Source organism: Ursus americanus, chromosome 3 (genome assembly GCF_024610735.1).
Source record: "Ursus americanus isolate L20-20 chromosome 3, mUrsAme1.1.p, whole genome shotgun sequence".
In the NCBI taxonomy this organism is placed as follows: Eukaryota; Metazoa; Chordata; class Mammalia; order Carnivora; family Ursidae; genus Ursus; species Ursus americanus.
Window position 1 is genome coordinate 50,414,832 of NC_142129.1, and position 144,179 is coordinate 50,559,010.

Here is a 144,179-nt window from a genome sequence, read left to right on the forward strand (position 1 = left end):
TTTCTTCCAGGTTGTTTAATTTATTAGCATAAAGCTGTTGATAAAAGTTTCTAATGATCCTTCCTATTTCATTGGTGTTGGTTGTGATCTCTCCCCTTTCATTCATAATTTGATTAATTTGGGTCCTTTCTCTATTCTTTTGAATAAGTCTGGCCAGTGGCTTATCAATCTTATTTATTCTTTCAAAGAACCAGCTTCTAGTTCTGTTGATCTGCTCTACTGTGCTCCTGGTTTCTAATTCATTGATCTCTGCTCTAATCTTGATCAACTGCTTTCTCGTGCGTGGGTTAGGCCTGTTCTTCTGTTCCAGCTCCAGCTTCTTGAGGTGAGAATATAAAAACTGCATTTTAGATTTTTCTATTCTTTTGAGTGAGGCTTGGATGGCTATGTATTTTCCCCTTAGGACTGCCTTTGCAGTGTCCATAGGTTTTGGACATGCACCCCTATGTTTACTGCAGCATTATTTACAACAGCCAAATTATGGAAGCAGCCCAAGTGTTCACTGATACATGAACGGATAAAAAGGTGGTGTGTGTATACCTACACACACAATGGAATATTACTCAGCCATAAAAAATGAAACCTTGCCATTTGCAACAACATGGTTGGATCTAGAGAGTATAAGGCTAAGCAAAATTAGTCAGAGAAAGACAAATATCATATGATTTCACTCATATGTGGAATTTAGCAAAACACCCGAGCAAAGGGGAAAAAAAGAGAAACCAAGAAACAGACTCTTAACAATAAAGAACTGATTGTTACCAGAGGGGCAGGGATGGGGCTTAAAGAGTACATTTATCACAATGAGCACTGAATAATGTATAAAATGGTCGAATCGCTGTATTTATTCACCTGAAACTGATATAACACAATGTTAGCTATGCTGGAATTAAAAACTTAATAAAAAATAAAATATAAAAAAAAAGAATTCATTATACTTGATAGTCTTTAAATTATTTGAATACTTTCTAAATTAATTATAACAGTAAATATAATCATACTACAGAAAATTTAGAAACTTAAGAAAAAGAAAAAATTACTATTACTATTATTCTAACATATAACCTTATTATTTTCCCTTTAACATGGCACCATAATGCAGAGACTTCTTGAATATACTTAGAGAAAACACATTTAGCAAATAAGTACAAGACCATCAGTAGGAAAATTACCTTTACCCCCCAGTTCAAATTCCTATGTTCTGATTATTGGTGCTACCCTGTCTCTTTCTGCTCCTGTTTCCTGGATCTTTGTATTTTCTCTTTGACAAATTAGACCTGGTTGTTACAGTCTCTAATTTCAGATCCTTGGCTTTCACCTAGAAACTGAATATCTTAAATCTCTAGTCTGTGATGGCAAAAGTACCTGAGTTCATGGAAAGAATGCCAGGATCTACTAAAGGATCAACCATGGAGCCAGAGGGTAGCATTATAGTTTTTGTTGATCTTGTCCTGGACCTTGATCTTTAAGTTGCTTCTAATTTAGGTAATTTTAATCATTAACTTAATAGTTCAGAATCCAGACTTCTGTTCCACCTTCTAAGTCCAATTCAACTAACTAACTTAACCCTATCTCGTCCTACCAGAATGAACTGAAAAAAAAAAAAACATTAAATTAAGTGACCTATGATATATTTACCTAAAAGAATACTTTCTAAAGCCATTTTAAAAGGTTTATGCAAACTTCATAATAATATGAAAAAGTTATGATTTTTATCTGAACAAACTATTATATATCCAACATTAAAATAACAGATCTTTTTTAACCTCTGCAGAACAAATGAAATGGAAAACACTAATTTTAAAAAATTATTTTTTTAGGCTGTTGAAATGTGGTATTTTATTTCCACTTATTTTTATTTTTGAGGGAGAGCACACACTCGTGCTCAAGGGGGGGGGGGGAGGGGCAGAGAGAGAATCTCAAGCAGGCTCCATGCCCAGCCCAGAGCCTAATGCAGAGCTTGAACCCAAGGCCCTGAGATTATGACCCAAGCAGAAATCAAAAGTCAGACACTTAACTGACTGAGCCACCCAGGTGTCCCTTTTACTACCTCTTATTTCTATTCTACATTTAGTAATAAAAAATAAACATTACAAAAAATACAACTTTAAGAAGCAACAAAAAAGTCTAAGGTATAGTTTAATACCTCTCATTTCTTAATTTTCAAAAAGCAATACATAAATAATCAAATTTTCCTTTGTCAATTCAACCAGAATCCTAAAATTGTCAAAAGTTCTCTACCTAGGAATTGATTCTCAACTTCTAGACTGCCATAGTCTTCAAAGTTTCCAATTTCTTTATTCCCAGATTTGGTAGAACATTAAGAATTGAACGATGCCTCTGAGTATGCAGGAGAGCATACCTAGAAGAGTCAACAGTCTTAAACAGTAACAGTGAAGAATACAATAACTGTGAATGAATTTTCTATTTCCCAAAACTTTTTTAAGGAAAAAAAAAAGATATCCATCTTTTAAATCCCTCAAATGGCCTGCTGTAATTTCTACTCTTCAAAAGTGTATAATGAACACAAAAAGTTTGGGAACACTGAGGTATGTAACACTTTTCTATTCTCTCTACAGGTAATGCCTCTGTTCCCTTTCTCTCAAACACTGATAATAAAGAATGAAAGCAAAAACTATTTAGCCTGTGTCTGATTTCCCTAAAATTGAGAGGCATTTCCCTCAAACTGGTGTGAGAGTTAATACACTCACCTTAATCTCTTACTCACACCAAAACTGACAGTTTTGATTCCATATTACATTATTTATTTGTTCTACATAGATGGTCCCTGGCACTGGCTTTGGCCTGAAAAATAAGCTTCAATTACAAACTGTTTCTATTAAAGGGAGCATATCTCCTACAATAGAGTATTTTGATTAAAAAATTAAACTTCCACAGATATTAAAATTTATTTCTTTACACATATAGTGAATCTTTCTGCCAGCCATTCAAGAAAATTATCTCTACACTTGAAACTAACAAGCTTCTAATTTACCAAAGTAGTGAAATAACATATGGCTCGTGACCTAAGAACATTTTATTTCCTATACAGAAGTTATCCTTCCATTTCATTTCAAGAGAATAAGGGGAAATAGATTTTAACTCTCAAGAAGGTAAGGGGAGCAAAAATAGTGGAGATGTACTTCATTTTGTTCTCTAGAATGGAGTCTCAGGTAGGTGTGCTGACCCCAAGATTGACTCACCTCTCCTAGGAGATACTCCTGTAGGATTAATGGCACTTACAAAGAAATTCTTATTTCTTTTTTTTTTTTTTCCACAGATATGCCTTGTCTCAAAAACCATACTGAAGATTTTCTAGAATAAAGACTCATACCTCCTGGTGTCTTCAGCGTCTATCCTGGTGTCCCACACGTAATTTCAACGATGATAAATGTGATCCTTGTCAAGAACCTAGCCCTTCATGCCTCACTTTCCTTCCTCCTCTGTAAAAGAATACTACTACTTGTACTTTATAGGGCTATTGTGAAGATTAAATGAGAGAATGTAGACATGATGCCTAGCACACACTCCACCTTGTGCACTACAGTAATTGTGCGTAGGCTTTCATTATGAAACAAAATAACATTTCCACACGTCATGAATTTTTAACACAAAAGGTGAAAATTGAAAGCAGTAGATCAAACTAACAACCAAAGTATATTTTAAAATCAACTGTTATATCAGGGTCTGAAGGTTTACTTAATTATACTGATGGTGTTCGGGCAGGCCACCCCATAATGTGCCACTTTGGCATATGGATTATTTGAGCGGAAGGCAAATCAAGGCCTACCAGACTCAAAGAGCTTTTTACCTCCCCCTTAACTACAAAAAAAAAAAAAAAAAAAAAAAAAAATTTAGATATGGGGCCTATACCAGGAAGAGAGCTATTACGAGAGATAATCTTTTCATCAGAAAGACTTATCCACATGACATGGCAAACATTTGTTTACCAAAAATTTGCTCTTCCCATCTTCCTGTGAATTGTCTTCCTTCCCTTTGGAGCCCCAGATACCTACCCTTTTCTCTTTAGCCCAAGATGGCATATAAGCCTCAATTGCCTGTCTTTGACCCTCTCATGCCTCTGTCAAGCTCCCATACATACAAAATTAAATTTTCTTTTTAATTAATCTGTCTTATTTTGATGTAATTATTAGACCAGCCAAAGAACCTAGAAGAAAAGAAGGGGAAGGTTTTCTTCCCCTACAACATTAAAGCTATCTAGGGCTACTCTGGCTCAGATTTTTACTATGAATGTGCTACAGTCATGTTAGAAAAAACCACATATCTTTCCAACTTGGCAAAAATAAAATGAAATAATTTTGTCAAGCTCATTAATTTGTAAAAAATCAAATTTAAAATAACCTGTAAGCACTACAAAACAGAAAAATATATGTCATTTAGCTGCAAAAAGTTTATTGTTTAAAGAAAAAGCTGAAAATTCTTATAAAAGCCCAAAAGAAATTATCCAGGTTTTCCTACTATAGCAAATTGTAATCACATATTTATCTGCTATGACCGATGCTTATGTGGGGACTGAAAAGATATAGTGGAAATAAAATTTACTGTATCATAAATCAGACTGAGGAAGATGATACAACCCATGAGTCAGGCAAGTACAATAGTGATGATCAAAATTATGCTGGCATTTTTCATATACATTTTGTCATAACAGTTGTAATTTGTAGTTATCAGCTGATTATCATAAGTGGAGCTGATGCTAGGAAAAAATGAATCATGAGTTTCAAGTAAAAGCAAATAAATGTTAAAACATTAATCTGTATAATATTTTTGGACAGTTATAAAAACATGATGATAATGATCTAAGTCTGTACCTTATTTTATATTGCCCAAATATCTGTTGTAAAATTCCCTCAGCAGTAACTAATCTTTCTCTAAACAAACTAGTAATGGTAAAAAAAAAAAAAAAAAAAAAAGTATGGGGTGGAGATTCAGTGAGGAGAAAAGAGGGGAAAGAGGAGAGAGAAGACAAAGGAAGGGAGAGAAGGTTTGCAAGACAGTTACGCAATATAGACATTACTTACCTTTCAAGGAAATGAAGAACAGTAAAGATCGTCAAAGTTCCAGCACTTCAGACTATATCTATGACTCTTCCTTGTCAAGTACAATTGAAAGAATACATGTAAAAGCAGAATACAGTGATAAAACAGAAAGTTTGCCAATAATTTAATTCTTTTTGTGGTCCTATTTTTCTGGAATATCCCTTTTTTCTGTAAAACAAAAATCCTTCTGAAAACAACTACAATGCTTATTCTCCATGAATCTTTCCACCTTATATCAAAAATTCCAAAACGTGACATTAAATTCTTTGAGAAAGACATCTCTACTTACACTAAAATTCTCCCAACACCTTTTATTCCGAATAGCTTCATTCTATGAAAAAAAAAAACAAACCCAAAACTATTATGTTTCGTAGACAGCTTATCCAATATCCTCTCCTTAAAAGAAAAAGACTTTAAATTGAAAAATCCTTCCTCTGGTTATTCCAGTAGACATCTTAATTTATTTGACTATACTATTACATTCTTGCCTCAATGATTTTATTCTCTAGTATGCAGAAACAAATTGATAGTTGATGACGTCTAACACAGAGAGAAATTGAGGATTCCTTTAAGGGGAAGAAAAAGAAGAGAGAGTGTTTTTGGTTAAAATGGATTTCAACATAGTTAGGCTCTATTGTCCTTTAAAAATGACAACATTCTTTTTTGCCATTAGAAACAGAAAAATATTTTTATCTAGGAGCCATTTTAAACTATGAAGGATATTTAAAGTTAATCTTTTTATCCTTTATTAAAAGAAAATAAAAATGAAACAATCACTTCTTAAAGAATAGATTTATCAATTCCTACAAAACAGCCTTCAGAAAAATGATTCAAATTATTCTTTATGTGTATTTATTTAATAAATATTCACTGAATGCCTGTCACTGTGCTAGGTATAGTCCCAAACCTTATGGAGTTTATATTTAAAGAGATAATCACACTAAGGAAAAATTATAATTGTGATGATTTTTCATTGTACAAAAATATATGAACATTTCCATTTCCATAAGTAATTTTAACCTTCTTACAATAATCATTTCAAATAAGTGATAATATAAACATACTTGCAGCATGACCCAAAACTTCTGACCTGGACACTATGGAGTTAGAAAGTCAAGTTCCAGGCAAAAGAAATTGTGGCAAAGACTTCTGAACAATAAAATAAATATATAACCTAAATTACGTTAGATCTTAATGAAAACGAGATTTACTGTACCCTTACCGAATAAACAAGTCTGATTGCATTTGGAAGTTACCTTCAACTAAAACCCTTCCTTGCAGATGCTTACCCCAGGATGCTGTGGGTCCAGAGCTACCCCTGGTGGCCATACACAAACTTACAGGAAACTGTTCTAAACCGTTTAATGGAAATCTATTAGAAGTTACGCCTCTGTTGGATGTACTGTATGGTGACTAGCATAATAAAAAAACATTAATTAAAAAAAAGAAGTTACGCCTCTGTTGATCAAAAGTAAGTATCTCTCAAGAAATTATTATTTGATAACTGGGGGAAGTTTTAAATTTTTCATGAAAAATAAATTTAAAAATATTACGGCAAAGTATAACAACATGTTAGTGGCAAAATTTAAATGATAATATATGGATATTCACTGGAAAACTCTTTTTTTAATGATTTTTTATTATATTATGTTAGTCACCATACAGTACTTCCCCGGTTTCCGATGTAAGGCTCGATGATTCATTAGTTGTGTATAACACCCAGTGCACCATGCAATACGTGCCCTCCTTACTACCCATCACCAGCCTATCCCATTCCCCCACCCCCCTCCCCTCTGAGGCCCTCACTGGAAAACTCTTTTATCTTTGCTGTATGTTGGGAAATTTTCATAATAAAATGTTTAAAAAATTAAGAATTTTAAAAAAGTGTTCCATCACTGTTATTCATAGCACAAACACATTTTTAGGTAGTGTTTCCTACCTACATAATGTATGTCTTCACAATTCATCCTTTTGTAACAGTCTATGATATTGACATACAATGAATTATTAAAGGATTCACTTGTTGGGACGCCTGGGTGGCTCAGTTGGTTAAGAGTCCGCCTTTGGCTCAGGTCATGATCTCGGAGTCCTGGGATTGAGTCCCACATTGGGCTCCCTGCTCAGTGGGGAGCCTGCTTCTCCTTCTGACCATCCCCCTCTCTCTCATGCTTTCTTCTTCTCTCTCTCTCTCAAATAAATAAAAACTTTGGGGCAAAACAAGGGTTTATTTGTTCCACATTTATTCAATTTCCAATTTAACATCTAAAAATGCCTATTTTTGTTTCTGTTAAAACATGTTTCAAAGACAAGTTTTTTAAGACTGATATCACTGGGATCAAAGAAGATAATCATTTTTATGGCTCATGACACATTATCAAACTACTTTATACCAACTTCACACTGCTTTCATAAATGAAAACTGACACCAATTTAACCACAACCATGGAACCTGGCCATTTTAATATTTTGCTGCTTTACTAAGCATAAAAATATAATTCAGAGGTTAATTTGCACTTCTTTTATTTTTGAAAATTTTTAACATATTTATTTCTGTATTCATCTACTGGAATCTTAATAATTTTCTTATAAATTTGAATTATCGCTTTATGTGTTGTAACTAGTAACCCACTATCTCCTAAACTCAGGCAAGTTTTTCTCATCAGCTACCATCCTTTACCATTTCATTATGTTTATTTTTATATTTTCTAATCTGTCAGTCTCATCTTTTGTGATTTCTTCAATCCACTCAGAACTAAGAAATAGACTATTTCTTCATAAATATAATAAATATTTTAAAACATTTTTGTTTTCTTTTTTCCCCAAAGGAGCCACAGGACTGAAAGGAGCATGGTCCTCTCATGCCTGGGTCCCCACCCCCCACCCCCCACCCACCCCCTGCCCAGGGCATATGCTCGTCCATTGATGTCAGTGTACTCCAAAAAGGGGGAGCCATCTGGCAAAAATACTACTTTTCCTGCTGGGTTCAAGGCTCCCATTTGACCTGATACTGTGAACTTTGTTCACCAACTTGTGCAAAAAAAAACACACAGCCCTATGCTGTCAGTGAATAAGCCAGTCATCAAACCAGTACTGAGTCTTGGGGTACTGGCAGATCCATGGCTTGAAGTCCCAGAGTTCGAGGTGGTAGGACTCACTGTTCTGGCCAGGGTGCTTTTGGAAATATGTGTCGTGGGGGGCTGCACATTTGCACCAACCAAAACCTGGAGCCATTAGCACTGCAGAATGAACACAACTCAAGCTATATATCATCTGCTCTGCCCTGGCTGCCTCAGCCTTACCAACACAGGTCATGTCTAAAAGTCATCATACTGAGGGCAGTTAGGATGGCAGAGGAGTAGGGGTCCCCTTTTTCAACTGGTCCCCTGAGTCGAGCTGGATAGGTACCAGACCATCCTGAACATCCACGGAATCAGCCTGAGACACAGGAAGATACATCTGGATCTCTACAAATGAACATCTCCAGAGATGAGTATTGAGGTACAAAGCGGGGAGCTGTGAAACCACACACAGATATCGGAAGATAAACAGAAGAGGGAGTGAGCCGCCACGTTCGGGCACTGGGAAGCTGTAGCCACCTGCACTGGGGAGCGGGCAGACTCGTGGACCAGCACCCGCAAGAGAGCAGACTGAGACCGTGAGCCCGGGAACGCGCGTGACCAGTCTGAAAACCAGAGCTCCAGAGTGCACAAACAACACTGAAACGGAGCTCCAGAGCATGCAGGGGCAGCTGCCGGTGTTAGAAACACAGAGGACAGAGACGGCCGGCCCTGGAAGTGAGGGCTGGGATGCCAGGTGTGGGGCGCACATCCCGGGATGCAGCAGCGTTGAGCAGCACCAACAGAAACAGAGTTAAAGTGGCCAGAGGCGCCCAGTGGAGAACTGTCTGCGATCCCTCTGTTCTGAGACAGAGGCTGAGATTCGGCCACTGCTGCTCTGACTCTCAGAAGAGGCACAGCAAACCGCCAGGGAAAGCTGCCAGAAAACAAAAGCCTGGAAATACTGGCGCACAGTGTGCCCATACCCATCCCCCCTCGCAGGGGACATGGAGACTCTACCCAAACATGGTTGCCTGAGTATGGACGCGGCAGGCCCCTCCCCCAGAAGGCAGGCTGAAAAATCAAGAAGCCCACATCCCTAAGGTCGCTATAAAACAAGTGCACACTGCCTGGGTCCTGGTCAATAATTTGGGCTCTGGACAACCCCGCAACCTCTGCTCATCAGAATGACAAGAAAGAGAAATCCCCCCCAGCAAAGAAAAGACAATGAGTCTGTGGCCTCTGCCACAGAACTGATGGATATGGATATAACCAAATTATCAGAAATGGAATTCAGAGTAACAATGGTCAAGATGATGTGTAGAATTGAAAAAAATATTAATGAAAATATTAACGAGAATATGGAATCTCTAAGGGCGGAGATGAGAGCGAATCTGGCAGAAATTAAAAATTCTATGAATCAAATGCAGTCAAAACTAGATGCTCTGACGGCCAGGGTGTATGAGGCAGAAGAATGAATCGGCGAATTGGAGGATGGGTTAGTAGAAGAGAAAGCTAAAATAGAAACTTGGCTCAAAAAATCCAATCTCAAGAATGTAGGTTACGGGAGATTACTGACTCAATGAAACGATCCAATGTCAGAATCATCAGCATCCCCGAGGGTGTGGAGAAAAACAGAGGTCTAGAAGAGATATTTGAACACATTGTAGCTGAAAACTTCCCTAATCTAGCGAGGGAAACAAACATTCATGTCCAAGAGGCAGAGAGGACCCCTCCCAAGCTCAACCACGACAAACCTACGCCACGTCACGTCATAGTGCAATTCGCAAATATTAGATCCAAGGATACAGTATTGAAAGCGGCCAGGGCAAAGAAATCTCTCACGTACCAAGGCAAAGGTATCAGAATTACGTCAGACCTGTCTACACAGACCTGGAATGAGAGAAAGGGTTGGGGCATTTTTAAAGCTCTTTCAGAGAAAAACATGCAGCCAAGGATCCTTTATCCAGCAAGGCTGTCATTCAGAATTGATGGAGAGATAAAGACCTTCCAGAATCGCCAATCATTGACCAATTCGTAACCACGAAACCAGCCCTACAGGAGATATTAACGGGGGTTCCATAAAAGTAAAAAGGCCACAAGAGTGATACAGAACAGAAAGTCACAATCTATAGAAACAAAAGACTTCACAGGCAACATGGCATCATTAAAATCCTATCTCTCAATAATCAGTCTCAATGTAAATGGCCTAAATGCTCCCATAATGACACAGGGTTGCAGATTGGATAAAAAGACATGACCCATCCATTTGCTGTCTACAAGAGACTCATTTTGAACCTAAAGATACACCCAGACTGAAAGTAAAGGGATGGAATACCATATTTCACACCAATGGACCTCAAAAGAAAGCTGGGGTAGCAATTCTCATATCAGACAGAATGCATTTTAAACTAAAGACTATAGTTAGAGATACAGAAGGGCACTATATTTATCTTAAAGGATGTATCCAACAAGTGGATATGACAATTATAAATATATATGCCCCCAACAGGGGAGCAGCAAGATACACAAGCCAACTCTTAACCAGAATAAAGAGACATATAGATAAAAATACGTTAATAGTAGGGGACCTCAATACTCCACTATCAGCAATAGATAGATCACCTAAGCAGGAAATCAACAAAGAATCAAAGGCTTTGAATGCCATACTCGACGAGTTGGACCTCATAGATATATATAGAACACTACACCCTAGAACAAAAGAATACTCATTCTATTCTAATGCCCATGCAACATTCTCAAGAATAGAACATGTTCTGGGTCACAAAACAGGTCTCAACCGATACCAAAAGACTGAAATTATTCCCTGCATATTCTCAGACCACAAAGCTTTGAAATTGGAACTCAACCACAAGGAAAAATTTGGAAGAAACTCAATCACTTGGAGACGAAGAGCCATCCTGCTCAAAAATGATTCGATAAACCAGGAAATCAAAAATCAATTTAAACAATTTATGGAGACCAACGAGAATGAAAACACAATGGTCCAAAACCTATGGGACACTGCAAAGGCAGTCCTAAGGGGAAAATACATAGCCATCCAAGCCTCACTCAAAAGAAGAGAAAAATCTAAAATGCAGTTTTTATATTCTCACCTCAAGAAGCTGGAACAGCAATAGAGGAACAGGCCTAATCCACACACGAGAAAGCAGCTGATCAAGATTAGAGCAGAGATCAAAGAATTAGAAACCAGGAGCACAGCAGAGCAGATCAACATAACTAGAAGCTGGTTCTTTGAAAGAATTAATAAAATTGACAAACCACTGTCAAGACTTATCCAAAAGAATAGAGAAAGGACCCAAATTAATAAAATTATGAATGAAAAGGGAGAGGTCACAACCAACAACAATGAAATTGGAAGGATTATTAGAAACTTTTATCAACAGCTTTATGCCAATAAATTAAGCAATCTGGAAGAATGGAGGCCTTCCTGGAAACCTATAAACTACCAAGACTGAAACAGGAAGAAATTTATTTTTTAAACAGACCAATTAATTATGAAGAGATTGAAACAGTGATTAAAAACCTTCCAAAAAACAAAACGCCAGGGCCTGATGGATTTCCCGGGGAATTCTATCAAACATTCAAAGAAGAAATAATACCTATTCTCCTAAAGCTATTTCAAAAAATAGAAACAGAAGGAAAGCTACCAAACTCATTCTATGAGGCCAATATTACCTTGATCCCCAACCAGGCAAAGACCCCATCAAAAAGGAGAATTACAGACTGATATCCCTGATGAATATGGATGCCAAAACTCTCAACAAGATCCTAGCTAATAGGATCCACAGTATATTAAAAGGATTATCCATCACAACCAAGTGGGATTCATCCCCGGGATGCAAGGGTGGTTCAACGTTCACAAATCGATCAGTGTGATAGATCATATCAACAAGAAAAGAGTCAAGAACCATATGATCCTCTCAACTCATGCGGAAAAAGCATTTGACAAAATACAGCATCCTTTCCTGTTTAAAACCCTTCAGAGTGTAGGGATAGAGGGTACATTCTTCAATCTCATAAAAACCATCTATGAAAAGCCGACAGCAAATATCGTTCTCAATGGGGAAAAGCTGGAAGCCTTTCCCGTAAGATCGGGAGCATGACAAGGATGCCCACTCTCGCCATTATTATTCAACATAGTACTAGAAGTCCTTGCAACAGCAATCAGACAACAAAAAGGGATAAAATGTATCCAAATCGGCAAAGAAGAAGTCAAACCATCTCTCTTCGCAGATGACATGATACTCTATATGGGAAACCCAAAAGAATCCACTCCCAAACTATTAGAAGTTATAGAGCATGAATTCAGTAATGTGGCGGGATACAAAATCAATGCTCAGAAATCAGTTGCATTTCTATACATGAACAATGAGACTGAAGAAAGAGAAATTAGGGAATCCATCCCATTTACAATAGCACCAAAAATCATACATTATCTTGGAATTAACTTAACCAGAGACGTAAAGGATCTATATTCTAGAAACTACAAATCACTCTTGAAAGACATTGAAGAAGATACAAAACGATGGAAAAATATTCCATGCTCATGGATCGGAAGAATTAACATAGTTAAAATGTCCATGCTACCCAGAGCAATCTACACTTTCAATGCTATCCCGATCAAAATACCGATGACATTTTTCAAAGAACTGGAACAAACAGCCCTTAAATTTGTGTGCAACCAGAAAAGGCCCCGAATCGCCAAGGAATTGTCGAAAGGAAAAACAAAGCTGGGGGCATCACGTTGCCAGATTTTAAGCTGTGCTACAAAGCTGTGATCACAAAGACAGCATGGTACTGGCACAAAAACAGACACATAGACCAATGGAACAGAATAGAGAACCCAGAAATGGACCTTCGGCTCTTTGGGCAATTAATCTTTGACAAAGCAGGAAAAAACATCCAGTGGAAAAAAGACAGTCTCTTCAATAAACGGTGCTGGGAAAATTGGACAGCTACATGCAAAAGAATGAAACTTGACCACTCTCTCACACCATACACAAAGATAAACTCCAAATGGATGAAAGACCTCGATGTGAGACAGGAATCCATCAAAATCCTAGAGGAGAGCATAGGTAGCAACCTCTTTGATACTGGCCACAGCAACCTTTTTCATGACACATCTCCAAAGGCAAGAGAAACAAAAGATAAAATGAACTTGTGGGACTTCATCAAGATAAAAAGCTTCTGCACAGCCAAGGAAACAGTCAAAAAAACTAAGAGGCAGCCCACGGAATGAGAGAATATATTTGCAAATGATACTACAGATAAAAGACTGGTATCCAAGATCTACAAAGAACTTCTCAAACTCAACACGCGAGAAACAAATAAACAAATCATAAAATGGGCAGAAGATATGAACAGACACTTTTCCAGTGATGACATACAAATGACTAACAGACACATGAAAAAATGTTCAAAATCATTAGCCATCAGGGAAATTCAAATCAAAACCACACTAAGATACCACCTTACACCAATTAGAATGGCAAAAATTGACAAGGCAAGAAACAACAATTGTTGGAGAGGATGTGGAGAAAGGGGATCCCTCCTACATTGTTGGTGGAAATGCAAGTTGGTATAGCCACTCTGGAAAACAGTGTGGAGGTCTCTTAAAAAGTTAAAAATTGAGCTACCCTATGACCCGGCCATTGCACTACTGGGTATTTACCCCAAAGATACAGACATAGTGAAGAGAAGGGCCATATGCACCCCAATGTTCATAGCAGCATTTTCCACAATAGCTAAATCGTGGAAGCAGCCGAGATGCCCTTCTACAGATGACTGGATTAAGAAGATGTGGTCCATATATACAATGGAATATTACTCAGTGATCAAAAACAACGAGTTCTCAACATTTGCTGCACCATGGACGGCACTGGAGGAGATAATGCTAAGTGAAATAAGTCAAGCAGAGAAAGACAATTATCATATGGTTTCTCTCATCTATGGAACATAAGAACTAGGAAGATCGGTAGGAGAAGAAAGGGATAAAGAAAAGGGGGCAATCAGAAGGGGGAATGAAGCATGAGAGACTATGGACTATGAGAAACAAACTGAGGACTTCAGAGGGGAGGGGGGTGGGGGAATGGGATAGACCGGTGATGGGTAGTAAGGAGGGCACGTATTGCGTGGTGCACTGGGTGTTATACACAACTAATGAATCATCGAACTTTATATCAAAAACCAGGGATGTACTGTTGTACATGTACCAGCATTATCTGGTACTGTCTGGTGACTAACATAATATAATAAAAAATATTATTAAAAAATAAATAAATAAATAAATAAATAAATAAATAAATAAATGTCATCATACTGAGGATGTTCCCAACCTTTCTTTGGTGGTTGAAGATAGAGTTGAAGGCTACAAGAAGACCAAGGAGGGGGTTCCTGGGTGGTTCATTGGTTGAGCGTCCAACTCTTGATTTCAGCTCAGCTCATGATGTCAGGGTTGTGGGATTGGGCCCCATATCGCGCTCCATGCTCAATCGGGAGTCTGCATGAGATTCTCTCTCTCCCTCTGCCCCTTCCCCTCCCCGCACATGTGTGTGCTTGCTCTCTCTCTCTAAAATAAATCTTAAAAAGAAAAGAAGAAGAAGAAGAAGAAGAAGAAGAAGAAGAAGAAGAAGAAGAAGAAGAAGAAGAAGAAGAAGAAGAAGAAGAAGGAGAAGGAGAAGGAGAAGGAGAAGGAGAAGAAGAAGGAGAAGGAGAAGGAGAAGAAGAAAACAAAGACGACGACGATGACCAAGGAGGCTATTTTGCTTCTTAAGAAACTGAAAACCTGCTGGGCTGAAGCCTTTATTTGTTGGTGCAAGACTCTAGTGATTTTTCTGCCTCAGTCATAGAAGCCCATACAGAAAAAGGGGCCAGAAACTCAAAGTAGTTGGGAATGCTGAGCCCCCTACATGGCGAGCAGTTGTTCTGCAGAATCCCATAGTCCTGTGATGGACTTTATAGGAATGAGAAATAAACTTTTGTTAAACCATGAAAGAGAGAAGGAAAGGAAAGGAAAGGAAAGGAAAGGAAAGGAAAGGAAAGGAAAGGAAAGGAAAGGAAAAGGAAAAGGAAAAGGAAAAGGAAAAGGAAAAGGAAAAGGGAAAGGGAAAGGGAAAGGGAAAGGGAAAGGGAAAGGGAAAGGGAAAGGGAAAGGAAAAGGAAAAGGAAAAGGAAAAGGAAAAGGAAAAGGAAAAGGAAAAGGAAGGAAGAGAGGAAGGAAGGAAAAGAGAGAAAGAGAAAAAAGAAGGGAAAGAAGGAAGGAAGAGAGAGAAGGAGGGGGAGGGAAGGAGAAGGGAGCGGAAGGGAGTGGAGAGGAGGAAAGGGGAGGAGGGGAGAGGAGGGAGGGAGGGAGGGAGGGAGGGAGGGAGGGAAGGAAGGAAGGAAGGAAGGAAGGAAGGAAGGAAGGAAGGAAGGAAAGAAGGAAAGAAGGAAAGAAGGAAAGAAGGAAAGAAGGAAAGAAGGAACGAACGAACATAAAGCCTGGAATAATATCAAAAAGGTCTATGCCTCTCTGCAAATGAGAGCTGGGAAAGGCAAAATGAGAAACAATCATACTCAGCAAAGAGGACCCTGCATCATCTATAATGAGGGCAATGGTATCACCAAGGCCTTCAGAAACATCCCTGGAATTAATCTACTTAATGTAAGAAAGTCAGACATTTTGAAACTTGCTCCTGGTGGGCATGTGGGACTTTTCTGAGTTTGGACTGAAAGAGCTTTCCTCAAGTTAGATGATCCGTATGGCACTCGGCCATACTCTTGAGGTTGCCTCCCTCAAGAGTATCCTACAACCTTCCCATGCAGAAGATGTTTAATACAGACCTTAGTAGAACTTTGAAAAGCCCAGAGATCCAAAGAGCCCTCTGAACCCCGTGCAAGAAGAGTCATCGCGGAGTCTTAAAGAAGAATCTGCTGAAAAACCTGACAATCATGTTGAAGCTAAACCCACATGCAAAGACCATGCACTGGAACACCATTCTTTGCCAGGCCAAGAATCACAAGTTCCAGACGGATCAGAGAGCGGCAGCCTTACAAGACAAATCAGAAGAGAAGGGGGATCCAGGCAAGAAGCTGTGGGAGCGAAGAAAGGAAAGAAGGTTGTTCACATTCAGAAGCAGAAGAAACATTTGGTGGGAAAAAAGGCTGCAGCTACCAAGAAACCAGCAGCTGAGAAGAAGCCTGCAAGAAAAAAAAACAAAAAACAAACAAAAAAAAACCCACCACAGAAGAAAAGAAGCCTGCTGCTGCATGGTTTACTCCATAAATGTCAAATCATTATGGGCAGCTAATTTTGAGGGAAGACCTGATCAAAGGCAGTGAGAAACATGAAAAAAAATAAAATAAAATGTTTTCATTTTAATCTATTCACATTCAATTCAGAAAGTAAAATTCCCTTTAAGAAGATGAGAAGGAAATAAATAAAAATGTGGCTGGTAAAACTGAGACTTCATTCTCCCAGAGCACGGTTTTTAAATGTGGTCCTCCCACAAAGATGCATCAGAGATACTTAAGGGGAACTTGTGATAAAGAGAGATTCTTCAGTCCCATCTCTGATACACTGAGGCAGAATCTCTGGGTACAGACACTGGGAAACTTTCATTTTTTAAAAAGATAACCAGATGATTGCCATGCAGATTTAGGATCAAAATTACAAAACCAGGAGAAAGATTTTAGGTGAGTCACGCACGTGGGATAGTATTAAGATGCTTGACAATCAGGAGACACTCAAATACATTCTGCATGAGCACATACATGCATTTTTTTCTTATAGGATAGTTTTTTAAGGTATAATTCACACACTACAAAATCCACCTGTTTAAAAAAGCAAATAATTCAGTGCTTTTCATATATCCAGAGTTGTGAAACCATCACCACTATCTAATTAGAGAACATTTCCATCACACCAAAAAGGATACCCACACCCATCAGCAGTCACACCCTCTCCCTACTACTCCCCATTCCCAGGCAATCCCTAATCTACTTTCTGTCTTGATAAATTTACCTATTCTGGATATTCCATAATACCCAGAAATGAAATGTTCAGATCATACAGTATGCAGTCTTTTGCGACTGACTTCTGACATTACACTTAGCGTAATGTTTTTAAGGTTCATCCATGTTGTGGCGTGTTAGTATTTCATTCCTTTTTATGGCCAAGTAATATTCCATCGTATGGATACACAACATTATGTTTATCTTTTCATCAGTAGATTGATACTTGGATTGTTTCCACTTTTTGGCTATTATAAATATGCTGCCATGAATATTCGTGTATGAGGCTTTTGTGTGAATGCAAGTTTTCATGACTATGGGTAATTAGCTAGAGTTAACTCACCAGGCTGTAAAGTAACTCCATGTGTAACATTTAGAGGAATTGTGAAACTGTTTCTCAAAGCAGCTGTGCCATTATACATTTCCACCAGCATTACCAGCTTCTACCAGTCCTCCCCAAAAGTTGTCATCTGATTTTCAATTCTAGCCATCCTAGTGGGTATGAAGTAGTATCTCATTATAGCTTGACTTGCATTTCTCTAATGACTAATGATATTGATTATTTTCTCATGTGCTTATTGGCCATTCGCATATCTTCTTTGGAGAAATGTCTGTTCAGACCCGTTGCCCATTTTTAAATCAGTTTTTTTTATTATTGAGTTACAAGAGTTCTTTATACTAAATACAAGTCCTCTAGCAAATATAGGAACCCCATTCTGTGGGCTGTCTTTTTACTTTCTTAATAGTGTCCTTTGAAGCATAAAAATTTGTAATTTAATAAATTCTAATATATCTAATGTTTCTTCTCTTACTTGTGCTTTTGGCATCCTATTTCAGAAAACTTTGTCTAACCCAAGGTCACAGAGATTTACACCTATGTTTTCTTCCAAGAGTTTTATAGTTTTAAAGTTTTATAGCTTTACATTAGGTCTGTGAACCATTTTGAGTTCATTTTTGCATGTTGTATGAGATACAGGTGCAACTTCATTCTTTTACATATCCAGTTGTCTCAACATCATTTGTTGAGAAGACTTCTTTCTTTAGTGAATTGTCCTGATACACTTGTCAAAAATCAGCTGACCACTATGAAATTTATGATAAAAACTCTCAATCCTAGTCCATGGATCTATATGTCTAACCTTATGCCAGCACCCACACCATCTTGATTACTATTGCTTTATAGTAAGTTTTGAAATTAGGAGTGTGTTCCTAGAAAAATTGGATTTCTCTTTGTTTTGGTTATTCTGGGTCCATTTCATTTCCATATGAATTTAAGGATCAGCTTGTCAATTTCTGTAAAAACAGACTCTTCAGATGATTGGGAAGTATTACCAACTTGCCAATATTGTTTTCCAATCCATTAACTTTACTTTGACTTTATTTTGGTGTTTACTTTCTTTCACCAATATTTTGTAGTTTTAGTGTACAAGTCTTACACTTCTTTTGTTAAATTTATTCCTAATTATTTTATTCTTTCTGATGTTATTGTAAATGGAATTGTTTAATTTCACTTTCAGTTATAGAAATTTCTAGGATATAGAAATGCAATTTATTTTTGTGTAATGATCTTGTACCTGTAACCATGACGAACTTATTAGTTCTAAAAGTTTTTTAATGGACTTAGATTATCATTTATGATTTTTAAAAGATAAATCTAAGTCCATTTTTAAGATTATCTATATATAAGATCATGTCATCGCAAATAGGAACAGTTTTACATCTTCCTTTTCAATCCGTATGCCTTTTATATCTTTTTCTTTTTCTTTTTTTAAGATTTTATTTATTTGTCAGAGAGAGAGAGAGAGAGCACAAGCAGGGGAAGCAGCAGGCAGAGGGAGAAGCAGGCTCCTCTCTGAGCAAAGAGCCCGATATGGGACTCGATCCCAGGACGCTGGGGTCATGACAAGAGCCAAAGGCAGATGCTTCACCGACTGAACCACCCAGGGGTCCCCCTTTTATATCTTTTTCTTGTCTAATTGCCCTGGCTAGAACAAAACAGTCCAATGTTGAATAGTAGTAGCAGGAGTGGACATCTCTTGTCTTGTTACTGGAAAGCATCCATAGTGTTTTACCATTAAGTACAATGTTAACTGTAGGTTATTTATAAATATTATTTATCACGTTGAGGATGTTCCTTACTATTGTTAATTTGTAGAGTGTTTTTATCATGAAGGTTGCTGGATTTTGTCAAATGCTTTTTCTGTATTTATTTACGTGATCATTGAGTTTTGCCTTTATTTTGTTAACAGTATATTATATTGATTGATTTTCAAACATTAAACCTGCCTTGTGTTCTTGAGATAAATCTCAGTTGTTCATGGGTATAAATAATCCTTTTGAAATGTTGCTAGATTTGGAAAGAGGGAAAATGGCAAAGGAGAAGGATCCTAAGCTTACCTTGTCCCAAAGACACACCAAGGTAACAGCTACCTCTATGCAACTAACTCTGAAAATGACTTGAAGACTGGCAGAACAGACCTTTCATAGCTCGTCGCAGAGAAAATGCCACATTAAAAAGGGCAGGAGGGGCAGAGATGCTGTTGGGGACCAGACCCCCAGAGTGACCAACCACAAATAGGAGGGACAACACAAGCAAAGAGAAGCAAGAGGATCAGACCCCATACTAGGCATCCCCAGCATTGGAGAACTGCACTGAGAAGACGAGTCCTCATAATGTCTGGCTTTGAAAGCTGGCAGGGCTTAACTCTGTGAGATTTAAAAATCAGTGGGCCTGACTCCAGGACTGATGGAGGGCAATAGGAAACCAAGTTCCTGCCTTTAATAGCCAGCATACTAAATAACTCAACCCAAGACACAGCACAAAAGCAGCACCTGGAGTATACATAAAGGAAATTTACTAACATCAGAATGTGTGCCAGAGGGGCAAACACCTGCAGATTTCTACAGGACAGAAAGTGCTAGTGGGCACCATTTCTCCTCCTCTCCCCAAGCCTAGATAGGCAGACATTTGCAGGAGCCAAGGCCAACACTCTACATCTACCTTGCTGGCACCTCATACCCTGCCCCATTGTTCTCCTGTGGCCCCACTCCAACCCGCCCACCTCAGCAAGCATCTCTCCAAAGTGGCTCCTACTCTACCACACCCAGCAGGAAGCTTCAGCCAGGACCAGTGCTACTCCAAAGTGACTCCTCCCCTGGGGAGGCAGAGGAGATAACTACACACATTAGTGTACCCCGTTCCTGCGGCCAGGCTTCTTAGCTGGCTGTGCAGGGAGCAATCCCTGTCCTTCTGTGGGCCTGCAGCTATGGCAGAAAGGCTAACTACAGATGGCTATGCTGACTGCTGGCCTCACAGACCAATGAACCTGCAGCAGCTTCAGCCAGGCCATTCGACAGTACAGGGAGCAAACCATGCTCAGTGTACCTATAACAAGCAAAGCAGGTCATTGAAGCCAGCTGGGCTAAAAACAATCACGGCTCAGACACAACAGGAGGGCACACGGCGCCCACACACGGGACACCCCTGGAGTGCCTGATTCCGGTGGCGGGGGGTAGGGGAGATTGCACAATAGGCTTGAACCCTGAAGCTTTCTTTACAATACCTTGTATCCAAGAGCACAGAGAAGGATCTGATATTTATTCGTCCCATGTTTTGTTTCTCCTGGACCTTCCATGAGATACCTCAGCAGTAGAGCAGGCAACCAAACATTTAATCCATGAAGCAGGAAAAGTACTAATGTTTATCCCGCAAGTCAAAGGCCAACTGAGCTACTGGGACTGAAGAGGATTTTTTAAGTGAAAAAGAAAAGGGCATAACTAGAAGAAAATTATAAAAGAAAAAAATTTAATGGGTAAAAGTAAACATGGTAAAGGTAGTATCATAAAGTTAGTGTGAAGGTTAAAAGACAGAAGTACTAAACAATTACATCTAAAATATTAGTTAACGGATTCACAAAATAAAAAGATGTAAAATATGACAATATATACATAAAATGTGGAAGGGAAATTAAAAATATACTGCTTTTAGAATGTATTTGAATTTAAACAAACATCAACTTAATGTAGACTGCTGTATACTTAGGATGTTATATATGAACCTCATGGTAACCACAAATCAAAACCTACAACACGTAAGTAAAAAATAAAGAGTAAAAAAGCCAACCATAACACTAAAGAAAGCCATCAAACCTCGGGGAAGAGAGCAAGAGAAGAAAAGAACAAGGAAGACCTACAAAACAACCAGAAAACGATTAACAAAATGGCGATAAGTACATACCCATTTGTAATTACTTTAAATGTACATTATCTAAATGCTCTAATCAAAAGACACAGGGTGGCAGAATGGTTAAAAAAGAACAAGACCCATCTATATGCTGCCTGCAAGAATCTCACTTCAGACCTAAGGACAGACTGAAAATGAAAGGATGAAAAACATATTTCATCCAAATGGAAAGGAAAAAAAAGAAGCCAGGATAGCAATACTTAGCAGACAAAATAGACTTTGGTTTTTCTTTAAGATTTATTTATTTGACAGAGAAGGAGTGAAGTGGGGGAGGGGCAGAAAGAGAGGGAGAGAGAATCTCCAGCAGACCCCATGCTGAGCATGGAGCCCCATGTGGGGCTCGTTCTCATGACAGTGAGATCGTAACCTAAGCCAAAATCAAGAGTCAGACGCTTAACTGACTGAGCCACCCAGGCACCCCCAAAATAGACTTTAAAACAAAGACTGTAGCAAGAGATTTCAGGTGTTACACACTGATGAAGGGATCAATCCAGTAAGAGAATATAACATTGTAAAGATCTATGTACCCAGCATAGAAGCACCTAAATACCCAAAAGTAAATATTAACAGACATAAAGGGAGAAACTGATGGTAATACAATACTAGTAGGAAATTTTAACACTCCACTTACATCAATGGATAGATCACCCACGCAGAAAATCAATAAGAAAACAGTGGCTTTGAACAACACATTAGACCAAAGGGACCTAACAGATACATACAGAACATTCCATCCAAAAAGAGAGTACATATTTGTTTCAAGTGCACATGAAACCTTCTCCAAGATAGATCACCTTAGGTCACAAAACAAGCTTCAATAAATTCAAGAAAATTGAAATTGTATCAAGCATCTTTCCAACCACAATGCAATGAAACTAGAAATCAATTACAAGGAAAAAACTGAAACCTCTTCTTTAAACATTTGGTCAATTCACCATGAAGTCATCTTAGCCCGACCTTTCCTTTGTAAGAACTTTTTTTTCTTTTCTTTTTTTTTTTTTAAGATTCATTCATCCATTTTGAGAGGGAGAGAGAGAGAGCAGAGGGAGAGAGAGAATCTCAAGCAGATGTCCTACTGAGCACAGAGCCCAAAGCAGTGCTCGGTCTCACAACCCTGAGATCATGACCTGAGCCGAAATCAAGAGTCGGACACAACTGACCAAGCCCCCCAGGTGCCCCTGTAAGAATTTTCTAATTACTAATTCTCTTTTGTCGTTATTGATCTACTGAAATTTTTCTGCTTCTTCTTGTGTCAATGTCACAGGTTTGTGTCTTTCTAGGAATTTGTTCATTTCACCTAGGTTATCTAATTTGTTGGCATACAGTTGTTAATAGTATTCCCTTATAATCCTTTTTAATTATGTAAGGTCTGTAGTGAAGTTTTTCACTTCTGATTTTAATAACTGGAGTGTTCTTCAATCTAGCCAAAGTTTTCTCAATTTTGTTGTTTACAAAGACCCAACTTTTGTTCTCATAAATTTTCTTTATTGTTTTTCTATTCTTTTTTTCTGTTCACATCTTCATTATTTCCTTCCTTCTTCTTGTTTTGGCTTTACTTTTCTCATCTCTTTCTAGTTTCTTAACTACATAGAAACTAAGGTTAGGTTAGGTTAGATTATTGATTGACATCTTACTTCCTTTTTAAGTAAATTGTGGTCCAGTAGGTCTCAGGCCTCCACAATTGCCATGGTGTTGCTCAGCAAGCAGATAGCCCACTGGACTCTGGCCACGTTGCCTCCTGGCATCATGGCTGGATAGTTGTTGAAACTAGTTGGAAACCAACCTACAAACTGAACAGAATTCCTTGACTTGATGGCTGCAATTCCAGCATTCACATCCTTAGGGACAACATTCCCTCTGTATGGTAAACAGTAAGCCATAAAATTGCCAAGTCGAAAATCACTCTTGACTAGCTGGTTAGAGAACTTAAGAATGCAGTGGTATATCTGTCAGAGAGCTACTCATGGTAGGTTTTGAGAGCGGAGATGATGAGGGCAAAGGTTGTCACGGGGAAATGTATTCCCAGATAAGGTATAATGGTGGTCTGGAACTCAATTACTAGGTTTACATTCAAGGGCCCTTCAAACCAAAGGGAAACAGTAATGGAAGACCTATCAGCCTATTTATGTGGGAATAAAAGGGGTGTTCTACATCTAGTATATGACGGCACATGTCATAGATGGTCATGGATGGTGAGGATAGCGTTGTAAGGCTCTACTATAGCAGTGGAGATCCTGAGGGCTGGATATACAAAGAACTCCAATTTAATCTTCCTGCTATATTCTAATCAAAGGCCACACTATTGGGGTGACTAGATGGTTACGTGCCTGACTCTTAATCTCAGCTCAGATCTTAATCTCAGAGTCATAAATTCGAACCCCACACTGGGTTCCACACTGAACACTGAGCCTACTTTAAAAAAAAAAAAGAAGAAGCCACACCATTAAAAGAGATATAAATCCTGATTCAACACTTTCTCCAAAGCTTCAGAAAATTAAAAATCCCTTAAATTCACTGCAGTGTTCTGCCAGCTTTTGGATCCTCTCTAGTTTAAGATTCATAATCTCTGACCCCACAGAGTTGTGAACTCAGGCATGGTTGTTGGCAGCATCTTCCTTTATGCTAAGAAGCTGCTCTGGGTGGAAGAGTGAATTGTACTTCCCTGCAAGAATCCCATCTCTAACAGTTGGTTCTAGGTCTGGGAAGAGTTCTCTGGGCACGCATGTCCCAGCTCTTGCCTCACTAAAGAAGATATGGAAAGGCATTAATATTCTCCATTTTAATATTTTCCAACTGATCCTTTTTATTGTCAAGAATGATGTCACCTGGCTGGATTCCATATTCTAGGCAATGGTGTTCCCAGAAAGTGCTCCCAGTCTGAATGCCAGCTTTGCCAATGTTAACAGAAAGGCATTTCCTCATGCTGATCTGAAAGGTGTGAACACTGCTCTGACAGTGATTCTAAATTGTGTCTCTTACAGACAGTACATAATTTAATATTTTTAAATATACTCTTTCAGTATCTACCTTTTGCTTGGAAATCTTAATACATTTGTATTTAATGTATCGATTATGGTGCATTTTACATCTTTCATCTTGCTTTCTGTTTTCAGTTATGTCTTATAATCTTTCCTGTCTCTCTGTATCCCCATTACTGTCTTCTTTAGTGTTAGATATTTCTAATATACCATCCCCTTGTTTCCCCTTTACCACAGTTTTTATTTTCTTAATGATTTCCCTGTTAATTACAATTAAAATCTTACTTAAAGCAATCTATTTTGGGTTAATACCAACCTAATTTCAATATGAACAATTTCAATGTTCAATAGCAAACAAAAACTTTGCCACAATATACTTCCATTTCTCCCCTCTCTTTTGTACTCTAGTTGTCATACAAATTGTATCTTACATATTAGAAGCCCCTTAATACAGTTTTATAATCAATGCTTTATGCAGTTTTCTTTTCACTCAGATAGAAGAGTTACAAATAAAAATATATTTATACTGCTGTCTATATTTATCTATAGAGTTACCTTTACCAGTGTCTTTATTTTTGTGTGTGGATTGAAGTTACTATCTAGTGTGCTTTCATTTCAGTCTGTATTGTTTTTTGTAGGGCAGGTATTCTAGCAATAAATTCCCTCAGTTTTTGTGTATCTAAGAATGTCCTAATGTTACAATGGCTTAATATTGCCTTCATTTTTGCTAGATATAAAATTTTGGTTGAGAGGGGTTTTTTTCAGCACGTTGAATATGTCATCCAACTGAATTTTAGCCTTTATTATTTCTAATGAAAACTCAACTGTTACTCTTACTCAGGATACCTTGTACTCAATGAGTCATCAGTCTTGCTACTTTGAAGATTCCTCTTTAGCTCTTTTAATAGTGTAATTATGACATCTTTGGATCTCTTCAAGTTTATCTTATTTGGAGTTTTCTAAACTTCTTAAATATGCAGATTCATGTTTTTCATCAAGTTTGGAGATTTTTCAGCCATTATTTCTTCAAATATTCTTTCTACCCCTTTCTCACCTCTCCCTCTAGACTCCCTCTAGGCTTTGGTATCCTTGAAGGTGTCCCCACAAACCTTAGTCTTTTCGGTTTTCTTCATTCTTTTTTCTTTCTGTTCCTCATTCAAGATAATCTCAATTGACCCAACTTCAAATTCACTGATCAAATTTTGTCAATCCAAATCTGCTTGAGCCTAATGAATTTTTCATTCCAGTTATTGTACTTTTCAGCTCTCTAATTTCTATTTGATTATTTCTTCTAATTTCTCTTTATTGATATTCTTTATTTGGTAAGAGACTGTTCTCATACTTTTTTTTTTTTCTTTTCCCAGAGAGGGAGTGGGGAGAAGGAGAGGAAGAGAAAGAATCTTAAACAGGCTCCATGTCCAGCACGGAGCCTGGCATAGGGTTTGCTTTCACAACCCTGAGATCACAACCTGAGCCAAAATCAAGAGGCAGATGCTCAACCAATTGAGCCATCCAGGCACCCCCTCCTTGGTCTTCTTGCAGCCTTCAACTCTATCTTCAACACCAAAGAAAGTTTGGGAACTTCCTCAGTATGATGACCTTTAGACAGGACCCTGCACTGGTAAGGCTGAGGCAGCCAGGGCAGAGCAAATGATATATATCTCTTAACTGGCTCAGGCACCCAGGCATCCCTCCTTTAATTCTTTAGATATGGTTTCCTATAGTTCTCTGAACATATTTAGAATAGATGATACAAACTCTTTGTGTACTAAGTCCAACATCCAAGCTTGCTCTTAGACAGTTTTTATTGTTTGCTTATTTTTTCTTGCACATGGACCATACTTCCCTGTTTCTTCACACATCTCTTTTTTTTTCTCAAAACTGGACATTTTAAGTTATAACAATTTCCACCTTTGGAAATCAGACTTCCCCCTCTCAACCCAGTTTATTGTTACTGTGAGTTTTACTGACAATGATGATGGTGTTTACTTAAAGACTTTCCTGGACTAATTCTATGAAATTTGTGTTCTTTCCATGTTCAGCTTAGCTTAGTGGTCAGCTAATATTTGGACAGACATTTCCTTAAAATGGCTGAAACCAGTAAGTCTCCCAACCTTTGCTGAGAGGCTGTATTTTGGAGCACACCTCCAACACCCTGGCAGTTTACAACTCTGCCTTAGCCTTCACATCCTGTTTTCCAGAACCTCAAGGTCAACCAGAGATGAAAGATCAGGGCCTTTGCAGGACATGCTGACAGCTTTGAACATGTCCATGGTCTTTGAGAACCCCAAGAATTCATTAGAGCTTTCCAATGCAGCGTATGAACATCATTCCCAGATTTTTCTATTAAACTGTTTTCCCTCAACAGGTGTTGCCACCTCAGACAGCTGTGATGTTAAACAACTGTCATGATTTTTTTCAACAAAACCCCTGGGAAAAGAGTTTTTCCATTGAACAAATTCTGAGTCAAGTCAAATAAGGACAAGCCCTGTGCAAGAGGCTCTCCCAGAGAGCTGTGAAACAGGTCAAACAATGACAGTTCTCTGGCAATGGTGCTTTTGGAGGAGCTTGAAACATTCTGCCACTGCCACTGGCTGTTAAGCCATTGGTGTCACAGCTAACCTGGTTGTGAGGCTGCTGATTTATAAGGCTACTGCAGAGCTGGGGACAGGGAGATGGGACTAGGGCAAGTTAAAACATGACAAAACCTGCAATTCTTACCAAGATTCGGCTGCTTTTCCTTGAATATGCTCTTCAAATTTTTCCAAGTCCTTGATTAATTCCAGAGTTCTGAATAAGTTGATTTTGGCAATATTCTGCCAGTGTTCTTATTGCTTTTATGGAGGAGATTTTCAGAAGTCCTTACTCTGGCCAATCCAGAACTGCTTCCACATGTAGTTTAAATGGCAGAAGATCTGGTTATACCAACAACTAAGAAATGATACAGTATGTCATTTCCTGAGTTAAAAGAGAGATGCTAAGGAAAATTTAACAAATGTTAACATTTAAATACACCCTGAAATGACTTAGCACTGACACTATGAAATGAATGAAAGGCTTCCCATAAATTTTTTTTTTTTTTACGATTTTATTTATTTACTTACTTATTTTAAGGGAGAGAGAAAAGTGAGCACGAGTTGGGGGAGAGACAGAGGGAGATGGAGAGGGAGAAGCAGACTCTCTACTGAGCAGGGAGCCTGATGAGGGGCTCGATCCCAGGACACTGGGATCATGACCAGAGCCAAAGGCAGACAGTTAACCGACTGAGCCACCCAGGTACCCCACCCATAAATTTCTTTTGAGAAAAAAGTTTATACTCTTAATTCTCTCCTTTTCAGTACCTTGATCTAAAACAGGACATTTTCTTTGCCTGATTTACTTTAGTGAAATGTACCATCCTTGACCCCTTCCTCACCTCCTTTATTTCCCTGCCCAAATCCTCCTCTCTGGTTATTTTACTTGAAAGTAAACAGAACTGTGTGATTCAGCTGCTCATAAGTTCATAATAGTCTCATCTCTTATAGAGCAACTCACAACCCTCTGTGATCTGTCCCCAAAATACTTTTCCAGGCCTATTTCTCAGCTCCCCCATAATGTCCTATACTCCGGCCAAATTCTTGTCTTTTCCCAAATCTACCGCTTTGAGCTTTCTTAATTCCCTTGGCCTGGAATACCTTCTCCAATTCCAAACAAGTAAAATCCTACTGCTCCTCTAAAATTGTTCAAATGTCTATTCCTCAACCTCATCATTCTTCTCTTGCATTCCTTTCTTGTAGTGACATACATTACTGCTTTTCTTATAGCTTATTATACACCGCACCATTATCAAACTGCCCATAGGGCAGTGAACATATCTGCTTGGCTTTGCATTGCCTTTACACATATATACACATATTTCAAGAAACATTTGTGGCATTGAAGAGATACTTAAAAAATTATCTCCTTCCATCACACATCATTATTTGCCATTTTAAAACAATAAATAAAAAACTACCTCAGTATGCCAAAAAATGTGATTCTCACCCCAGTTTCACAACAGGGAAGCTGCTAGGTATTTGTGAAAAAAGGGAGCTCATCAATTTTGGCAAACACTGGGCTAAATAAACTAAACAGGTTTCAGGGGCACCTGGGTGGCTCAGTCAGTTAAGCGTCTGCCTTCAGCTCAAGACATGATCCCAGGGTCCTGGGATCAAGCCCCACATTGGGTTCCCTGCTCAGTGGGGAGGCCTGCCTCTCCCTCTCCCACTGCTGCTCCCCATTTGTGCTCTTTCTAATAAATAAATAAAATCTTTAAAAAAAGAAAAAAGTAAATGGGTGTCTTCTAGACAACTTTTTAGAAACTTACCATCTAATATGAATAATCAATCTCCAATTTACCATTCATTATTTTCCAAACAACTAATCACAGAACTTTTTGTGCTGAACATCGCAAGGGACTAGTGTTCAGCAAAACACATTTGGAAAATGCTGGCCTAATTCTTTATTTTAAACACTGGTATAAATAAAGTGATCTATTCTTTGTTCTCTTTAATTATCCAACTTTATTTTAAACCTAACTACTGTGTCTTTACAACTGAATCAGCTAAAATTAAGGTCTACTATAAAACAGGAAACCCAAAAAGTAGCAATGGTTTGAATATGTGGCAATGGTTCTCTTTAGTATGCATTAGAATGACTTAAAGTGCTTGTTAAAACACGGATTTTCAGGCTCTACTCCTGGATTCTCATTTAGTAAATCTGGAATGGAGCCAAGAATTTGCATTTCTATTAAGTTCCCAGGTGCTGTTGAGGCTGCTGATACTGGAACCATACTTTGATGTAAGGCTTTATTCTCTCAAGTAATGTGAAAACTTGAGGCTACTACAGAGGTTCCAGAATGATTAAGGACATTAGCTCCTTCTAACTTTCTGCTCCATCATCCCAGTCATAGGTTTCATCCTCAAAGTCACCTCATGATGCAAGGAGGCTCCTTAAATTCTAACCACCACATTCACTTCTAGGCAATAAAAAAAGGGGTAAAGGCAAAAGGGCACATCTCCCAGCTAAGTCAGCTCATTTTAAGGAGCCTTATTTGCAAGAACTTATTGAAAAGGCCTCAACTAGTGTAGAAAATGGTAAATATAGTCTTTTAGACAAGTACACTGCCATCCCAAATTAAACTGGAATCTATTACCAAGGAAGAAAGGATGGCTGGGTTTTAAATAGGCAACTAGAGACTCTACCATACTACTTTAGTCCACATACACTTCAATCACCAAGTTCAACTGGTCTGCCTTCTAATTATTTCATAAATTTGTCCCATCTGTTTCACCACTATCTCTACTTTCATATATTTCTCACCTACTTTATTATATTAGCCTTCTAAACAGTCTCCCTACCTCCTATCCTAGTGGTAGGTAGATGGATTTTGTGAGGAACTAAAGCTGTTTAAAATTCTTGAATGATTCCACGTTTTCTATAAAATGATTAGGTAGGTCTGAGCATTTTATTATTTTGTACAAAGCCTTTATCCACCTACTATATGACTATTTCCTGCCTTCTATTTTGTACTATTAAATGCAGCAAAAAGTTTCTCCCTTCAGTGTTTTTATCAACATTTTCTCTGCCAATTAAGATACTCTTTCCCCTCCTTCGACTTTATTACTCATTCTATAAAATTTAACTAACGTACTATATCTTCCAGAAAGCCTTCCATGACATCCCTCTTCCACAGTATGAGTACCCATCCTGTGTATGCCTATAAAGCTCTGTACAGAGCTAACACTGATTATACCACATTGTATTATGAAGATTTGTTTCTATCTCTGACTTTCTCAATAGATTGTGTGCTTTGTAAGTATAAGGACAATGTTTTAATTACATTTATATCCCCAGAACTGGGTACAAGGCCAATTATCTGTTGAATGTACTACCATCAGCTGGCTCATATAACTGAACATCTGTACTGGATTTGTCCAAATATCGAATAACCTTGTCTATTACAAGGATCATAGTCTATGCAATATCAAAAGGTACTATAGACAGAAAATCCTTCCTTAACAACTCCAATTAAATGAAATTTCAAACTATACAATTTTTTGCATAGCCAAACATCTTTTATTTTTCACAACTGGAATACCAAAAACACAACCCAACTAGCTCCAGAACTCTTCCAGATTTTTTTTCTGTTTATTTAACCAAACTAAACAAAGTTTTAAAAGGAACATCTGTAACAAAAAAATACTAATCTATCAATCAAAGTCAGATTCATAATTTCTTGTCTTTTCCTTATATTTATCCAAGTTCTCCATCTTTAATTCTTCTTTTTCTTTATATTGGTTATATTCAGTATCTTTTTCTGAGTTTGGAGTTGATTTCCCCTTTGGCACCAAAAAACATTCAGCATTCAAAACTTGTTCAGCAGTCATTGAACTTCTACTATAGATCAAGCTATAGAGGAGGGATTTGATATTATAATCCTGCAAGGAAAAAGACAGGTTACAAAACAAAAATAAAATCAAAACAAAAGGACAAACCTGAAATAAGGAAGGAGGATCCATTTCAAAAACACTTTTAATCTATAATACAGAGCTAACATCAATTTTTCCTATTTAGATTTTTTAAGATTTCTACAAAATTCAACTATTTTATTGGAAAGGAATTATTACTCCAATAATAAAACAATGGAATTAAATCACAGGGAGAAACTGTAATAGGAAAGAGAATTGCAGCTAAAATATCTCAAAAACAAGTGAAATTCCAAAAAAGAATATTTTAAGACTACCACTTTTTCCTCTTTTTTATGGCACTGATCAGAGTTTGACACTGAAAACTTTACACTGAACCTTCTTTGGAAGGGTAACCTCCTTTACTGGTCAGCTGCCTATGGTTTCAGTTTTGCAGTGATCTCCAGGAACTCCTCTACCACCACTACCATTATCATCATCATTATGGGGAACTAGAATTTATTAAGTACCACTATTTCAAGGAAATATTTCAAAGTTATTTGTATTATCACATGTAAATAACACTATAATACTGCTCTTCCATTATTTCCACCTGACAAAGCACCTGGGTATGCCTTTTTCTTTTTCCCTCTATGATGATTCCAAATAGAACACACTTGACACTGAATAAAAATCACCTGTTTATTGCTAGTGTCCTCATTAAATTCTAAGATCCTTAAGATCAGAAATTTTAGATTATCATTTCATCCCCAACAACTAGCACAGCGGCAGGGATATAGCAGATATTCAGTAAATACTTGTTATATTAATGAATGCCAATGCCCATACTGTACTCTACAGAATATGTGTCTAAACATGTTCAAAGACAGCACCTTTAGCAGGTATAAACTTAACTAAAATTTACAAAATCTACAGGCTCCTAGGTGGCTCAGTCAGTTAAGCATACAACTATTGGGGACGCCTGGGTGGCTCAGATGGTTAAGCGTCTGCCTTCGGCTCAGATCATGATCCCAGGGTCCTGGGATCAAGTCCCGCACTGGGCTCCTCACTCAGCGGGAAGCCTGCTTCTCCCTCTGCCTGCTGCTCCCCTGCTGGTGCTCTCTCTCTCTCTGTCAAATAAATAAATAAAATCTTTAAAAAAAAAAAAAAAAAGCATGTAACTGTTGATTTTGGCTCAGGTTGTGATCTCAGGATCGTTGAGACTGAGCCCCACATCAGACTCCACACTGGGCATGGAACCCACTTGAGATTCTCTCTCACCCTTTCCCTCTGGCCCTGTAACCCCATGCTTGCACTCGCTCTCTTTCTCCTTCATAAAAAAAAGAAAAAATTATTGCTGGGAAGTAAGCTGGTACAGCCACTGTGGAAAATAGTATGGAGGGTCCACAAAAAATTTAAAATAGAACTACCATATGATCCAGCAATTCCACATCTGGGTATTTATCTGAAGAAAACAAAAACACTAACCCAAAAAGATATATGCACCCCCATGTTCACTGCAGTATTATTTATGATAGCCAGGATACGGAAACAACCTAAGTGTCCATCAACAGATAAATGGATAAAAGAACATGGTGTAAATTATAGAAGCAGCCCAAGTGTCCACCCATAAATGAATAGATATAGAAGATGTGGTATACACACACACACACACACACACACACAGGAATACTATTCATCCATAAAAGAAAATGATATCTCACCATTTGCAATGACATGGATGGACCTACAGAGTATAATGCTAACTGAAATAAGTCAGAGAAAGACAAATACCATATGATTTCACTCATGTGAAATTTAAGAAACAAATGAGCGAAAGAAAGAAAAAAGAGAGACAAACCAAGAAACAGACTCTTAACTATAGAGAACAAACTGATGGTTATGAGAGGGTAATGTGGGTAGGGGGATGGGTGAAATAGGTGATAGGGATCAAGGAGTTCACCTGTCATGATGAGCACTGGGTGATGTATGGAATTGCTGAATCACTATATTGTACACTGAAACTAATAAATAAAACACTGTATGTTAACTACACCAGAATTTTTTTAAAAATAAAGTGCTATTCTATGGCAAAAAAAAGAAAAGAAAATATGGTGTGTGTGTATGTATATACATACATACATACATACATACATACATACATACATACACACACAATGGGAGTATTATTCAGCCATAAAAAAGAATGAAATCTTACAATTTGTGACAACGTGGATGGATCTTGAGTACAATATACTAAGTGAACTAAGTCAGAGAAAGACAAATACCACATGATCTCACTTATATGTGGAATCTAAAACAAAACAAAAATAAAAACCAAGGTCATAGATACAGAGACCAGATTAGAAGTTGCCTGAGGCAAGGGGGTGGGAGGGGGGTGGGCAAAACTGGTGAAGGGGGTCAAAAAAGTACAAACTACCAGTTATAAAATAAATAAGTCATGAGAATGTAATGTACAGCAGCATGGTGACTACTTAATAATACTGTACTGCCTATCTGAAAGTTGCTAAGAGAGTACATCTTGAAAGTTCTCATACGAAGGAAAAAAAATGTTTCGAACAATGTATGCTAATGGATGTTAACTAGATGTTATTTTGGTAACTATTCTCCAATCTACACAAATATCAAATCATTATGAAACTAAATGTTATGTGTTAGCTAATGTTATGTGTCAATTACACCTCAATTTAAAAAATGGAAAAATAATCAAATTTTGCTACATGATATATGTACTTTTGAATATAATTTAACCACTCATGAAATTGTTTTAAAAATAAAATCTATTTCATAATCAATGCAATACAATAAAGAGTAAAATAATAATAATGTCTTTAAAAAAGGGGGGAGGTATTATTTTCCCAACTACAAAAATAGTATATCATTAAGCCCGCAATTCTCCACAAATTAACCTATTAATTCAAAATACTTACAAAGTAACAACAATGTTTCTCAGAGGACTTAACAAGTTGGTGCCAAAATTCATAAGGAAAAATAAAAGGGCAAGAATAACAAAGACAATGTTGAAGAAAAACATAAGGAAGGAAAGTCAAAACCCTATTGTATAAAGACACAATATTTTAAACCATGGAACCCCACAGTGTTGGCGCAGGGAATCAATAAATAAGCCAAAGAACAGAATAGAGCCCCAAACAGATTCCTGAGACCATGAAAACCTGGCACAGCACAGAGTGGCATTATTTTTTTTTTTAAGATTTTTCATTTATTTATTTGACAGAGATAGAGACAGCCAGTGAGAGAGGGAACACAAGCAGAGGAAGTGGGAGAGGAAGAGCAGACTCCCAGCAGAGGAGCCTGATGTGGGGCTCGATGCCATAACACCGGGATCACGCCCTGAGCTGAAGGCAGATGCTTAACCGCTGTGCCACCCAGGCGCCCCTAGAGTGGCATTATTAATCAGGATAGACTGACTACTGAATAAATGGTGCTGGGTCAACTATCTGTCCACATATAAAAAAAAATTTTGAACCTTTACTTCATACAGACAAAATATATATATACTTCATATATACAAAAATGGATTCCAGAGAGGTTGAAAATATAGGGGGAAATAGAGGAAAAAGGCAAGTTCAAAAAATGGCAGATGAAGAATATTTACCAGAAAAAATATAATAAAGATTCATTCATTCAAAAAGTATTTATTTAGGTCTTAACTATGTATCAACTATTGACACTGGGGATACAATGATGCATGACACAAAGCTCCTGCCTTTACTGAAAGTACAGAGCAAATACAATTTTTTTTAAACTTAAAGAAATAATAATCTGTCTTTAAAAGGACACATACATACATAGACCTTCCTATGTATGTATCTATAATCTGGCAACTTCTAATCTGGTCTCTGTACCTATGACCTTGGTTTTTGTTTTTGTTTTGTTTTAGATTCCACATATGACTTTCTGGAAAGATTCACAAGAAACTAGCAATACCACTGGGAGAAGAGACCTAGGTAGCTGGGGGACATATCAATAGGGATGTGCTTCTCTGTGTAACTTTTTAATATTATATCACACACGTGTTATATGAAAGAACATCTATTTGAAGGAACTACCTTCAAATAAACATAAGAGTTGTACAATAGAGAATGAATTTATCTGAACTTAGAAGTACTTAAGCAAAGGCTGAAGGCCATTTGTTGGACCTATTACTAAAGAAATTCTTCTAGGGGCTGGGAATTAGTGAATTAATTATCCTCTAATATCTGTCAGTTACATAATTCTATGATTTCTCTCCACTTTTGATATGGCCCCTGTAATGTCTACATTATAGTTCCCTCATTTGTTTGGTAACTACATATGATAAAGTATATAGATAAAGACAATCCCATTCCCAGCACTAACAGCTGTCTCAGATCACACAAGCAAGTACTACATAAGCCAAATATTTTTCTAATTTTAGATCTCCATAAGCAGCTACCCACATTAAATAAGAACTTCTTATATTTATTCACCTTCTTTATTCATACACCTAACAGAGTGCCTAGCACACAGCTAATAACTGTGGTAGGCAACTTCTAAGATGTTGCCCGTTGATCCCTACTTCCCAGTATTCACATCCTTATGTAATCCCTTCCTCTTGAGTATGTGATTAACCTAGTGAGTTGGTTATGAAAAAACTATGACTTCACTCTAGCTAACAGACTTTCTGCTCCTTTCTCTGCTTATACACTTTGATGGAACAAGCTATCATAATGGAAATATGGCAAAGAATTGAGGGCAACTTCTAGTGAACTAGAGGGGAAATGAATTCTACCAACAATCATGTGAGCTTGAAAGCAGATCTTCCTCAGTCAAGCATTAAGACAGCCCAGTCAACAACCTGACTGCAGCCTGTAAAAGACCCTGAAGCAGACCCAAATAAGCTATGCCCAGATTCCTGACTCACAAACTGTACGACAGTGAATGTGTGTTAAATCACTAAATTTCAGGATAATTTGTTGCAATGTAATTTTTGTATCAGGTCTGAAAGAGCAGGAGTTTCAAGTGTTCACTTTGGGTGAAGCTACAACCTCTAATGTAGCAGTACTGGTATTTTTCTAACGACAAGAAATCTGGATCCTGTTTTTTAAAAGTATAAAGTGTCATCACCTTCTTTGTTATCCCATTCTATACTACAGCCAGTAAGCGTAATAAACAATTTAATAGTCTCCCAAAAGTTGTCTCCAGTGTTTTTTACTCTTATCCAAGAAGTATGGCAAAGCTCCTTAGTAATCATGTCTAATGTGTGTTTTTTAAAAGCTAATTTCATGGGATATTAGATGTTATAAAACACAATATTTCTGTGGTCAAATAAGTTAAAGTACTACAGAGTTAAATGAAACTGTATGTGTTCCTTCATTACAGTGCAAATAATCAAAATGGCATGAGACCATATTATCTGGAAAGAAGAAATAAAACTGTTTTTATTCATAGACAGATGACATGATTATCTATAGTGAAAATCTGAAAGCATCAGAAAAAAACTTCTGGAACTAGTAACTGATTATAGCAAGGTTGCCACATATAAAGTTAATATACAAAAGTCAATCACTTCCCTATATACAGCAATAAACAAGTAGAATTTGAATTTAAAAACAATACCATTTACATTAGCACACCAAAAAAATACTTAGGTATAAATCTAACAAAATAGGTATAAGATCTACATGAGGAAAACTACAAATCTCTGATGAAATATATTAAAGAAGAACTAAATAAATGGAGAGATATTCCATACTCATGGATAAGACGACTCAATATTGTCAAAGTATCAATTCTCCCCAACTTGATCTATAGATCCAATACAAACCTAATCAAATTTCCAGCATGTTATTTTGTGGATATGAACAAACTGATACTAAAGTTTACATGGAGAGGCAGTAAGACTTAGACTAATCAACACAATATTCAAGAACGAAGTTGTAGGACTGACACTACCCAATTTCAAGACTTAGTATAAACCTACAGTAATTGAGGCTGTGTGATATTAAAGAATAAACCAATAGGTTAATGGCACCAAATAGACCCTTAAAATATAAAATATAGTCAACTAATATTTGACAAAAGGGAAAAGGGAATACAATGAAGATAGTCTTTTCCTCTTTTTTTTAAGATTTTATTTATTTATTTGAGAGAGAGAGCACAGAGGGAAAGTGAGAGGGAGAAGCAGACTCCTTGTTGAGCAGAGAGCCTAACGTGGGGCTTGATTACAGAACCCTGACATTATGACCTGAGCTGAAGGCAGACACTTAACCAACTGAGTGACCCAGGTGCCCTGAAGATAGTCCTTTCAACAAATAGCACTGGAACAACTAGACATCCACATGCAAAAAAATGAACCTATGCAGAGACCTTACACTCTTCACAAAAATTAGCACAAAATAGATCACAGATCTAAATGTGAAATGCAAAACTATAAAATTCCTAGAAGATAACAAAAGAAAAAACCTAGATGAAGTTGGGTCTGGTGATGACTTTCTAGATACAACACCAAATGCCATTAAAGAAAAAACTGATAAATTAGACTTCATTAAAATTAAAATTAAAAATTTCCGCTCTGCAAAACACACTGTCAAGAAAATTAAAAGACAAGCCACAGATTGTGAGATAATATTTGCAAAAGACATTTCTGATAAAGGATTGTTTTTCAAAATATACAAAGAATTCTTAAAACTCAACAATAAAAAAACAACATGATTTAAAAATGGACCAAAGACCTTGCCAGACACTTTACCAAAGAAGAGACACAGATGGCAAATCAGCATATGAAAAAATGCTCCACACATCACGTCTCATGGAAATGTAAATTAAAACAAGATACCACTATACATCTAGAATACTGACAACATCAAATGTTAGCAAGGTTGTGGAGCAACAGGAATGGTAATGCAAAATGGTACAGCCACTTTGGAAGACAGTTTGGCACTTTCTAACAAAACTAAACATACTCTTACCATATGAGCCAGCAACTGTGCTCCTTGGTACTGACCCAATGAAATAAAAATTTATGTCCACGCAAAAAGCTCCACATGGATGTTTATTCATAAATGCCAAAACCTATAAGCAACCTAGATGACCTTCAGTAGATGAATAGGTAAATAAACCATGGTACATTCAGAAAATGGAATATTATTCAGCACTAAAAAGAAATCAGCTATTAAGCCATGAAAAGATCTAGAGGAACTTAAAATGCATATTACTAAGTGGAAAAAAGTCAATCTGAAAAGGCTACATACTGTATGATTCCAATTACATGACATTCTGAAAAAGGCAAAACTGTGGAGACCGTATCAATGGTAACCAGGGGTTTGGGGAAGGCAGGGATGAACAGGCAGAGCACAGAGGATTTTTAAGGCAGTGTAAATACTCTGTATGATACTATACTGGTGAATACATGCCATTATACATTTGTCTGAACTCACAGGAATGCACAATGCCAGAAGGAACCCTAATGTAAACTACAGACTTTTGGTGATAATGATGTATCGATACAGGTTATCAACTGTAACAAATGGACCGTTCTGGTTAGGGATGTTAATGGACAGACTATCCATATGTGGTAGAAATGGATATATGGGAAATCTCTGTACCTTCCTCTTACTTTTGCTATGAAGCTAAAACTGCTCTTAAAAAAAATTAAGTCATAAAAACAGTTGTAATATATATTTAAACAAATATTTTTTTTCTTAAAAAATGGCATGAGAACTTTTAGAGCTTGATTATTATACTTCCATAAACTCATTTACTGCCATATTTATAACCTCTTAATATCTAGTCATACAGGACTATTCCATTTCAAAAGAATTTAATATTTTCAGGTCTTAGTGTAGGTTATTTATTGTCTTTACCTGGAATACCATCACCTCATTCTATCTCTTGTAAACTAATTCAATCTGGAAGATTCACCTCTAACTACTTGGTGGCATTTTCTACCTACCTCTCTTCCCTCCACTTTCCTCTGCAGAATTAAAAATTAGCTTCCTCCAAAATACTTTCTTAATACCCTACTTAGAAATCTTGGTTGTTTATGTGTTCACATTTCTAAATTATTCATTTATTCAATGCTGCAATCCTGGTAATCCATCATCTAGTTCAGTTCCTAGAGTGGAGCAGATACTCAAAATATGTTGGCTGAGTACATACATAAATGGCAAAGCAATATGAATGACAGATATATGACAAAGAAAAGACACAGCTAGATACTTATAAAAATTAGTAAAACATTAATTTTAATATAATATGATCTTGGAAGATAAAGCAAAGACTATTTTTCTTTAAGTATTACTTACAACATTATATAATTTGTGTGACAAATGTACAATCCAGCAATATTCTCTAGCAGTAATTTTCTGGCAGCAGTGTAAGGCACTTGAATTTTTTTCAATCTTTGTTGTGAATGCTATTTTGCATTCTTACAAAAAGCAGAGGACATTTTCAGTCAAATATTTATGTTTACATTACTGCTACAACCACAGCATATGTTTCCAACCATTACATCACAAAAAGGTCACATACCAAATTAAACTGATCCACTTTTGGGATTCCATCTTCATTTGTCTCAAATTTCTGATTTTGAACAGAAAGCTGTTAAAGAAAATGAGAATGGATAAATTCCCAATGTAACAAAATACCAATCCTACAACACAGTCAAATTTGGAACTCTTCACATCCTGGAGAAAAGAGAACAGCTCACTCAAAGAACACACATTAGCTCTTAGAAGATAAAAAACACTTTCATGTTAATAACTAATTGTTCACAGGTAACTAAACAGTTCTTGGGGCTCCTCAAGTATCAGTCAGAGTTGATGAATACACTATAAGCAATTTCAATACTTCCTCCCCTTTCAAGCAAATAAATCAAAATTAAGTATCTATACCATGCTAATTTCATACATTAAGTACAAGGAAAATAAATCAAGCATGTTTCTTTCCTCCCTAATTCTTAACCTATGTTCAAGAAATACATGTTAAACTTTTAAAACTATTAAATATGGAGATTTCTTACATACCCAAAATATTCTGAATTCTACGTATTCATCACCCAACCCCAAAACCATCAACCCTATGCATAAACCTATATAAATTATTTTTGAGGTAAATCCTATACATCTCATAATTTCATCTGTAAATATTTTAGTACATATTTCTAAAAGTTAAAGTCTTTTATTTTGACACAATAACAATATCATCACACTAAAAATTCAGTAATTTTTTTTTTAGTAATTCTTTAATACAGGCATACCTCAGAGATATTTTAAGTTTGGTTTTAGACTACCACAGTAAAACGAATATCACAATAAAGCAAGTCAAATGAATCTTTTGGTTTCCCAGTGCATGTAAAAGTTGTATTTATATCATACTGCAGTTGATTAAGTGTAACATTATGCCTTAAAAAAAAGCCAATATACATACCTTAATTAAAAAATACCTTATTGCTAAAAAATGTTAACCATCATCTAACCTTCAGTGAGTCATAATCACTGATCACAGATCACAATAAATATCCTAATAATCAAGAAGTCTGAAATATTACAAGAAATACCAAAATATGACCCAGAGACACTATGTGAGCTAATACTGTTGGAAAAATAGCATCAACAAACTTGCCTGACACAGAATTCTGCACCTTCAATTTGTAAAAAAATGCAGTATCTGCAAAATGCAATGAAGTGAAGCACAATGAAACAAGATATGCCTGTATAAAATATCCAGTTTTCAAATTATTTTTAAGATTTTATTTCTGAGTAATCTCTACACCCAACGTGGGACTCGAACTTACAACCTCAAGATCAAGAGTCACATGCTCCACAGACTGAGCCAGCCGCGCACCGTTTTCAAATTTTTAATCATCCCATGTCAGAAATTATTTTACTTTTTATATCAGAAATTACTTTATATCAGAAATTACTTTACTTATCAGAAATTATTACTTTTACATAGTTTACTTAAATCCAGATCCGAATAAGTTTAAAAATGAGCAAAAGGACTTAATGGTTTCTTCCTGCTCCTCACCACTAAGTAAAATTATGTTGGAAATAACAAAACACACCAAAGGAGGTCTCTGAAAGGGTAAAGAGGAAGACAAACTGGTTAAAGACCCCAGGACTGGAGTGTCTTATGACATCCACATCCAAAACAACAAAAAATGACTCAACGAGGATAAACCCAAATTAATGAAATTTCTGAAAACTAAAAACAAAACAAATCTTGAAAGCAACCAAAGAAAAACATTACCTACAGAGAAATATCAATTTGAATAACAGAGGATTTCTCATGTGAAACCATGGAAACCAGAAAAAGTGGCACAACATTTTTCAACTGCTAAGAGAAAAGAACTTTCAACCACAAATTCTATATCCAGTGAAACTATCCATCAGGTAGAAAAGGTGAAATCAAAATGTTCACTGATGAAGGAGAACTAAAAGAATACATCACAAGAAGACGCATTCTTAAAGACTGGCTAAAAAGTATTTCAACCAAAAAAGAAATGAATTTTTGGGACACCTGGGTAGCTCAGTTGGGTAAGCGTCTGCCTTCAGCTCAGGTCATGACCTTAGGGTCCTAGGATTGAGGCTTATGTCGGGCTCCCCTCTCAGTGGGTCTCTGCTTCTCCCTCTGCCCCTCTCCTGACTCATGCTCTCTCACCCTCTCTAATAAATAAATATAATCTTTATTAAAAAAAAAGGAGGGGCTCCTGGGTGGCGCAGTCGTTAAGCATCTGCCTTCGGCTCAGGGCATCATCCCGGCGTTCCAGGATCGAGTCCCACATCGGGCTCCTCCACTGGGAGCCTGCTTCTTCCTCTCCCACTCCCCTGCTGTGTTCCCTCTCACTGTCTGGCTCTCTGTCAAATAAATAAATAAAATCTTTAAAAAAAAAAAGGAAATGAATTTTTTAAAAAAGTATTGGAGGGGCGCCTGGGTGGCTCAGTCATTAAGCCCCTGCCTTTGGCTCAGGGCGTGATCCCGGGGTTCTTGAATCAAGCCCCACATCAGGCTTCTCCACTGGGAGCCTGCTTCTTCCTCTCCCACTCCCCCTGCTTGTGTTCCCTCTCTCGCTGGCTGTCTCTCTCTGTCAAGTAAATAAAATCTTTAAAAAATAAAAATAAAAAATAAAAATAAATTAATTAATTTAAAAAGTATTGGAGCATCAGGAAGGAATAACAATGGAAAGAACAGAAATATGAGGGAATGCTAAAGACTATCCTCCTCATCATAAGTTTCCTAAGTCATATACAATGACTTTATACTATATATAATGACATTATACTATCTGATGCCTAAGACAATGATAGTTAAAAGTGGGTAGGGTGAAGGAACCTAAACAAAAGGCTTCTACATTTCACTCAAAGTGTTGAAACACGGATACCAGTAGAATGTGATAAGACACATACAAATATTGTAATATCCATACCAACCATTCAGAAAAATATAGAAGGCAATACACTCAAAACACCATAAATAAATCAAGATCAACTCTTAAAAAATGTTTAATGGAAGGCAAGAAAAATCAATGAGTAAGAAACAAACAAAACAAATGATAAAATGGTAGATTTACCCCCAACATATCAATAATCACCTTAAGTGTCACAACAACATGGCTGGACCTAGAAAATATTATATTAAAAGAATCACAGACTTGTACCCCTGAAACAAATACATTATATGTTAATAAAAATTAATAAATTTAAAAAAAATGCAATTAGAAAAAAAAGGAAATAAGTCAGAGAAAGACAAATACCATATGATTTCACTTACATGTGGAATCTAAAAAACAAAACAAACAAAACAGTGTTACATGCTGAAATAGATTACTATTTCCCTTATCTCTGTTATCCTACATCTTCCAATGTATATGAAAGCTTTAAATTCCTATATTAAAACCCTTTATAACTGAAATATGTAAAGTGTGGCTTCTGTTTTCCTGACTAAACCCTGACTAACAGAGTCCTCACAACTATGTCCTATCCTGCATCAAAGCAAAGCAAATTGCAGATGATAAATTAGAAGACACTAAAAAGAAAATCACAGGCTCAAAAATGGTGTCACTCAGGTTAAGGTCCCACATCAGTAAACCATGACTTACTACTTAACTTAACTACAGCTTCATTCACTCCCCCAGGAATGTAACCTCTAACTAACCAACATGGGAATTCCCTGGTCAGCACAAGAAAATTTACTGACAGATGCCCTCCATCCCCTATAGGAGGATGATCTTGCCTAAAACAATGGAATCTTTGCAAATAATTTTTTTCTTTCTATTCCCTCTTTACCTTTAGAAGTCTTTTCTGTTCTGTAACACTTTGGAGTTCCCTTTTACTTACTAGATGGGATGCTGCCCGACTCATGAACTGACTAATAAAGCTAATTAGATCTTTAAAATTTACTCAGTTGACTTTTAGTTATTTAACAAAGTCTTATCTTCTAACAATCCTGATCTTCCAACAAGGCTCTTACTAACAAGCCATAAGAGATACTGAACTAGCACACCGGTTTAAGGATAGAAGAGAAATTTCAGAATTCATAAGACAGTAAAAATGCCAAAGCATGATTCCCAGAAGAGAGGATGAGGGAGATGTAAGAGTCAAAGAAGACAACAAGCTGCTGGCTCAGATGACTAGAAAAGACTGTCTGGGGAAGGCTGGGAGAAACAGGATTGTGGTAAAGAGTATGCATTCTGGAGACAGACTGGCTAGGTTTTAATCTTCTTAGCAGCCAATGGATCTGGACAAACAACCTAATTTCTCTTTGCCCCAGTTTCCTCACTTATAAGGCCACAGCAAGAATTAAGTTGGATAAATACCTGCAAAGTAACTGATACGTAGTAAGTACTTGGTAAGTGTTACCTATATTTGTTTTTTAAATTTCAGGTAATTTGGGACATCTGCATTAGCAATGTGAAATGCTGTCTTTATGAGGGTGCCTAGTTTTATCACCAAGAATAGCTTGGTAATTAAACATTGACAATAGCTGTATCTGGCTGAAGAGTATAAAGGGTTTCATTATTTACTGTTTTTGTGTGAAACTTTCCACAACAAAAACAAAAACTCAGACAACAGCTTTGCTTGTCCTAATTGGCCTGCTTTTATCTTAGAGATAATGGTTTGTATCACAGACTAGATTTCCTTTCTTACAATTGCTAGAAGAAAGATTAGAGCATTCCTAGTGGTTTATTCATAGAAAATATATTCATCAAGGCTGGGAAACAGGCTTGTTTTTCAATCAATACTATTCCTTATGGGTGTTAATTTGAGGTCATATCTGAGCTCAATGAACATGACCATGATCATTCTGCAGTGTCTGCTACAAGGACAGAATGGCAACACATGAATTGTGTATAGCAGCTCTAAACAGGTTTCTGTGGTATACATTTTGTTGTTGCTGTTGTTTTTAGATTTTATTTAGTTACTTAGAGAGAGAGAGCAGGGGGAGTGTCAGAGAGAGAGGGAGAGAGAGAATCTTAAGCAGACTCCACACTGAGCGCAGAACCAGATGCGGGGCTCACCCAAAGATCGTGACCTGAGCGGAAACCAAGAGTGAGCCACCCTACTCTCATTCATGGTTCATTCAACTCTTATGTTCACACCCTTTTTTTTCTTCCTTCTTCTTTTTTAAGATTTTTATTTATTTATTTGAGAGAGCAGGAAGACGTGAGAGATCACAAAGGGATAGGGAGAAGCAGACTTGCCTCTGAGCAGAGAGCCTGATGTGGGGCTTGATCCCGGAACCCTGAGATCATGACCTGAGCTGAAGGCACACTTAACCAACTGAGCCACCCAGATGCCTCCCCCTTTTTTTCTTTCTTATCTACTTTCAATTTATCATGTCTTGCACTGTTTTAAAGTACTTCTGTGAACTGATTGCCTTGTATACTTTCTGGAACAAGATAAAATATCTAGTAAATTAAGGTAAAGTTGGCCAGCTGGAAAGCATATGTACGTAATTGGAAACTCTGGCAAGAGCATCAGGTTACTGCCATAAATGTGGGAGCTACTAACAAATAAATGGTACTAGACACTATGAAAGTAAATAAGAACACCTAAGGAAAGGCTACACAGTGAAAATTTTAGAATGTAAGCAAAATCCTTGGGGACACTAACAGCTAACAGGAAGTAAAGAAGAGTAAAAAAAGATGCCCAATCACAAAGGTCAAAAAAACTAAGAAGTGTCACAGAAAATAATGGGTAAAGGAATTACTGTGGATTTCTTGTTTTGTTTTTTGATATACCAGACTTAATAGCCATATTTTTAGACTGAAGGAAAGGTACAGAATAAAAAGAAATACATTAAAGATGCAAGATAAAAGTAGGGTAAAAGTGATGTTTGAGAATAGAAGATGAGAGAATGGGGTCAAGGCCACATGTGGATGGCCTGCACTGAAGGAATATTTTCTCTGAAATTGGACTAGAAGACAGAAAATTGGGTAAAGAAATGATTCGTTTGTAAACAGAAGAACTGAAATTTGAGAGAAAGCATGTATGATCTCATTTTTTTTTCAAAAAAATAAGAGGCAGAGACTACTGAAAAGAATGAGGGTACAATTTCAATAGGTGCTTGAGGAAAGCTATAAAAGGTTTAAGGTAATCTCTGAGGGAAATATGAGAATGAGCTGGCTGTGGGCAAGTAAAAGGACTAAAAGAAAGCACTGAGGACCCAAAAGAAATTAAACTGATGTGGTGGTAACATTCTGCAAAAGCATTCAGCTTCCAAGGTAAAAGGCATTCGAGGGATTCCAGCCAAAATGGAGTAGTCCCATTCCGCATCAGTCTTAGCAAATCTGGATATAATACAATACGCAAATATAAGAAGACTCTGAAAAGTGGAAAGAAGAAGGTGAAGTAGCTAGGGACACCCTGGGACTTGAGGAATGACACAATGGTGAATTTCCTGAGTTTCCCTTTTGATCTTCCTATATCCCAGAGGGAGTGCTAGAGAAGCCTGCAATTCAGACACACCAAGAGCCACAGATCAAAAAAAAAAAAGCCCCTAGAAAAGCCTGCTCCCTCTAGCCAAAGAACTGGGAACAGGGTGGTCCAGCAGCAGAAACTGTTTTTGGTAATATTCCCTACTCCAGCCAAATACCAAATGAAAAACTCCCCCTTCCCACCCAGTGTCAACAGGGCTGAGTGGGAAGCTGGACTTCCACCCCCACCATCAACAAAGAGGCAGGACAAGGCAGTGTGAGATGGCACTAGCTGGCACTCTACCCAAATGGTACTGTCAGTGGGACCCAGCAGGGAAGCTAACTTCCAATCCTATTCAGAAGCAACAAAGTGGAACAAAAGCAATGTGAGGCAGTGTTAGTGAGACTCTATTTTTCCTTCTCCACTCCCCAAGTGTCAGCTGGACCCAGTGGAAAATAGAACTTCCATGCTTACCAGGCCTCAACAAGGTATGAGGAAGTAAAATAAGGTGGTGGTGGTAAAACAGTATGGCTCCTGCTCCCCAGTGTCAACAGGAGATGAATTTCCACCACCACCCATCAGCAATGAGAAGACTCAAGGCACTCACTGCAAGTCAGCATTCTACTTTTGCTGGGGTGGTGTCAGCACAGCCCAGTGAGGAGATGAAACTGTACACTACACCTAACTGGGGGCCTGTGTGCAAAACAGGAAGGTTAAATAGAATCAGAGTCTCAGAACATAATACACAAATGTTCAGGATATGATCAAAAACCACAAGTCAAACTAAGAACAAAAAATCCCAACCTGAATAAGAAAAAGGCAACCAACAGATACCAAGATGACACAGATGTAGGGATTATCTGACAAAGATTTTAAAGGAGCCATAATAACAATACTTAGAGATCAATTACAAACACCCATGGAACAAACAAAATAACAGAAAGCCTCAGTAAAGAAAAAAAGAACAGAATTTTTTTTTTTAACTCATTGGATTGGCTCAATGGCACGAGGCATACGACAGAGGAAAGCACCAATGAAATTAAAGAAAGAAAAATAGAAAATACCCATTTGAACAGCAACCAAAAAATGGACGGAACCTCAGAAACCTGTGAAACAATAACAAAAAGATCCAAAACTTATGTCATCAGACTTTCTGAAAAAAAGAATGAGTGTAGGGCCAACAAAATATCTGAAGAAATAATTGCTGAACCAAATTTTACAAATTTGGTGAAAACCATAAACCTACACACTGAAGATGAGCAAGGCTCAAAGGAAATAAACCCAAAAATATATGCCAAGGCACATCGTAATCAAACCGCAGTAAACTAAAGACCAGGAAAAATTGTAAAAGTGCTAAAGAAAAACATCATATTACCTAGAAACAAATTATTCAAATGACAGTGGATTTCTCATGAGAAACCATGAAGGCTCAAAGAAAGTGGCACAGCATTTTTCAAGTGCAAAAAGAAATATAAACCCAGAATTCTACACACAGCAAAAAGTATTCTTCAGAAACGTAAGTGAAACCAAGATTCTCTCAGATGAAGGAAAAAAGAAGAATCTGTCATTGGCCGACTTATCTTAAAGAAATGGTGAAAAGACATTCTTAAAACAAAGGAAATGACAAAGAAGAAATACTGAAACATCAGGGATGAAAAAACAATAAAAAAAGTAAAAATATGGGTAAATAGAATAGATTATCTTCAAAATAACACACTTTGGGAGGTGAACTCCTCCAAGCTCTCTGCACATGGATCCAATAAAAAAGGAATGGTGAGTCTCAAGGTCTTGACGGGTCTCAAAGGAGGTCCAGAAACACAGGAAATTCCTGTACAGAGGAGAACACTAGAAATGTTAGTGGGTTTATTCAGTCTGGAACCCTTAATTCTCTGGCATCCAACTCTGCAACAATGACATCGATTCCACTCAATCTGCTTAAAATGTTAGAATCACTTCCAGATTTTAGGGGGCTGCCACCCCTTTTCCTTCTCCTAAGATTTCTTCCTTATTGGAATGTTCCTGAGAGGCACACATCACAGGCTACATGAGCTGGATCTAAAGGAATGACAGGATATGGAATATTATTTTTCCCACTGTCTCTTATTTTTGGATTAAGCATCAAAACAAAGCATAATGTGTGAAAAGTACACCTAAATAGAAAAGAAATGTTAAACATGTCCCTGCAAGACTTTCTAAGAGGACTTCTCACTAAACAGCTCATAGAAGATAAGGTTAGAGATGCCTTGAGAAGCAGATTATATAATGTTAGGGACTTCACAGTAATCAGTGCGATGACATTTATTGGTAACTTATTCCTAAGCCCTGGACCCCCTTCGGCAACTATTCATCATCAGCTTCAGTGATGGCTATGCCTTCAAGACTTAATAATATGTTTAGTGAAGGGAGAAGGTGGTCTGCACAGAGCCTCAAAAGACTTGCTCCCTCACAAGGATGATGAAATAGTTTCTTAAAGTACTTAGTTTAGTGCCAAACATGCTTTATGTGCTCCTAGCAAGGGAGGATATAATCATCATGTTATAAACAGACATAATGTCCTTAAATTAATAATGTTTGGTCATACTGTGGGAAAAAATCAAATAAATGACTTTTATAAAATTTATTCACACTTGAAAATAAAACTTTTTTTTAAATGGGGAAGAACTTTTTTAAGCATATATAGCAGGCCATAAAACATACCTAAAATTAAGGTCTTAAAGAGGTAAAGAGAAGAAAAGGAGTAAAAGGGAATACAGTATAGTCTGGATTTTCTATGATGGGGTTCAACGCTGATGAAGGAAAGAAGAGAAGCTAGGAGGTTGCTGATACACGAGCAGAAAAGACAGTACACAAAACGTATTGGAGATTTAAAAGCAGTTATAGTAAAACGAGAGGTTAGAGAATCCTGTCAAGATAAAAATGCATTGGATTGAATTCTACTACTTCTGTGAAAGAAAAATCACAGGGGATCACAAAATCCTGGTTTTAGAAGGTAACTGAAATTGCAAGAAGGTATACATCTCAAGTTGTTGTCCACAAAACCCAAGGTTAGTTGTTCAATGGATCAGTAGGACTACTAACATCTCCTAGAAACACATTAGGAGTTGGAATTTTTAAAAATATTCAAACAAAGCTCCAAAGAAATGTACAAGGAGCCATAAATAAGAAATGATTAGATGAACTCACCAAGAAAACATGGTATACTTAAAAAAAAAAAAAAAAGCCTACTACTTCAGTACATAATTGTGGCTAAAATTTAAACATTCATTCTGATATCATAAAGACATGCATTCACTCAATTAATGTGTGCGTGCCTCTTCTGCACCAGGCACACTACAGATATAGCAGCAAATAAGAACACGAGCTGTGTCATTCTATTGGCAGAAGCAGACAACAATAAACATAAATAAAAAGAAAAACATAGTACGTTGGGAGAAAACTAAAGCAGGGAAAAAGGTTGCATTTTAGACTAGGCTGAAAAAGTGTCATTTCAATAAAAGAAAGGCGCCATTCACTTCTCTTTAAATTACTCAGCTTCCTCACAGCAGCACCCACACAAAAACAGAATTTTTGTGTTTCAAAAACATTTTTTCAATACAACAATGTCAGAATTGCTCTAATTTTTAAAACTAACTTCCAGCAAAGCCTTTAAGGATTTCATTATAACCGGGGTGCTTGAGTGGCTCGGTCAATTAAGCATCTGACTCTTGGTGTCGACTAAAGCCATGATCTCAGGGTTATGATCTCAGGGTCATGACATGGAGTCAGTAGCAAGCTCTACACTCACTCCAAGCCCACCTGAGATTCTCTCCGTCTCCCTCCCTCTCCTCTTCTGCCCCTCCCCCTACTCCCATGCGCACGCAGGCGGGAGGTCTCTCTCTAAAATAAAATTTTTTAAAAAAGAATTTCATTATAACCTAAAAAGAATTGAAGAATCTTCTTTTAATTTTTTTTTAAGATTTTATTTATTTGTCAGGGAGAGAGAGAAAGCACAACCAGGGAGAACAGGAGGCAGAGGGAAGAGGGTCCCTGTGGAGCAAGGAGGCCTATGCAGGACTCGATCCCAGCACCCTGGGATCATGACCTGAGCTGAAGGCAGACACTTAACAGACTGAGCCACCCAGGTGTTCCAAGAATTGAAGAGTCTTATACAAATGACTTTAAGATAAACAACCTTTCAAATGTACCAGTGAAAAGTTATGGTTTACTGGAGGTAGAAGGGTCAAGAAAACTCAAAACGCCAGTTTTCTGTAGTTGAAAGCAGTCTTCAGAATATTTCCATCATTTAATCTGGGTATCATAACAAAAAATTACTCAAAACCAAAATATCTTATGATATGACCAAAATATCTATTTTAGAGTTTTAATATCAAATAAGCTGTTATTTTTATTTTTGCTAATTCTAAAACTTTTAAAAGCAATAAAGTGACAGTCATCCATTCATGGCCCTGGAAATAAGATCCTCTGACAATGAATGGTTCCAGTTTAACTCTGAATAATCCCTTTCAAACACAGCCCCTAGGTCCTGACTTTCTGTCATTTTATAAATTTTGCTCTGTATGTTTTTCCTATAACTTGCCTAATTCTTTGAGAAGAAAGATCAAAGTATACATAATCTTTGGTACTAAACTAACTTTCCTATCAATAAAATAATTTTTTAAAAAAAGAGCTTGAACTAAAAAAACCAAAACTTTTTTTTAAATACCACAATAGCTCCAAAAAAGGAAATACTTAGGTATAAATCTAACAACACACGTATAAGGTCTCTAAGCTCAAAATAACAAATGCTGATTAATGCCTTTCATTTTTGTAACAGTGTCTTTAGAAAAGCAAAGTTTTGAATTTTGATCAAATCTGAATTATTGATTTTTTTCTTTTATACTGGATGTTTTTTAATATCCTATTACAAAAAATCTTTGCCAAACTCAAAGTCAATAAAATTATCTCCTATGTTTTATTCCAATTTTAAAGACTTAGGTTTTAATAGTGATTCTAAGGGGCGTATGCACTCCAATGTTTATAGCAGCAATGTCCACAATAGCCAAACTATGGAAAGAGCCCAGATGTCCATTCATTAATAAATGGATAAAGAAGACATGGTATACATATACAATGAAATATTACTCAGCTATCAAAAAAATGAAATCTTACCATTTGCAATGACATGGATGGAACTAGAGGGTATTAGGCTAAACAAAGTAAGTCAATCAGAGAAAGACAAATATATGATTTCACACATATGTGGAATTTAAGAAACAGAACAGATGAACATAGGGGAAGGGAAGGAAAAATAAAATAAGATGAAATCAGAGAGGGAGACAAATCATTAGAGACTCTTAACTATAGGAAACAAACAGGGTTGGTGGAGGGAATAGGGGTGGGCAAATGGGTAACTGGGTGATGGGCATTAAGGAGGGCACTTGATATAATGAGCACTGGGTGTTACATGCAACTGATGGATCACTGAACTCTACCCCTGAAACTAATAATACACTATATGTTAATTAATTGATTTTAAATAAAATAAAATAAAATAAAGACTTCAGTTTTACATTTAAATCTAATATACATTTAGAGTTAATTTTTATAAACTGTGCAAGGATTAAGTCAGTTTATTTTTTATATGTAGATATCCAATTGTTACAGCACCATTTGTTGAAGATGATCCTTTTCCTCACAGAATTGCCTTGAAATCTTTGTCAAAAATCAACTGATCATATATTTCTACTATTTCATCTATTTCTACTGCCTTTATTCTGTTCCATTGATATGTATGTCTAACTTTACACCAACATCATAATGTCTGATTCATTATAATTTTATTAAGTCTTAAAATCAGATAGTTTAATTTTTCAAAACTGTTTTAGCTACCCCAGTTCCTATGTATTTTCATATTAATCATTCCTGATTGTCAATTACTGTTAAAAAAGGGGAAAAAAGGCCTAGAAGCATTTTTGTTGAAATTGTATTGAATCCATAGACTTTTTTAAGAAGTCACACCCAGGGGCACCTGGGTGGCTCAGTCAGTTAAGCATCTGCCTTCGGCTCAGGTCATGATCCCAGGGTTCTGGGATTGAGCCTCATGTCAGTGAGACTTCCTGCTCAGTAGGGAGTCTACTTCTCCCTCCCTCTGCCCCTCCCCCACCTCGTGTTCTTTCTCTCTCAAAAATAAATAAAATCTTTAAAAAAGAAAAAAAAAAAAAGAATTCACATCCATACAACATTCAGTCTTCCAGTCTGTGACCATGATACAGCTCTCCATTTATTTATGTCTTCTTTAATTTCTCTCAACAATACATTATAGCTTTCAGGGAGCACATTTTTTGTCATATTTATCCCTAAAAATTCCATGTTTGATACCCATGTAAATGATTTTTAATTTCAATTTCCTGTTTTTGTTGCTTGTATATAGAAACAATTATTATACTGATTTTGCATCCTGCAACCTTGCTAAACTTGTTAATTCTAGTAGCTCTTAAGTACATTCCTAAAGATTACACATAATTAATCCTGTCATCTTTAAATAAAAACAGCTTTGCATCTTCTTTTTTAAACTGTATGCATTTTATTTCTTTTTGTTGCCTTATCCTACTGGCTAAAACCAGGATCAGCAAACTATGGCCTGCACGCCAAACTATGCCACTGCTTATTTGTGTACAGCCTATAAGCCAAAAATGGTTTTCACATTTTTAAATGTTTAAAAGAAAATTAAAGAATACTATTTCATGGCACATGAAAATTATATGAAATTCAAATTTCAATGTCCATAAACAAAGTTTTATTGGAACAGAGCCATTCATTCATTTATGTGTATTTATGGCTACTTTCCACAGCAGCAGAGACCATATGGATCCCAAAGCCTAAAATATTTACCATCTGGCCCTTTATAAAAAATTTTGCTAACCCCTGGGCTAGAATCTCCAGTACAATGTTAAGTAAAAGAAGTAAAAACAGACATCCCTTCCCTGTTAATACTTAACCCCTCATAATTTGTAGGAAGAATAAATTTAAGCCATGAATAAAAAAGCAGTTATTTGGTCTATAGTGAAAGCAGGAACACTCACTCAAGGCTCATTTAACATTTTCCACATATGCATGAACTGTTTATAGATTAATATAGGACAAAATCATCTTTACTGTTAATCTTGATTTAATAAAACTAACACAATAGCATGATATGTAAAATATATATCAAGCCAATTGGTAGTAAGTATACAATAGGTGATAGGAAGTATACAACTTACAATAAAACTTTTTTTAAAAAGGGAAAAAAACAATTTTCTACTAAATTTTTTTACTAAAGAGCTACCACTGCTTTTTATCCAGAGCAATACGTTGAGGAAAACCATTATAAAATCATCACTTTATATACTTAAATATAAATAAATATATTTGCACATACTTATACATTTTTATAAATACAACTAATCTATTTCAATAAAAAAATAACATACCCATAATAAAAGGCAGCCATAAGCATACAAGTCAGAACTTGGAGAAGCAGGCTTTCCCATTTTCAGTTCAGGTGATATTAAACTCAAGTCACCAACCACCATGTTCACTGAGGCTCGCTGACTCTACAAGAACAGTAAGTTAAATATTTTAGAGGCAATACAGATGAGGTAGCCTTCTGTGAAGTCCTCTGCATTTAATCAACACAAAAAACAAAGTTATTTGAAATATTTCATCCTCTCTTGCTTTCAAATATTTTTACCCAATTTCTGCTATTATAAATTGCTCTTAAAATCAGTCTCATAAAATTGACAGTGAGACTTTGGTTACATTTCACATTACAGACTCAAGTAGATTCAAAACCAAGGAACACCGATTATTTAAACATTTGGAATCTCTTTTAATAATAAAGTTCATAAGGGCAAGAAGGAGTGCTATTCTCTAATTTTGAAAGTTCTAAATAGCTTTTTTGAAAACTGGAAGTCTACAAAGTACTTTCCTTCCTTACTGATTATTTTCTAAGTATACCATTTCTTACGTGTCAGGTCAGTGATAAGAACATGAACCCTGGATTCAGACAGACCTTGGCTGCAATTCCCACTCTCCCATTTACTTGCTGTGTGATCTTGACTTTAAACTCTTTGAGCCTAAATTAACTGTAAAATGGAAATATCTATCTCACAGAGTTACTGTAAAGATAAAAGTAATTAGCACAATAATTACTATCACTAAAAGTTAATTACCTCCTCTCCTCCCACTACCTTTCCGGTGTGGTCAAAAGTCCTATAGCTAAGGCATCACCTGAGACCTTGTTAGAAATGCAGAATCTCCCCCAGAAATGCTGAATAAAAATTTGAATATTAACAAGATCTCAGGTGATTCATATGCACTGTAAAGTCTGAAAAGCAATGATCTTGACAACAGACTGTCTTTCAAATTTTTCTTCCTGATTAATACTTTAATCTGAGAGCAGTATGAAAAGAGTGGAGCAAAGGTGAGTTTGAGCAGTATTTCAGAGTAAGTAATTTTAAATGAAGATTAAAACAATGTTTTGGGAGATAATAACAGTTGACAAATCAGTATAAAAGAGGAAAAATAGTCATGATATACATAGTTGTGCATATGGCATGCTCAAAAGGTAAACTAACCAGGATCCCTAAGAGTTGAGAACTTTTTTAAACTCCTAATTCAGTCATTTTTCTTCAGACATTACCTTAATTTTCAGATAAATATGATAAAAAATACTTCAATAAATCTCCTTTGTATAAATCTTTCTTAATCCAGCATTTCATTATAGTTTTACATGTTCATTTTCTCATCTTTTTGAGCTACCATATGAAAACCATTAAGACTACATATACACAGGTGTCATTACCTTATGACTTGCAAATGACCAAACTGTAAAGCATTAAGACTTATACTAGTCAAAGGGAAACTGCTCAGACAATAAAATCTTAGCAAGAATGTAGAGAAACTGAAATCCTCATACACTGCTGATGGGAACGTAAAAAGATGGAGCCACTTTGGAAAACAGTTTGGTTGCTCAAAAAGTGAAACAAAGAGTTACCATATAGCAAAACAATTCCACTCCCAAGAGAAATGAAAACATATGTCCACACAAAAACTTGTATACTAATGTTCACAGCAGCATTATTCATAATAATCAGAAAATAGAAACAACCCAGATGTCTACCAACTGATGAATGTAAAAACAAAATATGGTATATCCACACAACAAAATATTATTTGGGCATTTTTATTTATTTATTTATTTTTTAAAGATTTTATTTATTTATGTGACAGAGAGACAGCCAGCGAGAGAGGGAACACAGCAGGGGGAGTGGGAGAGGAAGAAGCAGGCTCCCAACGGAGGAGCCCGATGTGGGACTCGATCCCGGAACGCCAGGATCACGCCCTGAGCCGAAGGCAGACACTTTTAACGACTGCGCTACCCAGGCGCCCCTATTTGGGCATTTTTAAAAAGGAATGAAGTTCAGATACATGCTACAAGACACATGAACCTTGAAAATGTTACGCTAAATGAAATAAGCCAATCACAGAAGGCCACATATTGTATGATTCCATTTATAGGAAAGGTCCAGAATAGTAAATCACAGAGACAAAAGTAGATTAGTGGTTTCCAAGGGGCTGTGTAAAGGAGGAAATGGGGAGTGACTGCAAATTTGTATGGGGGTGTTAAAAATGTTCTGGAATTAAAGAGTAGTGATCAATACACAACTTTGTGAATATACTAAAAACTAGTACTGAATTGTACACATTATGTGAATTATATCTCAATAAAGCTGTTATTTTAAAAAAGAAAACTGTTCCCATGTGATCATGTATATTTTGAGCCTGCCCATTCTACAAAAAAAAAAAAAAAAAAAATCACGGTATGCTCTTCCATTGTCTAAAATCTCCTATCTTTAGGAGTGCCTGGGTGGCTCAGTTGGACAAGCATCTGCCTTCAGCTTAGGTCATGATCCCAGGGTCCTATGATCAAGCCCCACATCCATCGGGTTCCTTGCTCAGCACGGAGCCTGCTTCTCCCTCTCTTCCCCACTCATTATCTCTGTCTCTCTCTCTCAAATAAATAAATAATAAAAATAAATTTTTTTTAAAAAACTCCTATCTTTACTAATTGCCTGTTCTGAGGCACTAAAATTATGATACCAAATTAGCAGCTAACATAGTTGAACCATCACTTAAACTAAATGGAAACGTCCAAAGTTCCCAAGTTTCTAAAAATATCTCATTAATCAAAAAATTAGCAAAGTATGTATATCTATATTTAATCTACTGGTGGGAGAAGGCACCAGCAGAAAGGGAGATAGGAGATGGCCTCCTAGTTTTCCTTGTGTATTTACAAGCAATTAAATATTTCTTTTTTTTTTTTTAAGATTTTATTTATTTATTTGACAGAGATAGAGACAGCCAGCGAGAGAGGGAACACAAGCAGGGGGAGTGGGAGAGGAAGAAGCAGGCTCATAGCAGAGGAGCCTGATGTGGGGCTCGATCCCATAACGCCAGGATCACGCCCTGAGCCGAAGGCAGACGCTTAACCGCTGTGCCACCCAGGCGCCCCTCAATTAAATATTTCTTGATGATGATAAAATAATTCATCATTAGTGTTTTCAGTGCCATTGACTGTAATGTTAGGTTGCTCTTAATACTTAGAGTTAAAAAATATAATGCACAAATCTAAAAACTCTTGTTCTAGCATCTAGCACCTAGCTAGTAATAGTTAGTTGCTTACACTACATGACACTACATGCTTAACCAAAACAAAGTTCTTAGAATAAATTACCATATCATGTAAAAGGCTGAACTAATGTCTAATAATATTAAATGAGGTCTAGAACCTATTTGTAAAACCACAATACTTTACCCCAGATTTGGTGAAGTCAAAATCTCCAACAATTCCTTGTTCACGATTTAAAGCAAATACATTGTTCTGATGAAGTGATCCATGAATTATGTCAGCCTTGTGCAATGTATGCAGGCCCTGGGCAACACCTTTCATGACCTTTAAAGCTTCCTACAGATAAGTACACACAAAAGATGTCAGAAAGTCGGCATATCATTTTAATACCTGAAGCTTTCCTTTAATTAAAAGACTTTAACAGACGTGAGTAAAGCTTCTTCCAAATGAACCTTTAATAAGAATACAGCATAGAGAAAAAATAGAAGACCAGAAGCCCTGATAACGTAACACCATACACATATAACTTAAAACACTGCAGTCTCTAAGAAGACTTAGATTACAAATAATGTGCATATAAGCATCTAGAAAAGAGAGACTAAATAGTGTTACCAGGTAAGAGGAATCAGGGCATCCTCTATTTTTATTATTAATTCAAATTTACAATGCAAATTAAAGCTGTCACTTATGCACTTACAATATCAAGTGCTATACCACACAATTTACATACAGCACAGCTTAATGGTTATAAGCATGGGTTTTGGTTCCAAAAGACCTAACTTCAATTCCCATCTCTGCTTCTTGTTGAGAGTCCTGTGCAAGTCACTTAAACTCTGTGAGCCTCATTTTTCTCATCTGTATATAACAGGATAACTCATATCACAGGATTGATGTGGCAATTACAAAGCATAATACCAGTCAAAAATTTACATAGTATATAAAGCATACAGTATGCCTTCTAACATTAGCGGTTATTTTCTCATTTAATATATCCATGGAAATAGTGGTTTTTACTTACTTCTGAAGTTAAAGGCACACTGGCTTGAACAGCACTCAGATTTGCCCTAGGATAGTATGGGACCATCAGATAAGCCATAGGATCAGACTAAAAGCAAAATAGAATGAAACTCAAAGTGAAAAATTCTTCAATGTATTTTTAGTATACATCAATTATACAAGATAACTTCTTCTTTATGTTAAAAGGAATAAACTACCTCTCTAAAACTTGGAGCTAAAATTTACTGTAAATAAAATGTTTTCGGCAACAGATTAGCTAAGAACTTTACCTTACATAAAAATAGGAATATCAATGGTAGTAATCCAGACTCTTCTTTAGTTTTTCTCCAAGCTCTGTGATAGGCGGCTGCTCTCTGAATCACCCTGGCTTCTGTGTCCACATCTACAGAATAGCCCTGGAACCAAAAAGAGAGGCAATGGTAACTCCAACATTAAAAATCTTACTCTAATTATACATCATTTCAACTTAAACATAGTGATTTTTATATAAATTAAGTTCTATCTAATTTCATCTTTTAATTGTATAAGTAAGTAAGTACCTTTTCTATCTGCCTTGAATGCTATAATTTACAAAAGAAAGAACAATTCTGCCTGTACCTTAATATACATTCTATAATGCATTGCCACTAGGGCCAAATTAATTATCCTATTATGATTAACAGTTTCCCAGCTCAATAAAGAAATCAAAGAACAGAAAATTGTATTGGCAAAACTTGAAATTTCAAAGAGAAGTGTAAGTAAAGCAAGAATTTTAAAAGGTTATTGGATAGAATGTAGTAAGTTCACCCAAAAAAGAAAAGCCAAGTATATCCTATTAAAGATACGTATTATTTAGGGAAATGAGGAAAACTCTGAATTCAAAATTAGTTCTGGCAGCCAAACAGGAAACATAAGCATCATGCCAGTCAACTCAAATAATTTTTTTAAGGGAGGAAGAGGGGGCTGTGGGGCGGAGGAGGGGTAGACAAAGAGGGAGAGAGAGAGTCTCTAACAGGCTCCATGCCCAGCATGGAGTGCAATGTGGGGCTCAATCTCACAACCCTGAGATCACAACCTGAGCCTAAATCAAGAGTCAGACACTTAACCGACTGAGCCACCCAGGCGCCCCTCAACTCATATAATTTAGAAAACAAGCAGTGGATTTTTCACTTTCCTGAAAAGTAATACCACCATTCCCCCTTTATACTTCTGAATCTTCCACAAGACAGAACTTAAACTTACCTTTAAAAGAATTATCTTCCCATTAACCTCAGAACAAACCAAAGGGCGCTTGCTGCTAAGTTCCTTCATGGGCTCAGCATCAAGAAGATCCCGTTCCAAACTCATAGTAAGAAGACCACCAGAGTTCTAGGCACAAATTTTTGTTAAAGAATCCAAACCATCCCAGTACTTTTATATCATCAACATAATTAGTTACATGCTATGAAATGATTTGGACATCATCAACCCTACTGGAGAAACTTGTAAAATAAAAATACTGAAAGCTTCCTAGTTTTTCCAGTTCCTGTCTCTTGAAGTCTTCTCACCCAAAGCGTAATCAACATACATTTAATGGCTGCTACAGTTCTAGAACAAATTCTGAATATGACTGGGATTAACCAGATATGCATCCAAAAAACCCTGATGTTTACTTGGAAGACTTCATGTGTTTCCTAAAAATATTAAAATGATGACAGATACAAAGAAGGTTGTAGAATAAGAATGAGAAGTATAAAAATCATGACTACTATCAAGTAATTCTAACACCTCTGCCCCTGTTTGAAGTGGAATCCTTGAAAGTGAAAATGGTTTTCAAATATTTTAATTCTGTTAGATATTTCTGCCACTTTTTAAAAGGAATAAATTTTTTGGAGAAAACCTGATGATCAACATTTTAGATCAAGGTAAATTTATTGTGGTGTAATTTTAGTAAGAGGGGTTGTGAAATTATTTTCTTGCTTTTATTGTTATGTGTTGTCAATGTTATTTAAGTAAACCACAAAATATAATCAACCTACAGAGGTTTCCTAGGCATACATCATAGTCGAACACCTTAAAATCATTAAATGAGTCCATCAGCTATGATTAAAACGTTTTGTAATCTTCCACAATAAAGAGATCAACACACTTCTAATTTTTCAAGTCCTACACAGCACACATACTCACTCATCCATCCTACATGAGTGTCTAAGCTAAAGTTATATAACCTCGAAGAAAATCCCACATTATTTTAAAGTCTAGTCTGGAAAAATTTTACAGTAATTGCTTTAACAATTTAAGGTGACTTTAATCTTACATATTCATGAGTTCATAACTCTATGTATACAACCATATCTGTACTGTATTTAAGCTATTATTATGAATTTAATGACAATCTTAAAGAATAGATCTTTCATCCAATCCCTCATCCTTAGCAGGCAATATAAAACACAGAGCTAACTGATTCTGCCCTGAGAGCCAGAGTTTACCAATCCTGCTCCATACCGGCCTTCTGTCCAATGCATTGATCTCCCAGGCTTTGAATCCTGCAGGCCTAGAAAACTATGCCCATGTCAACATCTCTACTTAACCAATTCTCTAGAATTCTTTCCCAGCCTGCTTTAACTTAAAAGATATTTTCTGCTTAAATTCCTCATGACTGGCAATGTCCTGCTTTTATTCTAACTCTTGAAACAACAGCTAAAATTGCTTTACCACTTCAAAAAATAAATACCTGTAATTCAAACAAGTGGCATGCAATGTACTGTATAGATATGAGGAAAAGAGAAAACAGAGAAAAACATGCAAATTAATATAAACGTTAGAATACAATACGCCAATACTAAAGATAGTCTTGAGGAAAAGTTCTACAATACCCAGAAACTATTCATCAGGAACATCTTCATAGTAAGGATGGCATAAATTTAACACTGACACACAATTTTATATCATCACTTTTCAACCCTCTACAAAGTAGTGATTCTCAGGGGCAACAAAGCTTACCATGTACTTAAGTAACCCTATTTCAGGATAAAGCAGAGGCAGCTCAGGGAACCATTTCTGTACCAAGCTATTCAGCTTCTCCTAAATTTAAAAAATATTTTTTATTATAAATCAATATATATTCAATGTGACGTGTTGCTCTTCAGGAAAAAAATAACATACTACTATCTCCCTTACTATAAATCTAACAAGATATACAATCTAATAAGATGTATAACCTAATAAGATATGTAATCACTGATTCTGCCTTCTACTACAAGAAATATCAAATGAAAACCAAAAGGCATCATTGGTCAGAGTTACCATCTGACTAACAGAAGAAAAACTTAATTATCAATTTTATCTTGGTATACATATATAGGCACAAGATCTTGCCTAAGATCAAAGTATACACTCACTTCCAAGCTAAAATGAAAATGTGTGTTGATAACATCAATTTGCATCATAAAATTGTCATCTCTCAAAATATTAAGAACATACTGACACTTTAAAATAATACCTATTTCATTTAGAAAGGAAAATATCATAAAAGCCTTGAAAGAAACAAATATGCAGCTCTACAAAAGCCACTTTGAAGCAAATGTGAAAACTGAGGATCCTTAGAAAAGTCGTTTGTCACATTTATTAAGTAAAACTTCTAGACACTTGTCAACTCATTGGGAGATAGCTATTTTATCTAAGGTTCATAAGATGAATAACTAAGCACACACAGATCAACTTGCTAAATTAAGCATAACGCTTAGAATGTCTATATTTTCTTTTTTTATTTTCTTTTATTTAAATTCAATTAACATAGAGCACGTTATTAGTTTCAGAGGTAGAGTTCAAGTGACTCATCAGTTGCATATAACACCCAGTACTCATTATATCAAGTGCCCTCCTTACTGCCCATCACCCACTTACTTCATCCCCTGTACTGCCCCCAACTCCAGCAACCCTGTTTGTTTCCTGTAGTTAAGAGTCTCCTATGGTTTGTCTCCCTCTCTCATGCCTATTATTTTCATTGTATTTTTATTGTTCAAAGCAGTGTTTACCTTACTTGTTCCCCCATAACATCCCTGAAACATAAAATATAATATTATTTCCATTTATTTATTTATTTATTTTTGAGTGAAAGAGAAGCTGCACACATGAGCAGGAGGGGAAGGGCAGGGGGAGAAAGAACCCCAAGCAGGCTCCACACCCAGTGCAGAGCCTGACACAGGGCTCGATCTCACAACCCTGAGATCATGACCTGAGCCAAAATTATAAGTCTAACGTTCAACAGACTGAGCAACCCAAGCATGTCATCTTCTTTCCCTTTTAAAGAGAAAAATACACAGACACACTCTCCCAAGGTCACAAAATATTAGCATAAGGATGGAGACTTAAAGATGTAAATTCCCCCCAAAATTCAGGTAGTTGCATTTTGTTATATTCTTCAACTAAATTATGCTGCCCCATTAATGTTTTCATTGCAGCATTAGATTTAAACAGTGTTGATTTAGATTTTATTAAAGGAAAAAATCTTTATGTAAAACAGAAATCAAGCAATATGTAGAAGTATGCTTGCAGTATAATCTCCACTCTTGTAAAAACAGGCAGAAAAAAGACTAAAAGGAAGTTAAGTGAAAAGTTAACAGTGACTACTACTGTTATAACTGAATGGAAAAGTTACAGGTGATATTTTTTCTTCTTGATAATTTTCTGTAATTTCCACATTTGGTACAATAGTTATGAATTATCATCAGAAATTAATATCTAAATTCGCATAATTACTATGCAAACATAACTATGCAAATATAATCTCTAACCTTGTCATTATAGTCCACTTCATAAAATGGATATATGAATTCAATTTCTACAGTAAAAACTAATTCAAAACTAAAAAGAACTAAATACTTACATATTCCTCCTGCTCACGATAAATTTCCTGAAAGACTCTATCACGCAATTGAGTTATTTCTTGTTTTATTTTCTCAATTTCAGATTCATCATGGTCATCAGACTTTGACCAGAAAGAAAAAAGTGACTTTACAAGCTTATTAAAGTAGACCAAAAACAAGTCTTCCTAATAAGAATGCAACTTCTATAGCAAATCACTCTGATTTCTGTGTATCCGTCTGTATCTAACAGATAATAGACCCTCATAACACTTACTTTTTCTAACAACGACTTTTCCCAAACTTACAAAAAGGAATAAAAAATAAAGACATAAAATCAACACATATTTTTCTTGTCTCTTACTTTGCTGCAGAATTTCTCTAAGAAGATGACCAACTGCTATTATAAAGTAAATGTCAAGAATAGGAACCAAAATATAACTAAATTCCTTGGAATTGTTTTCTACATGAGATTTGGTTAAAAAAAAAAAAGAGTAAATGTATTTATGGTGTGTCTATTAGAGGAAAGACAATGTAGGCCTCAAAAAGACTCCTTAAAACTCCAACAATAAATAAACCACCTTAAAAAGTATATATGTTTTCTATGTTATAGTTCTCCAAAAGTTAAAAAATTAAACTAAAAAAGACCCCATTCCCCACAGTCCAGAATAGGATTAAAAAACTAGAAAAAATCTTAAACCATTAAATTAGTTTCACTCCAAGTCCAATCAAGTGCTCCAAAGAGGAAGAGCCAACTCAAGTTGGATTAAGACATAATGTAGATTGCTTTTGTTCATAAATCGATCCTCAGGGGAACACAAAGAATTACCAGTTTATTCAGTTTCAAACTGAAAGAACGAGGTTAGTAGTACAGATTAGAGTTCTGAATTCTTCCAGTTCTATTATTGTATGAAAACAACTTAGAATATTTAGGAGGAATAGTATGTCCAGCCATTAAAAAGACAGCTAACAGAGAACATCATGATCTTAAAAATACCTTATGACAAAATTCTACCTTTAGGGGATACCTTGAATGTAATAGGTTTGTATTCTATTAGGTCTTGTAACAGTCTAAAACAGAAGAATTTTTAAATTGTTCTAAAATATTTATGTTACTAAAAAAGGCAGCCATGTGGAATGTTTTCAAAGAACATCTAATGATATGTTTACACTATTAATGTAATAACTTTTCATACATAGAAAAAAAAGATAAGATATATAAAACAAAATGTAAATAAGAATTCTATTTTAAAGAATGTATTTACGCATTATTTTCAGGAAGCAGAGCAAAATGAGGTACACATGGAATTTCATAAGAACCAAGTGTTTCCTTACTTCTTCCAAGTTATTCTTTTCAACCAATTTCCATCTCAGTCGAGCTTTTAGGTTTTTCAATGTCTTTTTAATGGACAGCAAGTGATCCACACTGGGGCTCTTATTTAAACATTCAATAATCTGCTTCTTAAACTAAGTAAGAAAAAAAGTTATTACATTTTCAAAACATAGACAACAATATTCACTGAAGACATTTACTGACCATTTCTTATTTCTCTATTAAGATTCACCTAGTATTTACTGAGTTTGGATTGAAATAAGAAATTCCACAATTTTCAAAAAGACAACCTACTAACTGATTTCTTAGTTATCCACATTCCTATTCAGGAGAATATGAGTCCCAGCAATCAGAGTAGCAAAGGTAAGAGAAATATTTCAAGCTAAGAACTATCTATATCTTTGCTAGATATGATGCAAACTGAATTTCTAGTGAGGATATAAATTAAAATTACCTTCCCCAAAGAAGTGTGACAATATGTATCAACTTTTAAGAATGTCGATTCCTTTTGACTTAGTAATTAACAATTTTTAGGAATCTGAGGAACACATAAAATTATGAACAAAGATTATGTACAGTGTTGTTTATAGTTAAAAATAATTGGAAGTAACCTTAACATCTAACACAGATGAAGGTTAAATAATATTATACATCTATGCAAGTGATGATGCTTTAGTTGCTCAAAATGACAATATAAAATCATTAATCACATGGGGCAGTATTTATAATATACTATTAAATGAAGAAACATTTTCAAAACAGTTTATAAAACAACGCAATGCACATGATATATGTACATATATATAAGTCACCCTCCAAAAAGAAAATACTCTGAAACTAGCCCTGAGTATCTATCTCTTAGGCTAAGGAAATTATTATCAATGCTTTCATTTCTTCTTATCTTTCTGTATTAGCAAATTTTCTACTGTAAACCTGCACAGGTAGAGATTAGGTTTAATTTTTTTTTTTGAGATTTATTTATTTTAGAGGGAGAGAGAGCATGAGCAGGAGGGGCAGAGGGAGAGGGAGAGAGAATCCTAAGCAGACTCTGTGCTGAGAGTGGAGCCCAATGGCGGGCTCCATTCTTTGACCCCGAAATCATGACCCAAGCTGAAACCAAGAGTTACTCAACAGACTGTGCCACCCAGATCCCCCAGTAAAGGTTAAGTTTTGAAGAACACAAGGAAATCAAAGATTTAAGGCAATCCAAAAATTTAATATATTTTTACCAATTAAACCACTGTTTTCACTGCAGGGTGAATTTAATTACACATCAGATAACTATACTGTTTTTCTAGCAATAATAATTAGTTACCTATACACTAGGTATTAAACTACTTGAGAAAAATTCAAAGCATCAATATAGAAGTCCAAAAAAAATAAAGCATAATCCAACCTCAATACTGTCCTTGTACTTGGATTGTACTATAGCAATAAGCCTTTCCTCTGAACGGATCTTTTGTAGCACTTGACTATATGTATTTAAAATGATCTCCTTGTCTGCATCACCTTGCTCCTAAGTGAAATAAATCATACATATGGAATTATTCACAAAAGAGTATCCAAAATAATTTAAACCTCCAATAACAATGAATAAACTTTAAAATAATGCCTTTTTAAAAATTCAATTTTTTCAAAGTATTTCTTAAACACATATCTCTTTCTAGACAGAAGAGAGACTGATGTCAAAGATGTTAATACAGAAAATTTTGCTTCCATTACGTTATTATTCCTACAGCTTTCTAGAGTAGTGTTAAAGGAAATCAAGGATACCACTACACTAAATTTTAGAACTAAACAACACATAGAACTTCAACACTTTATTTTTAGAAATCATCTATTAACAACCACTTCTAAAAATCAAGTCTGAAAAAGAGGTACAAACTCTCAGTTATAGAATAAATAAGTCATGGAAATGAAAAGTACAGTATAGCAATCGATAATACTGTAATAGTCTTGCAATGTGACTGACAGTGACTAAGATTATCCTGGTGAGAACGAAGTATACAAATGTCAAATTACTATGTTGTACACCTGAAATTAATGTAATATTGTATGTTGATCATACTTGAACAATAAAAAATAAAATAATAAAGTCTGACTAAACCATCTAAAAATACTATTAAAAATTATTTAAAAATAGGAAAATACAGAAATGTATATGTGTTTTTCAATGCCAACCTGAATAAAACTGCAAAAGGTTAAAAGAAGCAAGTAAAAGGAACAATATAACCAAAGAAACTTTGATAAGCAGCCTGAAAAACTGGGAAAAGAGTCCCACTGAACAATAATAACATTACAAAATGCTCTTTTGAGGAGCTACACTAATTTTTAAATTGGCATGACAATAGAGAACATACACAGAACAGAAAGAGAGCTACTAATCAGTCTTGTATATACTTCCAGAGCTTTCCCAGATTTTATCTTAATTTTTCACAAATTCTAATAAAGTCTTTTCTTAGTCATTGGGTGTGATGGACTCAATCAAATGACACAGAAAGCTGATACACTCAGATTAAGAGTAGTTTTCCTAGAATTAAACATTAGATTTTATTTTTTTAACATGAAATGTCCTATTAAAATGAAAATATCAGGTGATGGGTATTAAGGAAGACACTTGTTGTGATGAGCACTGGGTGTTAAATGTAAGTAATGAATCACTAAATTCTACTCCTGTAAGCACTATTACACTATATGTTAACTAACTTGAATTGGAATAAAAATTTGAAGAGAAAAAAAAGAAAGTACACATCATTTAACAAAGTGATGGTTACCAGAAGGGAAGGGGGTGGGGACATGGATTAAATAGGTGATGGGGATTAAGGCGTGCACTTGTCAAGATAAGCCCAGGATGATGTATGGAAGTGCTGAGTTAACTGTACTATACACCTGAAACTAATGTAACAACACTGTATGTTACTTAACTGGCATTAAAATAAAAACTTTAAAAAAATGAAATTATCACTGTGGAAGAATAAGAATTTGCATTGTGTTTGGATTAGAATTTAACAATGTTACTATTTCAAATAGGTCTATAAGAGGAAAACTAAGATCAGTCTTCATACTTTCTAATTAGCAAGAAAAACTATATTGCTTCAAAGGAAGCAGTAATACAGAATATCAATACTCACAATCAGAGATATCTCCAGCTCTTTGCAGACACTTGACTCACTCTTCTCTAGGATTTCATCCAGACTACTGATTGTGTCTTCAGAAGTTTGTGATTCTTCCACAGAGAGATCAAAAGCCTCATTTGCAAAAAATTAAAACATGAAAGTGTCTCATTTAATTATTTCAATTAGTATTGTGTCCTTATACCTAAAGCAGAGCATTAGCCTATGCACTGGGCAATGTGGGGGAAGTAAGGATACACATGAAAGATAACGTACTCCCTCCCAAAACTTACACATCAAAAAAGAAAAGGCACACACATATCACACACACAAAACACAGATTTTTTAACATAATCTGTGGTTAAGAGACTTAAGAGGAAAAGTATGAAGAAAAAGAAAAGAAGGAAACAGAAACAAGACCAAGACTTTGTGAGGATAGTAAAAGAAGCAGTCTGACTAAAAGCTGGTTAGAACCTTAAATGCTCAGGTGAATAGTTCAAATCTGATAGGTAGTAGGCAGACAATGTCAACTCTTTAACAAAAAAGGCATATGATTATGCCTGTTATTTAGTAATGATCTACTAAGTATTTAGGAACCTGGAGATTAAAAATTAAAGATTAAACCCAGATGACTTCCATCTCATTAGGAAAACAAAGGTATTTTCTATCAGGAAATAAGCTTTATAATAAAGTGTTAAACAGAATAAAATCATGGGCCCAAATTATAATATAGAACATAAAAGTCATAAGCAGTCACTTTGATTTCAGAAATTAGATATGTGATTATGGAGATGTGGAACAGCTATGGAAATGAAAGAAAAGGATACATAATAGTCAACCTAAGCAGAAAGACATTCTGATCAATAACAAATTACAACAAAGAAGCAACTTAGTTATGTTAATATATCCAAGTACCAAAATGAAGAGTTCTGGAGGTAGCTCGAAGATTAAGGACTTTTTCCCCCCAAAACGAAGCTAGAAATACATATATGTCAATCATTCACACCGATAAATGACACCTTGGGTGTCCTTGCCCTTGCTGAGAAGGTTGTAAAGCAGACAGAAGAACAGAGAATCAGTAACAAAATAAGGTTGAAATTTGAAACAGAGAAAACAGAGAATCAGTAACAAAATAAGGTTGAAATTTAATTAGGGTTCCAAATATATTAATACAAAACTACATGCCCCCACAGCTTTTGGAAAATTACATGGTGTTTTTACAAGAATAAATAAGAACTAAAAAGAATAATACACAAAACACCATTTCTAATATCTAGTATCAACTGAGATTAGTATTCTCCATTTATGTTAGATATCTTTAAGATATTTAAGATATCTAAAACTTAAAAGACTTAAACACTCTCAATTAACATATGTTCAGCATGAGTAGTTAGCCAACTAATGTTAAAACATACATGTCTTGCTAAAAAAGAAACTAAACAAAGAAAGCTCTACTACCATCTAAATCACATGTATATACAATAAGACCCTTATCTCTACACTATAGCTATAGAAAATACACTACACTTGTAATAAATTGCAGTGATACTATCTTATACCTAGAACGGCTTATGAAACTGTTTTTCATCTATGTTCCTAGAGAACACAAATATGTAAATCCCTCAATCCTCCATCCCAGCCCTCTTCCCCTCAATCCCTCTCTTCCTCTTCCTTTCTTCTCCACAGAAAAGAAGTTAATTATACTTGGAAAATTATTTAAAAACCCATATACCCTGGTTTAGGCTACAACACCAACACCACCACTGGGCAAGAGCTTTTATTACCTTTACAGTGTTCTGGAACCATGCTACAAGACGTTGTAGAGAAACCTCTGTTTCATTTCTAACACTGGTGAACTCCTCTCTTTTATCACACTTCCAGACATAAAATTTCTTAAGTATTTCTTCAGAGTTTGTCCCTTCTTTGGCCTGTCCATATACTGCCTCTAAAGAGGTTGACAAATCCTATAGAAATATATTCTGTTTATTAAAGTTTATTAACTTCATATTAGGATTCAAGCACCATATGAAAATCTGTGAGACAGAAAAGTAGTATGTTGAATCCTTATCCTTAAGAATCTTATAAATTAAACTTAGAAACATTAGATATGAAAATATAAAACTACCTAGAAGGTGATTTATTTGGACTATAGCAGTAAAAGACAAATAATTCCAATTAAGGAAGACACTAAACATATATATGAACTTAAAAAGCATTTTAGAAAGGACTAGAAGAGACAAGAGAGCCTAGTGGCTCTAAGAATAAAACCCTAGAAATGTCACTGAGACAAGAGGAAAACTTACAAAAATCCCAGAAATTTTTATCCCAAAACTCTAAGAAACCCTTGGAAAGACAGAAGATAGTTGGTGCTTAGCAATGAGCAAGTCACTGCAAAATGGAGGAAGGCTTGTACCACAGCAGAAAATAGCATGTGGGAAAAGAGAACCTTCTTCATATGCCCTTCTCTCTCACACTACAAAGCAGCAGCACAAAGCAAGAAGCAATATGTGTATACAAGTACAGTACAGGAACCTAGATGAGGCAAAAACTGATAACCAGTACAGAAAAGTTGGCCATCCCCTAAGCATTTTCTTTTCTTCCCTTTCCCCCTGACTACCTGGTAGCATTTACACCTAAGGGTAATAGCCCCTGAAAAAGACTAGTGTCTTAAGGCAGAGGGGCTTGTAGGTGCACTGAAGAGTAAGATCATTCAGAAGAAAAGCTTACAGGAAGTAGGTGAACCCAAACTGTAACCCTAGAAGCTCTGAGAAACAACCCCATCCTATTCCCTAAACCCATCTGAAGTCTTTGAAGTTTTATTCCAAGCTTTCACCCCACCCTAGGACCCCTCTACCACCCTATCCCATACCTACACTACAGCACAGAACTAAGATAGCTTATAGTTCCCCAAGGGAATATGAGATCTTTGAGGGGAGGTACAGAGGAGGATGAAATGTGTGACTAACAGGAGAACTCTGAAAGGAATGTAACAAACCAAGCCACCTTATAAAAAGGAAGCAAAATCAAGAACTCAAAATAAACATAATACTCTCAACAAAAAGAAAGAATACTGAAAACACAAAGCAAAACCATGTACTTATAAACAATGACCAACTGGTTATTAGGTATAAAAGAAATAATCTTTGAAACAAAGAACACAATGCATTCACTAAATGGCAAAAAGGATACAGCTAGAGAACCAATTAGTGAGCTAGATGGTTAAGTCAGGATTCCTCAGATCCCCCCAAAAAGAAACAGAAAGGGATAAAAAGAAAAAAATGGATGAACAATTAAAAAATGTAGAGGTCCTTGGGGCGCCTGGGTGGCACAGCGGTTAAGCATCTGCCTTCAGTTCAGGTCATGGTCCCAGAGTCCTAGAATCGAGCCCCACTTTGGCTCCCTGCTCAGTGGGAAGTCTGCTTCTCCCCCCGCTCCTCCCCCTGTTCATGCTCGATCACTCACTCTCTCTCTCTCTCTCAAATAAATAAAATCTTAAAAAAAAAAACAAAGATAACCTGAGACACTAAATACTTTACAAAATCAACCACACAAAACCCTCTTTGAAAGTACTCTTAGAGAGGGGCACCTGGGTGGCTCAGTCAGATAAGCATCCAAATCTTAATTTTGGCTCAGGTGGGTCATGAGATTGAGCCCTGAATCGGGCTCCAAGCTCAGTGGGGAGTCTGCTTGAAAATTCTCTCCCTCTGCCCCTCCCCCCACTTGCACGCATGCATTCTGTCTCTCTGAAATAAATAAATTTTTTTTTAAAAAGTACTTAGAGAAAACACTCCAATACACAGAGAAAACCAAAAGATACCCAACAACTTATGAAATAAGAATGAGAGAATAACTCTAAAGCTTGTTATTTGAATTATCATTTAGAATATCCACAATACTCTGATTAAAATCCTAAACAATTATGGCTGTTTGGTTAGCTGATTTGGGGGAGGGAAATACACAGAAGGAAGACACACAAAAGACAAGTGAGAATATTCTAAGATATTAGTGGTAGAAGGTAGAAAAGGGGGGAAAAAAGAAACCATGATAAACAGAAACACAAAATAATTACAGAAATAAGTTCTAGTAAAACAGTAATTATAAACATATAAATCAAGTTACCCATCAAAATATAAATTTATACATTAGATTCTTTTAAAAAATGATGCATTCGTATGTTGTCTAAAAAAGACATTCAATTTAAAATAAAGGGTGCCTGGATGGCTCAGTTGCTTAAGCGTCTGCTGTCGGCTGAGGTCATGATCCCAGAGTCCTGGGATAGAACCCTAACTGAGCTCCTTGCTCAACAGGGAGCCTGTTTCTACCTCTCCCTCTGTTGCTCCCCCTCTCCCCCTCCTCGTGCTCCCTCTCTCTTTCTGTCAAATAAATAAATAAATAAAATCTTCTTAAAAAATGAAAATAAAATAAAGGGAGGGGGAAAAAGAAAAGATAAACAGAGCAAATGATAACCAAAAAAAAAAAAAAAGGTAGAAAAGGAATTCTTAAAGGAAACAATATTTTAACACCATAAAGGAAAAATAAGGTTACATAATGGTTAAAAAGAAAATAGTTTAAAATACATAACAATCATAAGTAATTTAACACCCAACAATACAGCACCAAAATTTTTTTAACAATTTAAGGAACTAGAATATATAACAAAAATATCGCAAAACTGATAAACTGATCAGACCATAAAGTAAGCAAAGATACAGAAGATTAAGGGTTAAAATAATAGCTATACATCAGGAACTGCACATCAAGAACACACGGAATGTACTTTTTTTTTTTTTTAAGATTTTTATTTATTTATTTGACAGAGACAGACAGCCGGCGAGAGAAGGAACACAAGCAGGGGGAGTGAGAGAGGAAGAAGCAGGCTCCCCGCGGAGGAGCCTGATGCGGGGCTCGATCCCAGAACGCTGGGATCACGCCCTGAGCCAAAGGCAGACACTTAATGACTGTGCTACCCAGGCGTCCTGGAATGTACTTTTTTAACTTATAAGGAACAGTCATGAACAATCAACCATGTATTTTAGGCCACAAAAGAAGTCTCAATAACTGTTGAGGAAATCAGAAATCATGAACTTTAATTTCTTTGACCTCCATTACTGTAGTATAAGTTTTATTTCTTAAGTACTTGAAGAATATAAGTAAATATCAAACTACTTCACCAAAATAGAAGTTTAAAGAATATTCTGGTGACCGAGGGGAACAGTAGAAAGAGAAACAAACCAAATACAGCAAAAAGTCTCATAAGATTAAACTTTAAGAAAAGAGTTTTTAAAACGATCTCGGTTGCAAACCTATATTTACTAACAGTTCACAAGAAGAAATAAACCTTTACAGGGTAAAGTAAAAATTGCGCTGTAGACATACATTCTTACTACACCACTGCCCTTTTGTATGCAAAGGTTACTTCACTATTCTGGAAGAACTTATACTATACATGGTATCTTCTAAACTACATCTTCCTCCAGGCAGACAGAAAGACAGTGCCCAGATGTCCCCAATATCCTTTTCTCCAACTCTCTAGCAAACTCATTCTCTGCAGTCCAAAATGAGCCAAGGATGCCAACTAGCACAGCCACTATTTAACTTACTAAAGATGCTGACCAAAGCAGTAAAAGTTCAAAGATACATAAAAAGTAGATGGCGAAGAGGATTGTTGTTTTCAAATGATATGACCACAAAGAAAGCTCAAAGAACATTAATAGAGAAATCAGAACTAAAAGAGAGTTCAGGAGAGTTGCTAGAGACATCAACAGTAAAAAAAATAATAAATAATAAATACATACATAAATAAAACAGTATTCCACTACACCACCAAAAATAACTAAGAAATGGAAAGTAAGATAATATACACAAAAGCAACCAAAAGCATACATATTAAATGAAAAAATGCCAGAGGCCTCTTTAGAGAAAAATTTTAAACATCAGCAAAGGACATTAAAAAAAAGATCTGATTAAGTGAAGAGAAAAATCACGTTAATAGGTGGAATGGTTCATAACACTGTTACACGCCCGTTCACTCCAAATTAAAGTCATTGCTGAGATGGCAGGATAACGCTGAAGACAAGGGTCCATAACATCCTATAGCTATTGTACTCTAGCCCCTAATCCTGGATCAGGACTCCTCTCCTAAACTCTTGACATGTGACCCTACCAGATTTTCGCTAGAATGCAACAGACAACAGGGACTCACGTGCCTGCTACTGCTTCTGTCTCCATGAGTTTTCCCAGTAAATGCCGCCCTAGCAACCCTGATGTGTCTGACCATTTTACCTTATTTGCAGGATAGATACATATACATACATAAACATATTAAATAGATTAAAGTAACATTTTAATTCTATCAAAGAGAAACTAGAATTCATCAAAGAGAAGAAAAAGTTTGCAACCATCAGTACTATCTGGAGTCTCAAGGTAAATGCCAATTTCACCTCTCAAATGATAAACATATTTTAATGTATATACATCTTCTTAACTTCTAACCTGCAATGTTTTCAAGCGTTTATTAAGAGGTAACTCATCTACTTCCAGAATAAAAACTTCTACTGCCATGTTCAGTTTCTGTTGCACTTCATTTCTTTTGGCAATCAAAATATTCCCTTCATTCTGGAGAAAGAAAACATAGAATAACCATCATTAACACATCAGGTGGTTTTTTTTTTTTTTTAACACATTGACCTATGTCAAAAAAAACTGTTGTCTTAAAGTGAGTAAAATTTAACATTACATTCTCCAAACACAGTAGCTTTTAAGACAAATATTTCTCTCCTGAAATCACCAAACTCACAAAGAGCTTTTCTCTCCCTTAATTAGAAATAAGACATTTAATAATCCTGCTCTGATTTTTCCCATTATATGTACAACACTGAAATTTTTGTTTTTCTTTATGTATTTTTTTTTATTTATTTTTAAAGATTTTATTTATTTATTTGACAGAGAGAGAGACAGCCAGCAAGAGAGGGAACACAAGCAGGGGGAGTGGGAGAGAAAGAAGCAGGCTCCCAGTGGAGGAGCCTGATGCGGGGTTCGATCCCAGAATGCCAGGATCATGCCCTGAGCCAAAGGCAGACGCTTAATGGCTAAGCCACCCAGGCACCCCAAAATTTTTGTTTTTCTTAAGAAAATTATATAAGTTCCTATTATTAACTACACACTAACTCCCTCTTACTCCCATTCCACCCTCAAGTCCTTCATCCACTTATCCTTCAAGATTCAGTTAATCTCCACCATGGTAAAACCTCCAATTTGTCTAAGAGGCTATGTTTGGAAATAGGCATATGAGACAGATTATATTCTAGTACTTATGAAGCTATACTGAAACTATTTATATGTATATTCCATACCCAAGAGAGAGGATCATGTCTTACACAAATTTGTGTCTCTGCTACCTATAACAGTGTCTGGTACACACACTTAAGAGCTTGAATTTTAGAATATTCTTTTTTTGTGTAAGCTCAACCAGACCTTTTTTTTTTTTTTTAAGATTTTATTTATTTATTTGACAGAGAGAGACAGCCAGCCAGAGAGGGAACACAAGCAGGGGGAGTGGGAGAGGAAGAAACAGGCTCCCAGCGGAGGAGCCTGATGTGGGGCTTGATCCCAGAACGCTGGGATCACGCCCTGAGCCGAAGGCAGACACTTAATGACCGCGCCACCCAGGCGTCCCTCAACCAGACCATTTTATAACTATATAGAAAAAAGAAAGAATCTCTTCACCAAAAATACACATGGCAATCAAGTTAAGGTAGTGTGCAAAATACATAAATGAAAATAATAATACTAGGACCTAAATTAAGTTCAATAAGGGAAATAAAATGGCAGGGTGCCTGGGTAGCTTAGTCGGTTAGGTGTCCACCTCTTGATTTCAGCTCAGCTCATGATCCCAGGGTCCTGGGATCAGGCTCTCTGCTCAGCGGGGAGCTTGCCTCTCCCTCTCCCTCTGCCTGCCACTCTGCCTGCTTGTGCTCGCTCTCTTTCTCTGTGTCAAATAAATAAAATCTGTTTAAAAATATTTTTTAAAAATCTACCAAAATACCAAGTCTTGGGGCTACGTTAAACCCTCTCCCTCTCTGTCCTGAATCACTTTCCTATGCTCAAACCAGAAAAACAACAAAACAAAAATTAAAATGCGGTTCTTTTTCATCTTATTACATGAAAATACATCATTAATTATTTTAATATTGACAATACAGCTTAAATGGAAAGAGAATACAGTTTGCAGTCAGACACATCTAGGTTCAAATACCATGTTAACATTTAGAACTATATAATCTTCAGTAATTTCCTTAAACCCGGTAGGCCTCAATTTCCTCATTTATAAAATAAAAGCAAAACTGTCCTATTCTAAAAGTGTAAGAAAAAGTTTACAAAGTACCTAATAACATTACCTGTGTTTCATACAGATTCAAAACTTACTGATTCTGCCACTTTTTTCTTCCATAATCAGAAGAAATCAGTTAAGGGTCTAACATGTAAAATGACACAAATATAAGCCCTTCTTCAAATTTAACACTCCTGGCATTTCCAAAGTCCTAGTTATTCTGTTCACGCCTCACTTAGAGTCAGCTAGGTTCCCAACTGGGCAACCTAGGTATGAACTGGGAATAAGACTTTCGGGGTACAATCCTCAGAGGTAGAAACCACCAGTAATTCAGATGGGCAACTCCAAACACAAGTATAGAACTCACAGGTACTATGGAAAGCTATGACTGCGGTAAGTATCTTTATATGAAAAACAAGGAGTTCTGTTCAGCTCAATATAAACTAAAGAAAACTGTGAGAGGAAATATACTTGTACCTATGCTAATAAATATTTCATAGGAAATAATCTGTTCTTTATACCCTCCCCTACCCACAAATAACCACCTCTCAATAATGGGTGGCTTAAATACCATTTAATAGTAAGGCAGAGTCCAACACTGCAGCATAAAACACACCATTCAGACCTAAAAACAAAATACATTAGCAGGTGTCACAGCCACACTGGCTTACAAGCTTCATCCCCCTCAAAAGCTGCCATCTTTGACGGGAATAGTTTCCAAAGTTCTTCAAGGATAGTATGCCCAGTTGCAAGAGCCCCCACCAAGTATGTGTAGTTTAAAATTCCTCAAGTTCAGATATAAAACACCAACTAGGGAGATTTACCTAACCAATGTTCATGCAAAAGGGAAAAAGATTTTGTTAACACTTTATCCACAATCGCCATTTATCTATCTTATCTTTTTTTAACAAGGCAATAAAATTAGGAATCAAATTACTAATATGAAGATGCTATAAAAATTAAAGATTTCATGCAAAGTATCAATCAGTATAATATCTATAATCCTTTCTCAAATGATATCCCCTTATGATCAACAAATAAAACCATAATAAAGAAAAAATCTTGACCCACCACATTTTCACAAGTTTTTATGTTCTCCTGAGCAAGATTGTATTCTGCCCAAATTCTCTCTAATTCAGTCAAAGAAGCCGGGGTAGTAAAGCACCCTTCATCTAACACTTGCATAGCATCTGAAAGGTCTTTTCCAAAACGAACATTGATGTTGACATGTCTATTTAAAAACAAAAGCAAAAAGGAAAAGATCAAGAAATTTATAGGTTGATATGAGAGAAAGTTTCACTTAAATAATAATGGTCTGAAGTTACAACATACAACATTGTCTATGAAGAGGTACTTGCTAAAACCTTACATAAAATCATAAATTAACTGGTATAACTTGTAATTAAAAAAATATTTGATTCATGGGGCACCTGGGTGGCTCAGTTGGTCAAGCACCTGACTCTTGTTTCAGTTCAGGCCATGATCTCAGAGTTGTGGAATGGAACCCTGCGTTAGGATCCACACTTGGCAGAGAGTCGGCTTGAGATTTTCATTCTCCCACTCCCTCTGCCCCTGCCCCCCTGCTCATGCTTACGGACACTCTCTCTCTCAAATAAATAAATCTAAATTCAGAAAAAAATATCAAATAAAACTTTTGTTAAAAAACTTTTACACGGGGCGCCTGGGTGGCTCAGTCCATTGGGCATCTGCCTTCGGCTCAGGTCATGATCCCAGGACCCTGCTCAGTGGGGATCCTGCTTCTCCCACTCCCCCTCTGCTAGTGCTCTGTCAAATAAATAAAAATAAAATCTTTAAAAAAAAAAAAAACTTTTCCATAAAGGATAATAACTTCAAAGTCTGCAGAACATTAAATGATATCAAATAGACCTTCGATGCTGGTATACAGTTAGATTTCTGAATAATTCTTGAAAAACGGTAGACTTAGCCAATCTTGCTTACCAAGACTGCAGGCACATTAGTCCCTGTACCCTATTAAGCAGACTAGCATTTGTGGAGTTGAAAAAAGGAGAAAAAAAAAAAAGGAAAAAAGCAATTGGAGAAGCAGGCCAGCTAGCAAAACCAACAAGGTCCATCCATATTCTTTTCTCTAGTTTCAAACTAGACTGCCACCATTCTAATAGCACATTATTTCCTCAAAAATGTACTAAAATATATTGGATTATTTTGGTCCTAAGTCTGTCTCATAGCTGTGGCAGTGTAGCCACTTAATTTTTGGTAGTGCATCAAAAGTTAATTAGGCTCTAGAGGGACAAAATTATTCAAACTATCTAGAGGCTTGTAAACCAGATGACAACTGATGGGACTTATACTGGGGAATATAAATTTCCACTGGACAAAACACCAACACAGAGTATTAATTCAGACGACCATCTTCTTACTGTTTCAACGTATGTGAGAAAATTAATTACTGATTTAAGTTCTTTGTGTAACATGAAAAGGGAACTAAGGTATCTTGAGAACTCTTTTTCTTTCCACATTCCAGAAAAGAATGACAAATTATCCCTAACCAACAGTAAGGCAATCATCTATTACTTTAAAATACCTAAGTAAATCATATACAGAGTCTGACAAATGCTGAATAAACTCTGCACAAGACTTGCTAACCAATTTCTTCTCTTCTGATTCCACAAAGACCACTTTTCTTCTGACTGTACAAAAACCACTTTTTCTTTCAAATCTTTAGTTTTGGTATAAGCCTAAAAATAACACCAAGCAATACAAATGGGCATAGTAGCTTCCCATCAAACTACCATTTAGAACTCATGCTGATTTTTTAATTTCACTCTCATAGGTGACCTCTCATATAACTCCATGTAGTGACAAAGGAATGCTGACACAAACACTATAAAATTCATCTCAGGAATGTGTTTTTAGTTTCTCTCTTTAAAGCCATAAAAACATAAAGATTAAGTGTCAAAGGAAATATGGTGGGCATATAATTTAAACAAAGAACTAATTAGCAATTATTTTAAATTATCCTTCTCCAAGAGCCTGGGTGGCTCAATAGGTTAAGTGTCTGACTCTTGATTTCAGCTCAGGTCATGATCTCAGGGTTGAGATTAAGCCCCAAATCAAGCTCTGTGTTCAGCACCGAGTCTGCTTGAGATTCTCTCTCCCTTTCCCTCTGCCCCTCCCTCTGCTTGTGTACTCTCTCCCTAAATAAATAAATCTTAAAAAAAAATAAATTAAAATTAAATTATCCTTCTCAAAAATATGCTTTTACCTACCTAATTTCTTTCAATATTTCAACCTTAGCTGCCAGATTTTCCATTCTGGTACCTACATGAGTCTTCAGAGTGCTTTCTAAATGTTTTGTCAAATCCATGGTAGTTGCTTTCTCTTGCTGCAACGAAAAACAAACACATCCTAGTGAATCTCAAACAAGAAACTATATTTCTACTGTCACTTAAATGATTTTTAAGGCAAAACTAAAATTTTAAAGGTTAAAAAATATTGGGGTACCTGGCTGGCTCAGTTGGTGAAACATGCAACTCTTGATCTCAGGGTCATGGGTTTGAGCCCTATGTTGGGCATAGAGATTACTTTAAAAAAATTGGGGGGCGCCTGGATGGCTCAGTCGGTTAAATATCCAACTCTTGATTTTGGTTCTGGTAATGATCTCGGGGTCATGAAATCAAGCCCCACATTGGGCTCCATGCTCAATGTGGAGTCTGAGATTCTTTCTCTCCCCCTCCTCCCCCACTCATGCTCTCTCACTCTTGCTCTAAAATAAACAAATAAATCCTTTAAAAAAGTTTTTTTTAAATCTTAAACCACAGGACAACTGATTTCCCTACTAGTTGGGATCTGAAAAAAATAATCTATTGCAGTCTTCTGCCTTCACACAGATTACAGACTCTTATCTTTCATTCTAATAAAAAGCCAAATAGAAACAAATTTCACATATTTTATGTCTTAATGCTTAAATTTCAAAAAGATAAGTAAAAGATCCCCAGAGACACCAAATGATTATCAATGACAATTTATTTTTTTGACAAAGTCCTGTGTCATTTTATATTACAAAACAATCAAAAACATCACTTCCTTGACCTAAGCTAGATTAAACTCCCTGATTCTGAGTGGTATCTCAAATACAAGTCTACCATGATTATCTAAAATAATGTATAGAGCAGTAATATGAATAAAGACCTAGCAGTTTTATTCTAATTACAATCCAAACCAGATATTACATAAACATAGAAATTTTACTCAGTATTTGAACAACACGCTCCTTAGTTCTCATATTCTCTCAAATTCTTCAGTTAAATAAAAAGAGAGAACCAGCATATACTGAATGTTTATGCTTATTACTAGTATGCTACACTCAGATATGTTCATGTCCTTCTGCTCCCATTTGTTGAGTAGGATGACCATGAAGAATCAGTTATGTTTGTTCTTAATTCTGTGTATATCCACTGTAATTGTTATAATTACTCCAAAAATACATAAATCTAAGAAATAGGAGTGGGAAAATAAAAAGTTGTTAAATCTTTGAAAATGTACTTAATGTTTTACAAAGACATTAAACAAATCTTTAATACAAATTACTAATGAATTATATGTAAAAGAGAACTATAAAATACTGAGGAAAAGAATCATTTAGATCTAAAAGAATTGTGAAATTAAACTGGTTCTCAAATATCTTGAGCTTAGTAGTCCACTTGTATTAAAAAAAAAAAAAACCTGGAAATCAGATGAAAACAATAAGAATGGTTTTCAAGACAAAGAACAAATAAGACAAACAGAAAAGATGGCAAATTCAAACCCAACCACATCAATTACAAGAAATGCAAATTAGCTTAACACTCCAATTAAAAGATAGATTATAAATCCGAATGAAAAAGCTAAGATTTAACTATATGCTGCTCATAAGACACACTTATTAGATATAAAGAGACAATATAATTTTATATTAGATATAAAATTAAGGGATAGAAAAGCTATACCATGCAAACAGGGCTATATTAATATCAGGCAATGTGGACTTCAATAAGGGAGCATTCCCAGAAATAAACAGGGATATTGCATAAAGATGATTCATCAGGAAGACACTATTCTGAATGTGCATGCAACTAATAACAAAGTTTTAAATTCACAAAGTAAAACTGAACAGAAAAAAGGAAGAAACAGACAAAACCACAATAATACCTGGAGATCTCCTCTCTGGGTACTGACAGAACAAGTAGACAGAAAAATCAGTCCAGATACAAAAGACTTCAATACCACACTATCAGCTATATGATTTGATTTCTAAAACACTCCACCACACAACTGTAGAATATATTTAACTTTTTAAAGTATGTGGAACATTTCTGAAGACAAATCGTACGCTGGGTAATAAAGTAAATCACAATAAATTTAAAAGAACTGAAACCACAGAAAGTATGCTCCCTAATACCAAGGGATTAACTAAAACTCAGTAACAAAAATATACTGGGGGAAAAAATCTCCAAATATGTGAAAATCAGACAACATATTTCTAAATAATTCATGATTCAAAAAAAAAAAATCACAGAATTTTAAAAATGTTTAATTAATGAAAACAAAGTATCAAAATCTGTGGGCTACAGATAGAGCAGTACTTAAAAGGAAATATCTTTAAATGTTATGAAGAACAAAAGATTAAAAACGATATGAATTTCCATCTAAAGAAGATAGAAGGACAAATTAAAGAGGAAGGAAAGCAATCATAAAGTTTAAAAAATGAATTAATAAAGTAGAAAAGAAATAAATTTTAAAAACCAACAGATACAGAAATCAGTACTTTGAAAACATTAAAAACTTCAGGATTCTGATCCAGCATGTAAAAAGCCTGGAAGTCACTACCCCATCCTAACAACAAGTAAAAAGCTGAACAAACTGAAAAATCAACAAGCGTTCTTAGATTTTAAGAAAGATGAGGTCACAGGGCAAACTGCTGCCCCAAAAACTGGAGAGACAGACATGGAAATAAAAGCCATTCACAACTTATATGGAGCAGCAACCTCTGAGGGAACCAGTCTGGAGCAGGTAAACCTCAATTTCAAATGACAATTGCTGACGACTCAGTTTGAATAACTCAGAGTTAAAAACTCCAGGCAGACCCAATTATCAGGATGCCTCCACTTTTATATAAGAGTTTTACCCCCAGGATCTCTACAACGTTCTCACAGTATAAATATAAGAAAAAAATCTCCTCAAGCTTCCAAAACGGAAAGGGGAAAAGGAAGCATTTTACACCAGAGTACTCTGTTCTTAACAAGATCTGCCCTCCGGGAAATTTTTTTTTAAGATTTTACTTATTTATTTGACACAGAGAGAGGGCGTGCACGTATAAGCAGGGTGAGCAGGAAAGGGAGCGTATATAGTAAAAAACAAAAAACACAGTTCGAAGACACAAAGCAAGAATCAGACTCAGACATGTCATGGATAGATGCTGGAATTGTCAGACCAGAAATTTTAAACATGATATATTTAAAATATGATTAATATGCTAAGGACTCTACTACATAAGTAGACAGCATGCAAGAACAGATGTGCAATGAAAGCAGAGAGATGGAAATTCTAAGAAGCAGAAATACTATAGATCAAAAACACTAGAGCAGAAATGAACAATTTTGATGCACTTAATCAGTACACTGGTCATGGCTGAGGAAAGAATCTCTGTAACCCAAGATACTTGAGTGCCTATGTCCACAAAAAGACCAATACAAAAATATTCACAATGGCTTTATTCATAACAACTAAAAACTAGAAACAAACACCCTAAACACAAACTGTGGTATATTGCTACAATGGAATACTACTCAGTAATAAAAATGAACAAACTTCTAATATACGCAACATAGATAAATCTCACCCATTATATTCAGTGAATGAAGCCAGACACAAAAGAATACATATCAGAGGATTCCTTTTTTTTTTTTTTAAGATTTTATTTATTTATTTGACAGAGAGAGACAGCCAGCAAGAGAGGGAACACAAGCAGGGGAGTGGGAGAGGAAGAAGCAGGCTCCCAGAGGAGGAGCCTGATGCAGGGTTCGATCCCAGAACACCGGGATCACGCCCTGAGCCAAAGGCAGATGCTTAACGACTGAGCCACCCAGGTGCCCCCCAGAGGATTCCATTTTTATGAAATACAGGACCAGGAAAACTAAACTATGGTGATACAAATCAGAATAGTGGTTGCCTTGAGTGGGAGGAAGAGAGGTTAGACTGTAAGGAGGCACCAAGGAACTTTGTGAAGTGGAACTGAGCATTTTTTATCTTGAGTGGGTAAAGCGGATGGCCTGTAATCCATTTACACTCTTCATGGAAGAGGACAGGGGAACACTCCAAGAGAAAAAAAAAATAAAAGGCAGGTAATTAATCTCCTTATCAACTAGACCTCTAAAGAAACAGACTATTTTCTAAGAAGAGATCTTATCTCCAAAATGCCCTTCCTTAGGAGGATGTCCCCAGATAAAAGGTTAGTTATGGGGCGCCTGGGTGGCTCAGTCTGTTAAATATCAGACTCTCAATTTGGGCTCAGGACATGATCTCAGAGTTGCAAGATCTGGCTCTGTGCTCAGCAGGGAGTCTTCTTGGATTCTCTCCCCCTCTCTCTCTCTCTGCCCCTCCCCTCTTCCCAGCCTCGAGTTCGCTCTCTTTCTCTCTAAAATAAATAAATAAATCTTTAAAAATAAAAATAAAAGGCTAGTTATAATGGACAGAACTCAAGATTTATGGATTAATGAGGCAGAGCTCCCTGGAGAATCCCACATACGCATTTAAAGCCTGAAAATTGAGGTTAATTACCAATGGTCAGTGATTTAATCAATCAGACCTAATGAAACCCTCATTAAAAAAAAAAAACTTCAAATAATTAGGTTTTAGGGAGCTTCCAGATGGGTGAACAAACCCATGTACTTGTAGAGTGGTAAGCTAAAATACCCCTGGGGCGCCTGGGTGGCACAGCGGTTAAGCGTCTGCCTTCGGCTCAGGGCGTGATCCCGGCATTATACGATCGAGCCCCACATCAGGCTCCTCTGCTATGAGCCTGCTTCTTCCTCTCCAACTCCCCCTGCTTGTGTTCCCTCTCTCGCTGGCTGTCTCTATCTCTGTCGAATAAATAAATAAAATCTTTTTAAAAATAAATAAATAAATAAATAAAATAAAATACCCCTAGTTCCCCTACTCCACCTTTCACCCCCATTATAACTTCCTCTATGCATCTCTTCCTTTTATTTGGTTGTTCCTGAGTTACATCCTTTTTAATAGAACTGTAATCATTAAGTATAGCACTTTCCTGAGCTCTGTGAGTTGTTTTAGTGAATTACTGAAGAGGGGAGTAGGGATCATAGGAACTCTCAAATTTACAGGCAGAAGTGTAGGTAGCCTGGGAACCTTATTGTGACTGGAATCTAAAGTGGAAGAAGTCTTAATGGGACTGAGTCCTTAACTTGTGGGGTCTGTGCAACTCCTGGTATTTAGTATCACAAATGAATTGTAGGACATCCAGTTGGTGATGGTGAATTGGAGAAACAGTGTTTGGATGGCACATTTAGTGTAAGAAAACTTACGCATTTGAAAAGTACACAATATTCTTGGAGGGAAAAATGCCCTGAATCCATGAGCAAATCTTGAGACCTAACTACCATAAAAGGAAATACATGCAGATAAAGGAGCCTCTTAAGCAACACAAGGAAGCAGATTAAGCAATTTAAGAGGTTTATCATCCAAAATGCAATGCATAGGCCTAAACTAGGATCCCAACTAAGAAACTAAGGGACATTCATAGAACAACCCAGGAAATCTGAACACTGGATATTAAAAGATATTAAGGAATTACTGTTAATATTTAAGTATGAACAGTATTACGGCTATCTTTTTCAAAGTTATTTTATACTAGAGGCACACACTAAAACATATACAGTAGAATATTATGAATGGGATTTGTTTTAAAATAACTCTGGGGCGCCTGGGTGGCTCAGCTGGTTAAGCGTGTGCCTTCGGCTCATCGAGCCCCGCATCAGGCTCCCTGCTCAGTGGGGAGTCTGCTTCTCCCTCTCCCTCTGCCCCTGTTCGTGCTCTCTCTAGCTCGCTCTCTCTCTCAAGTAACTCAGGAGGTATAGTTTAAAAAAAAAAGACTGCCCATGTGTCTAATAATTGTAAAAACCAGGTGATGAATACATAAGGTTAATTATTCAACTCTCTCTCCTTCTGGACTGTTTGAAATTTCCCACAGTTAAAAGTTTTTAAAAGAACATAAAAGGAAATGTAAATGAGAAAATTATTAATCTTTCAAACATTCAATGAAATCCAAAGATTAGTTTGGAGCGTAAGATAAAATTTCATCTATAAACAAATATAAAGAAAGGAGAGAATGAGAGAGGAGGAGAGAAAGGGAAGAAAACAAAAAGTGACAGCAAATTAAAGAGCAGATGAATATACAGATTACCCAGATGGTTGTTCTTTACCTCACACCAGTGAACATACCATACCTGCAGCTCCTGGGCAGTCTGTTCTACTTTGGATTCCAGAGCTTTATAACTTTCAAGAAGAACCTCCTTCTCTGTTTTAAGCCTTTCATTTTCTTCAATCAGTTTCTGGTCCTGCTTAATTTTTGCCAGGCTGACATTAGACCCTAAATTAAAGTCTCCGACAGTCAAATTTTCCCTATTAAGAACAAATTGACTCATTTTAAAAACCAAACTGTGTTAAGGCTGACAGAGATCATAAATCTAAACTAAATCATCTCGAGCTTTTTATACCATAATATATCTTAAGTTAATTTTGAAAACTAATTTAAAACCTTTATCTAGTTCAACATTTAAAAACATTTTAATGCAAACTAGATTTTATAACTGAAGTCATACTTCAAAAACAATGCTGCCAACACTTAAATATATTCCAACTTGTAGCAATATCAACTCCAGCAAATACAGAAAAAAGCATTCTTTATCAGTTTCTTCCAATTTCTCCTCCCCATCAACCCCACTCCATTTGACAGTTTTGTTTCTAAGATCCGAAGAACAGCTATATAACCCAAGACATGACATCATGACTTGGATCATGAAACAGAAGTTTATAAATGGTTTGGTACTTAGAAACATTAAACATGGCTTTCTGCTTCAAATTTATAATTCAAGATTGTCTAAAAAGTGAATTCCCTTTGTAAGAATCAAATGCATCATAACAAGTTATCACAAGAAGAACAAAGAGTTTCTCTTTTGTTAAGAGGAAAGGTAATTCCCTAAAACTCATTAAAATATTCTTAAAGCCATAGGAAAACTTCAAAGTTTATCTGAAATTGTAGCTGTGCCTGAATAATTCAGATTTAGGGGTATATTTTTATTTTTGATAAACATATTCAAAAGATAAACATATGAAGAGCTGGTATGTGAACTTTAAAAAACTGAGGAATGATTTTTCTTTCAAAATGGCTTTTAATGAAAATATTCCTGCAAAAGTAGAGAGGAATACATGTTTGAGAAAAATAGAAATGAGTCTTATCCTTCAAAATCACTGGCACAGATGAGGACTCCAAAAACATAAGCCTTGGCTTCTACTATGACAAGAGTTTCTACCATGAATTAGAAACTAGTTAAGACTAAAAACCCCACAACCGCCTTACTTTGGAAATGTCACATGATTTCCTGCATCATTTTCATTCTTCAAGTCAAGAGTCATCCTCCCACTTAAGCGCCCCTTTGGCCGGGTGAAGGCTGACTGGTTTGATCTATGCCCCCATGAGGGAATGGGGCTTTTGAGGTTCCTGAGGACAAGCTGACCAGGATCTGATTTTTTTTCCTCACAGGTATTAGTGCTGGAAGCAAGTTTGCATTTTTCTGCAAATCCTTTCTTAGCCACCTCCTCCCCTATATCCACACTGCCATACTCAGCCTGGGCAATAACTGTTCCATCTTGATAGGTTGCTTTAATTCTCATTTTTATCTCCTTTTCAAAAATCAAGCTCCCCAAAAAGGTTCTGCCCTAAGAAAGATGGGGGAGGAAAAAAGATGTAAACCAACTACACCAACATGTTTTTCTTCATTTACTTTGTTTCTACCCAGTTTTTCAAAATCATAATTCTTTCTGAAAACTCTATGAAAGTACTCTTACCTTGTTATTGGCTATATGCAAAACACACTTCTCCATTTGTATGAATACATTCTAATTACACATTTAGAGGAGAAATCTTCCTTTCCAGAAGTAGAGGTAATACCTGCATAGGCATCCATATTTATGAATTTTAAAATGTGTACCAATTAAATACCCTAGAATAATTGTTTTAAACCAAGCAGATGGTGTTGACCATTTTGGTCCCAATGACATGAGATGGTGTCCTGAGGTGTACAGCACATAAAAATGAATTCTAGTATCTAGAAAAGGCACTCAAATTCAACAAAACTTTAAAAATAGTTTTACAGGGGCACCAAGGTGGCTCAGTCTGTTAAGCATCTGCCTTAGGCCCAGGTCATGATGCCAGTGGGATCAACCCCCGAGGCTTGATCCACTCCACGGGGAGCCTGCTTCTCCTTCTCTCTCTTCGCCTCCCCACCCATGCTCAAGCTCTCTCTCTCAAATTAATATTTTTTTTAAAAAAGACCAAATTAAAAACTAGAAAATACAAGCTAGCCACATTTAAATATAAAAGGAGGAGGAGGAAGAAGGGGAAGAGGGAGGAAAGAGGATAAAGAAAAAATGTCAATATCCAAGGAGGAGGAGGAACAAGAAGAAGAAAAAAAATTTCAAGGTACAAGAAACTAAATAACATTGGTAAAGAGTAACTATATTCTCTTTTTTAACTATACAGTATTATAAAGTATTGAAATGAGACCTATGTAGGAGTTCTTAACCTTTTCTGTGCCATGGGCTCCTTATCAGCCTGGTGAAACCTTTGGAATCCTCAGAAAAATGTTTTTAAATGCATGAAACAGGGGTGCCTGGGAGGCTCAGTCTGTTAAGTGTCTGCCTTAGTTCGGCTCAGGTCATGATCATGGGGTCCTGAGATGGAGCCCCACATCAGCTCCTTGCCCAGTGGGGAGCCTGCTTTTCCCTCTCCTTCTGCCTCTCCACCCCCTGCTTGTGCTCTGTCTCTCAAAGAAATGAATAAAAAATCTTTAATAAATAAATAAAACACAATACATAGAATTACAAAGAAAATTATTTCACTGTAATACATTTTAACCCCAAGTTAAAAACCCCTGGACCTAAAAGGGTACAGAAAGGGCAGAAGAGGGCAAACTATAAATGCTCATCATTAACCACCCAAAAAAAAAAAAAACAACTTTTTTTAATCCACAAACCAAAATGACAAAGTATTTTCAAAGTTTACAAAAACACAGGTTTTATAAATCTTTCAAATCATAAAATTTTAAAATATGCACATCCTGAGAGGCTTGAATTTACCAAGAATACCAATATAGATAGCAAAGATGGTTCAGAAGACATCACCAACAAATGAGATCAAGCAAGCAAAGCTAACAAATTCAAAATATAATTCATAGAAATATATCAGATAAGATTTCGATCAATCAGAATGTGGTTTTGGGTTAACCTCTTTCATACAAAAACTCTTGGTTTCAACTGATGTGACAATGTTGGGGTTTGGGAGCAAACAGTCAAGAAAGAATTTTTGAGGTGTCTTTGGTGGAAAAAGGTGGTTTTATTAAAGCATGGGAACAAGATCTATGGGCAGAAAGAGCTGCGGTGGGGTCACGAGGAGTCGCCCATTATATACTTTCAAATTGGGAGGGGGGTCAGGGAGAGCATAAGTCTCTAAGCAAGGTTTCCAGGACCTTGAGGGGCTGGCTGTTGTTAGGAAAAAGTCATTTGCTACTGTCTGGTAAAACCTTAGTCAGGAGACCCTTCAGATGTCTATCAGTGGGCCATATGCTTAGAGGATGACTGCTAACAAGAGGGGTAGGTAGAGATAAAGGAAGTTTCCAAATAAATTTACGTGACAAAGGAGACCTTATTACATGACAAAGGAGACTTGCAGGATTTTGGAGGTCGGGCTAATGTTAAGCTAAGGTTGCCTTTTGCTTTTAGCAAAGTATTAACATCAAGGCTGCAGAGTTTTTGAGTTCTTACCGGAAGGACACTCTGCCTGACTCAATTTTTTTTTCTTTTGCCTTTGTTCACATCATCACCTTTATGCTGAAAGTCTATCAAAAATCAAGTACAGGGGCGCCTGGGTGGCACAGCAGTTAAGCTGCCTTCGGCTCAGGGCGTGATCCCGGCATTATGGGATCGAGCCCCACATCAGGCTCCTCTGCTATGAGCCTGCTTCTTCCTCTCCCACTCCCCCTGCTTGTGTTCCCTCTCTCGCTGGCTGTCTCTATCTCTGTCAAATAAATAAATAAAATCTTAAAAAAAAAAAATCAAGTACAACTTCTACTCCTAACTTCTACTCCTAAAATGTTAATGGAAGTGACAGTGTCTGAAAATTATTGCTGGAATATGTAAAATTCTTAATATTTCAAGAAACTCTGTCTTTGGGCAACATATGGATTTAAATGGAAATAATCTACTTTCTACAAGAGTACTGAATGCTCTAAAGGTATATTACTCCTTGCTTAAAATATGTTATGCAAAAATCTGATTTTTACACTTTTACCTGATGTCAAATTCCATTTAGTTATGGCCACCAATCACATTTAGTTGTTCAACAAAATTCTCCCTGAATTATACATAATCACAAAGACAGAACCCTAAACTTGGAATAAAATCTAAGTCCTCCTAAATTCTAACTAACAAAAAGAATGACCAAATAGATGATACATGGGTTTTTTAATATTATACTTTACCATAATATTCTACACATTCTTTTTTAAATGTCAAATATTTAATTTTTATAGTGAGAAATATGTTATAGTTCCCCTTAAGTCTTGCATGCCAGAAAGAGATCTATTTATTTTTAAAACATAGTTAGATATTTAAAAGGCATAAATAAGATATTTCTTTTAAATAAATCTTGTCATTGTTTTAGAACACAGAGCTTTCAATGATTAAAAAAGGATGATGTCATTTTTCTAAGACATATCTCATTGTGTTTCCCAAACTGGTAAGCTTTATTCAAAACCAAGAAAGCATCACTTGCTTTCTATTTTAGTCTACCTAATCTTGTCTGGATAAATTAGAAAACAGGCTAAAAAGCCTTTAATCTGTTAAATCCAAATTCCAATCTCTAGCTCTCACTCCCTGATTCTACATAAAATTTTTAAAATAAGGAAGGAATTTAGGGCACAAATTATGTGATCTTCAGCATTTGTAACCACTATTCTGTGTATCAATTTCAACTGTGCTATAACATGGGTATGAAAATGTTGGTTTAAAACGTACTGAATGTATTTTAGTGCCTAGGTCACCTTCTGGAAGTGTCTCTCCACTCTCTCTCTTTTAAACTAATCACTACTATTCATTCATTTGTTCAAATGCTGGATAAACTCGCTGCTCATCTAACACCTAACAGGCAAGATCAAGGAGATGAGGCATAGAAAAATGAATAAAATATTGTCTCCATTAAGACTGTCTTATCTCTACAAGCTCACTATCTTGTGTGGGCGGGGAAAAAATGCAACTCTACATGCCTTATACACTGAATGAATGAAACAGCTACAGGGGAATGGATGGTGGATATTAGCAAAGACTTTATATAGGAAATTATATTTGAGCCTTGAGCTGAGAATTAATGGTTAAACATGGGCTTCTTAAGCAGAGACATTCAAGAGTAACTATTTTTTTCCAGAAAACATTCAGTTTGCTAAGAGTCTTTTACTGAACTTAAGCATGCAAATACAAATAACACCACCTGTAAAGAAGCTATGAAGCATACAAAACATTCCCAAAAACTAAAGTTTACTCCTCAGTTCCAAAACTAATTTTCATAAATGACCTTTTATTCTTGATTCGTTTGTTTCAATCAACATACTTTTTTTTATCATCTTACCATGAGAACAGCAACAGACTTGAGTTCCAGCCCTCACTCAACGTAATTAGCTTTATGACTGTAAATAATTAGTCATCTAATTGTTCTAGACCCAATTTCTTCATTTATAAAATAACAAGGTGAGAGCAGAGGAATTCTAAGGTCTATAAATTTAAAATTCTAGGGTTCTAGGCATACAAGAAATTCAAAACAAGCCTCTACCTTGGTCAAAACATCTAGGTTAAAGGAAAACATAAAAAACTTCAGATTTTAAACCAAAAATTTAGGGATGTAATTTTACAATAATATCTATGCTTTACTCTGAAAGTCTGAGTTCCAAGTACAGAAATATTTGTTATAAGTAACTATACTGCAGACAAAACTACACCCAACAACCTCCAAGATTCTCAAAATAAAACAAAACAAACAGAAAAAAACAGGCAAATAAGTTTCTGAATTTTACTATCCCACAGTTATTGATTAAATCATTTTTTCATATAAGTCATTTGAGCTGCTAAATTAAAAAAATACAAATCTGATTACTTAGCAATAATATTTCAACAGCATTAACACCCACCAAAAGAACATCATTATTGCACAGGAGATTTAAAAGGAGGTAGAAGTCCCATAAGACTACCGCTGAAATTATCAGATGGCTGCCAGAATTAGGTTACTAACCCAAACTTTAATGGAAATGGATACAAACTAGAATCTATAGATACAAACTAGAATCTAGACAGAATATTATTGAAAACTACTACACCAAACAGTATGAACCCTTGCAAAAATGATATAAATCTGATTAATTCTCAACTCCACTGACTTCAGTTTTGTGATATTTATGGCCAGGGTTAGGTTAAAGATTACTTTTATTTAATAAATACTCTCTCAAGGGCACCTGGTGGCTCAGTCGGTTAAGCATCTGCCTTCGGCTCAGCCATGATCCAGGGGTCCTGGGATCGAGTCCTACATCGGGCTCCCTGCTCAACGGGGAGTCGTCTTCTCCCTCTCTCCTACCCCCTGACTGTGCACACACTCTCTCAAATAAATAAATAAAATCTTAAAAAATAAATATTCTCTCAAAAGCAAAAGATAACAATAATTATATTCATCATTTTCTCCATCATAAGAGACTCTTCTAAGCTTTCACATGAGAAGAAACTATTTATACTTATTCTGTAAATATATACACATATGCAACTCTGATCACTATGAATGTTTACCTAGCAAAGATGAGCACAAATAATTGCTTTTGAATCATATGATTCATATTTTAAAATTATTACATAATTACTTTTAATTATCCTATAATTAATATTTTCACTAATCTATACAGGCTTATAATATATTAAAGAAAATCAGCAGAATTTTACTACATTTATATTTGGTTTCAAACACATAGCTTTACTTCCATTAACAAAAATATTTAAAATCTGTGACTTGCCTGATCAAACTGGGTAACTTCTTGGCCAGAAGGAATCTGTAGTCCCCAAAGTCTATATTTTTTGGCAACACTAGAAAATTGCAGATCCAAAGGAATCTCAACTATATCAGAGCGATTTAGAATTTCGGTATTTCCATAGTCAATATATCTCACCAGACACTGGGAAAAAATGAGACAAACACTAACATGGAACTTAGATTAAACATCTCCAAAGAAACCATCAATTTGCTGCTTTCTGTTAATTACCTGTAATTACCTCAGGGCATTTTACCTCAAACTGACAAAATGTATTTAGAAACAAGACCTTCAACAATATCCTCAAAATAAAGAAAATCCATGGTCCAAGAGATCCCAGTAATCTCTGTTTGGTACTAGTGAACTAGTTACCAACAGTACTATTTCCAATAGTACCAAACAGTACTGTTTCCAAGACTACCATTTCTCATTACATTTGTTTTTTTTTAACAGCTAGTATTCAAATAAACATAAATCTATGAAGCTTATGGCCTCTCCTATCTTGAATGTTAAAAATCAATCAACATTCCTAAATTCAAGTTGGAAACAGTAAAATCTGAAAAAAAAAGACAAAATTATCAAACTTCCTTGTTAGACCTAGGAAATCAATCAGTCCCCTCACCTCCAGCTCTGTATCTATTTGGAAAGTAAAAAAGAAAAGGAGTTTATCACAAGGTCAAAAGCCATCTTGCCCTTAATTTTAAGAAGTTAAAGCCAAGGCAAAAGCAAACACAATATACCATCTCCAGTTGTCAAACCGTGAGGAAAACGTCTAATTAGAAAGATCTATTTCACTAAGATAAACCATAACCTCGGACAGTAATAAATCGTGAAATTTTTTTTAAAAAGTTATTCTGAGCATTACTCAAGTTGTTTCATCTTATCATCTCCTTATTACACAAAGAAAAATATCTATAAAATATATACGCATGAGAAAATATTTGAAGTCCAGTAAAGCAGATACAGGAAAAAAAAGCATTAAGGAGAGCCTACAGCGATGCTTTTACACAGCCTGCAATATGCAATTGTCACCAGTTATTCAGAATCTCACCTCCACAAATCCCCTTAAAATCTCCTTCAAGTTCATAACGTAAAAACTCAAATAGCTAAACACAAAGAAAATTCATCAAATTCAACCAAAGCATGAAAAAGCAGCAAGTCAGTCTTCATTAACAATATGCAAATCAACTAAGCAAAAGATAAAAAGAACTTCTTAAGAACTTCTTAAGGACAGATCAAATGTTCTTTTCCTACCCCATCTTAATAGAATGAACTTTTTAAAGTCACTTAGCAAGACCCAAACATGATGATTAAGAGCAACTGGTCAGCAAACATAATCTACAAATTATGTAATCTACTCTTGGACAATCTCTGGTAATTATGTGACAACTTAAATTCAGAAGAATGCTCCTGAATGTGACCTGGATTTTTTTAAGCAATTCATTTCTTTTCTGATCACTAGGGGGGAAAAAAATGTTTAACCAATTTATAAGTTCAAATGAACCAGATCTCATTACTACTATGTATAAGCAATGAAGGGCTAAATAAGCATCAAATTTTGGAGCCAAAATAATCATTGCTCAGGGGAAAAAAAAATAAAAAACAACAACTAAACACTTGTTCCTGCCTTTTCATCACTGATGATTTTCAGTACTTTGCATCTGTACCAACATTTATCTTCAGAAAATAATCCGCCATAAATCTATAAAAAGAAAAAGAAAGTAAAATCATTTAGCATTTTAATGACTCAAAGCATGCTAAGTAAATCAGAATAATGGTTAGCATTTATTAAGCACTTACTATCTGGCAATAAGCACTTTATATATAACAACTTATTTTATTCTCACAACCATACGAGGCAAATACACTGTGTTCACCGTTATATGCCCAAAGTCATAAGCCAGTAAGTAACAGAACCGGGACTCAAAGTCAGGCAACCTGACTTCAGAGTCCATAGTGCAAGTCTGCTTCCAAAAAAGAAAAAGAGGAAAGACATAAAAACAAAATTCAAAAAAAAAGCATAAGCATCAAAGTCTTAAAATCATGCTCTTTTAATGTCTAAAGACATAAATGATACAATTAATTATTCTTAAAATAAAAACATGTCAAGAACATGCCACTTAAGTCTAATTCTCAAACATGTGGGATCCATGTGTCCTACCATCCAAGAAACATTTTTATACTTTTTACTTTATATATAAAGACTCTAATGCTATTAAATGGATAAAATTAAATTAGATAAAATCTTTAATACTGAATTTTCATTTAAGTTCATATTTTATGTCTAATTTAAAAAACAAAGGAAAACTAACATACTTTATGTTAATTTCTCAACCTCAGCACTATTAACATTTTCAGACAGGATAATTCTTTGGCAGGGAAATGGGGCAGGGTCTCTCTGTCCTGTGAACTATAGGATAGTTAGCAGCATCCCCCTTGGCCCCTACCTACAAGACCCCAGTAGCACCCCCTCCAGTTGTGGCAATCAAAAATGTCTCCAGACATTGCCAAATATCACCTGGGGACAAGGCGCGGATACAAAATAGAGTGCTAGGTTGATAACCACCTTAAATCATACATTCTCAATGCGGAAAATCTCATTCACAAGGAGTGAAAACTGGTTCGGGGAGGGGGGTATCTTCAATATTACAATAGTTTGTATCCCTTCAAAGTTCAAACCTACCTGACAACATAAACAGATTGAGTATCTATGGTGTTAATATGTCTTTAGGGGAGGAGAACCATTAGGGGAAAAATGCCTTAGAAGGGCATAATGAAACACCGAGAAACACTGCTTTAAGTGAAGTATAAAAATTACTTTTAGGTTTATCACTGTGAGGCAGGACAAATTCAGAGATTCTGAAGCAAAAGACATATACATATTAAATATAAAAATCCTTAGCTCCCAAAGCAATAAAGTACAAATCAATTCAGACACACAATGGATATCTAACAAAGCAAATGTTACAAAGGATAGGTGTGTTCAATTAGCACTTAACTCTGGTTCCCTCAGTTAACACTCAACAACTGGAGGTCAAAAGAGGGCAAAAATGGCACGGTACACTCTCCCAACCATCTAACTATATTTTTCAGCAAGCAAAAAGGTTTAGTAGCAAAACAGCTGATAATCAACAGCCCTAATCAATTTCAAACTCTGCAAGAGGTCATATTACCTTTAATTCAGACTTTGTAATAATACACCAATAAATTTAACAATCCAATATAAGACAAGTGACAGAAATGGGGTATAACTGCAACCCAGTCCAGGTAGGGGTGGGGATACTTAGAAATCGAGAAATAGAGCTGGGAGTCAACAAAGTTGAAGAATCTGAAGTTCTTGATTCTGTTAGTGTGAATAATCACAAGCATCATAAATACAAGTCTCTTGCAAAGAGATGTGTCTTTAAAACACAGTCAGAGGGGTGTCTGGGTGGCTCAGTCAGTTAAACATCTACCTTCAGCTCAGATCATGATCCCAGGGTCCTGAGATCAAGTCCCACATCGGGCTCCCTGATCAGTGGGGAGTCTGCTTCTCCCTCTCTGTCTGTGCTCTCTCTCTCTTATAAGTAAATAAATAAAATCTTTAAAAAATAAAAAATAAAACACAGTTGTAACTATATATTCACTCCCATTGTCCATGGTCCCAAACTTTTCCTCTCACAGCTTCACTATTTATAGCCCATGACCTGACTACATGATGAGAGGAAGAGAACCCGTCAATCGCTATGGAAAATTTACAAAGTATAATCCATTCATAAGTAACCAAAGGATGCTGAATAATCATTTATAATAAGAAATCCATTATTGAAACTAGTTTTGAATTTTTTGTAAAGCAAGTATTTTGCATTCAAAAGAGGAAAAGTGGGAATGTCTTAATTTGTAACTCTACTAAACAGTTAGAGTCTACAAAGATGCTTTAAAACCTAAAAATTTACAAATTACACTCCCTTATCCATTCTAATGTTCAGCTCCAAGCTACATTCTTTCCTTCTAATTCCTTCTTTTTACACATTGTCATATATGCCATTGGGGTTTTAATTATTTTAAAATAAAACTAATAGAAGCACATTAAAAGAAAATCAAAGTACATCAAAATGGGTAAACAGTAAGACTTCCTTCCCAACACTCTTCAACATGGACCACCTTAAAATAATTTTACATTTACACTAATTTTACATATATGCTAAAATACATTTGTTTTTTATTTACACAAATGGGCTCATCTTATGTACACTATTTTAACCACCTAATTCCATATCAAAATATAAGATCTAGTCCCCCCATTTAAATAACCAGAGCTGGGGCACCTGAGTGGGTTGAGCATCTGCCTTCTGCTCAGGTCATGATCCTGGGGTCCTAGGATAGAGCCCCACGTGGGGCTCTCCCTGCTCAGCTGGGGGTCTGTTTCTCCCTCTCCCTCTGCCCCTCCCCAGCTCATACTCGCAGGCTCTCTCTCTCCCTCACTCTAAAATAAATAAATAAACCTTTTTTAAAATAAATAAATAACCAGAGCTTTGAGCTGGGTAATGCAAACAAGGCATTCATGGCACAAAAGTTAAAGAGGCACTCACTCTGAGGTGTGCCTTAGAGTGCCTCCTTAAATTTTAATTTTAATTTAAATGCCTCCTCATCACTCTCATACTTTACTGGTAAGAATGAAAACTGGTTCAGTACTTTGCCAAACTATTTGGCCAGTATCTACCAGAGTAAAACATGCCTGCTGTATGACTTAGCAATTCTACTCCTAGATATATACTCAAAAGAATTAAGTTAATATATCCAATAAAAGGCTGTATAAGTATTTCATAGTAGCTAAATTCACAGCAGCCAAAAATTGCAAACAATCCAAATGCCCATCAAAGGACAATAAATTGTGGTGTATTTACACAATGAAATCTGCAGGGCTTCAAAAAGAACAAACTACCAATACACCAATATGCACAATAATATGAAAGAATCTCAGAAATTCTGTTGAACTAAAAAAACCAGATACACACAAAAGAGTAAATACTGTATGATTTAAGAACAGGCAAGTGGTGACAGAGTCAGAATAATAATTAACTCTTGTTAGAAGGACTACTGACCAAGAATTGACTGAGAAAAGGCCTGCAGGAATTTTCCAGGAAGATGGAACTGTATCCTGATCTGGGTGGTGATTATATAGATGCATACATATGTAAAAATTCATGAAGCTGTACAGCTCAGACATGAACACATTACTACATTTAAGTTATACCTCAATTTTAAAAAAAGAGAAAAAGATCATCACTCTTCTCCATAAAGATTACTTCTACAGATTTTTTTTGTCCATCAGTATCAAAGGCAAGGACTCTATTTTGTTCACCACTGTATACTCAGTGCTTACCACAGTACCTGGTACATAGCACATAGTCCATAAGTATTTTTGAAAGAATAAATTTATATGACTACGGTTTACATAGTTCTAAAACTTTGCCTCTTCTTTTCAAATATATCAAAAATTCCAACAATTACAAAATCTAAGACATAAGAAAGCTATCAAGAGATGGAATAATTATATCCAAGAATATGGCTCACCTTCTTTGGATCAAGATTCCCAAAAACTGAATTGGCATGGGGACAAACTTCAGACAATGAGCAACCAATCTTCATAATATCCTTATTTCTATTAATACTCTAGAAGAAAGAATAGCTACATTATAAGATTCAGTAAATTATTATTTGACAGTGTTACATAATTGAGAGTTCTATTACCCTAATATTTAAAAGATTTTGAAGCATTAGAAATTAAATCAAATTCTTACAGCAGTATTTTTCATAATTCAAATGAGTTCTTTATAAGAAATGGTTCTAGGTATAGAAAATTTTTACTTTGCAGTGAGTTCAGATTACTTGGAATTCAAACTAAGATATCAAATACTATTAAATCATAAGAGGAGGTAACTTTAAGCAATATCTCTGGATTGTACTTTAGATCAAATTCTAATTGCTCAAAATGGACAACATATTTTAGTCAAATGACATGTCTTCCAATATATTTGTTGTTGTAGAAAGGAAACAAGTAAAAAAATTCAAAATGTATATAATCCTCTATACACAAATACTGCAATCTAGTTAGTAAATTCATTTCTCATGGGTATAGGCTAACAGTTTTAAAACTCCTTTAGGTGTACACTAGGATTGAACAAATAAATCAATATACTACAGATAATTGGAGCAGGGAGGAAAAAATTACAAACAAGGTGAGAAGGCTAGTATGAGCCTACACTGTTAGATTAGAATTGGAAGTTATTCATATAAACTCATAGTACATGTCTGTGTGCACATATATGCATATATGAAAGAAAGACACACAAAAATATAGATGTGTATATGTGTAAGTTTTTATACATCTATACTTCCCAGCTCTGTCTGCTGAGAGGGCCCAAAAGCAATGATACTCCAGTAGCAGTAAGCACACCCAGTGTCAAGATCTTGATTTCTAAACACCATTCTCCAATAAAAGTAATCAGAGTTCCTTGGAGAATGGTAGATTTCAGGACTAGAACAGGGAAATAAAAGATGATCCTGAAACTTTTGATGGCATTCAATATATTTCAACTATAGGAAACAAACAGAGTTGCTGGAGGGGAGGAGGATGGGGTAATTGGGTGATGGGCATTAAGGAGGACACATGATGTAATGAGCACTGGGTATTATATAAGACTGATGAATCACTGAATTCTCCCTCTGAAACTAATAATACACTATATGTTAACTAAATTGAATTTAAATAAAAAAATTTTTTTAAAGACTACTAATTTTACAACCTTCCTGTAAGCCTAAAGTTATTCCAAAATAATTAAATATATATGTTCTAAAAAAATATATCAGCAAAATATTCAGTAAGGTTAGAAAGAACATGATTATCTCTGATGACTGAAAAGAAACTCAGAAAGAGCCGTTCCAAAGACATCATGATGAGTGTCAGTATCACTATACAGTAAAAAAGGGACCTGAATTGAAACTGATCCAAAACACATTACAAGCAGCCTTTGTGAATAAACCCTCAGAATTAACTCTCTAAAGTTCAGAATACACCAAAATATTCTGCATAATTAGACCATATAGCTATCTGGACTAAAATAAATGGAAGCTCTTTCTTTCAAACAAAAGTGAAGGTCAAACACTTAAAATTCCTTCATCTGCTACTCATCCCACTGGGGCTACCAAAAATAGTGTACTCATATAAGTGTAGTGTACTCATATAAGTGGCTTATAAGGCAGAAATCCATAGTGGCAGAAAAGCAGAGAATATACATGGGCAGATCTTCGTCTTGATCAGCCTCCACATATTTGTAAATCTCTACTCTTTATTTATATCCATTCCAACTCCTATCAAATTTTACAATTTGTGCATCTGACTTTGGCTCAGGTCATGATCCCAGGGTCCTGGGATGGAGCCCGACAATGGAGCCCGGCCTGCTCAGGGGGGAACCTGCTTCTCCCTCCGCTCCCCCAGCTTGTACTCTCTCCCTCCCTCTCTCAAGTAAATAAAAAAATTTTTACAATTTGCTTCTTGATATAATCAATCAATTCATGTGACTGCCATTAGTAGTTTTAGCCCTTAATCTTTTCATCCATTTATGACATGTTTCCTAACTTCTTAAAACGTTTAAATTTTTACAAATCCTCAACTTTGTGGCTGAAATCAGAGGTTGGCAAATTTTGGCCTCCCCACTTGATTTGGTAAATAAAGCTTTAATGGATCACAGCTCCATCTATTTATGTACTATCTATGGATGCCTTTGCACTACAAGAGCAGAGCTGACAGAGTTGAATAGTTGCTATAGACTATATGGCCCATTATCCTTAAAATATTTACTATTTAATCTTTTACAGGAAAAGTTTGCTGACTCCTGGTTTAAATAGTAGCTCTGAATTCAATCAACAGCTTCACATTACAGTCAACTGAAATCAAAGCCTACAGCTGCACTGACCAAATACAACAGCCAATACCCACTATAAACAGCTGGTCTGATTTGCGATGTATCTAAAATACATACCAGATTTCAAAACTTAATATGAAAAAGGAAAATAAAACACCTATAAATATATCTGTGCTGACTGCATTTTGAAATATTCTAGATATACTGAATTAAATAAAATATATTTAATATAATTGATTTCACCTTTTTTTTTTTTTTTTTTTTTTTTACTTTTTTACGTGTCTGCTAAATTTCAAATTACTTTTGTGGTTCACATATTTCTACTGAACAGTGATGATCTAGAAAAATCTTTTTTTTTTTAAAGAGATGGGGGAGGGTTAGAGAATTTTTTTTTTAACTTTAGTATTCTTTTTTTTTTTTTTTAAGATTTTATTTACTTATTTAAGAGAGAGAGAGAAGCATCAGAGGGTAAAACAGATTCCCCACTGAGCCCAGAGCCTGATACGGGACTCGATCCTGGGACTCTGGGATCATGACGTGAGCAGAAGGCAGTCACTTAACCAACTGAGCCACCCAGGCACCCTTAGAGAGAGAATCTTAAGCAGACTCCACATCCAGCATGGAACCCAATACGGGGCTAGATCCCACAAGAACAAAATCAAGAGTCAACGCTAAACTGACTGAGCCACCTAGGTGTCCCTAGAAAATCTTATTTAAGCCATGAGCTTAAACATATCTATCACCTAACCTAGGACACAGTTGCTATTAATACAAAGACAACAGGCAGAGAATATGGCACCCTTTAGGAAATATCCAAATAAGCAGAGACACATATTTACCACAAGTTTTCTATGAGTATCACCTTTCTACAATGTTGTCTACATAGATGTCAAAACTCTGGGTTAATCATATTCTTCTACAAATTTTCTTCTCATAAATTCTATTTTCCATACTGCCAATTCATTCCAACTGCAAAAGAGTTCTTATACCGCAGAAAGTATAGAAAAATGTCATTCCCTTCCCTCCCACATCATACGTAGTTCAAAAAATTAAAAATTAGTGAGTAATTGTATGCACTAGAGGGATTCACCTTCTTAAATTCTGGAACATAAGCATTTTGGCGCATTGATTTATATTTAAAACTAAGCAAAGTTATCTGACTTGAAGTCTGACAGTAGAAAATTATAGGGTTCCACTAGTGCTTCCAATTTTATGATGAAAAAGTTACTGTATCTCAAATTCAAAATTAAGCCATTAAAGAAAAATGACATTTTAAAAACACAGTATCTTTTTTTTTATTTTTTTAATTTTTTTTTATGTAAAGTTCGATGATTCATTAGTTGCGTATAACACCCAGTGCACCATGCAATACGTGCCCTCCTTACTACCCATCACCAGCCTATTCCATTCCCCCACCCCTCTTCCCTCTGAAGCCCTCAGTTTGTTTCTCAATGTCCATAGTCTCTCATGCTTCATTCCCTAGTATCTTTTAAGAAACAATCTTATAAAAGACCCCTAGATGGGGCTGTAACTTCACAAATACAAGTATCTTGGCATATTCAGTAATTTATGCAGCCTAGATTATTGGTATTAAATTGAGTGTAATTCTGAAACCACAATTATAATCCTGCTTTCTTTTTTAAGTCAGTGTATTATGAGTACTCGTAACTCAGGTAGTAAGTCTCAGCTGTAGCCATTTGTCTTCTAATAATGTCTTGAGTTAAATAATGCTAAGAATAATTAGGCACTTTTGTACGGAACCAGAAAAGACCCCAAATAGCCAAAGGAATGTTGAAAAAGAAAACCAAAGCTGGTGGCATCACAATTCCAGACTATAAACTCTATTACAAAGCTGTAGTCATCAAGACAGTATGATACTGGCACAAAAACAGACATACAGATCAATGGAACAAAATAGAGAACCCAGAAATGGACCCTTAACTCTGTGGTCAACTAATCTTCAACAAAGCAGGAAAGAATGTCCAATGGAAAAAAAGACAGTCTCTTCAACAAATGGTGTTGGGAAAACTGGACAGCCACATGCAGAAGAATGAAACTGTACCATTCCCTTACACCATACACAAAAATAGACTCAAAATGGATGAAAGACCTAAATGTGAGAGAGGAATCCATCAAAATCCTTAAGGAGAACACAGGCAGCAATCTCTTTGGCCTCAGCCACAGCAACTTCTTCCTAGACACATCTCCAAAGGCAAGGAAAACAAAGGCAAAAATGAACTATTGGGACTTCATCAAGATAAAAAGCTTTTGCACAGTAAAGGAAACAACAAACCAACAGACAACTGACAGAATGGGAGAAGATGTTTGCAAATGACATATCAGACAAATGGTTAGTATCCAAAATCTATAAACAACTTAGCAAACTCAACAGCAAAGAATAAATACTCCCATCAAGAAACTGGCAGAAGACATGAACAGACATTTCTTCAAAGAAGACAACCAAATGGCCAAAAGACACATGAAAAAGTGCTCCACATCACTCGGCATCAGGGAAATACGAATCAAAACCGCAATGAGATACCACCTGACACCAGTCAGAATGGTTAAAATTAACAAATCAGGAAATGACAGACGCTGGCGAGGATGCGGAGAAAGGGGAACCCTCATATAATGCTGGTGGGAATGCAAGCTGTTGCAGCCACTCTGGAAAACAGTAGAGACCTTCCCCCAAAAAGTTGAAAATAGACCTACCCTATGACCCATCAATTGCACTACTGGCTATTTGCCCCAAAGATACAAATATAGTGATTGAAGGGGCACCTGCACCCCAATGTTTATAGCAGCAATGTCCACAATAGCCAAACTACAGAAAGAGCCCAAATGTCCATCGACAGAAAAATAGATAAAGAAGTTGTGGTATATATACACAAAGCAATACTACTCATCCATCAAAAAAAGGAAGGAAGGAAGGAAGGAAGGAAGGAAGGAAGGAAGGAAGGAAGGAAGGAAAGGAGGAAGGAGGGAAGGAAGGAGGGAAGGAATCTTGCCATTTGCGACAACGTGGATGGAACTAGAGGGTATTATGCTAAGAGAAGTCAATCAGAGAAAGACAATTATCACATGATCTCACTGATGTGCGTAATTTAAGAAACAAGGCAGAGGATCATAGGGGAAGAGAGGAAAAAATGAAACAAGATGAAACCAGAGAGGGAGATAAACCATAAGAGACTCTTTTTTTTTTTTTTTTTAAGATTTTGTTTATTTATTTGACAGAGAGAGAGACAGCCAGCTAGAGAGGGAACACAAGCAGGGGGAGTGGGAGAGGAAGAAGCAGGCTCCCAGGGGAGGAGCCTGATGTGGGGCTCGATCCCATAACGCCAGGATCACGCCCTGAGCCGAAGGCAGACACCCAACGACTGAGCCACCCAGGCGCCCCCAAGAGACTCTTAATCTTAGGAAACAAACTGAGGGTTTCTGGAGAGGAGGGGGATGAGAGGGATGGAGTGGCTCAGTGATGGACACTGGGGAGCGTATGTGTTGTGGTGAGCCCTGGGTGTTGTGTAAGACTGATGAATCACAGACTTGTACCCCTGAAACAAATAATACATTAGATGTTAATTTAAAAACTTAAAAAAAAAAAGAATAATTAGGCACTGAGAATGACAAGGATATCTATATTCTTGGGGTTTTATGTTTGTTTTTACTGGGCAAGACCTGAGTTAGTGGAAGAAGGGGAGGGAGGAGAAAAATCAACCAGGCTCTTTACCTGGGCCCAAAACGTTACTGCATCTTCCACATGACTTCCAACCACATCTTCAACTAAAACCAAATCAAAATGCAATGAAAATTAGAAATTAATCAAGGTCATGTAGCTCTTACATCCAAAAATAATTTTGTGTCAGTACCTTTATTGTAATGCATATCTTCATCCATCTGGACAATCCCTGAAAAACTAAAACAATTCAATACCTTAAATTAAGTTCAATAATCTGTCCATTTACAGTGAATAAAGACTATATAATGTTCGAATTCCTAGGAGTAAGTTTTGTCCCTAAATAATCAAAATTCAAACTTTTTCAAAAATAAGCTCAGAGATCTTCTTCAATAATTAGTTATTTTATTTGAATATACTGTATTCTGCAATTTCTTCATATATAACCTTTGAAATTATCTCTTCAGCCAAGCTGTTACAAATTTACACTGTAGTGGATAACCAGAATATTTTGATCAGTTACATAAATCAATACTTCAGAGCAAAGTGCATACTGCTTTCCATTTGGGAGGGCATCAATTATTTGATCAATTATTTGATGCCCTCCCAAATGGAAAGCAGTACTTCTACAATTTAAACAAAAAGCACTAAAAATATATAGAGAACACAGGATAATCAATTTTAAAAGGTACAGTGGTTTCTACTTTTGAAGATATCCTGCAATCGAAGACTGCAAAATGAATCAAATTTTGCCCATTACATCAAAACTAATTTTCATTACATAATATACTCTCCAACTCCAAAATGTTTCAAAATAAATGTTGACTAGTTTATAATTTTATCATTAATACACTAGAATACTGCACTTTACGTGCCCAAATGTTAGTTCTCTGAAGGAAACTGAAAACAGAGTTTTTAAGAGCTTTAAAAGTTAACTAAGAACAGTGCTACACCAAAGTTTCAAATGCTTTCTCAACTACGGAAAGAGAAAAATTAACTGTCACAGAAAAAAAAAAGTCAAAAAAAATTTTTTTAATTTATTCTTCTGATTTCTGTTACACCTTAAGTTTTTTCACATACATTAAGCAACATGAATATATCTTAAAAACAAGTATCGTTCTTCCACTAACGGTAAAAAATATATGTATTTTTTTTAGTTGAGCAAAAAGTTGTAATACCAAATTGGAATCTGTTTGGAGAGACTACATTTCTCTGGAAGCCATTGCCTTAAATTTAGTAAAACTGAAAATGTCTGGAAATCCCAAGAAACAAACTATAGTTTCATCTTAAAACCTTATTTTAAAGGCGGTCAAAAAGCCTTTACCCACGATAATTATGAAGAAATTGATGCTGCACTCGCTTCCTGCAAAACTGGACTACCAGATGGCACTTCCAAAACTCCAATTCACGGCAAGAATTTGGAATGAGCGAGTCCTGGTCGCTCCTCGACACCCATTTTATGTGGGATTTTGAAGTTTAAATGGCACAGAATCTGCGGGAAGAGAGAATTCCACCCCACTACAGGCCTGAGAGACCCCATCTCCACTAAGAACACTCAGGCCTGAGTTATCTGCAAGCCGGTTTTGCCTCCCAGCACCGTAACTCAAAAGCTGGGGTGCCCGTCACCCTCAGAAGTAGGCAGGCGATTCCAAGGCTGAGGAAGGCCAGGAAATGGGCCTCGCCCCATACTTGGGAGACCTAACCGGCAACCACGGGTGAAAAGACGGTCCTTGAAGCGGCCGCCACCGAACCTACCAAAATGACTACTACTGACCTCACACTTTCCGCCATAGAAGTTCTAGAAAAGTGCCCTCAGCCCCAAACGCCGGGCCCTCTGTCCTCCGCCCACCACCGCAGCCAGCCTTCAGCCCCCAGTCGCGCACGTGCAGAGACTTACCGCGCGCTCGGAGGCCGCTCAGGCTTCTCGTTGCGCTTGCGCGCACGGCGCTGCGCCATCAACCGGGCTTGCTGGGAGCTGCTGCTTCCTTCACGTGGCCACAAAGCCTGGGGCCTGGGGCGGGGCGCGCCGGGAGGGGCGCGCTGGGCGGGGCCGCGCACGTGGAGAGCTCCGCACAGAGTCTGCGCGCGCCAGGGACTTCTGGGCGTCTTCGCCCCACACTGGCTGGCTTGATGGTAGGTTCTTTTTACCAGGCTTCAAATAATGACGGAAGGTAGTGGTTTGAATTTCATAGTCCTAATTTGCTCACGGTGATGTAGATTTTAAAAGAGCCAAATTAGAAGTATCCCCAACATTCGTCTTACAAGATGGAAAGTGAGTTCAGTAAAAAGGAAAATGTAATTTTTAGATTAGTAGCTTTACTATCATTTCTCAGCCCAACCTTGGAGTCAGAGCTTTCCCATGTTGCAGCTTTTTCACGACACTAAGGGACAAAAATTAATATAGCTTAGCTGTGCAGATATATGCAGATCTTATATTTTGTGGCAAACCTTGCATAACGGTTGAAAATTATCTCTGTTAATTTTTAACATCTTGATTGATGTATGATTGACTTGCAATAAACTGCAGGTATTAATGCAAAGTTTGATAAGTGAACATATGTATACACATACTCAGGAGGTAACAATCATTTCCTTCACTCACCCCCAAAAGTTTCCTCATGCCCCTGTAAAATACTTGGCTTCCCCCACCTACCCCATGTGACAGGTTCTGCTTTCTGTCGCCCTACATTAGTGCCATGCCGCAAGTACATTCTATCGGATTTCTTTCAGCGTAATTATTTTGAGATTCATCCATTTTGTCAGGTATATCAACACTTTATTACTCATTACTATTGAGTACTATTCCATTGCATGAATATAACACAATTTATCTACCTTTTGATTAGAATTTCTTTTCACTTTTTTTTCTAAGTAGGCTCCACCCCCAGCGTGGAGCCCAAAACCGGACTTGAACTCACGACCCTGAGATCAAGACTTGAGCTGGGATCAAGAGTTAGACAATTAAGGGATTGAGCCACCCAGGTGCCCCTTGATAGACACTTAGATTGTTTCCGGTTTAGGATTGTTTCAAATTAAGCTGCTATGAAGGATCATGTGCAAATCTTTGTATGGGCATATGCTTTCATTTCTCCTGGGTTAATACCTACCAGTAGAATCGTGGGGTGATATTGGTATGTGTGTTTAAATTTTTAAGAAACTGCTAGACAGGTTGGTGACTTCAAGTCCGGCATTGGGTTCCACGCTGGGCATGGAGCCTACTTGAAAAAAGAAGAGGGGCGCCTGGGTGGCACAGCGGTTAAACGTCTGCCTTCAGCTCAGGGCGTGATCCCGGCTTTATGGGATCCAGCCCCACATCAGGCTCCTCTGCTATGAGCCTGCTTCTTCCTCTCCCACTCCCCCTGCTTGTGTTCCCTCTCTCACTGGCTGTCTCTATCTCTGCCAAATAAATAAATAAATAAAATCTTTAAAAAAAAAAAAAAAAAGAAGAAGAAGAAGAAAGAAAAAGAAACTGCTAGGCTGTTTTTGTAAAATAGATTTACTATTTTTTATTTGCACCAGCAGTGTTTAAGCAGTGTTTTCCAGTTGCTCCATATCCTCACCATCATTTTATGTGGTCAGTGTTTTTAAGTTCAGACATTTATGTACAATGGTATCTCCTTTAATTTGCATTTTAATTTGCATTTCTCTGTTGACTAAAAATGTTGACCATCTTTTCTTGTTTATTTTCCACCCATACAGCTTCTTAAAGTGTCTTTTCAAACTTGTTCCCATTTTTTAAATGAACTATTTTCTTACTGAGCTTCGCACTTCATTATGTACTGTGGCTGTAACTCCTTCAAATTTGCAAATATTTTCTCCCAGTTTGTAGCATATGTTTTCATTCTCTAAAAAGGATATTTCAAAGAGAAGTTCTTAATTTTGATGAAGTCCAAATCATAAGTCTTGTATTTTATGGATCATGTTTTCATGTTGTATTTAAGAAACTAACCCAGTTCACAAAACTTTTCTATATTACCAGAAGTTTTGTATGTTTAATTTAGGCTTTGTTTAGATCTATAATCCTTTTTGAGTTCATTTTTGTATAAGATGCAAAGCATGAATCGAAGTTGATAGTTTTGCATTTGGATGTCTAGTTTTTCCAGCACCATTTGTTGAAAATGCTATTATTTTTCCATTGAATTGCTTTGACATCAGTGTCAAAAAGCATTTGACTGTATTTGTATAGGACTATTTCTGGATTCTCTGTTCTGTTACACTGATCTATTTGCTTTCTTTAGTCTAAAACCACACCCTCTTGATTACTGTAGTTTTATAATAAGTCTTAAAAACAGGTACTGAAAGCCTTCCAATCTTGTTCTTTTTCAAAGTTGTTTTAGCTTTGCAATTCTGTTTGAATTTTAGCATTAACTTGTCAATGTCTACATACACACACAAAGTCCACTGAGATTTTTATTGGAATTACATTTAATCTATACATGTTTGAGAATTGACATCTTAACAATATTGAGTCTTATGATCTATGAACATTATATATATCCCCATTTATTTATTCCTTTATTTCTCTGAGCAATGTTTTATATCGTTCAATATAAAAGTTTTGTACATTTTTGTCTAATATATCCCTAAGAATTTTTTATGCTATTGTAAATGGTATTATTTTCTTAATTTCTAGTTTTTTTGTTGCTAGTATATAGAAATTTAATTTTTGTATATTGATCTTATTTTCTGCATCCTTGCTAAATTTATTTCTAGTGAGTTTCATTTTTTAATATATTTAATAGAATTATCTATATATATGATGTTATATTCAAATAAAGACCTTTCCTTTTTCCTTTCCAATCTGGATATCTTTTATTTCTTTTATCTTTCTTTATTGCAGTGGCTAGAAGCTCCAGTATGTTGAATAGAAGCGCTGAGTGCAGTCATCCTTGCCAAGTTCCTAATTCTAGGAGGAAGGCATTTAGCTTTTGGCATCAGGTATGATGTTAACTGTGGGTTTTTAATAAATACCTTTTATCAGAGTAAAGAAATTACCTTAATTCTCAGTGTGCTGAGAGTTTTTATCTTGAATGTGTGTTGAATTTTGTCAAATACTCATACATCTATTGAAGTGATCATGTGGTTCTTTGTTAATATGATAAATTACATTGATTAATTTTCAAATGTTAATCCATTTGGATATTGGATATTGGATAACACCCATTCGATCATGATGTATTCCTTTTACGTATTCTTGAATTATATTTGCTAAAATTAAGAATTTTTGCATCTATGTTTGAGAGGAAGTAGTCTGAAACTTTCTTTTCTTGCGATGTCTTTGGTTTTCATATCTGAATAATGCTGGCCACATAGAATAAGTTGTAAAGAATTTCCAACTTCAATTTTCTGGAAAAGGCTATATAGAATTAGTAATATTTAATCCTTAAAGATTTGGTAAAATTCACAGTGCAGCCATCTGGACCTGGAATTTTCTTCATGGGAAAGTATTTAAGTACAAATTAATTTCTTTAATTGATATATGGGCTAATAGTATACAATATAAGGCTAATCAGGCTATCTATTTATTATTGAATGAGCTTCAGTTTTTGTATTTCAAGGAATTTATCTATATCAATCTAAGTTGTCAAATTCATTGGCATAAAGTTGTTTATAACATTTCCTTATTATCCATCTAATATCTGTAGAATCTATAGTGATGTCATCACTCTCATCCTAACATTGATGTTTGTGTGTTCTTTCTATCCTTTCCTGATCAGTCTAGCTATATCAATTTTACTGGTCTTCTAAAAAAAAAAACTGTTTTGTTTTATTCATTTTCTCTATTGCATTTCCGTTTTCTATTTCTGCTCTGGTCTTTACTATTTCCTTTTTCCTATTTATTTTAGTTTTCATTTGCCCTTCTTTCTCTGGTTCCTTAAGGTGAAAAGTGAGGTCACTTATTTGAGATCTTTCTTCTTTTCTGATATAGGCATTTGGTGCTATAAATTTTCCTCTAAGTACTGTTTTAGCTGAATCCCACAAATATTGTTATGTTTTCATTTTCATTCTTTAAAAGTACTCTGATTATTTTTTTTCTTTGACCCATGGATTATTTAGATATATGTATTATATAACTTTGAAATTTTTGGAGATTTTCCAGATATGTTATTAATTTCTAATTTAATCCCATCGTGGTCAGAGGACATCATAATCTGAATCATCTTAAAAGTATTGAGACTTGTTTTGTGACCTAGAATATGGTCAATCTTAGTAAACATTACCTGTGCATTAAAAAAAAAAGAATGGGTATCCTACAATTATTGGGTTGAGTGTTCTATAAATGTCAATTACATAAAGTTGGTTAATAGTTGTCCAAGTCCTCAGCCTCACTGACATTGTGCCTACATAATGCTTTGGTCAAGGGAGGCCTCTGGGTCTGACCCAAGCCTGCAACATCTGAAAAATATCTAGGGCATGAAGAAAGAGCTATTAATGTAGGCCCAAGGATTCTATCAGCTTCTAAGTATATCTAGCCCAATTATGTTTATTTAGCTACTTCAGAAATAAAGAGTGGGGCCAGACCCATTACACCCATTGGGATGGACTTTGGTCAGGACTCCATTTATCACTGGGCTTGCATAAAACCAGAGTACCACAATTGTGTTTGGGGTACTTTCAGATCCATATTAGCTCAGACCCTATATCCAAAAGTCCCTGGTTGAAAAATCTGAGTATTCTTCTTTCTCCACTGCATAGTTACCCTGGTAAATGGCTGCCTCTTTAGGGAAGGATCAAGGTGATATTTATCATATATACTTCAGGACCCCTTCTCAAGGGAATCTGGGCTTTCCCTTCCATTAGTGGGCTTTGTATCTGACCTGCCTGAGATCTGAAAACTAGTTCTAGTAGTTATATAAGTGGATATACCAGTCAAATAACATCCTAATCAGCTGTCCTTCTATCTTGCCCCTTGGAACATCATGATCTTAAACTCCTTCACAGATCCATACCTTGGTACCCATTAATTATGCCCATTGGGCATCTCACAGTTAGGTTCCACAACTTGGCCTTCAACCTTCAATCATCTACGCTGACATCAAGGAGCCCAGTATCATGGCAGTATCTTCTACCATCAATTCTAGCCTGTAGAGGTCAGCCACAGCCATGCTTCTCAAAGTTGCTGGTACACTCTTCATCATTACATTTTTTTTGCCTTAGTTATGAGTATCATCTGAGCCTTCCCAGGGAAAACACTCAAGTGGTAGCTTCTCAAGTTTCAAACAACAAATCCATTCTAACACTGCAACTCCCTGAGCTTTATGACCCCTTCCTCAATACCACACCAAATAAATTCTAGCATTCCCACCATATCTTCCAGATGCCATCCTAGCAGTATATTAGGACCAACTCCAGATATCTAAGGGATTAAAACCCAAGTCAGGAGTTTAAGTGCTACCATGTTACTCTTTCCTATCAGGCCTTATATTCCATTCCCCTCCAACAGCCTCGAGACCTACTCCCAGGCTTGTTTCCTGGGTTCCTGCCTATACATTTTAAACAGAACCTGCAGTTCATTCAGATCGTAACCTATCCTCCTATAGAAAGGACTGTATTTCCCTACTTAGGGTATGCTGAGACCTGATGCTAGTTATCAGTATGGAGTTAAGGAGAAGTAGCAGGGGTGAGTCTTGAGGAGAACAAGTATCATCTTACAATGCAAGTGCCCCAGATAAATTCTTTGCAGGATCTCCAAGCAAGTGAAGGCTGCTCTCCATCAGCAGAGTGGAGGAGGGGAGGCCACTTCTGCGGCTCAGAGAATCAAGGAAACATGAAGTGTTCAAGATTCTCAGGTTCACCAACACAAACCTTCCCATCTTATGATTCAACATTCCAATCTTTTCCTGTCAGCATGCTGACTTTGTTGGAGGAGATAATCGAGGCTGTGTCTTCAATTTCTTTTGCAGCCTTGCCACCTTTACTATTTGGGCTGGATTGTCAGCACAGATTGCCAACTTCTATGGATGAGATTTTCCTTAAAGGGTGCTATAGAGGCACTCTGGCTTTCACAACATGCCTTGACTTAAATAGCTAACATGAACCTATGTCATTTTCTTTTTTCAAGGTTGTTAAAGCAGTTAACAATAACTAACCAATACCTTCATCTTTATAATTTCCATTAGTCCCGGGGCGCCTGGGTGGCACAGCGGTTAAGCGTCTGCCTTCGGCTCAGGGCGTGATCCCGGCGATCTGGGATCGAGCCCCACATCAGGCTCTTCTGCTATGAGCCTGCTTCTTCCTCTCCCACTCCCCCTGCTTGTGTTCCCTCTCTCGCTGCCTGTCTCTATCTCTGTCAAATAAATAAATAAAATCTTTAAAAAAAAAAAAAAATTTTCCATTAGTCCCATTCCACTGTAATGCCACAGTTACTATATAACCTAATACTTCACCTTCCACCTGCACTCTATCCAAATCCAGTACGGTAACTGTGACCCATCGACATGACAGGAGTTATACCACTAGCTATGGGGTCTTTATTGTCATCTATCCAGTGAATGATCCGGCCACAGAATCCTATTCAGAGGATTTGCTTTCTAAGTCCATTCCTGGTAATCCGTCTTGGCCTGGGTTTACCCACCATCTAAAAGCAAAGCCTAGGACATACATACAAGTACTCACATACAGGTATTTATTTGAGAAGTAATCTGAGAGAACCAGAGAGAGGGATCAGAAAGGGAGAAGTTAGGGGCACCTGGGTGGCTCAGCTGTTAAGAGTCTGCCTTCGGCTCAGGTCATGATCCCAGGGTCCTGGGATTGAGCCCCGCATCGGGCTCCCTGCTCGGCAGGAAGACTGCTTCTCCCTCTCACACTCCCCCCTTGCTTGTGTTCCCTCTCTCGCTGTCTGTCTCTGTCAAATAAATAAATAAAATCTTAAAAAAAAAAAAAAGAATTAAAAAAAAAAAAGAAAGGGAGAAGTTAGAGAAAGCTAACGTAAGAATGTATTACAGAGTTGGTCACTGCTATGGGTGACTGGTACTCAATCGCACAGTATTTTCTGAGGAAGCTTATGAAAGGCATCTCAGAATTCTCTTCCCAGCAGGTGGAAGAGAAAACATTTATCCATAAATCAAGGGTGATCCCAAGGTCATTAACTCCCCCATATCTTTCATACATCTATGATGCAGAGGGGCTCCAGTAGGCAATCCCAAGCCACACTGTCAGAGGATCCCTGAAGAAAAAAGCAAGGGAATCACAAAATTTTCTCAAGATGAAATACCATCAAATGGCTTTCATGAGCAGCTGTCAGAAGCCTGCCTGGAAGTGTTTCACAGCAGTCCTGGAGTAAGAGGTGGGGCCAAGAGGATTTGAGGTGGCACACAAGTTCAATAAAGTTACATACAATGAATAATCAACAAAACAACTTAAAAATCACTAGACACCACTAGAAAACGATTATATACTTTTAAATAAAGTTTTTTATTTAAAAACATAAATCAAGATTACGAAGTTTGAAAACTAAAAAATAGGGATTTTAACTATATTTTTAAAGAGTGCTTCGTATATATTTGTTCAAAACCCAAAATAACATACTTAATTTTTTAAAATAGCCTCAAAAAGTTAAATTGTGACAGACTGAAAACAGTTACTGTATTTTCAGGTTTTGACTAATATGAAAATAACCTCATTTGTAGGAGAGATAAAAAGTATATACAAAATATTAAATCATAAATTTCGATAAAAGTAATATAAAGTATTTTCACTTGTTTAAATAAGTTAAAGAAACAACCAAAATGACATTTTTACTTAGTAAAAGAAGTAAATAATTTGAAAGAAAATAAACTGTATTATTATATTTAAATAAACACAAACAAGACCTATTTGAATGATGGTTTTAATTTTCCCAGTAGTCTTCATGAAGGTTTTGTACTTGATGGCAATGGTGCTTTTCCTTTCTGCTTAGCAGCCTTTTCCATTTTTATCTGTAAAGTTAAAATATTTGTTGATAAAATAATTTGTAAAACACTCTAAAGACAAAAAGGTTGTACACACCTTATTTGGATTCATGTCTCATTTATCACAGCCATTTCATCCAGTTATTTAGCAGTGATTAAGCTGCTAAATTCTAAAGCCAAAATCTAACAAAGGGACCTAATTACATTTTTAAAATATGCTATGATTTCAACTTTGCCGAAGCAGTTTAATAAAAATAACGTACAGTGAATATTGCTTTGGAGAAAATAAGTTAACTCTAACTGCCACTAAAAAAATTGTTTTATAAAAGCTTAAATACCTAATCTTACTTCCACTCTATGCACATTCCCTGAAGAACACACCTAATACAGCTGGATTATCTCTGGAACATGGGCTGCTTTAAGGATAATTTCCTAGAATTCTGGTTTTTACATTTCCACAGTTACCCCCCCTGAAGGTTGTCCTCTAGTGTAACTGAAGCAAAGAAGCAGCTTACATACCCTAAGTTGCGGCCTTCTGACCTTTAGAAACATTTAAAGCCTTTCTACAGGAAAAAAAAGACCCCGAGAACACAAAGCCTACTTGCTTCTTACAATTCCCAGAGGCAGCACCCACTGCCCTCTCTGTGTAAGAGAAACGGAAAGAAAGTATGGGGCATGGTAGGTGGAGGGCCTCTTACCTTCTAAGGTGATAGGAATAATATCAAGAAACCAGAGGCGACTTGGTAAAACCAGTCTACCCAATCTCCTCAAACTGTAAATAACAATTTCCCAATAATAAAATTTATATATCTCACCTGTCTCATCCCCACTTTTTTCCCCTCTCTCTCCTCTGATTGGTTGGGTGCCTCACTCAAAAACCATACATTCATATCGACTCTTGTATACTATGTTAGTCAACAGGTCATCTGAAGGACCCCCAAAGGAATAACTTATACTTAGGCAACGATTATAGGCTTTGACGTCACATGGAAGAGTATTTGAATCCCAACCCAACCATTTATTAACTATTTGAGGAAAGTTTTTTAACCACCAACAGTTTTCTCATTTGTAAAAAAAAAAAAAAAAAAGTCACAGTAATATGTACTTCTCAGGGTTATTCTAAAAGTATAAATGAGATCATATATATATAATCCAGGTACTTAATAAGCAATCACCAAATGCTAGTCCCTTTTCCTCTCTCATTTAGGGCCAAGTGTTATATTTATAGTGACATCAAAAAAGAGACAAGATGCTAAGCAACCAAACAAAGAAAAAGCAGGGCTTCCTCAGTTGAAATAGTACTTAGCAAATACATCCATCTAATCTAGTGTCTGAAAAGCAAAGATACCTCCTCCTGTTCCTTTGTTTCTTTTTCAATCTCCTGACACTAACAGCAATAGCACCTCTCACCTAGTTCACACTTGATAATTGTTTCCTTAATAAAATTCTCCTTTCTTAGAGATAAGAGACCAACGGTCATCCACAAGGAAGAAAATAACTTGACCTAATATGTAAAAGACAAAATGAAGCAATCCTTTAATAATACCTAAAAGTAATTAGTAAACTACGTTACCACAAAGGCTTCAATTATCAAAGCCAACTCACACTTTTGATTCTTCTCCACACTAAATGTGACCATTGTACCCAGATACAAGCAAAACCAGATACAGACATCGCCTTGCTTTCTAAAGGGGCCGTGACCCATCAGATTTAGCTTCCTAATCATCCCTTTTCCCTCAACAGTGCACATCTTGGTTTTTTGGAGTAAAACTCAAGTACTCACAATGCATAGAGTACAGGGAGCTCAGAGGAAGTTGTTTAGGTTTGAGCTTCTTAGTTTTTATACGTCATTAATCATACATGCTGGAAAGTTTACAAGCTGTGTCTCACAAATCCGTAAGTCACACAAGCTGGAGAGTTATAAACGACATCTTGTAAATCCATAAACTCTAGGTCTATTTATAATAAGCAGTCTGGATTGGCGAGGTATATCCTCTAAAACAATCACTCCCTCCATTATCTTCCCACAAGCAAATACCACTGGCATGTTTTCAAGGCAGTCAGCACAACCCAGGCTTCTGGAGGAGGGAAGGAAGGAGTTCTAGAACCCTGTCCCTCATAAGCCTATGAAGGAAAAACTAAAATTCAGTGTGAACTCATGTATTCCAGGAATGGAGATCAATGCGATTAAAAGTCTAGCCATAATGATGCTGTAAAAAGAGCCTTCTTTTTCCTCACTCTGGCCATTTCATCTTCCTCCCCTGAGATCCTACTACCTCCTCTTTCTCTTAGATGAGAGCTCTCCAGTAAGGTAGCCACTAGCCACATGTGGCCTGCTGAGCTGTTGAAATGTGGCTGGTGTGACTGAGGGAAATAATTTTAAGTTTTACTTTGGCTGAAACCAGACTTCTCTAGCCACACATGACGAACAGCTGCAATACAGGTATAGAACATTTTCATCACTGCAAGGAGTTCTATTTCTAGCTCTGCCTTAAATCATATCCAGGACTCTCCCCCTCTACTTCAAAATTCTTCACCAGGAAAACCAAGCTGAGCTCTTTGTCCCCTACCCCCTTCTTCTCCCCTTGGAAGGTGAATTCATTTAATGGTCTCCTTTGTCCGCACCTTCAGTTACTCGACAAGCTACAACAAAAAGTGACAAGAGTGTCATTACTTTCCTGGCACTTATTACCTAGCTGGAGAGATAATAAACACCCACATAACAACTATAAAATAATCCTAAGGAAAACACTTTGGGAATGTACCGTGGGGCTGGATACCATCCCCCACACCTCATCAAACCAACATACTTTCATCTGGCAACAAACAAAAACAAAACTCTCAAATACGAACACTGCCATGAAAAACATCAAATGTCTAACTATATGACATGTATGAGAGTGAATATCAATTAATACATGTTTCCTTTTTCAAGTCTCCACAAATATTTATTGAAAACTTATGTACAAGGCACTGTAGTTTGTTCTGGGGAAAATATAAAGAAGAATAAAATACTGTTTATCCCCTAGGAGTTTATAGTGTGGTAGAGAACTGATGCAAATTATCATTACTGGAAGCTGGGAACACATCAATACTATAGTTGTTGAGCTCTGGGAATTCCTTAAATACATTTATATTTAGTGTTCAGTTTCTTAAAGGCTAGTGGGTAATTTTAACTTGAGTTTAGATATACCCTAAATGCACTGAGAAGAAATATTACATATTAAGAATTCAAGATACGGGGGCACCTAGGTGGCTCAGTCAGTTGAGTGTCCAACTCTTGATTTCGGCTGGGGTCATGATCTCGAGGTCTTGAGATCTAGCCCCACATTGGGTTCCTCACTCAGCGGGGCCTCTGTTTGAGATTCTCTCCCTGTCCTTTTGCCCCTCCCCCAACTTGTGTGTGCGCGCACTCTTTCTCTCTAAAAGAAATAAATCTTTTTTAAAAAAAAGAATTCAAAGTACATATAATTTACAAATCTGCTGATAGCTGATGTTTATATTATTCACAATTTTATCCATATAATTAGTCAATCTTTATGACCTTCATAAATTAACTATTGTATATCATATTATTCATTCATCCTATTTCTCCCTGAATCATTCTAAATATGTCTCAAGGTCTAACACCAGCTATAAGTAAAGACTTTATAAGTTATTTTTAATGATGATCCACAATGAATATGTAATTCTACTGTGTCTTTGTCACAAATTACATGCTTAATATAAGCAGGTATCACCACAGACTTACCCTTTCTTGGTATCGTCTTTCAAAGAAAGCCATATCATCCTCTTCAGGTCTCTTTAAGGAAGAAACTTGACTACTTGTACCTACTAATATGGAAAAAAAATTCTAAGTAATATATTTATGGAATCATAAATTCTGCTGAAATTAGAAAAAAAAACAGAAAGAAAACTTTCCTCTTACTGGTGATTAATTTTTTTTTATTTTTCAAACCAGAATGGTCTAAATGGTAGTTGATCCTACTACCTCTTTTTTTTTAGAGGGATGAAGGGGCAAAGGGACGGGAAGAGAGAGAATCTCAAGCAGATTCTGCACTGAGCATGGAGCCTGACACGGGCTTCAATCCCAGGACCCTGAGATCATGACCTGAGCCAAAAATCAAGAGTCAGAGGCTTAACTGACTGAGCCACCCAGGCACCCCTACCTAATTCTTTAGAAAGCAGAGCACTGCAAGACAAAGTAATTATTTTGGCAAACATTTTCCTAATGTGCAACTGGTTTGTATTAAATTACAACATATAGCTATTTCACACAAGAGCACACTTAGCTTTGTCCGACTACATTTTAAATTTTATAGCAAAACTAGAAATTCGTGTAACACCGTAACAGATAATGCACAAAAGTAATTACAGAAGATTTGTGCCATGGTCTGAATGTTTGTGTTCCCCTCAAATTCATATGTTGAAATCCCAATGCCCGATGTGATGGTGTTAGGAGGTGAGGTCTTTGGGAGGCACTTAGGTTATGAGGGTGGAGTCCTCATGAATGGTATTCGTGCTCTTATAAAAGAGACCCCACAAAGATCCCTCAACTCTTCCACTCTATGAGGACATAATGAGAAGGGGCCAGCTGCGGATTAGGAAGAGGGCCTTCACCAGAACCCAACCACGCTGGCGCCCTGATCTTGGACTTCCAGCCTCTAGAACTGTGAGAAATGAATTTCTGTTGTGTATAAGCTACTCGGTCTATGGTATTTCGTTATAGCACCTCCAAAATACTACCTCCTTTGAAATTTTTCAAAACTAAAATTATTTTAGCCATTTTCCATGGTATTCACTTTTTAAAACTGTTTAGTTTGAGTTGTGAAAGGAATTTAAAATTGATTCAGGAAAGAAAACCCAGTTTTCTTTGTAGGTGCACTAAGAGCCCAGTTCCATGGAAAAGTTCACCTTCATTTCAGGTGAATGTGTTTGTTGGGTGCCTTCGTATCCAAAACAGAATATCAACCTGAACACATGTTCTAGTTTTTAAAGCATATAAATTCGCCCTCAACCAGCAACACAAAAATCATGTAACTCCAGACAATCACCACAGAGTATAACCACACTCTGTCAACTATCTAACAAAAGCCTTGTTGAGAAAAATAAGAAAAAAATACTTAGGGGGCGCCTGGGTGGCACAGCGGTTAAGCGTCTGCCTTCGGCTCAGGGCCGGGATCGAGCCCCACATCAGGCTCCTCCACTATGAGCCTGCTTCTTCCTCTCCCACTCCCCCTGCTTGTGTTCCCTCTCTCGCTGGCTGTCTCTATCTCTGTCGAATAAATAAATAAAATCTTTAAAAAAAAAAAAAAAAGAAAAAGAAAAAAATACTTATGTGTTGTCTATCCATTCATCTCAAAACTCTGGTTCTTTTTGTGAATCATGCTGGATCATTTGAGCTAAGTGGCTTGTAGAATCACCTTCACTGAGTTGCATGTTACTGGTATGTTACCATGTATCTGGTAAAATGGCATTTTACCACTTTCATCAAAGTGACTATCAGAAATGAGCAACCACAGGCTGCATTTGCTGGGGAAAAAAGTTCCTTTTTTTTAATAGAGAAGACAATTCATAGCATTTATTCAAGTTAATTCATTTCATTCAATAATCTGCCATATTGTTGCAGTCACTGTTAATACTACTGCTATTACTATTTCTTTTTCGAGAGGACCATGCTTTTAAAAAAATTTGGGTTGGATTTCCATGATGTTTAACTCTATGATTAAAAATCGTTTTCCTTGCTAAAAGGCAACCCCTTCATCACAAGAGAAACAGGAAAACTGAGATTTAGTTGTAGAAAGTGATTTCCACCAGAAACAGTTCATAGTCCATAATCTTTCAGGGTTGTACTTTTACTTGGGGCCTCTTTTTGGGGGGAGGAGTTATTTCTCATAGATGTTTGCTTAAAACAGAGAATATTCCCTATTGTCTATAGAAGGAAAATCAGGTCTAGTCCCTAGAAAACAGGCAGGTGGTCCTCCAGGAAAGGAACCCTAATGGCTACTAGGTAATAGTCATTCTGCCAAGGTCGGGGGACAGAGTCAGTGACCCTCCCGCCCTGACCAGTCTGTAGTAAAAAGGCCTAACCAGGTGGGTGGGAGAGGTAGTAACTAGCTTCCAGTTAGACTCCATAGCTCAGGAATGTCTGTGGTCTGTGTTTGAGTACGCTGGAGCTGGAGGGAGACGTTACAGAGTCTGGAGAAAGCGACTAAGAATAGGCAAGTGTGTGGGGGCACCTGGGTGGCTCAGTTGTTGAGCGTCTGCCTTCGGCTCAGGGCGTGATCCTGGCGTTCTGGGATCGAGCCCCACATCAGGCTCCTCCGCTGGGAGCCTGCTTCTTCCTAACCCACTCCCCCTGCTTGTGTTCCCTCTCTCGCTGGCTGTCTCTTATCTCTGTCGAATAAATAAATAAAATCTTTAAAAAAAAAATAGGCAAGTGTGAAAAAGATACAGGTTTCCTCCCGGGGGACCCACAGAAAGGGGGCACCGCCAGTCAAGGGCAGTCCTGCGCTTTTCTTTGAGAAGAGAATACACTGTGTGGGTTCTGCAGTTTTCAGGTAACAACTGAAATGATACTGAACAAGTAGAAAGTTAATTCAGTTTCCGTCCATGGTTCAGAAAACACAGAACACCTGTGTGCAAGGCAAGGCGACAGGTGCTGAAAAACAGTCAAGCTAAGATGTGACCCTGACCAGAAGGAGCCATCTAGCAGTGGCCACCAGACCCCTGCACACCATGGAGTGCTGTGTCCTCCGGGCCATGCAGAGGGAAGGACGGCTTCTGGCTGGCACCGTCAGGGAAGGCATTCCTCCATCTCTCCTCTTGGTACTCAGCGTGTCCTCTGTGCCTCTAGGTTACTGCTCGGCCTGGCCCATTCCAGGCACTTGCTCATCTTCCTTACCTTTCTTCATGGTGTGAGGAATGGAAGTTTGAGAGGATAAGATCCTGTCTCACAGGTGCCTAGTGTGTGTGGAATTGTGCTGTGGAAATGTCACTCTGTCTTGGTTTCCAGAAAGGTGGAAAAAATTGGGGGAAAGGAGAGCTAAGATGGGGTGGTAAGGGTATGGTGTCTTAGTCAGAAGGTGGGAGCGAAGTTATACCAACAAGCAGTTTTAGTACGCAGCTTAATCCAGATGATAAGAAGAGTACCAACACTGCCAAGGACCTCGAGAAGGGAGCTGGAGGCCGTCGGCCACGTAGGTTAGTCTGCAGAATTGGGAAGCTCAAATCCTTTCCTATTATCTAGTCAAGTTCAACCAGAGCGTATGAAAAAATAATGAATAACTAGAGGGTCTTCAATTTCTGGAAAGTAGAAAGATCAAGTAAACTCAGCAGCCCCCAGCAGCCCCCTCCCCCACCACTAAAACACTGAAGTTGAATGTCAGAAGCACAGAGAAAGTTTTGGATATCTTCTTTAACTGTGTTTTTGGCCTTTTGGTCCGTAAGCGATCGAGATGGAGAGAGATGCTATCCCAAAGGGGAAAGTTTGTAGGAACCAGAGTAGTTGAGCCCGACCATCCCTGATGCCTTTAGACTCGCACGAAATCGTGGCTACAAGGACTCTCCCGCGTGAGTCAGCCACGCAAGTCAGTGGCCACCATGTAGGACGGTCTGATGATGGTCCACCAGGTCCTGAGTGAAGAGGCCCCGTGGCCCAAGGCTCTGACAAGGGATACTCTGAGGCCAGAAGACAACCCACACGAAATAGTCCAGCACCAGGACGGTGACGAGAGAGAGCAAACGTCTGGCTGGACGGAAGCAGGCGAAAAAAGCCCTGCCAGCCTCAGACTTCATCACCACCATCTTGAAAGATCTACACCCTGAGCCTTGGGACGGGGAACCATCTCCGTCTCCGTCTCCGTCCCCTCCCCCATACCGAGAAGGCCTGGGTAACCGGTTTTTCAGGACCGCGGGCAGACCACTGCCCCTGCGTCTTCTGAAAAAAAGTTCTTAAGGACCTTGCGTCACTGCATCATTGAGTGTCAAACTATAGAGACATCTTTAAAATCCAGCACTGGTATAACTTTCATTAGCACTGAGGAACCTGTAATAATACAATGAGTATCTTTCTAATAATGGAAAGTGTTTAACTGATCACACCTTGTCCTGTGCCTTGGCTGCCACTACGCTCAGTCAAAACTGAAGCTTAATTACGTGAGCAGCAATTACAACCACCTTGAAAGTTGACACAACGGTGTCCTTTTTCTTGGTTTTGATTTCTTCTATCTATATTTGAACATTACTTTGTTGAGTGTTGTTTGTGTAAGCAGCCCTAAAATCCCTTGTGGAGAAAGTCAGGGTACGTGAAAAGGTTGTATGAAAATACAAATAAAAAGAAAATTCTCATTTAAGAATATTTGTAAATATTAAATACCTAATGCATCATAAAAAATCCTTCTTCAATGTTTTTTTCTTGTTTAAATACAGGAAATAGAATACTAGTTCTTAAAAATGAATATAATTCATATATATGTATAATGCATATTTATAATTTATAAGTATATGTATAATTTATAAATGACAAAACCTTGCTAACCTATACTTATCACCAGATTACATCCTGCTTGGGAGAGCCACTAGAGGACTCTCTTATTCAGCCATCAAAGCAATAACGTGTAAGGTTTTAAAACTTTAAATTATTGTGTTACTAGAATCCTCATAATACTCAGATTTAGCAATTTTCAAAAAAAAGATGTTTCTTGCTTTTTCTCAGTACAAGGCCAATATAAAAATAAAAGGATAACCAAATTGTGGTAATGTTGAGGGAAAAAATCTAGAAAAATGAATCAATCTACATTCTTATTTACTACATCCAAAAATATCTGTCAGTTTAATTTCATTACCATCTGTCAGTGTTTCTGGAGAAGAACTAGATGATGCCTGAAATGCTTTTAGAAATGGGTGGTCCATGGCTGTAACTGGAGAGTCTAAAAATTCAATTGAAGGTGCACCTAAGAAAAAAATATATGAAGAATGAAAATTAAATCTCCATTTGTTAGGATACAAAACAGCTATTTTAATGCAAAATAAATTAGAACCTCAGCAGAATAATTAGAAAAAAACTTTCTATAAAAAAGAAATTTTTATTTAGATTTTTATCTGTCATATAAAGTAAAGGGAATTAGGTAAAAAGTATGTTTGTGTTTCTCAGAGATCTTTTTTCACAGAAAAAAAATTATGCATGAATGTAACTATGACAAAGAGGTACAAAACCTTAATATAGTCACAAAAACATTATCAAAAGCAAGACATTCATGACAAAGAACCTGTAGTTGAATAGGGCAGAATAACTGTATTTTTACTCTGTTCCTCACTGGGAAACCATCTCAAAACAAAGTATGAAAAATTCAATGAAATGAGGAAACATCCACATCCCCACACCACAAAGTTACAAAGACCAGCTGCTAAATACATTGACTTTTGGACCAAAAGGAAGGAAGCTGCGGAGAAAATTTATAAGTGCTCTGTCTTCTTCACAAACCACCACCTCTCCTACATCCCTCTCCCATACAGCGGATAGAGGAAGGAAATAAGCTTTTAATCTTATTTGGTTTTTAAAATGAGTCCTTTCTTATAACCTAAACAGTGTGGGACAATTGCTCATTCTTTCAGCTTCCTGCCCACTCCTTCCCAGCTCCTCTCTCCTGGGGCTGTAGGGAATATAAGAGAAGGAGCTCAGGTCCACTGAGGTCCTTGTGCTGTGCTCTCAAATGCTCAAGGCTGGTAAGTGGTGATTTCATCTCGCAGTTTGGTAGGGCCTGACACTTGCTCTCACTGGAAGTACAGACCCCTCGATGCCTGCCACTTCCGCTACTGAATCCCCCAGAGCTCAGAGGACCCACCTCTAGCTCTGCTCAGGATCCCCTTGCTATGACAAATGTCATGGCAGGTCTACTGCCTTACCGCTCAGTTGCCTTCCAACCCACCCACTAGGAGCTGGGCATTATGGACTCCTTCTGCATCATAAAGGAACCAAATCAGCAAATTGTCATCTCTGTCCAGGACTCTACATGGCTAGTAGAGCAGATGTCCCTCGGCCGCAGGCTCCCCTACATCTGAAATCAAGACAAAGACATCTTGTTTCCTCTCCTCATGCTCACCTTTCCTCACCCCATCTTCCCTCAGGGGCCAAAAGAGGGAGGTTTTCTCTCTTTCTGTTATAAAGTGGTAAAATACTAGAAGGCACTAGAAGGCAAAGATGCGAGCTATTCCCACTGTTACTTAGCACTGTTCTGTAAGTACGAGCCCTTGTAATTAGTCAAGAGTAAGAGCCAGAAATACTGGAAAAGGCAAAAATACCACGATTTACAACATCAACCAAACATTTATTTTAAACTCTAAGATTGAGAAATAAATGACTGGTAACAAGAGCAACATAAGACATTAGCTTTTTTTTACAAACAAATAATAATCAGCTAGAAAATATAAAAGGAAAAAACCCTATGTATGATAGCTATAAAAAATGAAATATGCACAAATTAAGAAAATTAAGAAAAATGAAATACCCAGAAAAAATTAAGAAAATTAAGAAATAGATTGAGGACTTTCAGGGAGATAGCTTCAGAATTCCACTAAGCTACACAGAAGACAAAAGCAGAGACTTAACATTTTAAAATATCAATTCTTCCTACATTAATCTATACATTCAATGTGATATCAACTAAATAAGAGAATGTTTTTATAAAAATAGAAGGTTTTGTAATAATAGAATGTCGTCAAAAACTAATGCCAAAGTTCTGAAAAAATTAGAGAGTAAGACTAAGTCAGGAAAATTCTTAAGTAATGAAATGAAGTCATAATTATTAATTTATTATAAAGTTGTAGTATTGAAAACAGCATGGTAGCTGCACAGAAATAGACAACAATGAGGCAGACCAATTGGCCGGGGACAATTTCAGGACGGAGCCCAACCCTATCACTTACTAGCTGAATAACAAAGAACAAGATGTTGTACTTCTCTGTGCTGAGTTTCCTTATCTGTAAAATAAGAGGAGTAAGAGCACCTAACTCAGTTATTGTGAGGGCTAAATGAGTTAACAGATGTAAACAGGCTGGAAAGACTCGTGGAAGCACAAAGCTGCAATCACCATCAGCATCATTATTATCATTATTTTTTGCCATTGGAACTGGATTTTCTGAAACTGTTCCATGGGCTTAACACAATCATGCAGCCATAAAAATTGAAAAATGATCTATTTATGGAATTTAACAAGCTAGCTGTAAAATAACCTAGAAGAGAAAATACATAGATATACCAGAGGAATCTTGGGGGGAAAAAAAAAACCACAAACAGGAGGCATTTACCAAAAGGTTAGTATACAGAATATATAAGACCTCCTACAAATAAATGAGAAAAGACAAAAACATGAAAGTGAACAAAGTCTATAACAGACAAGTCACCGAAAGTAAAACAGCCAATAAATACGAGAAGACTCTCATCTCACTAATAACAGGGAAATCAGACTGAAACAATAACACTTTCACAGGTCAAACTGACAAAAAATTGGGTTTGACGATATCAATGATCAGCATAAATGTGAGAAACAGGGAAGCTAAGAAATCTACAGGAAGTATGAACAAGTACAGCATTTTTGGAAGGCAATTATGATAGAGTGTATTAACAAAATTTCACACACTTCAACCCAACAATCCTACTTCTCTGTATCTACCTTAGGGTCAGATTTCTGTAGCATATAAGGAAGCAAGTTCAAGGATGTTTTTGGCAGGACTAGTTGTAAAGGCAAAAAAAAAAATTGGAAACAATCTAAATGCCATGAACGAGGTTTAGAAAAACTGACAGAATAGCTCAAAAAACCTGATAAATTGACAGCGTGGAATATTATGCAGGGGTTTAAAAGAATTAAATAGATTTGTGTGTTCTGATCTGGTATGACAGGACTTCAAATTTTTTCCAAGTTAAAAACTATACAAATATAAGCTAAAAAAGAAAAATGAATCATCAATTGATGACAGCAAATTACCCTCTGGGAAAGAATCTGGGGTAAAGAGAAGTGTTCAAGGGGCCTTACAATACTTCATTTCTATTGTTTGAATCTTTTACAAGAAAATATTCATTTATATGTATGTAATTTTTGTACTGAAAAAAATTGAATACAAAAAAATACATACACATAGAAGTATTTAAAGTGGATAGGAACCATATTATTTTCCCCAATCCTATTCAACTTCAGAAGAACCCAAAAAGAAAAAAAAAAAAAAAGAATCCAGCTACCTTCAATAGTTCAAGATACATCCAACTGAACTTTTTCCTATATTACTTAAAACTTTCATGTATGCAGGCAGTGTGTGCATACATTGTTATAAATGTGATAACACGTATACATGTGCACACACAGACATAAGCCTGTTTCTAAAATGAGATGGCTATAATGGCAAAAAAAAATTACATACAATAGGGCAACAGGTAAAGTGTATCATATCAAATCAAAGAAATACTCAGTTATTACAAACTACAAGGTTGTGGGTTGGGATTTGGGTGCAAGTATTGGGGTAGGAATGATCTTTTTCCTTATGTTTTCTAGAATGACCATATATTGTATAGTGGCAATGAAACCTTTATAAAAAAATAAAAATCAAATGAGAGAATGTTTTCTGGAAAAAACTAAAGAATATATAGTGTGAAACAAATATAGGGTTTCACTATCATCAGCACACATAAAAACAGCATGACAAGCTCGCATTGCATAGATCATCACTTACCAATCCCACTGTCATCTAATCGCATGTAGCCTTCCGCCAGTGAGCTGAAGCCTGTTAAGCCTCCCATTGCTGCACAGGGAACATCCTGTCCCACTGGCTTTCCCTGAGCCAGTCTTTCTTGCTTAGTTTCCACGACTGTGTCATGAGCATATGCAGGCTGACCACAAGCACAAGTGAAGCAGCTATGGAATCCTGAACACTTGGAACCTGAATCAAGATGTAAAGGGAGTTAAAGGTCTTTAAATATAGGCACTAAACTGTCTGCCCTAAAAATGCTCAGCTTGGCCACAATCACCTGAATCTGGATCCCTCCTTATATGCTGTCCTCTGGCCTCTAAAACTCTAGCCTCCAGCCCCTGAACTCCCTCCCAGCCACTGCTCTTACTTCTAGAAAATGCTGAAGTGTAAGGTAAGTGAAGGTAAGGTAAGGTATGTACCAGGAAAAAAGTATTGGAAAAACCAACAAGGACTGAAAGAAATTGGGTTAAGGCTGGAAAGCCAGGAAATGTAGGCCCTCTCCTCAAATACGGAGTTAAAAGCAGGCGTGGACAGCCCAGTGGTAGGACCAGGTGAAGAGATAAAGTGGAGGCCTCCCTGTGGATTAATGCCCCATAAAAGCCTTATAGGAAAGCCAACCCATGACACAGAAAGGACACAATGGAATATTGTTTAACAATAAAGAGCAAAGAAGTACTGATACATGCTACAACATGAATGACTCATAAACATTATGCACAGTGAAAGAAGCCAGTCACAAAAGGTTACATATTCTATGATTCCATTTATATGAAATGTCTAGAATAGGCAAGTCCATATAGATAGGAAGTAATTATTGGTTACCTAGGGCTGGGGGGGAAGAAGGAATAAGGAATGACTACTAATGGATATGGAGTTTCTTTCGGGCGTGATGAAAATGTTCTAAAATTGTGGTGATGGCTGTACAATTCTATGAGTATATTAAAAACCACTAAACTGAACCCTTGGAATGGATAAGTTCTACGGTATGTGAATTCTATCTTAATAAAAGTGTTATATATGAAAAAAAAAAAAAACATTGAAGAGGAGGCCAGAATACACCATTAACAAAATTTTACACTCACACTTCTAAAAAAATGTGTATGGGAACCAAGGCACATAATAAATAAGTTTTATCCAACTACTTCCACACTAAACCAGTGAAATACATTTATTCCTGCCACTGTCATTAAAAATATTTTATAACATATTTCAATTCCAATTACTATGAAAATTAGAATAACTATCTCCTGAAGAAAATACTGAACTAATGTCCTACCTATGTCAAGGGGTTTTTAAAAGGACGGTCAAGTGAAAGGGAATATAGGATGGGGGCTGGGATTTGGGTACAGGTATTGAGGTAAGGGGTGCTGTCACATAGAAAGTTAAAATTGTTATGTCACCTTTTGCTTGTCCCATCAGCCTATGTTTTAGGCAATAACATACATAACCTACCAGCAAATTATAAAAATTTTTTTCAACTTATCAGATCCTTTTTTAACCTCTCCAAAGAATTCAGTTTATAAAATTCCCATTCAAAAATTTAAATCTGGGGCGGGGGGGAATGGGATAGGCCGGTGATGGGTAGTAAGGAGGGCATGTATTGCATGGTGCACTGGGTGTTATACACAACTAATGAATCATCGAGCCTTACATCGGAAACCGGGGATGTACTGTATGGTGACTAACATAATATAATAAAAAATCATTATAAAAAAAAAATTTAAATCTGGGGCACCTGGCTGGCTCCCTCAGTAGCGCACACAACTCTAAATCTCAGGGTTGTGAGTTCCAGCCCCCTGTTGGGCATAGAGCCTATTTAAAAAATAAATAAACTAAAATTTAAATCAAATCACATCTAGGTATTCTTTAAAATCTGTAACTATCATTTAACTTATTTGAATTCCATGAGATTAGGGCTTATGATTGCAAAACATACAAATAACTCAAAGTTATTCCATAAAATAACATTTTAGAGTAATTGTCCATCAAACTTTTCTGAGTTGTTTAATATTAACTATGCAGCTGAATAAAACTGGCACAAAGACGCATTAAATATTCAATAGAGAAAGACGAACATTCTGTCGGTGTGTTTATAATAATGTAACTCACAGGCATTGCATAGAAAGCCGGGCGCAGTGCTGTGCTGATCGGCAAAGTGCTTGCACCTGCAGCGAACGGGCCGCGCGCCGTTCAGAGGGACGTAAAGGTAAGCCCTGCACCGGCAGCCGCTCACTTGGCAAGGGAGACTAATGGGGCGCTGCTGGGGAATCGTTTCAAAGTCAGTTTTATGTTGTTTATACCTAAAAAATAAAATAAAAAGGGAAGAAATAAAAACAATGCAGGGATTGCTGGAAATTACAATCTCTATTCTGTTAAACGCAAAATTCTTCTTTTGTATTCTTATTTTTCTGTTCTTCTTAGTAAGGCAAAAATAAACTCCCTTACAGTATTTCTGTCAGCCGGCCCACAAATTGCTTTGTAGGAAAAAAACCTTCATTCTTTTAGATTGTTATTTTTAGTTATTTAAGAAGAATTTTCACAGCAATATACAAAGAAATATAATTCCCTTAAAATACCACTAAAGATTCTTTAATATGGACGAACAACCTGAGAGTGTGGAAAAAGTTCTTTATAAAAATTCTTTTTATCAAAGTACATTACTTAAATTTATTTTCATAGGTTTGCTATTTAAAATTGAAATGAGTTCAATAAACATATGAATGTAATTTATTTTAATATATTAAACTTTTAACTTCAAAATAAATTGTCAACATTTTTAAAGCCAAAGCTCTCTGTTAAAACACTGTAATTTTCTTAAATAGGCCACTCACTTCCTGCTCTACCCAATAAAATAATATTATATTTATTATTCTTAATGTTAATCTAGGTAGTACAAGTTAAAATAGCAATGAGATACCATTTTTCACTTAGCAAAGAGAACCAATGTTTTTTTAAACTATACATAATTCACAATGCTGTCAAGAGTATTATAGGAGAACCTTTTTCATTTAATGTGTCAAGAAACTTAAAAAGATCTATCCTTTCCATGGTTTGTATAATTTCACATACAGCATTTCCTAATGTATTTAATTGTCAAATCACTGTTACACACCTGAAACTAACATTATATATCAACTATACTTCAATAAAATAAAAATAAAATCATCAAATTTAATATTTTTAAAAAACCATCCTTTAAGTCAGAGTTCATTGTTCAAAGATACACCTCAAGAAAATAATTCTGTGTATAGAAAGAGTCGTGTGCATAAACATAGTACCAGCAACAGTACTTACAATAGCAATACACACACATACACACATACACAACATACTAATAAGGGAATGAATAAGTAAATCAGTAGACAACAGTTTTTAAAATTTTTAGCAGTGAAACCCCTCCTCTAAATAAAATCTCTTACAGAACCATAATATATAAAATAGATAAAAGCAGAATTGGTTAAAGCAAGGGAAAGAGCCAGAATTAAAGTCTGTCCTTCCTCTAACCTGCCCTTCCACGTGATATGCTGAGACTCACTCACAGCTCTGGGGAACACACAATGAGCACCACTGGACTAGGTAGAATATTGAACAGATATTTAAAAATCTTATTTGTGGGGGCTCCTGGGTGGCTCAGTCGGTTGAGTGTCTGCCTCTGGTTCAGGTCATGATCCCAGAGTCTAAGACCGAGCCCTTCATCAGCTCCCTGCCCAGCAGGAAGCCTGTTCCTCCCTCTCCTCCCAGCTTATACTTGCTTTCTCTCTCTCTCTCTCTCTCTCTCTCTCTAGCTCTGTCTCTCTCTCTCAAATAAATAAAATCTTTTTAAAAAATCTTATTTGTGATAACTACATAACAATGTGGAAACATTTCTGTGACTCTGTCAAAACCTTGTTCAATATTTATATGCACATATCATTAACAACCAAATGAACTATGTAAAGAAAAAATACATGAATGTAGAAAAATGTATTGATAGCAGCTGGCTTTGGGGGGGGTGAGTTTTCTATTTTTCTCTATATTCTTCACTTACCTTAATAATAATTATAATATTTATAATAGGGAAAAATAATAGTTCAGACAGAGATCTCACTGAATGACCAGTACTGAAGAACTTTTCCACGGAAGATGCGTTGGGTTCATTTTGAAGGTTAATTCCATGCTACATAATTACACATATATGAGACTGGCATTAAAATTGTACAAGAATAAATGATAAAACCAACACAAATTTACCAAACTCCTCTTGAACTCTGAAAGATAGCAACATAACCCTCACCCTCCATTCCTCCACAGTGTTTTCAGCTCGGGTTGCTAAATAAGTTTCAAGTCAATCTATACACGACATTACTCATCCTAGCAACTGCTTAACAACCTTTGGCAGATGGCAAGTCTGTATGTAAATAGCAACCATACAAAGTCTCTCGTGCGAGAGCCCCCAGAAACTATGAGAACAGGCCGGTTCTCCTTCCATGCTTTGCTTGGAACAGAAAGTTAAAAAGTTTGTTACCTGAAAACACATAATAGGTTCAGTGATTTTTCCAAGAAGCAGCTTTGTCCTTTTGAGCTTTACAACTGTGACCTGTGACAGCAGTAAAATGTAAAGTAGAACACAACAGACACAGCCAAATGCACCCCTCGGGTACAGGCAATACACACCGGTGACTGGAGCCTCCTGCATTTTCCTTCCTCCGTGTGCCTTACTTGGAAAAGGACCATTTGTAATAAAAAGCTGTGTGCTTGTATTTTTGTGTGTCTAAAGAAAGGTATCAACACAACACGTTTCTTAAAGTACAAAGGGACATTAGGAAATTGAAGGAGAAATGCTTCTACTTGTAGGTCGGTAACCTGTTCAGTGTGGGTCAACTCAAGCAACTCTTAAAGCAATTTTGCATTCTGATGACCCATCCTTTACTAACTTATCCAGTCATGGGAGAAGTAGACCCCTGGCAAAGCGGCAGGGGCACCCATCTTTTTTACCAACTGCAAAAGAAGAGATGCTTAGGGTGATGGACTCCATAATGAGTTCTAATAGGATATAAGAGACATTTTTAATTATAGCAAAAAAATAAAAAAAAAACTACTTTAGACAATTTCTAGGGTATTATATAAAAGCCCACTTTTAAATATTTCTCAATTATCACAAGAAATGTTCTTTATAAAAGGAAGATACGCTCTGCTACAGTTTTATATTTCCTAATCACCAGAAAACTTAGCAATATCTTACCTATGTGTACAAAAACACAGTGTCTCTGGACCCACAAGCTTACAATCCATTCCAGCTGGTGATCGCCAACTCACAAATAATCTGTTCTGTAAGCGCATAGGTAATACTTTTTTTTTGTATTCTTCATATTCTTCAGGAGTAAAAAGTTTCCCTCCATCGTCCTCACCGACAATTCTACAACAAAAAACTTCTCTTAAGCCTTGAATATTTATTTTCCAGGTCAAAAATACTAAACTCTAAAATTAAACTATACTTGCATAGCCAAAAGAAATGCTGCTTCAGATTTGATTTTTTCCCTCAGGCTTACGTTAATAGCAAAATTACACACAACAGGAATAAAGCTTTTGCTTCCCAAGTAAAAGAGGATGATAAATAAAAGTCAATGAACGCATGACATCTGACTTTACTGATCCAGGTTTACCACCGGACAATCACCACAAATTCAATCTCGGTTTCACCTCTGATTCTGAAGCACACATGTTCATTCTTTAAAAGAGTCTAAACTGCTAAAAATTCTAATATTTTCCTCCTTTAAAAATAGTACTCCCCCCAAAAAACAATAATACAAAAAACATCATCACAGAAGACAACATGGGTAATGCGAACCCAACCCTGGCCAGGAGTTTAAACCCACAAATACCCTTGGATCTGCACAAGCTCAAACCCACATCTATCTTGAGTACTCATCATTCAATTCCAAAACTTCGACTTCAAAGTTTTATGGGAAGAATTAAGCCACCACTATTTCTTAATTTCTGAAGAAATTAAGAGTTAGCCTCCCTAGAGAAAAAGGAAACACAAGTAAAAGAATTTGTTCAGAATTTAAGAAATTTCTCCTTGAAAATATTGCCCCTTAAAAGTCATGAAAGATGTTGTTTGTAGAATGCTATTTAATTTTTTGTGCAATCCATACCTTTTTCCACACTTTCAAGTCTTTGGCTGAGGTAGATAAATAAAAACAACTGAGGAGCTATGAAACTATCACAACTGTCTTCCTTACTTAAATAATTTAGATACACAACAGTAAAAAAAAGAAAAAAGAAAACAAAAAACAAAGGGCATTTTATTTTTTTTTTTATTTTTTTTTTAAATATTTTATTTTTTTATTTATTTATTCGACAGAGATAGAGACAGCCAGCGAGAGAGGGAACACAAGCAGGGGAAGTGGGAGAGGAAGAAGCAGGCTCATAGCAGAGGAGCCTGATGTGGGGCTCGATCCCACAACACCGGGATCACGCCCTGAGCCGAAGGCAGACGCTCAACCGCTGTGCCACCCAGGCGCCCCCAAAGGGCATTTTATTCTGGGAAAAGTTTTGGATCATTTCACATTGTATGACATTATAACAGCTACCATGTACTGGGGGGGAAGATCAATACAGATCTTTAAAGATAGCGATCATTTGTATTTGACTGCTAAACCAGTACAGCTCAGAGTTACAGTAGTTACAGAATCCGCAAGGGATCTAGTTCAAATGCAGATTCAGGTTAATAGGTCTGGAGTGGGACTGAGAGCCTGCATTTCTAACAAGATCCCAGGTGATGCCTGCACGGCAGGTCCATGATTACTACAATTTGAGTAGCAAGGCTTTTTTACAGTGAACGGTTCCAGGTTATTTATGTTCGCAAAAATAATTTTCCACCAGATCCTAACATTTTCTGTACCAGGCAAGAGACCACAGCTGGAGGCCCACAATCCACATATCTAACATCTAAATATCTAAGTTATCGATCAACACCAAGGCCCAGCAACTTGCTCCCAGGGAAAAGCTCTGGGGACCTGTAGGCTAAAGAAGCCGGCCCAGCCCTTGGTGAGCGCTGGGTGGAAACTGTTCTAGGCCCAGGACTCATGGCCTTACCTGGACCCACCTGACCCGGGGATGAGGCTCGACCCATCAAGCTCCTCATTCTTACTTGTCTGGCTCAGAATTACTAACCATTTCTAGGTGTTACCCAAAATTATATCACCGAGACAATCAGAAGGAGTGAAGGTCAGTGATGGAATCCGCTTGCCCTAACAACGGGTGATTTGGGGCGACCACCTTTAAGCAGAGCGGTCCCTCTCAAAGCCACTGGGATTTCCCAGGCGAAGCAGTGACTACCTCACTTCCAGTGGATATACACACATTCTTCCCCCCCCTCCACCCCCTCCCTCCGGCCAAACCGGCCCCCCACCTCCTCCCGGACCCCGCCACCCTTGGCGCCCTCAACCCCACATCCTCCTACTATAATCTCTTCAGCAATTCCCACTCACCCAATCTCCCAACTGCCAAAAACCTTTCCTGGGAGACCGGAAGAAATAACACGTCTTCGCAGGTGCATCAGCCTTTGTCAGGGCCCAGGGCAGCGAGCCGCGTCCTCAAGCCAAAGGGGCAGCTATGTTTCCACTTCCGTGAGAGGATTTTCTCCGGAACCACCGAAACTACATCAGTCTGTCTTTCTCCTAAAACCAGCACCTCGGGGTTGGAGCACGTTTGGAAGTTCAGGACACACCCTATTACTAAACTAACATGCAAACGACGTCTGCTATTTCTTATAAGGCCCGAGGACTCCAGGTGTAACTCTTCAATGGCCATTTAGAAAAAACAGTTGGACCTCTGCATAAATCTAAGAGTTAATAATCCGTCTTGGAAGGGGTCGAACTGGGAGAGCTCTTAAACAGCCTCGGAAGAGACGTATTAGAACTACACGTCATTACAATATTTAATTACAAAAAGACGAAACTTAAATCAAGATAAGTAAGCCTCCCTCAGCAGCCGGGGAACGGATTCCGGGAGCCGCGGGGGGAGGGCGCCGGGCCCCTGTCCGCGCCCCCCCCCGCCGCCCCCGCGTTCCTCCGGCGAGGGGAACGGGGCCGGCCTGGGTTCTCCGGGCCCCGCCGAGCCGCAGCCTCACCTCCGGTACTCCAGGTACTCGTCCACGGCCGCGGCACCGCCGGAAGGCAAGGTCAGCCGCTCCATGGCCGCGGGAGGCGAGAGGAGCCCGCCCCGCGCGGGGGCTCCCGACCTCGGAGGAGCGAGACCCGCCCCGCCGCGGCCGGCCGCGCCCCCTCCCGCCCGCCTCCCGATTGGCCGGCCCGGGGACGGCGGCGGGGGCGCGGGGCGCGCGTTGCCACCTGGCCACCTGCTCTGGGCGGGAGAAACCTTCCGTCTCCCAGCGCAGCCCACCCCACTCCGGTTGCTGTTTACCGCGGGCGCAAACCTGATGCCTCTTGCCTTTCCCAGGCCTCGCAGGTCTCCTTGAAAGGTAACAAGTGACAAGGGAGTGCAATGCCTTGAATATCACGGACGCACAGAACATGGCTTATTTCTTCGTACAGAGCTTTTCGCTGATTTTGTGGCCGGACTCCCGAATTCCCCAGAAGTGTTTTCAGTATCGGCGTTTAAAAGACTGCGATGTAAAATCAATAGCCCGGGGTGTCTGCGTCCAGTTTGGGTGGCATGGAAGCACCGTGTTCTTCCAAGGAAGTGAACAGGGGGTTTAAGAGGAAACAAGGAGAAACAATTTCTTTTTTTTACACCTTTGAAAGTATTCGCCACAAAATCTTTTTTAAAAGATTTATTTATTTATTTATTTTAGAGATAGTGCTGGGGAAGGGGCAGAAGGAGAGAGAGAGAGTCTCAAGCAGGGTCCGCGCTGAAAGGTGGAGCCCCATCCCGCTGGATCTCAGGACCCTGAGATCAGGACTTGACCCGAAACCAACAGTGCAGGCTTAACCGACTGTACCAACCAGGTGTCCCAACATAAAATCTTTTTTAAAGCTGAATTACTATGCGATTGGCTTAGCAACCCGGAAAAGGAGTAGGAAATCCCTCACTACTCAAGGAGTCCTTAAACTCTGAGGCTCCCGACAGGTCACCTTGAGGGCTCTCTACAAATTATCTCTGAGTAATAATTGGCCAACAGTAAGAAAAATAATTCGTTGAACTACAATACTTAATTTCAAAAAGTACTTTCCTGAACACTGTTCTTTAGGTCCCAAAGACAAGATATTATGTAGACAAAGTGTTTACATGCCCCCTCTTTCTTTTCAGTGTTTTTTTCCTTCCTAAAGTCGGTCCTCCTTCTCAAGGAGGTCCCAGTCCCACTTTGACATCCTCACTACTTTTTGTTACTCTCCGCCAGAATATTATCTCATAACTTGGCTTAACCAATAAACTGAAGCCTCCCAAACACGTTAGCATTTTATAGAGACAAAGAGCTTTCAGCAGTCGGATAAAGGAGTGATCCTAAAGTAGGGTTATTTTAGGGGAAGGAGCCATACTCTCCCATCACATCTTGCGGGCTGCTGCTGCCAGTTTTCTCTCTTTATGAGCTCCTACCCCTGCTTCCCCCCCTTTACTTAAGTAATCTTTCTACCCCAGCTGGGGCTGGAACTCACAACCAGGAAACGAAGAGTCACATGCTCTGTCAACTGAGCCAGCCAGGCACCCCAGCAGTCCCTGCTTTTAAGCAGCAGCTAAGCTAACATATATAAACAGCAGAAAGTGCCACACTGTGTGAGCTTATAGAGAAGTGGCAGGGAGTGTCTATGTAGGCAAGTACAAGTTAATGAGTCCAGAGGGAAATCGTTAAAATTGACTTAGTGCACCTGTGGACTCTTCCAGGAAGATGCTGGAGCAGTAAACTCCGACCAAAGAAGTCAATGAAAATATGAGACACGACAAATAAGACTATGGAACAAAATAGAAAATGTTATTCTAACCTTTTATGAAATTGACACCTTTGCTAATTAAAATAATATAGATGGTTTTGACCTCTGCTTAAAAAAAAAAAAGTATCATAGGACTATAATTTCCTCCCTGTCTTAATTGATCTAGGAAATAGGAATGGACAGAGGGACATGAAATAGGGACAACTGCCTTGGTAAGTATTAGATATTTTACATATATAGTCCTCATAAAATAAGATAGGAATTATCAGCATCAGTATCATAGGACTATAATTTCCTCCCTGTCTTAATTGATCTAGGAAATAGGAATGGACAGAGGGACATGAAATAGGGACAACTGCCTTGGTAAGTATTAGATATTTTACATATATAGTCCTCATAAAATAAGATAGGAATTATCAGCATTTTGCAGTGCTGTGTAAGTTAAGGATGTTTTCTTCTGCAAATAATAAAATAAACCAACTGACAGTGGCCTAATTAAACAGGGGTTTTGTCGTTCTTGCTGTTGTTACTCTAAAGAAATGTTGGGTATAGGCCGTTGAAGGCATTGGTTCAGGGCATTTTCCCCGTGGTTACAAGAGATCCTGAAATCATACCCAAATTCAAGAAAGAAAGAAGGGGGCAACCAACACCAGCTATTCCTTTTTATCAAGTAAGAAAGAGTTTTCCTAGAAGCCCCTCCAAAGCCTTTTCACTTACGTGTCATTGACCAGAACTATGTCACATGGCCACTCCTAGTTATACAAAGGAGGCTGGGAAAATGAGTACAGTACTTCAGTTTCCCAGGCTTTAGGAGAGAGGAGGTCAAGGAGAGCGTTAAAAACATAAGTATTGGTTAGTCAGACCATAAGATCTGTCATAGCTCGCCCTTTGAATTGCTTCATATCCAAGCACGCCTTTCTTCCCATGCAGGCATTTTGCAGTGAATGCATTCACCAGACCCTAAAAGAAAGCAACCCGAAGTTTCAGCCACCGATTACATCCACCTTGAAGTTTGGAGTCTCTGCAGTCTGCTCTGCCATTCACTCTTAAATGGTTTGGCAATTGATAGCTGAAAGACAAGACAGCCGTTTGTCCCCTCACCTTCCCCAAATACCCAATATTATAGTAATAAGGGTAGACTAGGATAATTACAATAAAAACTCTCACTCAGATAAGGGGAGAATGGGAAATACACAGAAAACACTAGTCCATGGCAAATACCAAATCCTACCAGGCAGCAATAGTAATGACTCCAAGTTCAGCAATGAAGAAAGTTCCCTGCATGACCCATCAGATCGGGCAGACTGATTATGCTCTCTGGAAGGATTTCCCTTATCCATCCCCTCCCAAACCCCAGTGTACCTCTTTGGAAGATATTTTTATTCTACAGCCATCTATGGCAGCATCTGATGTGGGCACTGGGGAAAGTGACTTTTCTAGGGGAACTTTCACAGTCTACTCCCCACTGGTGCAAATGCAGGATCCAGAGTATGGTAAAGGTGGAAGAATCGTGAGTTTTCCAAACAAGCTTGAGATTTTCAGGGCTACATAGTTTCCTCAAAAATAAGCAGGCTTCAAGTATTTTTCTTTCTTTCTTTTTTTAAGATTTGTTTATTTTAGAGACAGAGAGAGAGCAGGTGGGTAGGGGCAGAGGGAGAGAGAGACTCAAGCAGACTCTGCACTGAGCACACAGAGCCCAGAGCGGGTCTCGATCCCGTGACTAGGAGATCACAACCTGAGCAGAAATCAAATCCGACACTCAACCAACTTGCCACCCAGACACCCGGTTTTTCTTTCTTTTGATCAATGGTATGTATGAGTGACCACAGCCAAATAACTGCTTAGACAAAATCAATTTTTCTCCTTTTTATTTGAACTCTATTATACATACGAAAGCACATATACAACATATATGCACAGTTTAAGTTTTCGATAATAATATGAAGATCTACATAGCCATCATTCAGCTTAAGAAATAACCAATACCATGGCACACGTGGGTGGCTCAATCGGTTAAGTGGTTGCTTTCGGCTCAGGTCATGATCCTGGAGTCCCGGGATTGAGCCCCACGTTGGGGAAGGTGGTTTCATTTGTTAAAAATATTTTAGCCAACATTTTGTTCTTTTAAGTAGGAAGATTGGCCCAAATAACCAACCTGCCATACTACCAGAAATGGAACGTTTCTTTTATTTTGATTTTCTGTTGTTCTCTTACCTCTTACATTGAATGCTAAGCTCAATAGTTTCCAGCATTGATTCTTGTCCAATATATACACTGAAGGCTACAAGTTTCCACCTAATTATCGTTTCATCTGGGGATGCCTGGGTGCCGCAGTCGGTTAAGTGTCCAACTCTTGGTTTCCGTTCAGGGTTGTGATCTCAGTGTCATGAGATCAAGCCTCATGTTGGGCTCTGTGCTCAGTGCAGAGTCTGCTTAAGACTCTGTCTCCCTCTCCCTTTGCCTCTTCCCCCCAAAATAAATCTTTAAGAAAAAAAGAAGACAGATGGATTCTCATATCTGCTTCTGTTTAAAAAATGATTATTGTTTCATCCGTATCTCACAAGTTTTGTTACCTAGTACTTCCATTATCATATATTTCTGACTTGTACTTTCCATTATGAATTTTTTTTTAAGTTTTTTTTTTTTTTTTTAATGTGACAGAGAGACAGCCAGCGAGAGAGGGAACACAGCAGGGGAGTGGAAGAAGCAGGCTCCCAGGGGAGTAGCCCGATGTGGGACTCGATCCCGAAGCGCCGGGATCACGCCCTGAGCCGAAGGCAGACGCTTAACGACTGCGCTACCCAGGCGCCCCCCATTATGAATTTTTTTGATGTATGAGTTATGTAGATGTTTTGGAATTTTCCGAATATATATATTTTTAAACTTATCTTTTGTTACTGACTTAATTGCACTGTGGTCAGAGAATGTGGTCTGAATGATTCCTGTTTGAAATGTGTTGAGATATGCATCAGAGCGTAGTACATAGTCAGTTTTGGGATATGTTCAATATGTGCTTGAGAAGAATACATGTCCTTCAAGTCGTTTAGGAAGTATTTTTATATGTCCATTAAAATAAGCTGATTACTGGTTCAAATCTCCTGTGTCACTGATTGTCGGATTCAGCAGCTGTTGAAAGAGAAATATTAAAAGCTTTCATTCTGATGATTTGGGCAATTTCTCCTTGTAGTTGTATCAATTTTTTCCATTAATATTTAATATTTGTGTTTTTTATAATACTTCAGTATGTACCTCTAAAAAATAAAGATACTTCCTTAAAATTCCACTATAACATTATAATATTTTAAAAAATAAAATAATGCCTAATGTCCTCAAGTATCCTGTGTTAAATTTCCCTAGTTGTCTCAAATACATTGTTTCATAATTGGTTACAATCAGAATCCAAACAAGGTCCACACATTACACTTTGATACATGTCCCTGTTTTGGATACCTCTTGTGTACCGTTTCAGATCTTGTTATTTTAGACAGTGCTGCACTGGCCAGTTGTATGGGGCCTTCAGCCTGCTTCACATAAGTACAACATGCCAGCCCTCAGCCCACACTTCATGCCTGTCTCTGCCTGTCCCTGGGGTTCTCTGCTCACAGCGCAGGAAACTGCTTACTCTTCACACATGTGCAAAAACCCAGATGGTCTTGTAAATGCCCTGGGGGCAAACTTCGACCCATGGGGAATGTGAGCCAATAAATATGTCTCTCTTTCTCCCCTATGGATGTTTCCGAGATGCGTTTCCTATGGCTTCTCGGAGAATCCCACAGAAGCGAGCAGTTTCCTGATCCATAACCTGCCCTACACTCTTTTTCCTTCTCTGTTTTACATCCTGTATCTCTGGATTCACAATCTCACATAAAATAGTTGCACTTTCAGGGGAACCCAGGCTAAGACAGTGTCCTCAATCTATTTTAATCTATAGATTTATCCTTCCCCCCAATTCCCCACTTTAAATGAGGACACTAGGCCTGTTTTCCTATAGCGGTTCCCACTTTCTTAAGTTTCACTAAGGGGAGCCTGGGTGGCTCAGTTGATTAAGCATCTGCCTTCAGCTCAGGTTACGATCCTGAGGTCCTGGGATTGAGCCCTGAGTGGGGCTCCCCACTCAGTGGGGAGCCTGCTTCTCCCTCTCCTTCTCCTGCTGTGCTCTCTCACTCTGTCAAGTAAACAAAATCTTTTTTTTTTAAGTTTCACTGATTATAATCCTTTGGTTATGCTTTATCTGTTCCTCTGTACTCTGTATTTCCTGTGAACTATCTAGGGCCTTGATCAGTTTAAGGTCCAAATTTTTGTCAAGAATACGTCATATAAGGAATATACATGTAAGGTTTGCTAGTTTCTTTTCATAATGCTAAGATTGATCACTGGGTTCTGTTGTTGGCAGCCTGATCATAATGTACCCTTTCCACTTCCATCAAATCACTTCCTTCACTTTTTGTTTTATACATTTTGAATACTAAGCCTGTCTTAGGCAATATAAGTTTAGAATTGGAATTGCTACCACTGTAACATGTTCTTGGTGCACTGAACTACATATCAATATGAAGTAATCCATTTCTAGTGCTGTTTTTGGTTTAAAGTCTATTTTATTTGAAATTAATAAAACTATACCAACTTTATATTAATGTGTATCTTTTCAATGCTCTTATTTTTGACAGTAACAATCAGACAACACATATCAAAAAGCTGAGATTTGTCCAAACATTTCTCCTCCTTGTTATTGTTACTTATTCTTGGTCCCAAGACATAGCTGATAATAATTTGACCAACCTCCCACTGTTATCACCAGCCTCGGTCCTCGCTGCCTGCTGTCCTAACCCCTCTACTCAGCCAAGTCTGTATTTTAGAATCTCTTACTTTAAGCACCCCACTTATGGAACTGAATTCTCTGGAGATAGGAATGCATTTTTCCAAAAATAATAGAAAAGTTAAGTGGCTTAAACAAAATCTAGCTGGTTCAGCAGCTAAATGACGTCATGGCTGACATCTCTGCCGTGTTCTTGGCCTTCACAAAATGGCTTACACGGCATCAGCCCTCCTCCCGGACATTTCTAGTTATCAAGCTCCTGCCCCCAAAACTCAGCTCAAATTTCCCCAGCTCTGAAAAGGAGGGAACTCTGTTTCCCAGCCCTACAGTATTAGACCCTTTAAAAGCATTGAAATAGCTAATAGTATGAAAACTTTTCATGAATATTCAGATAATTTCAGATTTCTGGGTCTTATTGCTTATGATGGCAATATTTCTGGAATACCCACTGATAACCTCCCTTATCTGCTATGCAAACTCCTCACCTTTAAAACTCAGGATGAGCATCTAGTCTTCTATGAGGTCTTCTTTGATTCCCCCACTTCCCAAAGACTGTCCTTTCTGTGAACTTTCTATTACAGAACTTAGCACTTAAACTGTATGACTTGTCTCTTCCCTCTAGATGAGAGATAAAGTCCTTCAGAATCTCATAGGTAGCGCCAGTGTTCTTCATGAGAACACAAGAAGGTGAGCTTTGTATCCATGGCCACAGTAGAAGTCTCAGACTGGTCCACCCATGAGTTACTGGATCTCACTGATCTCGGATCTTCTGATCCAGCTCCCTGGAGCAAGGAGTCTTTACTAACTAAGAACTGCAGGGGCGCCTGGGTGGCTCAGTTGGTTGAGTGACCAACTCTTGGTTTCTGCTCGGGTCATGATCTCAGGGTTCTGGGATCAAGCCCCATGTTGGGCTCTGCGCATGGCATGGAACCTGTTTGAGATTCTTTCTCTGTCTGCCCCTCCCCTCTGCTCACAGGCATTCTCTCTCTCTCTCTCAAATAAATAAATAAAATCTTTAAAAAAAAAAAAAAAAGAACTCCATGGGGTGCCTGGGTGGCTTAGTCAGGTAAGTGTCCAACTCTTGGTCTCAGCTCAGGTCTTGATATCAAGGTTTTGAGTTCAAGTCCCACATTGGGCTCCACATTGGGTGTGGTACCTAGTCAAAAAAATAAAAAAACAAAAACAAAAACAAACTCCTGGGTGCCTATAACTTCACCTTCATTCTGGAAGGAGGCAAGTGGAAAATAGCCTCCAGACAAGCTTCAATCAGTATGAACATATTGGAATGTTATTTGGGTTGTAGAGTACCTTCACTTTAAGCATTTTATGGCCTGCAATTTGGAGAACTTCATACTGACATGGTTACTGGGTACCCGAACACTACACTGTTTTCAACCTGATATGTCATGAGTCTCTGTTGGCCTAAGGCAGCATCACTTCCAAACCAACTATGGAGAAACATGTCTTTGAGAGCTCCAAGTAAAGTTCCTGAGCCACTTCTACTCGGCTGAGGGTTCTAAGTTCTATAGTAAAGGCTTTCCTCTCTCCAGTCTATCAGGGACATATCATTTCCTATAATTCCTTGACTGTTATGGAGTTCTTCCAAGTTAGGGAAACCCCAGCCACATTCTACCCAGACGACGAGGTAAAATAGAGAGGAATGCCTCAAAGAGGTCAACAGGGGTGTCTTAATAAAAAAATCCTGGCTTGGGGTGCCTGGCTGGCGCAGTCAGCAAAGCGTGCAACTCTTGATCTCAGGGTTGTGAGTCTGAGCCCCACATTGGGTGTAGAGATTACTTTTAAAAAAATCAAAAAGATCCCACTTACCATCTAGCACTTCTGGGATTCCTTCCAAATTCTATTTCCATTCCACTCTGAACCCACTAGCTGTATCTGGCTGGGCAGACAGAAACACAGGAGGAGGATAATGATTTGGGGAGACAGAAGAAATCCAATGAATAGAGAATTTTTCTTGGTTATGGTGTGAGCATATCTCACTGGCCTTTACCAGTGCCTAGGATAAAAACTCTATACCAATTCCCACCAAACAACCTTCTGATTCAAAATTTAGCTTCCCAAGTATCTTAACACTGAAAAAGTAGGAGCTAGGAAGCTCTACCCTCATTAGATAGGAACAGAGTTTATTCTAAATGAACAAAGTAGCATTTCCGGGTAAGTACCTGTCTCAGGTAATGCTAGTATAATACTTACATATACCTTTCCGTGTGCCAGGCACTGGACCTTTATATGTATTAACGCCTTTTACCCTTACGACAATCCTATGATGAAGTTTTATTGCTGTTGTTCTCATTTTCTGAATGAAGATACCAAGGCATTAAAATGTTAGCTAACTGATCCAAGGTCAGATCTGTTGGTAAGAAGTGGCAGAGCTGAGATTTGAACCCAGGCAGTCTTGCACAAAGCTTGGAAGTTCTCTTAGCCACTCTGCTATTCAGTGCGGAATGAGCCCCCGAGAGACCGGCAACAGTAAAGCCCCAGCCGAGGACGTGGAGTTCTCACCAACATGCTGGTCCTGACAAACCCTGCCACCACTCCCAGGCCTTCATAACAACTCAGATGATCCTGCATTGTCCAAGCCCGATCTCTGTTTCAATAAGGAAATACAGGATGTGAGGTACATGATGAATGCATCAAAGGCTTATTAGAAATTTTTCACTGATGCTCAAATCATTTCTGATTTGAGTCTTTCAATACACTAGCAATACTTCCCACTCTTCCTCACCATGCATGCTCCTCCCTGCCTCTCAAATTCAGAACAAGCTCCCTGTTCCCTACAAGGCCTTCCACACTGCCACCCCCCCACCAAGACAGCCCCGCTGTGCTGATTATGGCAGCAGACAGCACTTCATACTATGGCCACCCTTATTCTCATCTCTCTAGATGGTGAATTCTTTGAAAGCAGAACTCTTTGGAAAGCCTCCATTTCCCCATTTATACTGAGAGTATAATATTAACCACCACCCCCTCCATGGGAATTAACTAAAATAATCTCTGCAAAGCACTTACTTGACATGCAGTTCTCAGTGGAAGATAGCCACTATGAAAATACAGTTTTGTAACCTTGGGTAGTTGGCACAGTGTTGACACACAATATACCCTTAGTAGATGTTTGCTAAACAAATACAAAACAATCCAAAAAATCACTAAGGATATACTTTTAAAGTCTTAGTTAAAGGTCTTTAATAGAGTGCTAGCCCTGATTTGCCAGTTTTGCCTATGAAAATTTCACAATCCAAATTGTCATATACCTTGTTGGTGTCATTTCACTTTTTCAGTTATAGTTGAAGGGATGCTGTGACCAAGACTGTTTGAAATTAAAATAGAGAAGCAAATATATTCAGATAAGGAAAAGATCCCCTTGCTTTTAAATTATTTCATTACTACACTTAGTCATCGTACATTTTAAGATAAAGACAATAGGCTAAAAATAGTCCTTTTGCATTTTTCCTTTTTTGGTTCCTTTCTCTGCTACATAGTTTTAGCTTTAAATAAAGAACAATGACTGCCTTCAAGTTATCTTATAAACAGATCAAGTTTTGTTATAATTACTAGCACAACAAAATTTCAATGTACCCAAAAAAATTTCTAAGCTCCTTGGCATGACCTACTTTATTGGATTACCATTAATTCAGTAAAAATTCCAGACTAATAAAATAATTTGGAAAATGCCTTTGAGAAATGGGATCTCTAGTGGATAAAAACCATTTCTGACACTAGGTAAGTTTTGGTCTGTCTTTTATTTACTTTATTGAATTCATCATAACTATCTCTAAAATCCCTATGTTACTAATCACACAAATATAGAGAAATTGATTAGTATTGGCTCTGAGAACAAACTGGTGATTGACAGAGGGGAGGGAGTTGGGGGGATGGGCAAAAAAGGTAAAGGGGATTAGGAGGTACAAACTTCCAGTTGTAAAATAAA

General features: G+C 37.0%; 2 protein-coding genes and 3 pseudogenes across 7 annotated transcripts; 1 reads left to right on the forward strand and 4 right to left on the reverse strand.

Annotated features, from left to right (window-relative positions):
• The first annotated feature begins 7,907 nt into the window (after positions 1–7,907).
• LOC123788677 (large ribosomal subunit protein uL4-like) lies at positions 7,908–16,403 on the forward strand (annotated as a pseudogene).
• Positions 16,404–22,533: 6,130 nt separating this feature from the next.
• LOC123789582 (tubulin alpha chain-like 3) lies at positions 22,534–25,705 on the reverse strand (annotated as a pseudogene).
• A 4,687-nt stretch (positions 25,706–30,392) lies between these two features.
• STK31 (serine/threonine kinase 31) lies at positions 30,393–105,523 on the reverse strand. Of its 2 annotated transcripts, none has more exons than XM_045793021.2 (24): positions 104,812–105,523; positions 103,108–103,154; positions 102,969–103,021; positions 96,891–96,989; positions 92,962–93,036; positions 91,320–91,478; positions 85,577–85,935; positions 84,444–84,618; positions 78,210–78,325; positions 76,033–76,192; positions 73,125–73,247; positions 68,417–68,596; positions 66,651–66,767; positions 64,916–65,035; positions 63,522–63,653; positions 62,210–62,311; positions 60,325–60,405; positions 58,585–58,710; positions 57,633–57,758; positions 57,365–57,451; positions 56,533–56,682; positions 53,147–53,269; positions 39,310–39,378; positions 30,393–30,810 (listed from the first exon to the last, which is right to left on the reverse strand). In XM_045793021.2, exons 1-24 carry the CDS (start codon positions 104,868–104,870, stop codon positions 30,583–30,585), a joined length of 3,066 nt encoding a protein of 1,021 aa, XP_045648977.1. In that variant the 5' UTR covers positions 104,871–105,523; the 3' UTR covers positions 30,393–30,582. The 2 variants fall into 2 exon arrangements, with proteins under 2 accessions (XP_045648977.1, XP_087717092.1); XM_087860966.1 differs by lacking the exon at positions 104,812–105,523 and adding an exon at positions 104,689–104,732.
• Positions 105,524–112,399: 6,876 nt separating this feature from the next.
• Positions 112,400–135,651, reverse strand: FAM221A (family with sequence similarity 221 member A). Of its 5 annotated transcripts, XM_087860967.1 has the most exons (8): positions 133,659–133,782; positions 133,018–133,206; positions 130,767–130,940; positions 127,655–127,845; positions 125,528–125,734; positions 121,651–121,758; positions 116,556–116,638; positions 112,404–112,831 (listed from the first exon to the last, which is right to left on the reverse strand). In XM_087860967.1, exons 2-8 carry the CDS (start codon positions 133,083–133,085, stop codon positions 112,763–112,765), a joined length of 900 nt encoding a protein of 299 aa, XP_087717093.1. In that variant the 5' UTR covers positions 133,086–133,206; positions 133,659–133,782; the 3' UTR covers positions 112,404–112,762. The 5 variants fall into 5 exon arrangements, with proteins under 5 accessions (XP_045648981.1, XP_045648982.2, XP_087717093.1 ...); XM_045793023.2 differs by lacking the exon at positions 133,659–133,782 and having other exon boundaries at positions 133,018–133,551; XM_045793024.2 differs by lacking the exon at positions 133,018–133,206 and having other exon boundaries at positions 112,405–112,831; positions 133,659–133,807.
• LOC148110387 (transmembrane protein 254 pseudogene) lies at positions 116,645–121,643 on the reverse strand (annotated as a pseudogene).
• Positions 135,652–144,179: the final 8,528 nt, after the last annotated feature.

Excerpts from the sequence above, each read along its gene's own strand:
- STK31 (XM_045793021.2), bottom strand. The coding sequence starts at position 104,870 with ATGGCGCAGCGCCGTGCGCGCAAGCGCAACGAGAAGCCTGAGCGGCCT. Across the intron at positions 84,619-85,576 it reads AATCATGTGACATTTCCAAA|GGAAAATTTGACTGTCGGAG; the intron begins GTAAGGCGGTTG and ends TGTTCTTAATAG. Across the intron at positions 73,248-76,032 it reads TAAAAACTTGTGAAAATGTG|AATGAAGGGAATATTTTGAT; the intron begins GTGGGTCAAGAT and ends TTCTTTCTCCAG.
- FAM221A (XM_087860967.1), bottom strand. The coding sequence starts at position 133,085 with ATGCACCTGCGAAGACGTGTTATTTCTTCCGGTCTCCCAGGAAAGGTT. Across the intron at positions 130,941-133,017 it reads TTTGGCAGTTGGGAGATTGG|AATTGTCGGTGAGGACGATG; the intron begins GTGAGTGGGAAT and ends TTTTTGTTGTAG. Across the intron at positions 116,639-121,650 it reads TCCAGAAACACTGACAGATG|TAGGTACAAGTAGTCAAGTT; the intron begins GTAATGAAATTA and ends TTTCCATATTAG.